Here is a 141,528-nt window from a genome sequence, read left to right as displayed (position 1 = left end):
TGGCGGCCGCAGGACGACACGGGGACACGTGGCGGCAACGGGGGGCACACGGTAGACCTGGCAACCTCAGGGGGACACGGGGAGACGTGGCGGCAACGGGGGGCACACGGTAGACCTGGCAACCTCAGGGGGACACGGGGAGACCCGCCGGCCGGGAACCGACAGCGCCGGCCCGCCTTCCTTCGCTTTTCCCACGGGCCCTTCCGGCACTTTTCGCACCTTTCCGGGAATTTCCGACGCTTTCCGCGCCATCGGACCCGCTCGGGAACCGCTCGACCGACCCGCGGACGGGAGCCCTCGCAAACGCGCTCGCGCCCGCGCTCCCGTCGCTGCCGGGCAGACCCCGACGCCGTTCTCGCGGCCGGACCTGCAGCGACCCCTACAGGTCGCCGCCGGCTAAGCAAACATGGCGACCGCGCCCGGGTAGACCTGGCGGCTGCTGTCCGCAGCGCTTAGACGAGGCGCCCGCGGCGCCCCGAGGCGGGGAACACCTGCCGGCCGGGAACCAACCCCGCCGTCCTTTCCCTAGCAGGGCTCTGCCTTGCCTTGCTCGGCTTTCAACCGCATTGCTCTGCTCTCCTGTGCCGTGCTAGGCTTCTCTCGGAGACCGTCCCGCGGCTTTTGATGCCGAGTCGATCGCTATCATTACGAACGCATAAACCGTCAGACACAGAACTTGGCCTCCCCGCAGCCCAGCGACCGTTCCCTCGGAACTGGCACGAGGGGGCAGCAGGCCTGCACACCCAGCACGGTCTTTTCTGTAAGTAACAACATGATTCCCACAACTACGCTGGAAGAAAGGCAACAATAAAGAAATAAACAGATAAAGCAAGACATGGTTCTTGCCCAACGTCACGGTGGACCAGGAGATGTGAAGGAGGCTGGGGAGAGGGCGATCAGGGTACAGCCACTGTCCAAGTCCGGCTGCCACCTGCACACAACATGAGAGCCCTCCGGTCTCCCCCCAACAGGCACTTGGAACCCAAAGGAGGGCTGGCCGCCAGCTCGCTACGTTCGCTTTGCTTCTCTTTGTTTTGCCTTGCTCCGCTTTGCTTTGCTCTTGCTGGCACAGTTTTGCTTTTCCATACCTCCTTTCCTCTGCTGTTCTTGCCCCAGCTTTGCCTCACATTGCTTTGCTTTTGCTTTCCTTAAAATGCTTTGCTTTTCCTCGTGCTACGTTCCTTTGCTCTGCTTTGCCTTCCCTGGCAATGCTTTCCTTTGCTCTGCTTTGATTTGCTTTGCCTTTCATCTTCTATTATTTTTTTTATTATTATTAGTTTTTTTTCATGTTCCTTGCATGGTTTGTTTTCATTTTGGACCTGTCTGATGTGTTTTTACAGGCCGTGCTTTGCTTTTTCAGGCCCTGGTTGTCACTGCTTTTCCCTATGCCTAGCAGGGCTTTTCCTTGTCTCGCTCAGCTTTCATCCACATTGCTCTGCTCTCCTGTGCTGTGCTTGGCTTCCTTTGGAGATCGTCTCACTGATTTTGCTGCTGAGTCGGTTGGTAAATTTATGAACGCATAAACCGTCAGACACAGAACTTGGCCTCCCCGCAGCCCAGCCACTGTCCCCTCGGAACCGGATTGTAGGGGCAGCAGGCCTGGCCGCCCCATATGGTCCATACTTTGTCCCTAGCCATGCGGCGAGCTGGCTTGGGTGGGCCACACTGCTAGTTGTGTGTGTGAGGTTCTCAAAGACAGTAAGTAACTACATGATTCCACAACTACGGTGGAAGAAATCCACAACAACAACAACAACACAATGTATATAGATATATAAAACCAGCTAAAGCAAGACATGGTTCTTGCCGGCTGTCACAGTGGACTAGGAGCTGTGAAGAAGGCTGAGGAGTGGGCGATCAGGGTACAGCCACTGCCCAAGTCTGGCTGCCACCTGCACACAACATGGAGGCCCTCCGGTCTCCCCCCCACAGACACTTGGAACCCAAAGGAGGGCTGGCCGCCAGCTCGCTACGTTTGCTTTGCTTCTCTTTGTTTTGCCTTGCTCCGCTTTGCTTTGCTCTTGCTGGCACAGTTTTGCTTTTCCATACCTCCTTTCCTCTGCTGTTCTTGCCCCAGCTTTGCCTCTGATTGCTTTGCTTTTGCTTTCCTGAAAATGCTTTTCTTTTCCTTGTGCTATGTTCCTTTGCTCTGCTTTTCCTTGCTCTGCTTTGCCTTCCCTGGCCATGTTTTCCTTGGTTTACCTTTGGTTTACAGACCTGGCACTGCTCTGCTTTTCCTACCCGTGCTGTGCTTTGCCTTGCCTCAAACTGCCTTGCTTTCCTTTGTTTGCTTTGTCTTCCCTGGTTATGCTTTGCTTTTCCTTTTGCTACTTTCCTTTGCTCAGCTTTGCCTTCCTTGGCCGTGCTTTGTATTGCTTTATTGCGCCATGCTTGCCTTTTTTTACCTTTGCCTTGCTCTCTTTTGCCTCACCTGCTCCTGCTCTCACTTCCAGTTTCCGGCCATGCTTACCTTTGTTTTGCTTTACTTTGTATTCCTGGCACTGCTTTGCTTTTCCTTTTGCTACTTTCTTTTGATCTGCTTTGCCTTGCCTGGCCATGCTTTCTTTTGCTTTGCTTTGCTTTGTATTCCAGGCATTGCTTTGCTTTTCCTTCTCTGCTCTGCTTAGCTTCTCTTAACCCTGCTCTGATTTGCCTTACCTTGAACTTTTTCGCTTTGTTGTGGTTTTATTTATTTTTTGATTGTTTGTTTGTTTTTATTTTTTTTGTTTTCATTAATATTTTTTTCTTTCTCTTTCCCAGCACTGCTTTGCATTTCCTGGTACTACTTTCCTTTGCTCTGCTTTGCCTTCCTGTGCTTTGCCTTCCCTGGCCTTGCTTTCTTTTGTTTTATCAGGCCATGCTTTCCTTGGTTTAGCTTTGGTTTATAGACCTGGCACAAGTCTGTAAACCGGCCTTGCTCTCACCTGCAGGTACATTTATATCCATTCACCACAAATCTTTGGACCCAGCCACACAGCCAGTTTTTAACCCAATGAAACGTAATTCTTTCCAGGCCTTAAGCAGCCAGATCCTCTGGAAGAATGCTGTGGGAAATGGTTTCAAAAGCCTTATTGAAGTTTAGGTAGACCACATCCACAGCCTTTCCCTTGTCCACTGAGCACATCACCTTCTCATAGATTTAGATCTGATTTGTCAAGCAGGTCCTGCTTTGATAAACTCAACTGGGCTTATCAAAGGGCCTGATTAGCTGGTTGTCCTGTTGTGTGATGGTACTCAAGATAATCTGCTCCATGAGTTTCCCTGGCTCAGAGGTCAGACTGACAGGCCTGTAGGTCTCGGATCATCCTTCTGTCTCTTCTTGTAGATATCCATCATATTTGCTAGTTGACAGTTGACAGGGACCTCCCCTGATAGCCAGGACTGCTGAAAAATGATGGAAAATGGCTTGGTGAGTACTTCAGCCAGCTCCCTCAGTACCAATGGGTGGATCCCATCTAGCCCCCTATACGTCTGCATATCTGGGTGGAGTAGCAGTTCTCTAACCATTTCCTCATGGATTATGAGAGCTTCATTCTGTTCGAGGTCCTTATCTACCAGCTCAGGGGCAGAGTATCAGGGTAACAACTGGTCTTGCTGCAAAACACTGAGGTAAAGAATGCACTGAGTACCTCAGCCTTTTCATCATCTCTTTTAATTCAAATGAACAAACAAACAAAAACCATTTTTATTGTCTTTAACGGTAATAGACATATTGAGCTCCAGCTGGGTTTTGGCCATTCTAATTTTTTTTCTTTGCCCAGCCTAACAACATTTAGGACTCCAGAGAAAATGATAGGGCTTCAGAGAAAATGACAGCATACATGAGAAGCACAGAAAAAGTGGAACTGGGCAACCTTCCATCCTCTACCCTTCTGTGAGCCTGTTCTGCAGCTCCATTCAACTAGTTACTCCTCTACTGTTCACACTCTCCTACAACTGCTGATACTGTTATCTTGTGAGAGCACAATTAGAATGAGACATCTCCCTGCAGATATTAACAGCTGACAGAATGTGGCATCTGTCCAGAGGAACCTTGAGAACTGCAGGATTTTCCCTATACAAACTTCTTGACATTGAGAAGGAGAAGAGCCCAGTCCTGCACTGGAGGAAGAGGAACCCCACACATCAGGGCAGACTGGGACTGTGCTGAGTGAGCAGTGCCCAGGGCACCACGAGGGATGCCATACGAGCAGTAGTGCCTGCTCACCAGGAACCAGGCCAGCTTCCTACAGAGCTGCCTTATGAGGAGCATAGCCACCAAGAAGATCTGGATTGTCAGACTCAGCTCACATCCAGTGTGACACCACATGGACAAGTGTCTACAGCTAGCCGGTAAAGAGGTACACGGGAGTCCCTACAATATCCTGATTTGGAGAGGAGCTAGGGCTATGGAAAGGCTGAAAGTCCCAACAGGACCCAGGTCTTTGTGTCTATGGCTATGGCTGTTGTCTCTGCCAGTGAGACCTACGAGGAGAGAGCACCAGGGCCTCATTGCCTCCTTGCCCCTACCCATGAACCTGGAAGGGGTTGTACCATTCTCCTGAACTTGGCAATGCACATCCCCATCTCCTACTGCCCCAGGAAGAGCCCTGAGCAAGGTGTAAAGGGAAAGGTTCTCTCTCCCAGAGGCAGGGTGTCAAGGTTTGGCCCTTGTGCTTGGTGAAATGCATCCACTTTGTCTACACCTCAGTGTCACCTTCACACTGTCTTTGTCTCCTTGTCCTCACTGCCTCCAATGTTCTACTCTAACGAGCTCCAAGGGGGAGCTGTGTCAGTGCTGGCCATCAGGGGGACACTCCAGGAAATATACATCTGACATGGACTTCTGAAGAGATGTCTTCAATTGATTCTTAGTACTTGAGGTCTGTGGGCTCATCATCAAAGCCCCCAGAGGAGTAATTACAATGCCTTGGGTTGCTGAGCTGGGCCGGGCTCCTGGGACAGAGAGAGCTCCTGGCAAGAGGCCCTGGTGCAGAGAGACAGCTCTGCCCAAGAGCAGCTCCTCTGCAAAGTGCAGCAGGGCTGGGAGCTCTGACCACAGCTGGCAAGAGGAGAGGAGAGAAGGAGAGAGGGCTTGGAGGCAGTTGGGAGAGGGAGGATGCTGAGCGCTGACCGCAGGAGAAATCTGCACAGCCCTTGACGAGGTAAGTGTCTGGCTGCAAGGCCATGCAGCTGCAGGTCCTGGAAGGGTCTCCTCCTGGGTCTTGTTTCTGGGAGGGCAGTGGGCAATGCAGTAGGCTTTGAGACTGCTGCTGGATTGCAGTGAGAGGTGAGGACGTCTGGCAGAAGCCTCTTGGAGTGCCCTAAGCCAGGTGCCCCCAGTCAGACCAGAACACCCTGCCGTGGCTGCCCATGCCAGGCTCTCTGTCAGCTACCCCGTAGCTCCTGCAGCCATGGAGGTGCCCCTTGGCAGGGTCCTGTTGGTGGCAGGGTGCTGCAGGGCAGCGCTGAGCACAGCCGCATGGGATGGGGTCTGTGAGCATGGGCAGGGGGAAAGAAGAGGTGGTCGCAGATCAGAAGCTCCCGGCAGGAACAGCTGCAGGCAGCAGAGAGAGGGGCAGGCGGCCAGAAGGAGCTGTTGCTAGAAATGCTGTGGAAGGGGGGATTCGGGCACCTCGTGGCCATGCCCTGCAGTGCAGATGCCTTCTCCTTGAGCAGTCCCTCCCTGGCTTCCTCTCCCCCTGCATCCCATGGGCTGTGGGGCAGGCATGGCCAGCAGAGCAGGCAGAGCTCAGACGAGGAGAAGCTCTCAAGCTCCTTCTGGCTTGCTGTGGCTCTCCTCAATTAGCAGCCATCTAATTTTTTTTTTTTTTTTTTTCCTCAGGGAAACACCAGAGTGGGATGGTCCTGTAGCTCAGAGGAATGACAAAAGTGACAGAGCTGCACTGGTCAGTCTTCACCAAGGCACGGTCCCTTTGCCTCCTGGCACCCACAGGATTTCTCTGGGAGTGCACAGGTAATGTAAGGGAGTTCAAGCATCCAACACCTGTCATAAGCATTAGAAGTGTTATTGAAAGCTAAATTAAAAAAAAAAAAGGGGGGGGGGGCAAAAAAAAATAAAATAAAATACCTGCAGCTCTGCTCTGCATTGGGTTGTTGACAACAACACTGAAAAGCTCATGGATGTGACAAGTGGACGGCACTTGAGTTTCTCCCATCTTCCTGCTTCCATTCTGCAGCACAGCAGGAAGGACTCCTCTGGAGCCCACAGCAGCCTCTGCTCCAAGTGCCACTGTCATCCAGCACCAGCTGGAGCTCAAGCAAGAAAGCTGCAGAAAGGTTCTCCTGCAAACAAATGCTCGGGCTGGGGGTGCTCTAAGGCTTGTAATAAGTCTCCCTCAGAGAAGTGTGTACTAACTTGTTCTGCCTTATCCTCTTCAACAGACAGCTGTGTTAAATGTCAGCAAATGCCCAACGTCAGCACTGTGAGTGAGTTCCTCCTGCTGGCATTCGCAGACAAGCTGGAGCTGCAGCTCCTGCACTTCGCGCTCTTCTTGGACATCTACATGGCTGCCTTCCTGGGCAACGGACTCATCCTCACCGCTGTAGCCTGCGACCACCGCCTCCACACCCCCATGTACTTCTTCCTCCTCAACCTCGTCCGCCTCGACCTGGGCTGCATCTCCACCACTGTCCCCAAAGCAACAGCCAATGCCCTCTGGGACACCAGGGCCATCTCCTATCAAGGCTGTGCTGCACAAGTCCTTTTCATAGTCTTCTGTTTTGATGCAGAGTATTCCCTTCTCACTGTCATGGCCTACGACCGCTACGTTGCCATCTGCAAGCCCCTGCATTATGGGAGCCTCCTGGGCAGCAGAGCTTGTGCCCAGATGGCAGCAGCTGCCTGGGGCAGTGGCTTTCTCAATGCTGTCCTGCACATGGCCAACACATTTTCCCTGCCCCTCTGCCAAGGCAATGCTGTGGACCAGTTCTTCTGTGAAATCCCCCAGATCCTCAAGCTCTCCTGCTCAGATGCCTACCTCAGGGAAGTTGGGGCACTTGTCTTTAGTGTTTCTTTAGTTTTTGGTTGTTTTGTTTACATTGTGGTGTCCTATATGCTGATCTTTAGAGCGGTGATGAGGATGCCCTCTGAGCATGGCCAGCACAAAGCCTTTTCCACGTGCCTCCCTCACCTGGCTGTTGTCTCTATGACTGTCAGCACTGGTTTGTTTGCCTACCTGAAGCCTCCTTCCGTCTCTTCCCCATCCCTAGACCTGGCGGTGGCATTTTTGTACGTAGTGATGCCTCCAGCAGTGAATCCTATAATCTACAGCATGAGGAACCAGGAACTGAAAAATGCTCTCAGGAAATTACTTTCATACATACTTCTTAAGCATCATTAATATGCTCACCAGCCTAAAAATACTGAGCAAATATCTCACAAAATATTTTCTGATTTTTTTTTAATTTTTTAATTTTTATTTTTTAACGTGTGATAGTATTATTTTAATTTAAGGGAATTTCTTCTTATCCTCCTACATATTGATTTTTATTTTGACCTAGTCATCTACGGTACTTCAAGAACCAATCTTCCAGTGTAGATAAAGACAATAAAGAAGCCATTAGATATTCACAGCTCTCAGATCCCATCTCATTCTCCCAATGGAGAAGGGGCTCAAGGCCAAAAGCACTGCTGTCACATTTAGGAATAGCTCAGCTGGCTATTGGGGCTGCCCATCACTACTCAGTGGGGCAATCTAGAGCTTCACGGACTGGAATCTGGAGCTGCTCTGTGCCTGGGCCAGGCCTCTTGTGCTGGCCCTGTGGGACACAGATACTCTGTGCTAGGGATCTCCCAGGCAAGAGACCAGGGCTCCTGCAGCTTCATGGACCTCCATCGCCTGAGCCATGGCTGGCCCCAGCCTGGGGACTGCTGGGGAGGCCCAGAGCCGCTTTTGTCCCAGCAGCTGAGGTGCCTTGCGAGGGGCTGGGGCTGTGGTGGCCATGCCCAGAGCCCTGCAGCAGCCTGCAGTGGGCACTGCCCTGGGGCCAGCCCAGCCTGGGCTGCTGGGCTGGGCTGGGCATTGGCCGGCAAAGGGCAACAGCAGCGTCAGGGAGTGGTGGCAGCATGCAGGGGAGGGCTCCCAGCAGGGCTTGGTGCTGCAGAGCCAGGACTGCGTGAAGGGAGCCCAGAGCTGGAGGGGCAGGGGAGAGGAAGCTGCTCTGGGCCCTTGCTGGCCTGGTCAAAGCAGAAAGGGGGCCCAGGGCATTTGCCCCCTCACCGCAGCCTGCCAGGACCTGCAACGCACTCATGGAGCATCCAGGGCCAGCCAGCCCCTGCATGGGGATCTGCTGCCCGCCTTGCCCCGGCCCTCTCCAGCGCCCTCCTTGCTGCTCTCTGATGCACGCCAGCACCTCCCCGTGCGTGCCAGCCAGCATATCTGCTGAGGGCCAGTGCGGTTGCTTCTGGGGCAGGGAGCTCAGCATGGCCCTTGCAGCCCCCTGCCCTGGACCTGCCTCTCCCCTTGGCCTCAGCCCCGGCCCCGGCCTTGTCTCTGCTGGCAGGAGCGCTCTTGGCATGCGCTTCCTGGCCTCCCCTCACCAGCGCACAGTTGCTGCCCACTCAGGCTGCTGGCACAAATTTGTCCTCACCAGCAGCACCACCCCTTGGGCTGCTTCTCCTGGTGTTGCCCACACCACTGTCTTGACTCCTTGTCTCTGCTGGGCCCCACCTTCCACACCCAGATGTGCCCCTTGGCTGTCATCGCCTTCTCCCCTGCCACATGGGGTGACAGTGCCATAGTGGGACATGTTTCCAGTGGGCCGTCTACCAGACACAGTAATGAATACTATGAGCAGGACTAGAGGGGTCTTGCTTCCAGCCAGGGGGATGCAGGGAGGAAAGGGACAATTGGGTTTACTGGACTGTGTACATTTAATGGCCTGGCACATCAAACCCACAAATGTATCAGGCTCTACTGGACACCGGTGCACAGTGTACCCTAACGCCATCAAGACTTAAAGAGGTAGAACCCACCTATATTTCTGGAGTGACAGGGGGATCCCAAGAGTTAACTGTCTTGGAGGCTGAAGTGAGTCTAACTGGGGAGGAATGGCAAAAACACCCCATTGGGACTGGCCTGGAGGCTATGCTCATCCTCGGAATAGACTGCTTCAGGAGAGTGTAAGGAATGTTTCAGCAATTCGTGTCAATAGAGGGCTTGAAGGGTAAACCTTGAGTTTCTGATATCTGGGGGGGGGGGGGGGTTCAGAATAACTGCTAACTATTTTGACTATTGTATGGGACACTACACTAGTCTCTGTATCTGGCCAAGAGATTAAGGAGAAGGGGAAAGCTGAAGGACAACTGAAAGAGAAAGCTTGCATGGGACTCTGCACAAGTCTCTGACATCCGGCCAAGATGGACAAAGGGGAAGGAAAAGAAAAAAGCCTGGGAGGAAGACTATGAGCCTTCAGCATGAGAGACCCCCCAGAGGGACCAATGGAGACTGATACTCATGTGCCAGTGGGAGGGTTCGGATTCTGGGAACTAATTATAGTAACCCTGCCTTTACTAGAAGTAGTAATGAATATGTATTAGCCTAGGAGCATAAAAACCAGCTGCTTGATGTAACTGGTGTGCATCTTGGTGGAGCAGAGACTCCTGGCGCACCCAGTGCTGTTTGCTTACCTCTATTTGCTTAAAAATTTGTAAACTTTGATTGTAATTCTATTTGGGACTTAGTCATTTATTACAAGAGGGTACTTCAAAGTTCCAGAGGGCACCACTGGTGGGGCTTTGGCATCACTGCCTTGGAGACTGGGGACAGTAAACAGTTGTCTACCTTGCTTGGCCTTCCACAGAATCCTTCAGTTGTGGGTTTGCTGAGGGTTGAAGAACAGCAGGTGTCAATGGCTACCATGGCGGCACACCTGAGACAGCATCATATCACAGAATCACAGAATCACAGAATTTCTAGGTTGGAAGAGACCTCAAGATCATCGAGTCCAACCTCTGACCTAACACTAACAGTCCCCACTAAACCATAACCCTAAGCTCTACATCTAAACGTCTTTTAAAGACCTCCAGGGATGGTGACTCCACCACTTCCCTGGGCAGCCTGTTCCAATGCCTCACAACCCTTTCGGTAAAGAAGTTCTTCCTAAGATCCAACCTAAAACTCCCCTGGCGCAACTTAAGCCCATTCCCCCTCGTCCTGTCACCAGGCACGTGGGAGAACAGACCAATCCCCACCTCTCTACAGCCTCCTTTAAGGTATCTGTAGAGAGCAATAAGGTCATCCCTGAGCCTCCTTTTCTCCAGGCTGAACAAGCCCAGCTTCCTCAGCCGCTCCTCACAGGACTTGTTCTCCAGGCCCCTCACCAGCTTCGTCACCCTTCTCTGGACTCTCCCAAGCACCTCAACGTCCTTCTTGTAGTGAGGGGCCCAAAACTGAACACAGTACTCGAGGTGCGGCCTCACCAGAGCCGAGTACAGGGGGACGATCACCTCCCTAGCCCTGCTGGTCACACTGTTTCTGATACAAGCCAGGATGCCGTTGGCCTTCTTGGCCACCTGAGCACACCTCTGGCTCATATTCAGCCGACTATCAACCATCACTCCCAGGTCCTTCTCCGCCAGGCAGCTCTCCAACCACTCCTCTCCCAGCCTGTAGCTCTGCTTGGGGTTATTGTTTCCCAGGTGGAGGACCCAGCACCTGGCCTTGTTGAACTTCATGCAGTTGACCTCAGCCCATCGGTGCAGCCTATCCAGATCCTCCTGCAGAGCCTTCCTACCCTCGAGCAGATCGACACACGCACCTAGCTTGGTGTCATCTGCAAACTTACTGAGGGTGCACTCAATGCCCTCATCCAGATCATTGATGAAGATATTAAAGAGCACCGGCCCCAGCACCGAGCCCTGGGGGACGCCACTAGTGACTGGCCTCCAACTGGACTTGACTCCATTTACCACGACTCTTTGGGCCTGGCTATCCAGCCAGTTTCTAACCCAACGAAGTGTGTGCCAGTCCAAGCCAAGAGCAGCCAGTTTCTTGAGGAGAGTGCTGTGGGAAATGGTGTCAAAAGCCTTGCTGAAGTCAAGGTAGACCACATCCACAGCCTTGCCCTTGTCCACCCAGCGCATCACTTTGTCATAGAAGGAGATCAGGTTCGTCAAGCAGGACCTGCCTTTCATAAACCCATGCTGACTGGGCCTGCTTGCCATGCAAGTGCTGCGTGATGACTCTCAAGAGAATCTTCCCCATGAGCTTTCCTGGCACTGAGGTCAAACTGACAGGCCTGTAGTTTCCCGGGTCTGTCCTCCGGCCCTTCTTGTAGATGGGCGTCACGTTTGCTAGCCGCCAGTCGATTGGGACCTCCCCTGATAGCCAGGACTATTGATAAATGATGGTAAGTGGCTTGGCCAGCTCCTCTGCCAGTTCTTTCAGTACCCTTGGCTGGATCCCATCCGGTTCCATCGACTTGTGCACATCCAAGTGCCGTAGCAGGTCACCAACCAGTTCTTCATGGATAGTGAGGGCCACATCCTGCTCCCCATCCCCTTCCACCAGATCAGGGTACTGGGTATCCAGAGAACAACCGGTATTGCCGCTAAAGACTGAGGCGAAGAAGGCATTGAGCACCTCCGCCTTTTCCTTATCTCTTGTCACTAAGTTTTCCCCCGCATCCAGTAAAGGATGGAGATTCTCCTTAGTCCTCCTTTTTGTGTTGATGTATTTATAAAAACATTTTTTGTTATCTTTAACGGCAGTAGCCAGATTGAGCTCCAGATGAGCTTTGGCCTTTCTAATTTTGTCCCTGCACAGCCTCGCAACATCCTTATAGTCCTCCCTAGTGGCCTGCCCACTTTTCCAAAGATTATAAACCCTCTTTTTTCTCCTAAGCTCAAGCCACAATTCTCTGTTCAGCCAGGCTGGTCTTCTTCCCCGCCAGCTCGTCTTTGGGCACGTGGGGACAGACCGTTCCTGCGCCATTAAGATTTCCCTCTTGAAGAGCGCCCAGCCTTCCTGGACTCCTCTGCCCTTCAGAACCGCCTCCCAAGGGACTCCACCAACCAGTGTCCTCAGCAGCACAAAGTCAGCCCTCCGGAAGTCCAATACAGTGGTTTTACTGGTCCCCTTCCTGGCCTTGCCAAGAATAGAGAACTCCACCATTTCGTGGTCACTCTGCCCAAGACAGCTCCCGACAATCACATCCTCCACCAGTCCTTCTCTGTTTGTGAAGAGAAGGTCTAGCGGGGCACCACCCCTGGTAGGTTCACTAACCAGCTGCGTCAGGAAGCTATCTTCCACGCTCTCCAGAAACCTCCTAGATTGCTTTCTCTGGGCTGTGTTGTGCTTTCAGGATATGTCAGGGAAGTTGAAGTCCCCCATGAGAACAAGAGCTGAAGATTTTGCAACTTCTGTCAGCTGCCTGTAGAATTCCTCATCCGTCTCCTCATCCTGGTTTGGCGATCTATAACAGACCCCGACCAGGATGCTAGCCTTGTTGTCCCTGCCGATCCTAACCCAAAGGGACTCGACCTTGTAGTTCCCAGCCTCGAGTTCTACAACATCGAAAGACTCTCTAATATAGAGAGCCACACTACCACCCCTTCTGTGCTGCCTGTCCCTTCTGAAGAGCTTATAGCCAGTCATTGCAGCACTCCAGTCATGAGACTGGTCCCACCACGTCTCCGTGATGGCAACCAAGTCGTAGCCTGCCTGCCGCACGATGGCTTCCAGCTCCTCCTGTCATGCTAACCTCCAGCTCCTCCTTACCATGCTAACCGGGACTCCCTGATTGCCATCCATGAGCTGGTTCATTGACTGGAGAGCCAAGGTGTAGTTGTAGAACTTAGTAGCATGGTTTAGTGATGGACTTGTCAGCACTGAGGCAAAGTTGCATGACCTGGGTTACACATCCTTGAGCAGTGTAAGGCAAAATGCAATTCTTTTTGCCTTTTGCATCTATAGCACAGGAAGCATGACTTTGCCCTACTCTATTGACTGGGCAGGTCTTTTCACATTACTCAGTTTATGTTTCTGTGACTGGAAGGGGACAATTTCCCAAAAGAGGCCTAGCTCGTGGGTACAACTACAGCCACTTGAAGAAATATTTTCTTTACTTTTCTTCCAGAGTTTTCCACAGAAGACCCATGAGAGACCATGGATGTCCAGGTGTTTACTAATATTCAAGCAGAATTTCTCAGATTCCAATGGTTATTTCAATTATTTTATTTTATTTTATTTTATTTTATTTTATTTTATTTTATTTTATTTTATTTTATTTTATTTTTATTTATTTTAATATATTTTATTATTTATTTTGTTCCCAAAGAACACCTGACTTTTCTTAGAAAGGGTTTCATGTGCTGGGCTGGGCTACAGTTACAGGGACAAAGACCACTGCTGGCAGTGGAGGTGTCAGACCTCCAGACTTTGCTTTTCCTCCTGATAGAGGTCTCCAAAGAAGTCACCCTGGATGAACAGCAATAGAAGAATGATGCTCAAAACTGAAATGCAGCAAAATTCAGCCTTTAAAAACAGAAAAAAATTGTATTAGGTGCTTTTGGAAATCTTCCTTTTTAAATACACCATGCAAGTTCTGCAATTAGCTGCACAAGGCGTGAAGGTTAGAAGAAAACTATGGAAGAGATGTTAGGAGTTTCTTCATTTTAATGGAGAAACGCGCCAACACCTTCTGCCTTCTCTGCAGGCTGTCCTATGCTGTCCCACACTTTGCCCTATTTCCTGGAGTCTGCAGAACCCCCTTCTCAGTTCACCACCTTGCTCTCATCCCTTGATTTCACCCATGTATCGTCAACCCTCACCAGCTGTTCCCTGAAACACAAAGCCATGGTCTGATCAGAGGGTCACCTCTGACACCATGGCTCAGCCCTTTGAGGGACATTTCTTCTTCCTCATGGCCAATGCATAACTTCCAAGGTACACTCCCTGGAAGTCTTTCTCTCCTGCTCTTTCCTACTACTAATGGAAGCTCCGTCAGGATGGAACCATTCCTAAAAGGCATCCCAACCCATCAGGCTCCTTGCAGCCTGGCAGCCAACCAGGCACATGTCACCTCAGCAGCATCTTCCAAGCCATGGGCCTGCTGCTGGCCTTGCAGTTTCTTGGCTACACACAGCCAAGCTTTGTGCCTCCTGCTCTCCAGTCATGGACTCAAGCAGAAGGGACAGGACAACCCATCTTGGGGCCTTCTTTCTGTCTGGGTCCTCCTGGGTATGGAGGAAGAGGGGATCCCCCAGTCAGCATGCCAGCCAGGTGCCTTCTGCTTGCCTTCCAGGGCCACTGGCAGATGTCAGCCCAAAAGTACAGATCCCAGGGAGAAGGCAAGGCTGACCTGTCAGCTTCAGACAGAAGTGACCTCACAGTCCCTTTCCATGACACGTTCCTGCTGCTGCCCTATCCACTGCAGAGGCAGAAGTGACCTCACAGTCCCTGCCACAGTCACATTCCTCCTGCTGTGACAGGAGATCCTGAGGTAGAGCTGGCAGTGCTGCTGTGCAGAGCCAGGGACTGTGGTGCCCTGGGACCCCCGGGAATGCTGCTTGGGGGGGCAGCAGGCCCAACTCCATGGGGATCTCTGCTGCTGAGCCCCTCTCCATCTGCCCTGATGGCTCAGCAGCATAGGACAGTGCTGGGCAGGACAATCGGGTGTCTCTAAGGGCACAAAGGGCAGGCAAGTGCTGCACCAGACCTTGCCCACAGCACTTCAAAATGCTTATCCTCAGTTACTCTGCAGTCTTATGGGCCTTTGCCTGATGACTCTTCACCACCACTTCTGGCATTGCAGAGCCCTGCTTTAGCCCATTGTCTCCTCAAATTCGCCTTTTCCTTTACCAAAACCTTTTTTGGATGATCACTCATTTTATGAGGTTCTAATCACTGCCCACTGAACACCTTGTTCCTGCAGATCTTCTGACTTCTCCTGGCAGCTCCAGATTCCTCTCCAGGCCTGCATCGGCCATCAGCCCCGCTACAGGGGGTGTAGTCCCATGCAGATGAATCCAGTTGTCTACTTTGGCAAGTGCCACCATAAAGAGAGCTCTTGGTGCAGCCCTTGATCCCTCACAGATCACCCTGGGATTTTCAGCCTGTGTTCTTTACTCCATGAAGAGGCCCAGAAAACAGAAGAGCAAGGAGGAACCCCTTCTCTCTATTCCAGACAGTAGCATTGGAAGAGGCATCCAGGCTTCTTGGTTTGCCCTGAACAGCCCCTTTTGTTACTGTTTGGTTTTTGTTTGGTGCTAGCAGGGAGGCCAGCTGTGACAGAGGACTGCACAGTGCCTGCTGCTGCCTGCTGGGACATGGATGCCAATGCAGAGACAACAGGACTGGCATCAAATTACATGAGATATAAAGTCTAACCCAAATACAAGAAACACAAGAGACCAATGTGGAAGCCAAAAGAAAACAGCAGTGAAAAGGCCACATCCTGCTGCTGGCCATGGCTCCAGGGAAGCAGCAGCCCCGACCCGAAGGCAGCAGAGAGGCAGAACCCAGCGGGCAGTGAGGGGCAGCCCCGAGGGCCACCAGGGCTGCTCGTTCATGTGTCAGCTGGGCTCTTGTCCCTGAGCCCCTCCTGCGTGCCGGGGTTTGCTCCCCCAGCTCCAGAGGAGATGGGAAGACATGGCAGCTGAGACCAATGAATTTCTGCTGGATTCTTTATTGTCTTTATCTACACAGGAAGCCTGGTTCTATAGGTAAATCTTTAACAAGTAGAAGGCTAAGAATAATATTATTTATATCAGAAACAATAGTTAGTGAAAATAATAACACAGACAAATGTAAACTAAGAAAAAAAAATCTGAGAAAAATAGGTGTTTCTGATTATAGGATAATTGTTATAGGTGAAGAAGCTGAAGAACATGTATTGAAATGGCGTCCTCACTGCATCCCTTAGTTCCAGGTTCCTCATGCTGTAGATGAGGGGGTTCACAGCTGGAGGCACTGGTGATGGGAAGAGATTGCAGTTGAGACCAATGAATTTCTCCCAGTTTCTTTATTGTCTTTATTTAAACATGAATATTGATTGTAAAGGTATTTGAAATTATTGACTTAATAATAATAATAATAATAATAATAATAATAATAATAATAATAATAATAATAATAATAATAATAATAATAAAATAAAAATTAAGAGACTTAGAATAACATTAAATCAAAGCCACAAGTTAGAGGAAATAATAATAAAGAAAATTACTTTCTAGAATTTGCATGGAGTCTTTTTTTCAGAAATCCTGTGTGTCCTGTTAGTATTATATGCACATTATTTCTGCTGAAGAAAGATGTATTCAAATAGTTTCCTTACTGCATGCTTGATCTCCTTGTTCCTCATGCTGTAAATGAGGGGGTTCACTGCTGGAGGCAACACTGAGTATAGAACAGCCACCACCAGATCCAGGGATGGGGAAGAAATGGAGGGAGGCTTCAGGTAGGCAAATATGCCAGTGCTAAGAAACAGGGAGACCACAGCCAGGTGAGGGAGGCATGTGGAAAAGGCTTTGTGCTGGCCATGCTCAGAGGGCATCCTCATCACCGCTCTAAAGATCAGCATATAGGACACCACAATGTAAACAAAACAACCAAAAACTAAAGAAACACTAAAGACAAGTGCCCCAACTTCCCTGAGGTAGGCATCTGAGCAGGAGAGCTTGAGGATCTGGGGGGTTTCACAGAAGAACTGGTCCACAGCATTGCCGTGGCAGAGGGGCAGGGAAAATGTGTTGGCCATGTGCAGGACAGCATTGAGAAAGCCACTGCCCCAGGCAGCTGCTGCCATCTGGGCACAAGCTCTGCTGCCCAGGAGGCTCCCATAATGCAGGGGCTTGCAGATGGCAACGTAGCGGTCGTAGGCCATGACAGTGAGAAGGGAATACTCTGCATCAAAAAAGAAGACTATGAAAGGGACTTGTGCAACACAGCCTTGATAGGAGATGGCCCTGGTGTCCCAGAGGGAATTGGCCACGGCTTTGGGCAGAGTGGTAGAGATGCAGCCCAGGTCGAGGCGGACGAGGTTGAGGAGGAAGAAGTACATGGGGGTGTGGAGGCGGTGGTCGCAGGCTACAGCGGTGAGGATGAGTCCGTTGCCCAGGAGGGCAGCCAGGTAGATGCCCAGGAAAAGCGCGAAGTGCAGGAGCTTCTGCTCCCGCATGGCTGCAAATGGCAGCAGGAGGAACTCACTCACAGAGCTGCTGTTGGACATTTACAGGTTCTGCCACGGAGTCCTGCTCAAGACAGAGGAAGACTATTTACCACAGAGTTATGTGAGAGGAATAATTTCCATTTCTCTTTTAAGCCTCCCTCTGCAAATATTCGTAGACCTTTGGCGGGTCTTTTTCATGCCATATTAGTGATGCTGCCTTAGGGCCTCCATGGGAGCAGGCAACTCTGCTCTGGACAATGCAGGAGTCAGTCCTGACCTACAGCAAGAGATGAAGAACATAGGTGGATTTATATTTTCTATATTATGTTCTAGCTGCCCCACCACACCTGAGGACTGTCTATAAGGCATAAATCCTGGGCACTTCTGTTGCATTCCAAGTGAAATCCTGTGAATCTTCAGAGGCAAAGGTACTGTCCCTTTAGTTCAGGTTGTACTTTCAGAGGGGACAGCCGATCTGTCTATAGAGGCTGGTCTCTTCTGCTGGCATGTGTATGAGCTGTAGGATAATTATGCTCACATGTTCACCTGAAAAGAAGCAGGACACTGCTGAATCCAGACTCAGAGTGCACATCTCCAGACACCTCACCCTGTCCCTGTATTTGCCATTCCCCAAGCACACCAAGGGTTCACTTCATGTGCATGTGAAACCCCATCCCCAGCCAGAATCACAGAATTGCAGGGGTTGGAAGGGACCTCAAGAGATCATCTGGTCCAACCCCCCTGCCAAAGCAGGTTCCTTAGAGCAGGCTGCCCAGGTAGGCATCCAGACAGGCCTTGAATATCTCCAGAGAAGGAGACTCCACAACCTCCCTGGGCAGCCTGTTGCAGAGCTCCATCACCCTCACCATGAAGAAGTTCTTTCGCATGTTGGTGCGGAACTTCCTGTGCTCCATGTTTTGGCTATTTGCTCCATGTTCTGTCCCCACAAACCACTGAAAAAAGGTTGGCCAAATCCCTCTGTCTCCCACACTAAGATATTTGTAAACATTGATAAGATCCCCTCTCAGTCTTCTCTTCTCAAGGCTGAACAGACCCAGGTTTCAGCCTTTCCTCATAGTGAAGATGCTCCAGGCCCCGTATCATCTTTGTGGCCTTCCGTTGGACTCTTTCCAGGAGATCCCTGTCTTTCTTGCACCGGGCAGACCAGAACTGGACACAGCACTCCAGGTGAGGCCTGACCAAGGCAGAGTAGACGGGGAGGGTCACCTCCCTTGACCTGTCTCCAAGCTCCTTTTAATGCCTGGAAACAAGAACAGCAGTAGCACGGCCAGGTGGAGAAGCCAGGAGGAAAACCAGCGTGCTGCTGCCAGGGGAGGCAAGGCCAGGGAGGGACAGACGGACACTCAGCAGACCCTCCTGTGCTGCAGCTCTGCCTGCAGAGGAGGCAGCTCCTGCTCATTGCAAATGCTGTGTGCTCTGCTTTGGCCTGCAGACACCTCTCAAAGACAGGGCACTGGGTATCACAGAGGGTTTGCAGCTCCTAAGGTCAGCTAGGATAAAACCTGAGAGGACCACAATGATGATGTTAGTGCAGTCTGTGGGATGAGGTGTGGGAAGGGACTTCACAAAATTAATAACTGGCACTTTGATTTTTCAATGCAATGCTCCAGGAGCCTCAGTCTGCTGTACAACCCCAATAATCCATTACTATGAAATCTGCCTCCCCTCCATGGCAGGAATCTCAAAACACAGACTGAAGAAAAAGCCTTACCCTTCAGATAAACCAAGAGTCAATCTTCCTCTTGAAATGCTTCCTCATAATGCCATTCTCTAAAACACTTCAGAAACAGAGAGACCCATCCCGACAGATATTATCAGCCATCGAATGTGCCAGCTGTAGAAGACCCCTCTGGCAACCCCACCTGCATTGCTCTGCTGCCAGAGACTCACAGTGTCAAGAGCCTGCAGATGTGTCCTACTACACGCTGCCCTCTGTTGTTGAGCTCCTCACAAGCCCTCTTTCCTTCTCTCCTCTCCCCGTGCCAGCTGCTGTCAGAGCCCCCAGCCCTTCTGCGCTGTGCAGAGGAGCTGCTCCTGGGCAGAGCTGTCTCTCTGATGCGCTGCCCGCTTGCTAGGAGCTCCCCTTGGGCCCAGGAGCCCGGCCCAGCTCAGCAGCACAGCACCCGCTTTGCTTGCTTGCTCTGTGCCGTTGGGCTCCCTCGAGGTGTCCCCAAGGCCTCAGGGCTGACAGCACCTGAAGGCAGCAGGGTCTTTGCTGGGGTGTGGTGTTTGAGGCAGACAGAATTCATCACCGACTGCCCTTCTCTGAACACAGGAAGGATGACTTTTACAAGGGTGATTTGTGCTTTTAGACTGTGGTTGTCAAACATGTTGTGCTTTAACCTGTCAGGCACCTCAGCACCACACAGCTGTTAGCTCACACCCACCCCTAAAAAGACAATGGGTTGAAATAAAGATAATGTAAAAGGACAGAAAATGAAGAGATAGGAATAACAGTAACAATACTACTAATAAATAATAATAAACTTTATTTTTATTATTGTTATACGTATAAAGCAAGTGATGAACAGTGCAATTGCTCATCACACACTGACCGATGCCCAACCTTTCCCCAAGCAGGGGTCCCACAGAACCTGGACAGCCTGCATTAGGCTCTCGTGTGCAGGTCCCTTGACCTTACTTTGTTATAGGGCAATAGAGGTTTTCAGAAGGAATATGGAACATTTGCTTCCCTTTCTCAAATACTTCTGCTGTGTTGCCCCATGTGATGGGGCATCAGTATGTTGGAAGTGTTCAGGAGCTTCCCTGTGTTCCAGGGCAGTCTGGATCAGCCCATGGCAAAAGTAGCCCTGGGGCAGTTGATTCCAGGTGGGCAGGACACCCCTCCATGTGAAAGCTAAGTGTGGCCTTCATACTGCCACCAAAGGGATGGAGAAAAATGCATTAGCAATATTAATTGTGGCATAGCACTTTGCTGCCTTTGACTCCAGTTCGTACTGAATGAAGTTCTAGCATGCCTGGCACAGCATCACTCAGTGGTGGTGGGACTTCAAGTGCACCGTTCTCTTCCACTCACCATTAGAATTTTGCACTGTCCATATGGGACTATTAAAGAGTGAGAGAGTATTGCTGATCACTCCGTGGCTCTCCAGCTCATAGATGGGACTCAGGGAGTCTCTGTTAGTGCAATATTGCCTCAGGTGCACTGTTGTGGTAGCGATTGGCACCTGCTGCTCATTGGCCATCAGCACCTCCAATGCAGAAGGGTCCTGTGAAAGAGTGGGCAAGGTAGACAACTGTTTCCTGTCCTCTGTCTCCAAGACAGCTATGCCATAAGCCCACCAATACCCTTGTGGACCTTTGAAGTACCTGCTCCTGAAGTAGTCTACACCAAGGTTACACAGAGCCTCCAGGCCAGTCCCAGTGCGTTGCATTTTCCACTCCCCCATTAGACTCACTTCAGCCTCCAATACAGTTAAGTCTTGGGTTTGATGTGCCAGGCCAATAATCCTCAAAGTCCAATATACCTGATTGTCCTCTCCCTCCCCCAGGGTGAAAGCTGTGCCCCTCGAGTCCTGCTCATAGTATTCTTTACTCTGTTTGGAGGGTTGACCACTAGAAATTGGAGCAGCAAGTGTCTCAGAAGAACCACTTTTTGACAATGTTTTTCCTTGTGCTTCATGTATCCGTGCCTGTAAGGTGGAGGTCAATTTTTGCATCACATTTTCTCATGGCCTCTCCATGGTCACACAGTCAAAAGCACAGGATAGAAACTGGTATGTACCCACTATGTTACCTTTCTTGAGCAGAGGGATGCTTACATCTGATAGCTGAGCTATTGGTTCGTGCAGGTGGGGAGGAAACCATATTCTCTTGGAGCTGTTGGACCTCTTGGGAAAGTTTCTTTCTGGATGAGACACAGGCCCATAGGGAAGAAGAGAGACTTTCTTTGTAATGCCATAGTTGGCTAGCCAATTCATCCACCATGGGTTCCTCTTGGTCTTTCCTGGTCATCACTGCCAATGGGTTGGCATATGATGATGGTGTGTTCTGTACAAACTCCTGCCACATGGGTCATGTGCACTTGACTTCATCTGGATCTTTGGATAGCTGTTATCTAGGTTTCTACAAATCGCCTTCAGCATGTCTAATTTCCTCAGGAATGGATACCCCTCTGCATGGTGGTCCACTTTCCTGGTTGACGTACAAGATCTTTCAAGGGAGACCTTTCCTTCAAGCATGATGGGAGTAAGTTCCTTGTGCCCTTTTCCAATGGCTTTGTCCATCAGCCCTTCCCTAGAGGGAGATTCTGGCTGCTTGGCTTCCCTGCTCTCCAATTCCAGGCTATTGGCCCTGTTCTCCCCCCACTGGAGCAGCCAGATGACAATGTGCTCACCAAGATGATTGCTGAAATCTTTTCCCATACCTCGTAGCTTACCCTGGGACAGGGACCATTTGGTTTCTGATGCTTATATGATTTCTTCTGCTTTGACCTCCTGCTTCCAAGATGGCCCAACTTTGGAGAAACCTGCCTCATCTTCTTTTTCCTCCTTTCTTGTCTGGGTAGGAGTTTCCTTCCTTTCTAAAGAAAAACTGAGTTTTTCACACCCACTGTTTTCTCTTGCAGGTAGAGGCAACCGATACTGGCTTAGGTTGGTTCTCTGGCCCAGTGATGTGGCCCATTGCAGGGGCTGGAGTGGCTGTAGGGACCATCACAGGAGTTGTTCTGGCTGCGGGGCCTTTTGGATGAGTTGGAGTGGCTGCAAGGCCTATTGCAGGTTTGGGAGTGGTTATAGGGCCTATTATAGGGATGTGTTTAACCATTAAGCCCTGTAGGGCCTGTAGCAGGGTTTGGAGTGGCTTTGGACAGGCTCTGGGCCTGTCAAAGGGGCTGGAGTGTGCCCGCAGGAAAAGTCATAGTGGTTTGAGAGGCGTGGACTGTAGCTTCATAAGCATACCTTAACCACCAGCATATTGCAGTGATTTGTGTCTCTTTGAAATTGCTGGGATGATGACACAAATTTCTAAGCATTTCACAAGTTTTTTTAGGATTCTGCACTTGCTCAGAGGTGAAATTCCAAAGCACTGGACATGCCCACTACACTAGACGTCTGCCCAGATCCTCGAACTCTCCCTGCCACTCCTAACTTTCCTGCCTCTGGACAGATCTCTGGATGGCATGTTTAAGTAATTGTTTAAACTTAAACAAAAACTGAATGGTATTCAGGAGACCTAAAAATAGGAACATGCTGGTTTGACCATCCCAAGGATATTCAAAGCTTTGAAGAGCTATTGTAATTAGCCTGGAAGAGAAGCATGAGGTAAAGGAGAAAGGGAGAGTGAAGAAGTGGGGAAAAGCATCCCCCACCACCCTGCATAGATTTACTCCCTGAGGAGAAAAGACAAAGACTGTAATTCTTAATAGTTTCCAAGAGATGAAGAGATGGTTCCTGAGGTATTGAGGGGGCAATAATTTGATCCTATCAGAAGTCAATGTTATCCAATACAGAAAAACAGTAACCTTAAACCAGCCCCCAGAACTGACAAACAGCATGACATGGAAGTTACTAATGTGCTATACAACACAGTTCTGAAAAGAAGCACAACAGACCCCAGATCAGAAAGATCAATATTGTGATCAGCAACTGTTAAACTGATCTAATGCTTATAATAATTTATTTTTAAAATGCTCTGGTCAGATCTGTCATCTCAACCTTTGTGCTCCACGCTAGGCACCAAGAAGACTTGCTGTGGTTTGACCCTGCAGGCAGCTCAGCACTACAAAACTATTCACCCAATGGGTTGGAGGAGAGAACTCAGAGGAAAAAAAAAAAAAAAAAAAAAAAAAGTAAAAGTTCATGGGTTGAGATAAAGGCAATTTAATAGAACGCAAAAGGAATTATTATTATTACTATTATTATTGACACCAATCGACTAAGGTCATGACATTTTTGTGTGTGTATCAAAAGACAGGAAAGGTGGTGGTGATTAATCAGAAAGTGACAGAGCTGAGCATGACATAGATTGTATGGAATAAGTGCTGGACATTATCTTAGTTTTGTCTGAGATAGAGTTAATTTTTCTTCCTAGTAGCTGGTATGGTGCTGTGTTTCATATTTACAGAATCACAGAATAGTTCATGTAGGAAAAGACCTTACAGATCACATAATTCCAACTCACCTCCCATGGGCAGGGAAACCTTCCACTAGATCAGGTTGATGAAAGCCCCATCCAAACTGGCCTTGAATGCATTAAGGGATGGGGCACAGATCTAATAGATCCGTGTCCTTCTTACACATGGAGCCCCAGAGCTGAATGCAATCCTTGAGGTGTGGCCTCACCACGGCCAAATACAGAAGGACAATCACTTCCCTACGTCTGTTGACCACAGTATCCTTGGTACAAGGCAGGCCTTCTTGGCCAACTTAGCACACTGATGGCTCATATTCAGCCGACTATCCACCAATATCCCCAGGTCCTTTTCCCCTGGGCAGCTGTCCAGCTGCCCTTCCCACAGCATTGCATGGGGTTGTTGTGCCCCAAGTGCAGGACCCAGCACTTGGCCTTGTTGAACTTCACGCAGTTGGCCTCAGCCCATGGGTGCAGCAATCAACAAGACAGAAGTCACCTCACCAGCATCTCTTGAGCCATGGGCTGGCTGCTGCTCTTGCAGCTTCTTGGCTAGACACAGCCAAGCTTTGTGCCTCCTGCTCTCCAGTCATGGACTCAAGCAGAAGGGACAAGATGACCCATCTTGGGGCCTTCTTTCTGTCTGGGTCCTCCTGGGTATGGAGGAAGAGGGGATCCCATAGACAGCATGCCAACCAGGTGCCTTCTGCTGGCCTAGCAGGGCCACTGGCAGATGTCAGCTGGAAAGTACAGATCCCAGGGAGAAGGCAAGGCTGACCTGTCAGCTTCAGAAAGAAGTGACCTCACAGTCCCTTTCTGTGACACGTTCCTGCTGCTGCCCTATCCACTGCAGAGGCAGAAGTGACCTCACAGTCCCTGCCACAGTCACATTCCACCTGCTGGGGCTGGAGATCCTGAGGCAGAGCTGACCTCTCTAGTCCCTTAGAGACAAGGGTTCACTTTTCTGGATTAGAAATTTAGCACATGGGCTGTTCTGCTTAGGGTGTCAGGTCTGTGGTTAGGTTATGGGCAAGCTTTGTGGAACAGTTTTTTGTTTTACATCTGCCTAGAAGTCTAGGTTTAATGGAACATGTTAATGCTAGTATTGAAGGCAGGGATTAGGGTGAGGACAAGAGTAAAGGCAAGGGCAAAGGACTATGGGCTGAGTTTTGCTTCATGGAATACTTTGAGTTCAAGCATTAGAATAGGGATTCTTGTCAGGGTGTTGGAGTAGCATTTAGGTTTAGGGATTACTCTTTAAAACTCTTCAAATGTGGGTTTTCTTTAAAACTGGTTACTCTTTAAAATTGGCTAACGGCCTTACATCAATGTTTTAATTCTGTGTTAAAGCAACATCAATATTAGCTGAAGCCTCTTACCTCTACTAAATTGTTGTAGAGGTTCACTCATCCTTCTCCCTCCCTCTCTAGGGATGTCCGGATCAGCCCCTGGCTTTGTGTTTCATGGATTAATGAGGGCAGATTGAGAGAAATCAGTCAAGTCAGGAAGGTGCTCAGAGCAAGGTGAGAGCAAGGTGGGGAAGCAAGGTGGGTATCTAAGTCCTGCAGGGAAACAGGTGCAGACGTGACAGCATAGGTGTCGTGGTTTAACCTGGCTGGCAGCTAAATACCACACAGCCGTTTGCTCACCCTCCCCCCTCCCTCTCTGGGACGGGGGAGAGAAATGGAAAGCGAAGCCCGTGAGTTGAGATAAAGACAGTTTAATAAGACAGGAAAATAATAATAACAAAATAATAATAACAATAATAATAATAATAATACAATGGTGATAATAGGAAAATAATAATAATATGTACAAACAAGTGATGCACAATGCAATTGCTCACCACCCGCTGACCGATGCCCAGCTTAACCCCGAGCAGTCCGGCCCCCTTCCCTGGCTAACCACCCCTATATATTGTTTAGCATGACGTCAGATGGTATGGAATACCCCTTTGGCTAGTTTGGGTCACCTGTCCTGGGTCTGTCCCCTCCCAGCTCTTACTGCACCCCCAGCCTGCCTGTTGGCAGGACAGAGCAAAAGGCTGAGATATCCTTGGCTTGGTAGAAGCACTGCTCTGCAACAATTAAAACATCGGGGTGTTATCAACACTCTTCTCATCCTAAGCCAAAACAGAGCATTCCACCAGCTACTAGGAAGAAAATTAATTCTGTTCTAACTGAAACCAGGACAATAGGACAGCGTGTGGTGGTTATTGTCAAGTATCTTTTGCAAGATGAAACCCCCGACAGAGCCAACAGCTTTGTCTGCTGGGCTCTGGCCCTTGTCTCCGTCAGTGATGCCTATGAGGAGACACCTCATCCTTACAGCAGTAGGGCCTCAATGCCTTCTCATCCCCCTCCAGGAGCCTGGGAGATGTCCTCCTGTAGCCTTGTACTTGGCACTTACCCACCGTGCACTGACCCAGGAAGAGCCCTAAACCCCACTGGAGGGACAGCATCTCCCTTCCCAGAGGTTGGGGTCAGGGCCCGACTGTTGGACTTCATGGGACACATCAAGGTTTCCTCAGCATCAGGGCCTTTCCTGGGCCTTGGTCTCCCCGTCTTCACTGCCTGCCTTTTTCTGCTCTAACAAGTCCATGGGGAGGCCTTGACAGTAATGTCCCTCAGTGGGACCGTTAGCACTGTGAGAGGCTTTGGAGTTTGCATCAGACTTGGACTACTTGAGAAGCTGCTTCAGCCACCCAGATAAAGCTCCTCTGCCAGGCACAGCATTGCTGGGGGCACTGTGTGCAGCTGGCATGGGGAGAGGAGAGAAGGGGGAGAGAGGTTCAGGGCAGCCTGGAATAGGAAGGCAGGGGAGAGCTGGCAGAGGGAGAAAGCTTCCCAGCCACCTCCCCATGGTAAGTCTCTGGGTGCAGGGCAATGCCACTGCACACCCTGCCAGGCTCTCCTGGAGCTGGCCCAGCCCTCAGCTGATGGGAGCTGTCAGGAGGATGCTTGGTGTTGGAGCTGAAGGGCATGCAGGGCTTGTATGCTGCAGGGTCAGCATGCAGGGCCCGAGGGCTCCCTTCTCTTGAGGCCGGCTGCAGGCTGTGAAGCCGGGGATGCAGGCAGGGGTGCCCAGGGCTGTGGTGCAGAGCAGGGTCCCTGCTGTGCCCCAGAGGCTGTGTGCCGCGGCAGGGCCTCTGCTACCTGCCAGTCTCCACAATCAGCCTGCCTGGGGAGCTGCCCAGGGGCTGCGGGGAGAAGCTGAGGGTGGAAGGAGCCCCCCTGGTACCGCAGGGCAGGGCAGGGTCCTGCTGCTGCCCAGAGTCTGCTGCCTGGGGCAGGCTGCTCACAGCCCCACACCTCCCTAGGGCACTGCACTGCAGAACTGCCCGGCAAGAGCTACCTGAAGGCAGTGCACTTTTTAGAATCTGCTTCATTTTCCTGCCCATGTGCTGAGGCAGAAGGATGGTAATGGAGTAGGAGCATCTGTAGTAGAGACTAAGGCTCCTCGAGCATTGCTGCTGCTCTGAGGCACCTCACACACCTCCACACACAGACTGTACCAACGCCACCTTTGCTGTTTCTTGAGGAGTTATTTGACCTTCTCCATTCCTGCAGACAGGGAGATGACCTTGCCCAGTGGACTTCCCAGATCACTTAGGGTTCCCTTTTACCTGTTGCTGTAGACTAGGACTGACTGCTGCAGAGCCCACAGCACAGCCCCCTGCTTCTTTTGGCACCCTCAGAACACCAAGCAGAAGTAAGCCAAGCAGCTGCAGAAAGCTCTTCCTGTGAAAGGAATGGGAAAGAATGTGTTGTGTGTGACTGTTCTATGAGACATACAAAGTATTTTGGTCAGAGAAGTCCTTAAATTTTACAATGTCACTTCTTCTTTTGGACAAACTACCTTGCTCAGGGGCAATAAATGTGTAACAACAGCTCCATCACTGAGTTCCTCCTGCTGGCATTCACAGAAACGCGGGAGCTGCAGCTCCTACACTTTGGGCTCTTCCTGGGCATCTACCTGGCTGCCCTCCTGGGCAACGGACTCATCCTCACTGCCGTAGCCTGCGACCACCGCCTGCACACCCCCATGTACTTCTTCCTCCTCAACCTTGCCCTCAACGACCTGGGCTGCATCTCCACTACTCTGCCCAAAGCCATGGCCAATTTGCTCTGGGACACCAAGGCCATACCCTATTCAGGATGTGTTGCACAGCTCTTTCTTATAACATTTTGAATTTAGCAGAACTTTCTCTTCTCACTGTCATGGCCTACGACCACTACATTGCCATCTGCAAGCCCCTGCACTACGGGAGCCTCCTGGGCAGCAGAGCTTGTGCCCAGATGGCAGCAGCTGCCTGGGGCAGTGGCTTTCTCCAAGCTGTGCTGCACATTGCCAACGTATTTTCCCTGCCCCTCTGCCAAGGCAATTCTCTCAGCCAGTTCTTCTGTGAAATCCCCCAGATCCTCAAGCTCTCTTGCACAGACTTGTACATAAGGGAAGTTCAACTTACTACAGTTACTGCTTTTCTATTTGGGGGTTGTTTTGTTTTCATTGTGCTGTCCTATGTGCAGATCTTCAGGGCTGTGCTGAGGATGCCCTCTGAGCAGGGCCGGCAAAAAGCCTTTTCCACATGCCTCCCTCACCTGGCTGTGGTCTTCCTCTTTCTCAGCACAGTTATCTTTGCCCACCTGAAGCCCCCATCAATTTCCTTCCCTTCCCTGGATGTTGTTCTGGCATTTCTGTACTTGGTTGTGCCTCCAGTAGTGAACCCCTTCATCTACAGCATGAGGAACAAGGAGATCAAGGTTGCCATGTGGAAAGTGATGACTGGGTGTTTTTCTTCAGCAATATATTGCCTGCCTTCTTCTCTAAATCACTCGTAATGCAAATCATGATAGGTGAAGCCAGTGGGTATTATGTTCTTGTGTTTTTATTGGTGTTCTGCTTTTTCTCAATTTTATTTTATCAAATATTTTCCACAAAGAAATATAATTCTTCATTTTGCTTGAGTATTTAAACCAATTAAAGTGACTTTTTGTCTTATATCCTTCCTCTGAGACATTTTCTGTGGCTTCAGGGACAGTGTGCAGCGGTGGAGGGGAAAAGAGTCGTGGCAGTCCAGCCTGGGAGCACCAGCACTGGGTCCATGCAGAGCTGCTCTCCTGCCACTGACACCCTCTCCTGCTGAGCCCTGTCGGCGGTTTAAGGCCTGGATGCTCCTGTAGCTTGGTGCCAGTGCTGCTGTGAGGCTGTGCTGGGACTGCAGGCAGGGACAGGCAGTTGGCACATGAGTGACACAGCTGGCCTCCAGAACAGAATTTCCCTCCTAAAAGGGCCATGCCTGAAGGCTCACATCATCTTTCAGAGTTGCCGTCACATCAGAACATGCTCAACAAGAGTCCCAAAGGCTCCCTGGGATATAGGATGTGCTGGGAGAAGAGCAGGGCCTGTCCAGGTGCAGGAGAGACACAGGAACAGAAACCCTTTGCAGCTGCTGCTACCTGCAGGCACATTGTATGCACATGGAGAGAGGAACAAGAGCGAGCACAAAGGCCATCAGCTATCCCTAGGGGTGTCGTGAAGGCCAGTGGGGCAGAGTGTCTTCAGGTCCTTTCTTCCTGAGAGTAACAACCATGGGGCATCTGTCCAGGGGGAAGGCACCTTCAGAGACCGTCTAGTCCAAAGTGCAAGACCTGAATGCAGCTCTGCAATGTGTTTCCTTGAACCCTCAAGGTCCCTGTGCCCATTTCTCATGCTGTGGGGCATCTCAGAGGAGGACAGAGCAAGGTAATGCACCCACCACAGGGCTGAGGTGCCTCCCAGCCTCTGGCAGTGGCTGCAGGAGCCAGAGGGACCCTTCAAGTGCTGCAGTGCACTGTGTATGTGTAAGGCAGGGACTGGTGTCTCTGAACAGCCCAGTGTGGATGAGCAGTGCACGAGGCCAGATCAGATATGGGCAACTCACAGAGCCTTGACATTTCTCTGTGTAGAACTCCAGTAATTACCCCCAGTGTTCCCATGAGATTTTTGTCACCCTCCTTGCACAGGTTCATTGCAAATGCTTCTCTCTGACATGTCATTCTACTCTGCCTTTTGGACTGGTGGTGACAGCAAACTGGTGGCTGTTGGTGACAGCCAACATGGCTTCACACAGGGCAGATTGTACCTGACAAACCTGGTGGCCTTCTACGATGGGTTTACAGCATTGGTGGAGAGGGGAAGAGCACCTCACATCGTGAACTTTGACTTGTGCAAATCATTTGACTCTGTCCCACACAATAGCCTTGTCTCTCAATTGAAGAGACATGGGTGTGATGGATGGATCACCTGGTGGGTGAGGAATTGTCTGGATGGTCACCCTCAAGGAGCTGGAGTCTACAGCTCAATGTCCAAGTGGAGGTCAGTAAAGAGTGGTGTTCCTCAGGAGTCAGTACTGGGGCCAGCACTGTTGTCAGTGACATGGACAGTGTGATTGAGTGCAGTCTCAGTGAGTATGCTGATGACACCAATCTGGGTGGTGCAGTCAATACACTGGAGGGAAAGGATGATATGCAGATGGACCCGGACCGGATTGAGAGATTTTCCTGTGGGAACCTCATGAGGTTCACAAAGGCCAAGTGCAAGGTCCTGCAGCTGGATTGGGGCAGGGTGGAGAATGAGTAGAGAGCAGCTCTGAGGAGAAGGACCTGGGGTACTGGTGGATGAGAAGCTCAACCTGTGCTGGCAATGTGAGTTTGCAGCCCAGAAAGCCAACTGCATTCTGGGTGGCATCAATCAAGTTTGGCCCAAAGGTTGACAGAGTTGATTCTCTCCCTCAGCTCTGCTTTTCAGTACTGCATTCAGTTCTGGGACCCCAAACTCTAGAAGGACATGGAAGTATTAGAATTATTAGAAAAAGTCTAGAAGAGGCCAAAAACAAGATAGAGAGTCTGGGGCAACATTTCAGTGAAGACTGGCTGAGAAAGCTGGTTCTCTATAGCAGCCTTCCAGTACCTAAAGGGGGCCTAAAAGAGGGTGCTTTAAAATTAGGTATAAGGAAGACATTCTTTCCTTTGGGGGTGGTGGTCAATGGAACAGGTTGCCCAGAGAAGTTGTGTCAACCCATCCCTTGCCCCTTCATGGCCAGAAGCCTCCCATGCCAAACCACGATGGACACCAGCCCCCCCCCACACACACACTGCAAAGCTGGTGTTTAACCTCATCTTTCCTGCATGGGGCCTCCTCTGCACCACCCAATCTCAGCTCCCACTTTGCCACAAGTGCTCTGCATGGGTGCTACACAGCCTAACTCTACCATGTCCTGCCCTGGTTCTGCCATCCCGCTGGGCAGGGGAGAGGGTGGCCACAGCAAAGGGATGCATTTGGGTGTGGAATGTGTGGCCTGGAAAAGACAAGGAGTCGAGGGAGAGGACAAGGCAAGGCAGCAAAGGCAGCACAAACAGTGCTGTTGGTGCGGGGCCACGTTTGTACCAGTGTAATAAATGGCTCAGTCTTCAAAATAGGACTATAATCAAAGTTTACAATTTATTAAATGAATACAGGTAAGCAAGCAGCACTGGGTGCGCCGGGAGTCTCTGCTCCACCAAGACGCACACCAGTTACATCAAGCGGATGATTTTTATGCTCCTAGGCTGATACAAATTCATTACTACTTCAAAAAAAACCCACAGGGTTATTATAATTAGTTTCTGGAATCCAAACCCTCCTACTGGAGCATGCGTATCTGGTGGTCCCTCTGAGGGTCTCTGTGGTTCTCTCGTGCTGAAGGCTCATAGTCTTCGTCCCTCTTGTCCTTCTCCTTTGTCCAACTTGGCTGTATGTCAGAGACTTGTGCAGTGTCCCCTGCAAGCTTTGTCTTTTAGTTGTTCTTCAGCTCTCCCCTGCTCCTTAATCTCCTGGCCAGATATCAGAGACTTGCATAGTGTCCCATGCAAAAGTCATAACAGTTAGCAGTTATTCTGAACCCCCCAGATATCAGAGACTCCAAGGAAAAGCCTACAAATACATTTCCCTTCAAGCTCTCTATTGACACAAATTGCTAAAACATTCCTTTGCAAGATACAAGAACTATATACATTAACCACTCTGGTTTTCTTAGACTTGTGGTTATACAAGGGTATGTAAGACAGAAGGTCACATTCATCATACCATGCGGCCCTAGCATTGTTCCATACTGACACGAATCAGATGAACATATTTCACAGCAGGATCCTCAGAGGGCAGCAGCTGGCAGGAGGCGAGGGTGATACTATAAAAGCCAGTCAAAGTAACTCTCTAAGACTCAGTTTGGAGTTTTAGAAAGCAGGCGTTCTTTTATTGAGGTCCTGGACACACAGGGGATCACTCCAGTGCTTACAGAACTGTTTGAGCTATAGGGATTATATACAAGCAAAACATACATGTTAATCACATTTCCCCAAAACATATTCATACTACTTCCTGTAACTCATTAAAATCAGTAAGTGTTGCTGACACATGCACATTTGTTTCCCCTGTCTTTCAGGGGTCTCTGGTGGTCATCGGTAGTCTTCCTCACTATGTTCATTAGTTGAATCCAGTTCTTGTCCATGCTCAAGCCATCGAAATCTTTCTTCTCTTATTCTTTCATCTCAGGCATGCATACAAAGCTTAGGTGGTTACACATCCAAGGATATATGCATAGCATGAGTTTCTCACCTAATCTTCTGACACATGCTCTAGGCCTGGGTCACTTTGCCCTCATTCTGAGATACAAGTCTGTAGGCTCTTACAGATAAAGCTGACTAATTAGTGACTAAAGTAACATCAGGGGTGAATGTTTCTGAACTTCCTTCTTTCTAACAAAACCTAGTAAAGGTTTCACCTATCTCCTAATGAAGCTTTTCAAATTTGAAGCCATTGTTCTGTCAAGGAAGAGACTATTTCTCCTTTCAGCTCAGTATCAATGGGAGGCCAGGAAGCCCCTCCCAAGGCTGTTCCTGCCAGCAGAGACAAGGCCGAGAATGAGGGGAGGAGAGGGGAATGGAAGGGCTGTGGTGAGGTCCCTGCTGCATTGCTGGTTGCCCTGCAGAAGATGTGCTGGCCAGCAGGCCTTGTGAGGTCACCCAGCACCTCACAGAGCACCCCAAGGCAGCAGGGATGGCACTGGAGAGGTGGCTGGCAGAGCCCAGCCAGGGGCTGGCTGTGGGTCCCCTCTGCTGCAGCCGCTTGATGGAGCGTGGCAGGAGGAGGGCAGGCAGGGCTTGGGGCTACCATGCTCACAGTTCCCAGTTTCTTTACATGGTTCCTAACCTGAGACTTGTCCATTGACAGTAAGTGTTCCTTGCAGACGACCTTGTGAAACGCTGGGATTTGGTGGATAAATCTCATTCTGTTTTCCAAGGAGAAGAGAGCCTCTCTTTCCCATCTTGTGATGCTCTGCTCTGCATTAGGGGCAGCACAGCTCCATACATCACAGCAGGCTTAGACCGGACTTCAGGAAGAGCAACCAGGAGGAGAGAGCTTGGGCACAACCAGGGATGCCATATGAGCCGGCAGTGCTATATACGGATATGGTCACATCCACATTGGGATGATCTAGGAGGAGTGTGTCCACCCAGGCAAGGGACTTCTCATCTTCCATGACTCCACACTGGTGTGGCCATAACTGGAAGAGGCCTTCCCAGTGTGAGGCTCCTTTTCTGAAGGACTAGGGAGGAAAGGAAAGGGTTCAGAGGAGGTGTGCCAAGACAGGGCTAGGGGTCATGTGTGTGGAGGCTGAGAGCCCTGCGCTTCCTAGACCTGGTGAAGCACAGGCTCAGGGCACCCTTGTAGGAGCTCCTGAGAGACAGAAATCTGCTTTCAGAGATGATGGCACATTTTGGGTAAGGGTAAAGAGCATGAGAAAGGAAATCCACCAAGAAGTGGCTGTTTTGGATGTCCAGAGTGGTGATGAGGAGGAAGAAATGCCACTCCAAGGGCAGTGCTGTGGTGACTCAGAGGGAGTCTGCTTCAGCCCATGGCTTGTGTTTCAAGTCAGAGGCAATGAGCACAAGGAGTCCCTAGCATGGGTAGGGAGATGCTGTGGTGGGGAAGCAGGTTGGATGTCTCCAGGCTGCAGGGAAAATGGTTCAGGCATGGGACAGGATAGGACAACCTGTGGGGAGATGTCCAAGGGCACTGACAGGGCTGGAAGGCCCTGACACAGCAGAAGTCTTTGTCCCCGTGGCTCTGGCTGTTGTCTCTGCCACTGGAGCCTGTGAGATGACACATGGTGCTCCTGGCACTGGAACCATGTGGCCTCCTTGCAGCCCTGTGCACTGGAGTTGTACTGTTGTCCTTTAGTTGCCATCACACACCCCAGATCCCACTGCCCCTTGAAGAGCAGCGTGAGGGACAGAAGCTCTCTTACCAGAGCCGGGTGTCAGGCCTTGGTGCTTGCTTTGATAAAACACATCAAGGTTTCCTTGCCATCAGGGCCACCTTTACTTTGCCTTTGCCTGCCTATCATCACTGCCTCCCCTTTCCTTTGCTAACAAGTCCATGGGGGAGCTGTGGTGGTAATGGCCCCCAGTGGGACCAATTAACACTCCCAGAACCTTCAGCATTTCTCCTGGCCTTAACCTCTTGAACAGCCTGCGCTATCTCCTCTCAGCATCAGAGGTGCATGGACTCAGCGCCAAATACACCCTGGGGCTCGGCACAATGCAGAGAGCCCTCCTGTGTCCTCTTTCTGCCCAGCAGTTCCTTCAAGGCTTCAGAGCTTTTACGTCTAATTGGGGAGATTTCAGAAAGCTAGTGAATGAGGCACATTTCAATGAGCAGTTGATAATAAGGGAGTTTTCCCTTCAAGCTGGATTCTTTATTGATTTATTTCAATTCCCTGCCCTCTCCCTTTGCTATTGATCCAGAGGGTCTCCTAAGGAGGTCTGGTCAGCTTGGAAAGGCAGTCCCTTGAGGCCAAGCACTCTGTGGGCAACCTTGCTCCTCACCTTCCCAGCCCCACCATTTCTCTCAGGAGCCACCTGGGACTTGCAGCACTTCTCCTCCCATCAGACTTCTCCAGTCAGGGCTGCAGCTGCATGTTACAGCTCCTTTGCACCAACTCCCATCCCTTTTCCCCACAGAACTGCCTGCACGCAGGCACAGAAGGACTGCTCCCCATTGAAAACCAACCAAAGTTAAGTGTGGTGCAGTTCAGTAAACAGTAAAACACTCTCCTCAGCTGTGTGCCCAGTGCAAGCTGCAGCTAATGAGGTTCACCTTCCCCAAGGGATGGCCATACAAGGACTGTTCTAGGCAGAGTGTTTGAAGTGATGAACACGTGCTCTTTTATTTATATATTTATTTATTTATATTTTCTTTCCTATGTTGGAATAATTTGTTCACCTTTCCAGGCAGACCTTGCTAGGTTCAGGGGCCCCTCTGTACTGGAGGTGTTTGCCTGAGGCTGGCAGCTGTCAAGAGGAGCTGTGGGAGACCAGAGGCCCTCAGGAGCTGCAGGTGGAGGCTGGGCAGTGTGTCAAAACATCAATATTGGCCATTTTTAACTATGAAAAAAAAGGAAAGCAGAATCACCAAAGTTTGTAAAAGCTGTAAATGTGCATCCATAAATTATCAATGTTTTAGAAGTTTGACTTTATTTCTGTTTAGTTTTGTTTTCTTTTTTACTTTTATTGACATTTTCAAAGCATTTCTAGTATTGTTAGGCCAACACCATTAAGATCATTCTGCATCTTGTAATCTTGTATAAAGCCCTGTGCCCAAGCCCCCCCCCCCCCCCCCCCCCCCCCCCGAAGAATCTTATCATATCCATGACCATTCACAGTCTTTGCAAAAAAGTACATAACACTGAGATGTGGACCTTGCTGCACAGATGGAAGAAAGCAGGGCCACGAACATGCACGCAATATTCACTTTTCCAGGTGACAGATCCAGGAGATGTGGAAGTGTGGCAAAAGTAGTAAACATGCTCAGCTTTATGGCCAGGACAGAGTATGCATTTCCCTCCAGGTAGGAAAGAAAGTGAAAAATGAGACCGTCTCTGAGAGGAGCAGCGTGCAGAGGGAGAGAATTAACACCCCAGAAAAGCCTAGATCTCTTCCCACACCTCAGAGCACATCCAGGCAATGGACTTTCAGGTGTTTAGAGCTGGAAGACAGGAGCTGGAGGTGTAACGCAGAGATGGCTGAGGCAGTGTCTCCCAGGCTACAGTTACAGCCAAGGGAGAAGAGGAGATGTTCACCTGCCTGGCTTTAGATGGTCCCCTACAGCACAGGAGGATTCAGGCCACACAGCATCTCCTCTGGCACCACCAGAAACTGGGCCTGAGGTCAAAGGACCATAAGGCATGTTGGCAGGGTCCTCAGGAGGCCTGCAGCCCAAGCTGTCATAAGCACGGTCAGAACAGGCTCTTCAGGGCTTGATCCTGTTGCATTTTGCAAAACCAGCAAAGACGGAGACTGCACAGCCTCTGGGTGACGCCTAGCTGAGCTCATGGTGGGAAGGCTTTTTGCCTTCTTTTTAGCCTGAAGCTCTCCTCTTTCACCTTCACAGCTGTTGTCTTTTATCCTCCTACCCTGAACCCAGCTGAAGATCCTGGCTACGCATCCTCCACAACCCCCTCAGAGATACAGCCAGAGGAGGTCCCCCTCGCCCTGCCCTTCCCCAGTGTCGTGGTTTAACCTGGCCGGCAGCTAAACACCACGCAGCCGTTCGCTCACCCTCCCCCCTCCCTCTCTGGGACAGGGGGGAGAAATGGAAAGTGAAGCCCGTGAGTTGAGATAAAGACAGTTTAATAAGACAGGAAAATAATAATAACAATAATAAAATAAAATAAAATAAAATAAAATAATAATAATAATAATAATAATAATACAAAGGTGATAATAATACTACTACTAATAATATGTACAAACAAGTGATGCACAATGCAATTGCTCACCACCCGCTGACCGATGCCCAGCCTAACCCCGAGCAGTCCGGCCCCCTCCCCCCGGCTAGCCACCCCTATATATTGTTTAGCATGACGTCAGATGGTATGGAATACCCCTTTGGCTAGTTTGGGTCACCTGTCCTGGGTCTGTCCCTTCCCAGCTCTTACTGCACCCCCAGCCTGCCTGTTGGCAGGACAGAGCAAAAGGCTGAGATGTCCTTGGCTTGGTAGAAGCACTGCTCTGCAACAATTAAAACATCGGGGTGTTATCAGCACTCTTCTCATCCTAAGCCAAAACAGAGCATTCCACCAGCTACTAGGAAGAAAATTAACTCTGTTCTAACTGAAACCAGGACATCTATCCACCCCTTATTCCATACCATTTACGTCATGCTCAGGTTACACTCTTTTCCATACATTCTAATTAGTCACCTATAGTAGTCATGGTAGTGATAACATACAGTATTATATAGTAATTAACATGGTACAATTCAGTTCATGGGCTATTCTCACCCAGTATTAAATCTCCTTGAGGTACACACCGGACCTCTCCGTTCTTTTGCATCACCCACCAAGTGTATCCAGGTCCCTGAGCAAAAGCAATTCCATGGATAGGTTTGCCTTTTCCTGAGGCAGGAGTAGCCCAGACTGTTTTACCCAGCATATTTTTTACATGCACTACAGGGACTTTATCCCCATCTACAGTACATAACAGGTTTGATTGGGCAGGTCCAGCTCGGTTGGCAGATCCCCTAGTATTGACTAACCAGGTGGCCTTTGCCAAATGCGTATCCCAATTTTTGAATGTCCCAACGCCCATTGCTTTCAATGTAGTCTTTAACAGTCCATTGTATCGTTCAACTTTCCCGGAGGCTGGTGCATGATAGGGGATGTGATACACCCACTCAATACCATGCTCTTTGGCCCAAGTGTCTATAAGGTTGTTTCGGAAATGAGTTCCATTGTCTGGCTCTATTCTTTCTGGGGTACCATGTCGCCATAGGACTTGCTTTTCAAGGCCCAGGATAGTGTTCTGGGCGGTGGCATGAGGCACAGGATATGTTTCCAGCCATCCGGTGGTTGCTTCTACCATTGTAAGTACGTGGCGCTTGCCATTGCGAGTTTGAGGGAGTGCGATGTAATCAATCTGCCAGGTCTCTCCATATTTATATTTCAGCCGTCATCCTCCATACCAAAGAGGCTTTGTCGTAGTTCTGCTCGAGTGGGCAGCTGAGCTCCACCACAGCCGCTCTCTCACTCCCCCTCCTCAAAGAGGAATGGGGAGAAAATATGTGAAAAGGGGCCCAAGGGTTGAGATAAGGACGAGAAAATCACGCAATAATTATTGTAACGGGCAAAACAGACTCGGCATAAGAAGATAGTAAGATTTATTGCTCATTATTAACAAGCTAGAGAAGTGAGAAACAAAGGAAAGAAACCAAAAGCACCTTCTCCCCCCATCCACCCTCTTCCACCTCCTCCCCCCGAGCGGCGCAGGGGAACGGGGGAATGGGGGTTATGGTCAGTCTACAGCATTTCTTCTCTGCCGCTCCTTCTCAGTCACTCTCGTCCCCTTTGCTGTGGGGTCCCACCCACGGGACACAGTCCTTGATGAACTGATCCGGCATGGGCTTCCCACAGGCAGCAGCTCTTCCAGAACTGTTCCAGATATGGGTCCGTACCACGGGGTCCATCCCTCAGGAGAAAACTGCTCCAACCTGGCTCCCCCACAGGCAGCAGCTCCTGCCAGGTCACCTGCTCCTGTGTGGTCTCCTCTCCACAGGATACAGGTCCAGCCTGGGACCTGTTCGGGCAGGGATCTTCCACAGGCGGCAGCTTCCATCGGTGCAGGGCCACCTGCTCCACCATGGTCTCCTCCACGGAATGCACCATGGAACCCTGCTCCACCGTGGTACTCCATGGGCTGCAGGGGGACATCCTGCTTCACCATGGTCCTCACCACAGGCCGCAGGGGACTTCTGCTCCGGAGCCTGGAGCACTTCTCCCCCTCCTTCTGCACTGACCTTGGCACATGCAAGGCTGTTTTCTCACTCCCTTCACTCTCCCGGCTGCTGTGTACCGCAGCTTTTTTTTCCCTGTCTTAAATATGCTCTCACAGAGGCGCAAAACAACATCGCTTATTGGCTCAGCTCTGGTCAGCAGTGGGGCCCTTCCCAAACATGGGGCAGCTTCTAGATCCTTCTCACAGAAACCACCCCTATGGCTCCCTGCTACCAAAACCTTGACACATAAACCCACTACATGCATCACCTTCCCATAGATTGAGATCAGATTTGTCAAGCAGGACCTGGCTTTGATAAACCCATGCTGACTGGGCTTCAACACCTGATTGTCCTGAAAGTGTTGTGTGATGGTACTCAAGACAATCTGCTCCATGAGCTTCCCCAGCTCAGAGGTCAGACTGACAGGCCTGTAGTTCTCGAGATCTTCCTTCTGGCCTTTCTTTTACATGGCTGTCACATTTGCTAGTCACCAGTCAACTGGGACCTCCCCTGATAGCTAGGACTGTTGGCAAGTGATGGAAAGAGGCTTGGTGAGCACTTCAGCCAGCTCCCTCAGTACCAATGTGTGGAGCCCAAATAGACTTGAGTACATCGAAGCAGAATAGCAGTTCTCTAACCATTTCCTTGTGGATTATGAGGGCTTCATTCTATTCAATATCTTTATCTACCAGCTCAGGGGGGTGAGTACAAGGGGAACAACTGGTCTTGCTGCTAAATATTGAGGTAAAGATTGCACTAAGTACCTCAGTCTTTTCCTCATCTCTTCTTATTCTGTTTTCTCACATCCAATATAGGACGAAGATTCCCCTTAATTCTCTCTCTCTCTCTCTCTCTTTTTTTTTTTTTCCTTATGTATTTATATTTAAAAAACAAACAAACAAACAAAAAACATTTTTATTGTCTTTAAAAGTAATAGATGTATTGAGCTCCAGTTGGGCTTTGGCCCTTCTAAATTTTTTCTTTGCACAGCCTAACAACATTTAGGACTCAGCTTCCGAGAAATAACAGCATACATGAGAAGAACAGAAAGGTGGAATCTGGCAGCCTTCCATCCTCTACCCTTCTATGACACTGTGCTGGAGCTCCATTCAACTGGTTACTCCTCTACTGCCCAAAATCTCTGCAGCTGCTGATGCTTTTATCTTGTGAGAGACAGCACAGTTAGGATGAGACATCTCCCTGCAGACATTAACAGTTCACAGAGTGGGGCATTTGTCCAGGGGAACCTTGAGAAACTGCAGGATCTTACATACAAAAACCTCTTGACATTTACAAGGAGAAGAGCCTAGTCCTACAGAAGAGGAAGAGGAACCCCACATATCAGGGCAGACGGGGACCCTGCTGAGTGAGCAGCGCCCAGGAGGAGGAGGGGAGCACCATGAGGGATGCCATATGAACAGTGGTGCCTGCTCACCAGGAGCCAGGCCAGCATCCTACAGAGCTGCCTTATGAGGAGCATGTCCATCAAGAAAATACGAGTTATCAGACTCAGCTCCAATATGGTGTTACCCCACCTGCACAAGGCTGTCCCAGTGAGTAGCTCCTCATTTACGAGAGATGCAGGACTGTGCCCAGAGAGGTTGTGCCAAGGTGGGGTTCAGGGCCTAAAGCACCTGCTGGGTATAGAGTGTCTGAGAGACTTGGGTTTCTCTGGCCCAGTGGCATGGAGCATCCAAGTAGAGCAAAAGTAGCCTGAGACTGCCTGAAGGGTGTATTTGGAGATGTTTTAGCTTTCCTCTGTAGGGAAAAATGGCATGACAAAGAAATAATGCTACAAAATTGACTTCAGGATGTTGAGACTGGACTTGAAGAGAAAGAAATTCTCATCTCCTACTGCCGCAGGGGGAGCCCTGAGCAAGGTATGAAAGGAAAATATCTCCCTTCCCAGAGGGTGGGCATCAAGGCCTACCCTTGTGCTTGGTGAAACACATCCACTTTGTCTACACCTCAGTGTCACCTTCACATTGCCTTTGTCTACTTGTCCTCACTGCCTCCAATATTCTGCTCTAACGAGCTCCAAGGGAGGCTGTGTCAGTGCTCGCCTCAGGGGGAAACTCCAGGAAACTTGCATCTAATTTGGACTTCTGGAGAGATGTCTTCAATTGTCTCTCAGTGCCTGAGGTTCATGGGCTCATCACCAAAGCTACCAGAGGAGTCATTACAATGCTTTGGGCTGGGTCTCTGGTGCTGAGCTGGGCCGGGCTCCTGGGACAGAGAGCTCGTGGCAAGAGGACCCTGGTGCAGAGAGACAGCTCTGCCCAGGAGCAGCTCCTCCGCACAGTGCAGCAGGGCTGGGAGCTCTGACCGCAGCTGGCACAAGGAGAGGAGAGAAGGAGAGAGGGCTTGGAGGCAGTTGGCAGTGGGAGGATGCTGAGAGCTGCCTGCAGGAGAAATCTGCACAGCCCTTGACGAGGTAAGTGTCTGGCTGCAGGGCCATGCAGCTGCAGGTCCTGGAAGGCTCTCTTCCTGGGTCTTGCTTATGGGAGGGCAGTGAGCAATGCAGTAGGCTTTGAGACTGCTGCTGGGTTGCACTGCAACATGAGGAAGTCTGGCAGAAACCACTTGGATTGCCATATCCCAGCTGCCCCTGGTCTTTCACAAGCAGGGTGGCCAAACCTCCTCCAGACACTGCAGTGGGATACTGGGACACCCCAGCTTGTGAATATCCAACTCTCTCTGTGGGGTGTTCTCCTGGGCTGCATGTTCCTCTCCGTCAGGTCTTACCTCTCTCATGGCATACTTGTGTTATCCAGGATCCTGAAAGAGAAGACACCTCCATGCTAAGGCGCTCTCCATGCTGCTGGATGGCTGTCTGTGGGCAGCTGGAGTGAGGCCTCGGCACCCCCGGCTAGGAGGGAAGAGCTGAGATTCTGATCAGGTATACCAGAAATGAGGTGAGGATTCTGTGCAGCCTCACTTCGACTGGGGCTTCTCTGCTCTCAGCTGTCTCCACTTTCATCTTGGAAAAACACGGAAGTGTGATCATCGTCCTAAGAATTATAGGGCTAACTACTAGAAAATAAAGCAAAGAATTTACACCTTGCTCTACAGTGTTTTCAGAAGAGTTGCTTGTAACAACACTGCAAAGCTCATTGATCTGATAAGTGGATTGCACTTGAGTTTCCCCCACGTTCCTGCTTTCCTTTGCTGCACAGCAGGAAGGACTCCTCTGCAGCCCAAACCAGCCCCTGCTCCCAGTGCCACTCTCAGTCAGCCCCAGCCACAGCTCAAGCAAGAGAGCTGCAGAAAGGTTTTCCTGCAAAGAGAGAGGCTCAAGCTGGAGGGTGCTTTTAGACTTGAAATAGGTTTTCCTCAGAGAGGTTTTCTGATTTTGCTCTACATACTCCTCCTTAACAGAAAACTGTGTTCAATGTCAGACAATGCCCAACATCAGCTCTGTGAGTGAGTTCCTTCTGCTGGCATTTGCAGACATGTGGGAGCTGCAGCTCCTGCACTTTGCGCTCTTCCTGGGCATCTACCAGGCTGCCCTCCTGGGCAACGGACTCATCCTCACTGCCGTAGCCTGCGACCACCGCCTGCACACCCCCATGTACTTCTTCCTCCTCAACCTCGCCCTCCTTGACCTGGGCTGCATCTCCACCACTCTGCCCAAAGCCATGGCCAATTCTCTCTGAGACACCAGGACCATCTCCTATCAAGGCTGTGCTGCACAGGTCTTTATATTTGTCATCTTGATTACAGCAGAGTTTTATATTCTCACCATCATGGCCTACGACCGCTACGTTGCCATCTGCAAGCCCCTGCATTACGGGAGCCTCCTGGGCAGCAGAGCTTGTGCCACCATGGTAGCAGCTGCCTGTGGCAGTGGCTTTCTCCATGGTGACCTGCACACAGCCAGTACATTTTCCCTGCCCCTCTGCCACGGCAATGCTGTGGACCAGTTCTTCTGTGAAATCCCCCAGATCCTCAAGCTTTCCTGCTCAAATGCCTACATAAGAGAATTTGAGCTACTTGTTTTCAGTTTTTCTTTACTCTTCAGTTCTTTTGTTTTCATTGTGTTATCCTATGTGCAGATTTTCAGGGCAGTGCTGAAGATGCCCTCTGAGCAGGGCAGGCACAAAGCCTTTTCCACATGCCTCCCTCACCTGGCCGTGGTCTCCCTCTTTGTCAGCACTGTCCTGTTTGCCCACCTGAAGTCCCCCTCCATCTCTTTCCCATCCCTTGACCTTGTGGTGACAGTTCTGTACTCAGTGGTGTCTCCAGCAGTGAACCTCATCATCTACAGCATGAGGAACCAGGAACTCAAGGATGCCTTGAGGAAACTGATGACCTGATAAGACCTGATAATCTTTTTAAAAAAAAAAAAAAAAAAAAAGAAGCCCATTGTCTTCTGCATATGACTCATAAAGCATTGCAGGAACAAGGTTATCTTTTGGTCATTTTTCATACTCTGGAGAGTGCCATCACAAGCTCAGAGCTGTGGTGTGTACGGGCAGGGGGTTCAGCAATGACTGAGTAGGCCATTGCTCATTGTTCACTTGCTCTTCGGGGGATAGGATTTCCCAGAAGAGCAGGGCCTGATGTATGTGCATGGAAGACATGGAAAGAGAAACCCAATGCTGGTTCCAGCAGGCACATCATATGTGTGTGGAGAGATGAACACGAAGGAGCACAAAGGCCATCAGCTATTCCTAGAAGTCTCATGAAGGCCAGCTGGACAGATAGTGTCACAAAACCAAGTAACGTCCCCTGGGAAGCCACCTGAAGGCAGCTCTGGGATGTGCTTCCTTGAACGTCTCTGTGCCCATTCCTCATGCCTTGGGGTATCTCGGAGGAGGGCAGAGCAGGGTGAGGCACCGCAGGGCTGAGGTGCCTCCCAGCCTCTGGCAGTGGCTGCAGGAGCCAAAGGGACACTGCAGGCACTGCAGTGCACTGCATGTGGATGTGCAAGGCAGGGACCTGTGTCTCCCAACAGCCCCATGTGTATGAGGAGCATGGGAGGCCAGCTCAGACATAGGCACCTCACAGAGCCCTGACGCTGCCCTGTGTGACTCCAGAAACAACCCCTGTTGTCCCTGTGACATTTCTGTCATGCCTCTTGCACAGATTCAATGCACATGCTCCTCTCCTCCATGTCACACTACCATGACTTTCTGGACTGGGCTTTCTGTCAGAGGTTTGGCTCAGAGATTTCTGGGGACTTGGAAAAGGCAGGCATCAAAAGCATCTTATGGAATGACAGTAAATAAATAATTAAATAAAAGGGCGAGGAGAATTGCAACTGTCACCTCTGCTCCTGCTGACGTGATGGGGAAAGTCCTGCCACAGCCATCTTCAGGTATGTGGCATAAAAAATAAAGAAATTGCTGAAGCAGTAGGGAAGGGGAAAGAAGGCAATGTGGTGAACCTGGACTTTATCAAGGCCTTTGCCATGGTCTTCTGGAGTCTCCCTTTAGCCAGACTGGTGATATTTGGACTGAAGAAAGGGATGATGATGTGAGGGGGAGGGTGGCTGGACACTAGTGGTACAAAGTCCTCCTGCCACCCAGATACCAGCAGCACCCCTCAGTGATGGGCACTTGGATCAACAACATTGACCCTCTTTTTTATCTCCCTTTATGATGACACGGAGTACATTTTCAGCTCAATTGTGGCTAATGCCAAGCTAGGAGGACTCCTTGAGCAACTTCACCTTGCACAGAGCACAATACTATGTGGGCTGCTGCAGGGCAAGTTAACTCCATCCCTGTCAGACCCAGTACAAGCAGACACTCGATTGCCATGCCGACTGTGAGATCCCCTCTGCCTACATACCCAGTAGGACCCTTACAGGAAGAAGACCTGGCTATAGATCGTCATGTTCCTTCTTGGTGGTAAGGAACTGGACAGGCTTGAGAGGTTGCTTGCGGGAATCTCATGAGACTCCCACCTGCTCTCATGAGACACCACCTGGAGTACTGCGTTCAGCTCTGGGGCTCCCAGTACAAGAATGACTTGAAGCTATTAGAGTCAGTCCAGACAAGGACTACAAGGATGATCAAGGGGCTGGAGCACCTCTCCTATTAAAACAGGCTGAGGGAGTTGGGGTTGTTCAGCCTGGAGAAGGCTCTGAGGAGACCTTATAGCATCCATCCAGTACTTAAAGTGGGCCAACAGAAAAGCTGGGGAGAGACTTTTACTCAGGGTGTGCACTGATAGGACAAGGGGAATGGCTTTAAACTTAAAGAGGGTAGATTTAGAGTGGGTAGTCAGATGAAATTCTTGATTTGGAGGTGAGGCACTGGAACTGGTGCTGTGGGTCCAGAGGTCACCCAGAGGGAGTTTGGATCAGCCCACACCCTTGTGTTTGAAGGAACAGCTGGCAGGAGTGGAGAGGCGTCACGGAAATCATGGCAATACAGGAGTGAGAGCAAGGTGGGGAAGAGAAGTGCCTGTCTGCAGCCTTCAGAGAGGTGTGGGACGGCATAGGAAAGTCTGCAGAGGAGAAGGCAGAGGGCTTTGACAAGAATGGAAGGCTGTAGCAGCACTGACACCTTTGTCCCCTTGGCCATGGCTTATGAGGAGACATGTTATACTTGCAATAAATGACTGAGTCCCAAATAGGATTGCAATTAAAGTTTACAATTTATTAAAGGAATAGAGGCAAGGAAACAGCACTGGGTGTGCCGGGAGTCTCTGATCCACCAAGACACACACCTATTACATCAGGTGGCTGGTTTTTATGCTCCTAGGCTAATACATATTCTACACCACTTTTTGGAAAAGGCAGGGTTATTATAATTAGTTTCCCAGGATCCAAACCACCCCATGTGCGCATGCTTATCGGTCTCCAGTGGTTCCTCTGAGGGGTCGCTCGTACTGAAGGCTCATAGTCTTCCTTCCAGGCTTTGTCCTTCGATTGTTCTTCATCTTCCCCCCTTCTTCTTATTTGGTCATATCTTAGCTGGATATCAGAGACCCGTGCAGCGCCACATGCAATAGTTAGCAGTTATTTTGAAACCCCTTTGTTCTCTTATCCCAGATATCAGAGACTTGTCCCATGGAAAAGTCAGCAGTTTTTGGAAACTCCTTTGTTCTCTTATCCCCTAGACCCGAGTCTCACGATTTACCCTTCAAACCCTCTATTGACACAAACTTCTAGACTCTGTTTCACTTAGACATGTGGTTATCCAAGGGTATGTAAGACAGAAAGTCACATTCATCATACCATGCAGCCCTAGCATTGTTCCATATTGACACGAGTCAGATGAACATATTTCACATACTCATGGCATTCGGACAATGTATTCTCCTTTCAACCATGTGAAAACGCTGGATGGTGTCATAATACTGTCCTTCACATGATATTATCGGCATTGTCCCCTACCCCACAGACTCCAGGAAGAGCCCTGAGTGAGACATGGAGGTGCTGGGGGTGCAGGATCTCCCCTCCCAGTGGCTGGGGTCAGGCCTTGGCCTTCTGCTTCGGCAAAACAAACCGAGACTTTTCTCAGCACAGTGTCTTTGACTGTCTGTAATCAGGGCCTCTAGTTATCTGCTGTAACAGTTCCCATGCGAGGCTTTCATAGTAACAGACTAGAATGGCCAACAGAGTGTAGAGAATAGAGCAGTCTAATACTACGGAATAGAGTAGCCAGCAGAGGTGAGACAGGTACTTTGATATAATGAAAGCCATCAGAAAGCTGATCCCAGTTAGATGACTGATATGGGGAGGTCAGGAGTAACCTGGCCAGGACATATGTGAGATTTGGGGGAGGGAAGAGAAAAGAGGAGGAGCTCAGAAGCTTACCTTTGCAGAGGTAAGAGGGTTCATGTCATGTTGAGGCTGCTGTAACACTGACTTCAAACAGTCTTGTAGGGCCTATAAACTATTTTCAACAGTAACAATAATCCCTAAACCTAAACATTACACAAACACCCTGACAGGACTCCACTATTGTAATGCAGAAATCAAAGTATCACCTGAAGAAAAACTCAGCCCATAGCCCCTTTCCCTTACATTTACTCTCTTGCTCACCTGAATCACTGCCCCTAACACTAACATTAAATTGCTCTATTTCATCCTAGACTTCTTGACAGATGTAAACAAAACCCTTAAGCATAATGTGTGCCCATACCCTAACCAGAGACCTGACACCACAAGCAGAACACAAAACGCTCCATCTAAAACTTTGCTTAATCTCTAACCCAGAAAGGTCAAATCTAGTCCCTAGGAGAGTAGAGAGAGGTCAGCTCTACCTCAGGATCTCCTGCCCCAGCAGGAGGAATGTGACTGTGGCAGGGACTGTGAGGTCCCTTCTGCCTCTGCACTTGATAGGGCAGCAGCAGGAACGTGTCACGGAAAGGGACTGTGAGGTCACTTCTGTCTGAAGCTGACAGGTCACCCTTACCTTCTCCCTCGGATCTGTACTTTTGTGTGGACATGTGCCAGTGGCCCTGCTAGGCCAGCAGAAGGCACCTGGTTGGCATGCTGACTGTGGGATCCCCTCTGCCTACAAACCCAGGAGGATCCAGACAGAAAGAAGGCCCCCATATGGGTTGTCCTGTCCCTTCTGCTTGAGTCCATGACTGCACAGCAGGAGGCACAAGGCTTGGCTGTGTGTAGCCACGAAGCTGCAAGGCCAGCAGTAGGCCCATGGCATGGAAGATGCTGCTGAGGTGACTTGTGTCTGGTTGGCTGCCAGGCCGCAAGGAGCCTGATGGGTTGGGATGCCTCTTCAGGAGTGGTTTCCACCCTGATGGAGCTTCCTTTGATATTAGCAAAGAAGAGGAGAGAATAAGCTGCCACAGAATGCAATATGGAAGGTTGGCACTGGCCTCGACGAGGAAGAAATGCTGGGATGAGAGCAAGGTGGTAAACAGAGATGGGTTTCTGCAGACTTCAAGAAAATAGGGCAAAGTGTGGGACAGCATTGGAAAGCTTGCAGAGGAGAAGGCAGAGGGTGCTGGCAAGAATGGAAAGCCCCAACAGCCCTGAATTTTTTTCCCCTTGTCTAGAGCTTATGAGGTGATGAGATGTAGTCATTACAGTGGGGCCTCCTTCCTTCCTTGCAATCCTTGCAGAGGCTGGAAGGTGTCATTCCAGTGTTCTTCTCATGGCATCACGCTGCCCAGAACATCCCACAGATCGCCAGGAAGAGCCCTGAGCCAGACACGGGGTACAAGATCTCCCCTCCAGCAGCTGGTGGCAGGCCTTGAATCTTCTGCTTCACTAAAAGAAGCCAAGACATTTCTCAGCATAGCGCTTTGTCTGTCTGTAATCATGGCCTCCAATTATCTGTCCTAGCAAGGCCCTGGGGAGGCTTCATTAGTAACAGCCCTCAGTGGGGCCCATTAATACTCCAAGTCACTTCAACTTTTGTGCCTCCTGACTTGACATGCTCAAGCGGTTACATCACTCTCCTCTCAGTACCTGAGCTTCATAGACTGAGCACCAAAATACACCATGGACCTCATTAAAATGGAGAAACTCCCAACATCTCTACCACAGTTTTCTTAAAGACTTCAGGATTTGTTCAGCTAATTGCAGAGCTTGCATGATGTAGTTAAAGAAGAAGATTTCAAAAAGCACCTAATAAAAACTTCTTGTTTCAAAGTCTGAATTTTGCTGCATTTCAGTTTTGAGCATTGTTCTCCTATTGCTGTTCATCCAGGGTGACTTCTTTGGAGACCTCTATCAGGAGAAAAAGCAGAGTCTGGAGGTCTTACACCTCCACTGCCAGCAGTGGTCTTTGTCCCTGTAACTGCAGCTCAGCCCAGCACATGAAACCCTTTCTAAGAAAAGTCAGTTGTACTTTGGGAACAAAATAAATAATAAAATAAAATAAAATAAAATAAAATAAAATAAAATAAAATAAAATAAAATAAAATAAAATAAAATAAAATAAAATAAAATAAAATTGAAATAACCATTGGAATCTGAGAAATTCTGCTTGAATATTAGTAAACACCTGGACATCCATGGTCTCTCATGGGTCTTCTGTGGAAAACTCTGGAAGAAAAGTAAAGAAAATATTTCTTCAAGTGGCTGTAGTTGTACCCACAAGCTAGGCCTCTTTTGGGAAATTGTCCCCTTCCAGTCACAGAAACATAAACTGAGTAATGTGAAAAGACCTGCCCAGTCAATAGAGTAGGGCAAAGTCATGCTTCCTGTGCTATAGATGCAGAAGGCAAAAAGAATTGCATTTTGCCTTATACTGCTCAAGGATGTGTAAACCAGGTCATGCATCTTTACCTTAGTACTGACAAGTCCATCACTAAACCACACTACCAAGTTCTACAACTACACCTTGGCTCTCCAGTCAATGAACCAGCTCATGGATGGCAATCAGGGAGTCCCGGTTAGCATGGTGCTACCTCAGGTGCGCCACCATGGTAGCCATTGGCACCTGCTGTTCTTCAACCCTCAGCAAACCCACAACAGAAGGATTCTGTGGAAGGCCAAGCAAGGTAGACAACTGTTTAAGATCCTCCATCTTAAAGGCAGGTATGCCAAAGCCCCAGCGGTAGTGCCCTCTTGGAACTTTGAAGTTCCCTCTCCTGAAACAGTCTATGCTGAGAATGCACAGGCCAGTCCCAATGGGGTGTTTTTGCCATTCCTTCCCAGTTAGACTCCCTTCAGCCTCCAGACAGTTAACTGCTGGGATCCCCTTGTCACTCCAGAAATATAGGTGGGTTCTACCTCTTTAAGTCTTGATGGCATTAGGGTACACTGTGTAGAGCCTGAGACATTTGTGGGTTTGATGTGCCAGAAAAACACCAGGAGAAGCATCCCAAGGGGTGGTGCTGCTGGTGAGGACACGTTTGTGCCAGCAGCATGAGTGGGCAGCAGCTGTGCGCAGGCGAGGGGAGGCCAGGAAGTGCATGCCAAGAGCGCTCCTGCCAGCAGAGACAAGGCCGGGCCGAAGCCAAGGGGAGAGGCAGGTCCAGGGCAGGGGGCTTCAAGGGCCATGCTGAGCTCCCTGCCCCAGCAGCAGCCGCACTGGCCCTCAGCAGATGTGCTGGCTGGCACACACGGGGAGGTGCTGGCGTGCATCAGAGAGCAGCAAGGAGGGCGCTGGAGAGGGCCGGGGCGAGGTGGGTGGCAGAGCCCCATGCAGGGGCTGGCTGGGGGTCCCCTCTGCTGCAGCCACCGCACGAAGTATGGCAGGAGGAGGGCAGGCAGGGCTCATGGCCATGGGGCAGATCCTGGCCCTGGACGCTCTATGAGCGCCTTGCAGCTCCTGACAGGCTGCAGTGAGGTGCCCCTCAGCCTTCCTTCCTGTGCTCCCAGGGCACATGGCTGCCTCCTGCCCAGCTCACTGCCCTCCAAGAACGTCTGACAGTGCTGCTTCCCAAGCTGGGCCTTGCCCAGCATTAGTCCCCTGCAGGGGCAGAAAATGGCCCTTGTCTTCATGGCTTTTCATGGTGTTCCTTTTGGTACATGCTCTTCTCATCCTTTATCTCTTTTACTGAATAAAGAGGCCTAGGAGAACTTTTTGGTACAGAGTACTACAGAAAAAAACATCGAGTCCCTCAGCCACATCTCTGCTTTTCCCCCACATTGCAGCTGGTTTCTTCATTCTACAACCTCTGCTGTACCTGAAGAGAAATTATGAGAAACAAGACTCACAGAAAATGATTACCTGCTGGTTATTTTATTTGGTTAATTACAAAGCTTACCAGCACCTGGAAATGAGGTCTTTGGGTTAAAAAACAAGAAAGACAACAACAACAAAAGGTTGAAGAAATGAGATGGAGAAAAATATTTTTATTGGACTAGTATTGCAAAGAATGAAAAGCAATTTTGAAATACATGAACAAAGGTGTTTCTGCCTTGTCCAGGTTTATGTGAGGAAGATGTGCAGGCACCTCATTGATGGGGAAATACTGTAGATTAGAATAACATCCTCAGTGCCTCCTTTAGCTCCTTGTTCCTCGTGCTGTAGGTGAGGGTTTCGCTGCTGGAGGCAACACCGAGTATAGAAGTGAAACCGCCAGGCCCAGGGATAGGGAGGTGGTGGAGGGAGGCTTCAGGTAGGCAACCGTGGCAGTGATGCTATGCAGGGAGACCACGGCCAGGTGAGGGAGGCATGTGGAAAAGGCTTTGTGCTGGCCCTGCTCAGAGGGCATCCTCAGCACAGCCCTGACAACCTGCACATAGGACAGAGCACAATGAAAACAAAACATCCAAATGCTAAAAAGACACTGAACGCAAGTACCCCAACTTCCCTGAGGTAGGGATCTGAGCTGGAGGGCTTGAGTTGAGCTTTGAGGAGAGCCTGAGGAGAGCTTTGACTCAAAACAGAGCACTTTGACATGAAACAGCATATCTTTACACTTGCTGAGCACTCTTCTCAGCACTCTTCTCATCCTAATCCAAAACATAGCACCCTTCCTGCACCTGGGGCGCAATAACGCCAAGCAGAGCTACAGGCTGGGAGAGGAATGGTTGGAGAGCTGCCAGGCAGAGAAGGACCTGGGAGTGATGGTGGATAGTCGGCTGAATATGAGCCAGCAGTGTGCTCAGGTGGCCAAGAAGGCCAACGGCATCCTGGCTTGTATCAGGAACAGTGTGACCAGCAGGGCTAGGGAGGTGATCGCCCCCTGTACTCGGCTCTGGTGAGGCCGCACCTCGAGTACTGTGTTCAGTTTTGGGCCCCTCGCTACAAGAAGGACATCGAGGTGCTTGAGCGGGTGCAGAGAAGGGCGACGAAGCTGGTGAGGGGCCTGGAGAACAAGTCCTACGAGGAGTGGCTGAGGGAGCTGGGCTTGTTCAGCCTGGAGAAGAGGAGGCTCAGGGGCGACCTTATCGCTCTCTATAGGTACCTCAAGGGAGGCTGTAGTGAGGTGGGGGTTGGTCTGTTCTCCCACGTGCCTGGTGACAGGACGAGGGGGAATGGGCTTAAGTTGAGCCAGGGGAGTTTTAGGTTAGATGTTAGGAAGAACTTCTTTACCGAAAGGGTTGTGAGGCATTGGAACAGGCTGCCCAAGGAAGTGGTGGAGTCACCATCCCTGGAAGCCTTCAAAAGACGTTTAGATGTAGAGCTTAGGGATATGGTTTAGTGGGGACTGCTAGGGTTAGATCAGAGGTTGGACTCGATGATCTTGAGGTCTCTTCCAACCTAGAAATTCTGTGATTCTGTGATTCCACCTACTAGGAGGAAAATGAACTCTGTCCTAACTGAAACCAGGACAAGGGTGCACTCTATTCCATCATCCAGGCCACTGACAAATAACTTGAACAGGACTGGACTCAGTGTAGGTCCCTGGGAGACACTGCTGGCTACAGGCCTTCAACTAGACTCTGTTCCACTAAGCACGACCCTCTGAACTCTGCCATCCAGCCAGCTCACATCCCACCTCACCGACCACTCCTCCATCTCACACTTCCTGAGCTAGCCTATGAGGATGTTATGGGAGACTGAAAGCCTTGCTGAAGTCAAAGTAGACAACATCTGCTGCTCTCCCCTCACCCACTCAGCTAGTCATTCCATCATAGAAGCCTGTCAAGTTGGTGAAGCATGGTTTCCCTTGGTGAACCTATGCTGACTACTCCTGATCACCTTCTTCTCTTCCACATGCTGGAGATGACCTCCAGGATGAGCTGTTCCATTGCCTTTCCAGGGATGGAGGTGAGGCTGACCAGCCTGTAGTTGCCTGGGTCCTCCTTCTTGCCCTTGCTGAAGACCGGTATGACATGAGCTTTCTTCCAGTCTTCAGGCAGCTCTCCTGTTCTCCATGACCTTTCAAAAATGATTGGCCAGCAGTAACATCTGCCAGCTCCCTCAGAACTCATGGATGTATCCCATCGGGGTCCATGGATCTGTGGCTGTCAGGTTTGCCTAAGAGATCTCTGACCTGATCCTCTTCAACCAAGGGAAAGTCCTCATTTCTCCAGATTTCCTCCCTTGTCCTGAAGGTCAGAGATTCTGGAGGGCTGCTCTTAGCAGTGAAGACTGAAGCAAAGAAAGCATTCAGTAATTCTGCCTTCTCTGTATCCTTTGTCACCAGGTCACCCACCTCGTTAAGCAGTTGGCCCACATTTTCCTTCCTCTTCCTTCTGCTATTGATGTATTTGAAAAAGACCTTTTCTCAGACAATGGCCCTATATTCTTCCCAAGTGGCTTGTCCCTTTTTTCCACATTATGTATACTTCCTTCTTCCATTTAAGTCACTCCAGGATCTCCTTGATCATTCAAGCAGGTCTCCTGCCCTCTTTGACATTTTGCTCACAGGAATACATATTTTTTGAGCTTGGAGGACTTGGGGGTCAGTGCACTATCGCTGCCGGTGCACCATTGTGGCAGCCATCAGCACCTGCTCTTCAGCTCTCAGCAACCCCACAACAGGAGGGTCCCGTGTGAGACCAGGCAAGGTAGACAACTATTTGATGTTCTCTATATTCATGGCAGTTATGCCAACAGAACTATGGTACTCTTTTGTTTAGTTGTTTGCCCTTGGAAAAAGCCAGAAACGCAGTCTGGAGGCATATCATTAGGGTTACCCAATGATGTTCACATCACTCAAGAGCTATCATGACCAGCCCGAAAGAAAGAAGGGGAAGGTGCCATGCCTTGTTCCCTCCACCAAGTGGATTCATGAGCGTCGTACCAGTAACACCTCAAATAATATTTATTGGTGCATATTTAGGGAAAGCATCACAAACCCATATTTGCTTTCCTAGTGGTAACTTAGTAGTTTCTTGCAATATGTAGTTGCTTTACAGGGAAGGGTTGTACTGGGTCTGGCTGGAATGTTAACTTTCCCTGCAGCAGCCCATACAGTGCTGTGCTCTGCACTTGTAGCTGGAACAGCAGTGTTATCACACCAGTGTTCTGTCTACTGCTGAGCAGTGCTGGCACAGCATCAGGCCTCTCTCTAACCCTCCTAGGGGATGGGCAAAAAGTGAGAAGAGAAACATCACTAGGGCAGCCGACCTCAACCAACCAAAGGGATATTCCATACCATGTGATGTCACACTCAGCAATAAAAGGTGGAAACAGGAAGAAGAGGGGAGGGGTGGGCTCTCATTCTGAAAATGTCAGTCCTCCTCCTGAACACCGGCTACATGCGTTGTGGCCCTGCTTCAAGGACGTGGTCAAGCACCACTCATTTGTGGGAAGTAGAGAGTAATTTCTTTCCTCTGCACTTCCACATAGGCTTCATCTGTTTTATTTGTTTGTCTTCCTCCCTTTTCCTTTCCCTTTTTATTTCCCTTTAGTTAAATTGTTTAGTTCATAATAATCCTTCTTTAATTATTATTTCCCTTTAATTAAATTATCCTTATCTCAACCCGTGAGTTGTTCTTTGCTTTACTTCTCCCCCTCCTCATCTAAAGAGGGAGAGTGAGAGAGCGGTTGTGGTGTTTAGCAGCCCAGCACGGTAAAACCACCACAAGGGTTTGTAGCAATTTGTAATACAGACATTCATGAAAACAGAGCAACGAGGTGTCCGTGTCCTTGTGTACTATGGAATCCTACCAACCTACTGCTGTGATCCATGGGCGAGCTGACCCTCCTAGGTCCTGACCGTTGATACTGTGATGCCCTTGGAGAGGTCCTCAGAGCTGCAGGAGCAACCACGGACCTGGGGCTTGGTGACATCCCTTTGCTGCAGAGAACAGAATCAACCACAGGGGCTGGACGCTTCAGATGCTGGAGTGACAAGAAACTGTCTTTTTTTCTGCTCAGGTCTGCTGCCTCCTCGCACACAGCCAGGCCTGTGGCTCATCTCCCTGTGGAGGACAAGGAGGCAAAGCTCTGCTGGTGCCCAAGTAAGAGAAAAATACTCCACCTGTGGAAGGGCAGGGCTGGCAGGGAGGTGGCACAGGACAGGCACTGGTCTCTTTCTTCTATTGCCACTCAGGGAGGCTTGAGACCGCAGGTCAGTGTCCATACTGCCCACAGGTGCCTGCAGTCCTGTATCCTGAGATCCATCTGCTCTCCTTCTGTACATAACATTTTTACTTTGTTTCTCACAGTTTGGGGGCTGCATTGGTGGACCTGGAACATGGCACTGAAAGGCTGTGTCTCCCACCGTGTTTTTTTTGGTGAGTTTTTCCTATTGCAGCAGCAGAGCAGCAGCTAATTGCTCCTGGAAGAAAACTGAAACAGCTTCTTCAGTGCATGTTTGAGCTCCTGGTTCCTCATGCTGTAGATGAGGGGGTTCACTGCTGGAGGTACCACTGAGTACAGAACTGCCACCACAAAGTCCAGGTATAGGGAGGAGGTGGCGGGGAGCTTCACACCGGCAAACACAATAATGCTGACAAACAGGGAGACTACCACAAGGTGAGGGAGGCATGTGGAAAAGGCTTTGTGCAGGCTCTGCTCAGCAGGGATCCTAAGCACGGCCCTGAAGATCTGCGCATAGGACAACACAATGAAAACAAAACAGCCAGCACCTAAACAAAAGCTAAATGCAATAAACCCAACTTCCCTGAGGTAGGCATCTGAGCAGGAGAGCTTGAGGATGTGGGGGACTTCACAGAAGAACTGGTCCAAAGCATTGCCTTGGCAAAGGGGCAGGGAAAATGTACTGGCTGTGTGCAGGACACCATGGAGAAAGCCACTGCCCCAGACAGCTGCTGCCATCTGGGCACAAGCTCTGCTGCCCAAGAGGCTCCCATAGTGCAGGGGCTTGCTGATGGCAACATAGCGGTCATAGGCCATGGTGGTGAGAACATAAAATTCTGCTGTAATCAGGAAGACTAATAGAAAGACCTGGGCAGCACACCCTTGATAGGAGATGGCCCTGGTGTCCCACAGAGAATTGGCCATGGCTTTGGGCAGAGTGGTGGAGATGCAGCCCAGGTCGAGGAGGGCGAGGTTGAGGAGGAAGAAGTACATGGGGGTGTGCAGGCGGTGGTCGCAGGCTACGGCAGTGAGGATGAGTCCGTTGCCCAGGAGGGCAGCCTGGTAGATGCCCAGGAAGAGCGCAAAGTGCAGGAGCTGCAGCTCCCACATGTCTGCGAATGCCAGCAGGAGGAACTCACTCACAGAGCTGATGTTGGGCATTTGCTGGTTCTGGACATGGACACTGCCAAATGAGAAAAATAAATAAATAAATAAATAAATAAATAAATAAATAAATAAATAAATAAGGAGTGTTAGGAGTAAAGTCTGTGAGAAAAATTCAGTTAATTCCCAGTTAAAACCTTACATTTCCTGTTTCTAAGAGGACCTTTGTGTCTCCCTATCTGGAGCCCTGCTGTGTGCTTCCTGAGTGTCCTGTACACTGCAGCTTCCTCTCTCCATCAGCTCCCAGTGAGCCTGCTCTGCTGCATTCGAGGTTCCAAGAAGGAAGGTTCCTGGGAAGTGGCTCCCTCTGTTGAGTGAGGGGCGTTTGGCTGTGTGACTCTGTGTGCGTCTTCCCTGTTCAATACTCAGGAGACAAAATCAGCAGGTGGATCGTGCATGTCTGGCAGGGAGCATCTCCTCCTGCTTCACCCGCCGTTCACAGCACTCCTTGTCAGAATCAGACACCACCAGCTGCCATGCTGGGGAAGGGGGAGCAGCAGGCATGGGCAGGTAGGGCAGACCCAACCCAGTGCAGAAGCTGCGGTGTTGGTAAGGTAGAGGCTGTCCTCACAGACCTGTGCCATCTGGCTGGCACAGCCAGGAGAGGGACAAGAGCTCTGGCGTGGAAGAAGCATTTGGAATATGCTCCTTGTCATATGGTAGGAATTTGGGGGTAGGACCTCTGGGGAGCCAGGAGCTAGACTCGATGATCCTTGTGGGTCCCTTCCAACTCGGGATATTCTATGATTCTGTGATTCTGTGCCTTCTTCCATGGAGGAAGGTGGAAGGGGCCTGCAGCAAATGTGTCTACTTACACAGAGATTTAGGGTTCAGACACCCCATATTTTCAGCCCATAGGTTATATATGCCATGACAGAAACTGTGAAGGAGTTTCTGGGGAAGAGATGAGACCAGGGGCTGCTGCAAGGAAGGTGCCTGCACTGCAGGGAATGGCAGGGAGGGAGCAGCTCCCTCTCACTGCCTGCCAATGTCCCTGCTGCCTGCAGCTGTCCTGTCAACATCTCTTTGTCTGTCCCCATGTCTCCTCCTGTCCATGCTCACAGACCCCATCCCATCCTCTGCGTGCCCAGCTCTGTCCTGCAGACACCTCCCGGGGATGGGGACAGCTCTGGGGACATCCCCCTCTCAGTAGGTCCTAAAGAACGGTTCTAAAAACGCCCTGGAGCAGTCTGTAAGGAGAGAGAAGGGAAGGGACACTCTCAGGTTTGTCACTAACCTGTTTATGTCTCATTCCAATGCAATAGAAAGCTCCATTACCTGTGCAAACCCAACCATTCTCTTAACACAGCCTACCCCACAATCAGACTATGAAAGCGCAGGCAGAGAGTGCAGAAAGAGCCTTCTCTTTGCAGGCAGCACCTGCCCTGCCCTTCCTCTGCTCAAGCCCCTGGGCAGCTCGTCAGGCAGGCTGAATGCTGTGTCTGGCAGGCAGCAGAGGCCATGCCCTGGCACACAGCCCTTGGGGCACAGCAGGGACCCTGCTCTGCACCACAGCCCTGGGCACCCCTGCAGCTGCCCTGAAGCACCTTCTCCTCCACACCGCACAAGCCACATGAGACATCCTGGCAGCTCCTGGCCAGGCATAGACATCCCGCATCCAGAAGCCTTTTCCAGGAACCTCCCCTGCACTGTCCTGCAGCCAGATACTTACTGTGGGCAGAGCTGTGAAGGTTTCTCCTGCACTGAGCTCTCCCTCCAGGCTGCCTGGAATCCCTTTCTGCCTGGGTGCCTGTGGTCAGAGCCCCCAGTCCTGCTGCGCTGTGCAGAGGAGCTGCTCCTGGGCAGAGCTGTCTCTCTGCACCAGGGCCCTCTTGCCACGAGCTCTCTCTGTCCCAGGAGCCCGGCCCAGCTCAGCAGCACAGGCCCAGCCCAAGGCATTGGAATCACCCCTCTGGTAGCTTTGGTGATGAGCCCACAAACCTCAGGCACTCAGAGACAATTGAAGACATCTCTCCAGAAGTCCAAGTCAGAGGCAAGTTTCCTGCAGTGTCCCCCTGAGGGCCAGCACTGACACAGCCTCTCTTGGAGCTTGTTAGAGCAGAACACTGGAGGCAGTGAGGACAAGGAGACAAAGGCAATGTGAAGGTGACACTGAGGTGTAGACAAAGTGGATGTGTTTCACCAAGCACCAGGGCCAGGCCTTGACCTCCAGCCTCTGTGAAGGGAGATCTCTTCCCTTCACACACTGCTCAGGGCTCTTCCTGGGGCACTAGGAGATGAGGATGTGCATTGTCAAGTGCAGGAGAATGGTACGACCCCTTCCAGGTTCATGGGTGGGGACAAGGAGACAATGAGGCCCTGGTGCTTTAGCAATAAGCCGTCTCCTCATAGGCCTCAGTGACAGAGGCAACAGCCATAGCCATGTACACAAAGACTTTGGTTCTGTTCAGACTTTCAGCCTTCCATAGCCCTTGCTTCTCTCCAAACCAGGATATCACAGAATCACAGAATCACAGAATTTCTAGGTTGGAAGAGAACTCAAGATCATCGAGTCCAACCTCTGATCTAACACTAACAGTCCCCACTAAACCATATCCCTAAGCTCTACATCTAAACATCTTTTGAAGACTTCCAGGGATGGTGACTCCACCACTTCCTTGGGCAGCCTGTTCCAATGCCTCACAACCCTTTCGGTAAAGAAGTTCTTCCTAACATCTAACCTAAAACTCCCCTGGCTCAACTTAAGCCCATTCCCCCTCGTCCTGTCACCAGGCACGTGGGAGAACAGACCAACCCCCACCTCACTACAGCCTCCCTTGAGGTACCTATAGAGAGCGATAAGGTCGCCCCTGAGCCTCCTCTTCTCCAGGCTGAACAAGCCCAGCTCCCTCAGCCACTCCTCGTAGGACTTGTTCTCCAGGCCCCTCACCAGCTTCGTCGCCCTTCTCTGCACCCGCTCAAGCACCTCGATGTCCTTCTTGTAGCGAGGGGCCCAAAACTGAACACAGTACTCGAGGTGCGGCCTCACCAGAGCCGAGTACAGGGGGACGATCACCTCCCTAGCCCTGCTGGTCACACTGTTTCTGATACAAGCCAGGATGCCGTTGGCCTTCTTGGCCACCTGAGCACACTGCTGGCTCATATTCAGCTGACTATCCACCATCACTCCCAGGTCCTTCTCCGCCAGGCAGCTCTCCAACCATTCCTCTCCCAGCCTGTAGCTCTGCTTGGCGTTATTGCACCCCAGGTGCAGGACCCGGCACTTGGCCTTGTTGAACTTCATGCAGTTGACCTCAGCCCATCGGTGCAGCCTATCCAGATCCTCCTGCAGAGCTTTCCTACCCTCGAGCAGATCGACACACGCACCTAACTTGGTGTCATCTGCAAACTTACTGAGGGTGCACTCATTGCCCTCGTCCAGATCATCGATGAGGATATTAAAGAGGACCGGCCCCAGCACCGAGCCCTGGGGGACGCCACTAGTGACTGGCCTCCAACTGGACTTGGCTCCATTCACCACGACTCTTTGGGCCCAGCTATCCAGCCAGTTTCTAACCCAACGAAGCGTGCGCCAGTCCAAGCCAAGAGCAGCCAGTTTCTTGAGGAGAATGCTGTGGGAGACGGTGTCAAAAACCTTGCTGAAGTCAAGGTAGACCACATCCACAGCCTTTCCCTCATCCACCCAGCGCGTCACTTTGTCATAGAAGGAGATCAGGTTCGTCAAGCAGGACCTGCCTTTCATAAACCCATGCTGACTAGGCCTGATCGCCTGCTTGCCCTACAAGTGCTGCATGATGACTCTCAGGAGGATCTGTTCCATGAGCTTCCCTGGCACTGAGGTCAAACTGACAGGCCTGTAGTTTCCTGGGTCTGCCCTCCGGCCCTTCTTGTAGATGGGCGTCACGTTTGCTAGCCGCCAGTCCACTGGGACCTCCCCCAATCGCCAGGACTGCTGATAAATGATGGATAGTGGCTTACCCAGCTCCTCTGCCAGTTCTCTCAGTACCCTTGGCTGGATCCCATCCGGTTCCATCGACTTGTGCACATCCAAGTGCCGTAGCAGGTCACCAACCAGTTCTTCATGGATAGTGAGGGCCACATCCTGCTCCCCACCCCCTTCCACCAGCTCAGGGTACTGAGTATCCAGAGAACAACCGGTATTGCCGCTAAAGACTGAGGCGAAGAAGGCATTGAGCACCTCCGCCTTTTCCTCATCTCTTGTAACTAGGTTTCCCCCCGCATCCAGTAAAGGATGGAGATTCTCCTTAGTCCTCCTTTTTGTGTTGATGTATTTATAGAAACATTTTTTGTTATCTTTAACAGCAGTAGCCAGATTGAGCTCCAGATGAGCTTTGGCCTTCCTAATTTTGTCCCTGCACAGCCTCGCAACATCCTTAAAGTCCTCCCTAGTGGCCTGCCCACTTTTCCAAAGATTATAAACCCTCTTTTTTCTCCTAAGCTCAAGCCACAATTCTCTGTTCAGCCAGGCTGGTCTTCTTCCCCGCCAGCTCGTCTTTGGGCACGTGGGGACAGACCATTTTGCGCCATTAAGATTTCCCTCTTGAAGAGCGCCCAGCCTTCCTGGACTCCTCTGCCCTTCAGAACCGCCTCCCAAGGGACTCCACCAACCAGTGTCCTCAGCAGCACAAAGTCAGCCCTCCGGAAGTCCAATACAGTGGTTTTACTGGTCCCCTTCCTGGCCTTGCCAAGAATAGAGAACTCCACCATTTCGTGGTCACTCTGCCCAAGACAGCTCCCGACAATCACATCCTCCACCAGTCCTTCTCTGTTTGTGAAGAGAAGGTCTAGCGGGGCACCACCCCTGGTAGGTTCACTAACCAGCTGCGTCAGGAAGCTATCTTCCACGCTCTCCAGAAACCTCCTAGACTGCTTTCTCAGGGCTGTGTTGTGCTTCCAGGACATGTCAGGGAAGTTGAAGTCCCCCATGAGTACAAGAGCTGACGATTTCGCAACTTCTGTCAGCTGCCTGTAGAATTCCTCATCCGTCTCCTCATCCTGGTTCGGCGGTCTATAGCAGACCCCGACCAGGACACTAGCCTTGTTGTCCCTGCCGATCCTAACCCAAAGGGACTCGACCTTGTCATTCCCAGCCTCGAGTTCTACAACCTCAAAAGACTCTCTAATATAGAGAGCCACACTACCACCCCTTCTGTGCTGCCTGTCCCTTCCAAAGAGCTTATAGCCAGGCATTGCAGCACTCCAGTCATGAGACTGGTCCCACCACGTCTCCGTGATGGCAACCAAGTCGTAGCCTGCCTGCTGCACGATGGCTTCCAGCTCCTCCTGTTTGTTACCCATGCTGCGTGCATTGATGTAGATGCACTTCAGCTGGGCCATTGCCTTATCCTCCGGCCTTGCCATTGTTCCCCCTGGCACAGCCCCAACAATCTTAGCTTCAGCCCCATCCCCCTTCCTACCTAGTTTAAAGCCCTCTCAATGAGCCCTGCCAGCTCCTGGCCCAGGATCCTTTTTCCCCTAAAAGATAGGGACCCGTCTGCGGCCATCAGGCCAGGTGCTGAGTAAAGTGCCCCATGATCAAAAAACCCAAGATTTCTGCGTTGGCACCAGCCCCGGAGCCACGTGTTTAACAGGTGGGCTTTCCGTGTCCTCTCTGTACCCCTCCCTGCCACCGCAGGGATGGATGAAAACATCACCTGCACTCCCGCTCCATCCACTAACCAACCCAGTCCCCTAAAGTCTCTTTTGATAGCCTTGAGGCTTCTCTCTTCGATGTTGTCACTGCCCGCCTGGACTATCAAAAGAGGGTAATAGTCAGAGGGGCGTACCAGGTTGGGAAGCTTCCTGGCAACGTCCCTGACCCTGACCCCAGGGAGGCAGCAGACTTCCCTACGAGTAGGGTCAGGCCAACAAATAGGGCCCTCTGTTCCCCTAAGAATCGAGTCTCCAACAACAATAACCCTTCTGTCTTTCTTGGTGGAGGCAGTCCTGAGGCGTGGAGTTGACCTCCTCACCCTAGGCATCCTCCTGGGAGCACTTGCTACCTCTTCCTCAGCAACTGGTCTGTCGAGCTCCAGGGCCTCAAACCTGTTGTATAAGGGCACCTGGGAATGCGGGGCTGGAAGGGGAGGGCGTCACCTGCGATGTCGAGCAGGGACCTGTTTCCATTCCTCCTCAGCTCCCAGATCCCCTCCCTCTGCCCGACGGCTACAGGGCAGGGGGTCCACCCCCATTTGAGGAGTCTCACCTCGGTACCTCCCCTTGAGGCCCTGCAGGGAGTTACTCCAGAAGTCTATCTCTCGCTCACACTCCCTGATGGCAGATTTAAAAAAAAGAAACAAAAAACAAACAAACAAAAAAACATCACAGCTGCTGCTGTGCCTGCTCTCTTCCTACTTTCTTGTGCTTTGCCCCTCCCCTTTACCACTTGATTGGGTTTGGGTGCTGGGCGGGGCCAAAAGGTATATGAGCCCCAGGCATGGCATTAGAGAGCTCATTCTGCCTGGGCTGCTCCTTGCAGTAAGTGCTTTGTTTTTCCTTCAGTCAGTTGCAGGGTTGTTTAGGCAGGCTGGAGTCTATGGATTTCTGGATTTTAAGTGCTTGGAATTCACTTAATAGAGGAATATTAAGTAGAGGCTGCTGGCTCACTGTTTTTTGGGGTGGGGGGATACTCTTCTGTTTTTGATCTATATGTTAATCTCTAGATGTATACACCCACATGTGTAACTCTCCAGAGGACTAAAACCAGCTTGATTGCATGGTACAAGAGGCTCAACCACGTAGGTGCAGTATTACCAAGAGACTGAGCAGGATCACCTTTTTCATCTGCAAAGGGTAATTCTGTGGCTACCTCTGTTGGAGCTGCTGTGCATTCATGGCCTTTTGGCATTTGTTGACTTTAGGGTGTTTGTTTATTTATTTTTTCTTCTACCTCTGGTCTCTGTGTTTGAGTTTTCTGTAAGGAGCTATACTGTTTGCATGTACATCGTGGATATGACCTTCTCTCTTTGTTTCTTGTAGCTCAGGGCATAGGCACGGAAACGTGAATGAGGCATGATGGTGAGTGGATGTCAGTGGAGACTCTGAGTTTTTTGGTGGACTGTGTTAGTCTGCTTCTAGAAACACCCCAGTTCTCTTGTCTGCACTCTGCATTCTGTTGTGCTAAGTCATATAAATAAGAAACCACAGCTACTACTCCCCCTCTTTCTGTTTTTTTTTTTTTTTTTTTTTTTTTTGTATTTTCCCAGGTGATTGGCTTCAGGTTCCAGGTGGGACCTAATGGTAACTGAGTTGCAGGTATGCCATCAGAGAGCTCCTTCTGCCTGGGCTGCTCTTTGGGGTAAGTGCTTTGTTTTTCCTTCAGTCAGTTGCAGGGTTCTTTAGGTGGGTCAGAGTCTATGGACTGATGCATTTTCAAGTAGAAACGGGTACGCATGTCTTTTTTGGGTGGCAACTGGCAGGATCTGTCACAGTAAAGCAACCTAGTAGTAGGTGCTTCTATTGCATGCAGCTCTTCCTCAGGTGAGTAATTGTTATAGCAGTGTTACAGATAGTATGGTGATGTTACTTTGTGTGTTTGCTTTGTGGTTCTGGGTCCCTTATGATTTTGGCAGAATTACGGGGCTTTCTGTGAGTCTTTGCCTATATGTCAAATCTTACCAAAGCCACAACGTTGGTGGAAAAGTGATGGAGCATGGTTTAGGAGAAATGTGTCATGGAGGCTCCCTGTGTGAGCATGTATATGAAAAAGGCAGCAGTGGGCATGTAAAGGGTAGTCTGTTTCAGGTTTAGGGACAGTTTGTTATATTTTTGGATCTTTTGCTTGTGGGTTTACTTGTGGGTTGAGTCTTTAGATCTTGTAGCCTTCTAGGCTTTAAGTGCTTGGAATTCACATATTCGACGTTGCGGCGGGCACGTTGCGGCGCGGCGCCGCCCGGGCACGTTGCGGCGCGGCGCCGCCCGGGCACGTTGCGGCGCGGCGCCGCCCGGGCACGTTGCGGCGCGGCGCCGCCCGGGCACGTTGCGGCGCGGCGCCGCCCGGGCACGTTGCGGCGCGGCGCCGCCCGGGCACGTTGCGGCGCGGCGCCGCCCGGGCACGTTGCGGCGCGGCGCCGCCCGGGCACGTTGCGGCGCGGCGCCGCCCGGGCACGTTGCGGCGCGGCGCCGCCCGGGCACGTTGCGGCGCGGCGCCGCCCGGGCACGTTGCGGCGCGGCGCCGCCCGGGCACGTTGCGGCGCGGCGCCGCCCGGGCACGTTGCGGCGCGGCGCCGCCCGGGCACGTTGCGGCGCGGCGCCGCCCGGGCACGTTGCGGCGCGGCGCCGCCCGGGCACGTTGCGGCGCGGCGCCGCCCGGGCACGTTGCGGCGCGGCGCCGCCCGGGCACGTTGCGGCGCGGCGCCGCCCGGGCACGTTGCGGCGCGGCGCCGCCCGGGCACGTTGCGGCGCGGCGCCGCCCGGGCACGTTGCGGCGCGGCGCCGCCCGGGCACGTTGCGGCGCGGCGCCGCCCGGGCACGTTGCGGCGCGGCGCCGCCCGGGCACGTTGCGGCGCGGCGCCGCCCGGGCACGTTGCGGCGCGGCGCCGCCCGGGCACGTTGCGGCGCGGCGCCGCCCGGGCACGTTGCGGCGCGGCGCCGCCCGGGCACGTTGCGGCGCGGCGCCGCCCGGGCACGTTGCGGCGCGGCGCCGCCCGGGCACGTTGCGGCGCGGCGCCGCCCGGGCACGTTGCGGCGCGGCGCCGCCCGGGCACGTTGCGGCGCGGCGCCGCCCGGGCACGTTGCGGCGCGGCGCCGCCCGGGCACGTTGCGGCGCGGCGCCGCCCGGGCACGTTGCGGCGCGGCGCCGCCCGGGCACGTTGCGGCGCGGCGCCGCCCGGGCACGTTGCGGCGCGGCGCCGCCCGGGCACGTTGCGGCGCGGCGCCGCCCGGGCACGTTGCGGCGCGGCGCCGCCCGGGCACGTTGCGGCGCGGCGCCGCCCGGGCACGTTGCGGCGCGGCGCCGCCCGGGCACGTTGCGGCGCGGCGCCGCCCGGGCACGTTGCGGCGCGGCGCCGCCCGGGCACGTTGCGGCGCGGCGCCGCCCGGGCACGTTGCGGCGCGGCGCCGCCCGGGCACGTTTCTCAGGTGGAGCTGTTGAGCAGGTGAGGTAAAGGAGCTGGGAACAGAGAGGTATTGCACAACTGTTTGTTCCATCAGTAGTAGTCAGCGTTGTGGAGTTGGTGGGCATTAGGTCTGGCATGCTAGTGAATGCTGGTTCTTTGCGTTTACTGATGGGGATGAGCCTGTTTAAACTAATTCTAGTTGAGAAAGTTTCAGTTACTAGCTTGGTGATATTGTAAATCCCTTATTAAAACCTGCAGAAAAAGCAAAAGGGGATTCGTGCTTCTAGAATCACCAGAGATATCTTGTCTGCTCTCTGCATGCTTTTGAGATAAAGTTGATTTTAAAAAAGAAATAAAAAACAACAGCTGCTTTTCTTGCTCTCTTCCTACTTTGTTGTGCTTTGCCCCTCCCCTTTCCCAGCTGGTTTGGTTTGGGTGCTGGGCGGGGCCAGAAGGTATATGAGCCCCAGGCATGGCATCAGAGAGCTCCCTCTGCCTGGGCTGCTCTTTGGGGTCAGTGCTTTGTTTTTCCTTCAGTCAGTTGCAGGGTTGTTTAGGCAGGCTGGAGTCTATGAATTTCTGGATTTCTAAGTGGTTGGAATTCTAGATTTCTAAGTGCTTGAAATAGAGGGATATTTAGTAGAGGCTGCTGGCTCACTTTTTTTTGGGATGGTGGCATATGCTCCTGTTTTTGAGCTATATTTTAATCTCTAGAGGTATAAAACCACTTGTTTTAGTCCTCTGGAGAGTTACCCCCGCTTGATTACATGCTACATATGGCTTGACAGTGTAGATGCAGCATTACCAAGAGACTGAGCACAGTTGTATCAGAGTCACCTTTTTCATCCGCAAAGGGTAAGTCTGTGATTACCCCTGCCAGGGCTGCTGTGTGTGCATGTCTTTTTGGCATGTGTGTGTGCATGTCTTTTTGGTGTGTTGTGTGGCCTGGGCAGAGTTTGCAGTGGCGCTGTGAGCGAAGAATCTCAGTTAGAGCTGGTGAGCAGCTGAAGTAACAGAGCTGGGAAGAGAGAGGTATTGCAGCAGGTACACTGTGGCTATGAGGTGCCTCAGAGTGTGCTTTTCTCTTGTCTTTGCAGGTGCTTTGTGCAGTCGTGGACAGGGAAGGGAAATCTTCATGTTACGAAGCTCTGAGGGAAGGTGAGTGTTGTCGGCCTGGTCATCCCTTATCCGAAGTGAAGGAAAGATTGTTTGGTGTTTGATTGCTTTGGCGTATAATCTGTTCTGCACCTAGATGTTTCTTTCTACATAAAAAAATGTTTGAGCTATTTCCAGTTAAGCAAGTTCCATTTACTTGCTGGGGGCGGTATTGTCCTTTTAATATTCAAAGCTGCACCAAAAGCATGGGGATTGTTCCTTCTAGAAACACCCCAGTTCTCTTGTCTGCAGTCTGCATGCTGTTGAGCTAAAGCAGATTTCAAGAAAAAAAAAAAAAGAAAAACACACACACAAACAACAACAAAAAAACACCATTGGGTGACTTCTTGTGAACGCAGCGATCATTTAATCCCTTTGTTTTCCCAGGTGGTGTGGATGATACTGGCTGCACTGTTGGAGTTTGGATTTGGAGAGGAACACATGAGCACAATCATATGTAACATCAGAAGTAGTCAGCATTGTGGAGAAGGTGGGCATCATGGCCGGAGTGCTAGTGAATGCTGGTAGTCTGTTTTTGCAGCTGATGATGAGCCTGGCACTTGACTAAGATGACAATCGGTGCTTGTGCATTTCTTGAGGTGGAGGAACTTTACCATCCAGCAACCTGAGAGCTAAGTTGGGGGGCACCTTGTATTTGCATATCTGGGGTGGCTAATGGGAGCTGGGAGTCAGAGCAGCGTGGAGCCAGCTGGCTGAATAGACTTGGTGCCACTGTGAGGGTAGTTCAGGCTAGGTCACGTTCAGGCTGCTTGTGGCTGGGTCACCAGGCTAATAGAAGCAGCGGGATTATTTTGTAGCTTGAGTGCGTGTGCCAGGCATGACAGTTTCCTTCTGTTCGTCTGTCCTGTAGTGTTGCTTCTGCAATGTCTGTTCTGTGCTTCTTGGGTCTTGATATCCTCCTAGCTTTTTACACTGGACTGACTAGACATGCGACTTGATAGCGGTGCTGAAGGGCCTCAATGCTTGTTTTGTCATCATGACTCTGATCTGAGCACTTCTTGTCTTGCAGTTGCTGCTTGAAGTGCAGATCTGTTTCAGGTCTTGTGCATTGTATTCAGTTTGAGATCACATCTATTTCCATCCTCACTCTTGAAGAAGTCATCTGGGCCGCATCAGGAGCTCTTGCTTTGGAATTGATTTCCTAAGTGTCTTCTTCAGGGGTTTTCACTCCCCATCCTTCTGGTCTCTTGTCTTGAAGGCAGGCTTTTTAGGCCTCCATCATCCCAGTTCTGGCAGTTGCTTCCAGTCTCCTGTCATGATATTTGAGTCTCTCCTTGGGTCTGCTACAGAGCACCTGTTCTGACTTGCTGTTGCCATAGGGCTTCCCTCTGGGGGTCACTTTTTCTTGTGCATTGTGTTGTGTGTTTTGTTTGTAGTGTTTGTGGCGTGCCTGTGTGTATGTGTTTGGTCTGGAGCTGTCCTGCCTGGCAGTTAGTGATGGTAGCTAATGTCCATGGGTGTACTAATACATTGTCCGGGCTGTTTTGGCAAAGACATCCGGTCTGCCTCTGGGCATGTACTGAAGGGCAGCTGGCACAGTCATCTCTGTGGTGTTTGGCAGATTTGGGGGGGAGGAGAGTAGTGCTGCTTGCGAGCAGCTGCTTGCATAGCGCTTGAACGGTGTGCTTGAGGAGGTCTTTTGAATCTTGAAAGCTTACAGATACGGGGTTTTGAAATTCTTATTTTTATTTCTTTCCTGTCCCCAGTAGAGTGTAAAGCTTTGGAGGAACCTGTCACAGGAAAGAGCTCCTTCTGGAACTGTCCAGCACTTGGTAGGCAACTCAGTGACTGGCTTGATCCCCTTTCCAGGTGCTGAGGCAAGGGGGCTGCTGTTTTGAAATGATAATATTGTAAATGGGGTTCCTTTGTGTTGTTGAGGGATGGGTGCTAATGCTGGCAGCTGAATGATTTTCTTGTGACTGTGTTTTCCTTTGTTCAGGCTGAAACTCAGTATGTAGTCCAGGACGTCATGACCCGAGGTGCCTCTGGAGTGAGTGGTGCGTGATGAGCAGAGGTAGCTGTTATTTTTGGGGTGCGGTTGTCACTGCAGTTATTTTCTTACATCCAATCGAGTAAAATTCCACTTTCTCTTTTAGAGGTGCTATAAGTGGGTAAAGAGAACAGATGGAAGCATGTGCCATGTGGGGCAGGCAAGCGGCAGAGGTACAGGAGGGGATGAGAGTAACTGTCCCGAGGGCGCTGTGGCTTTTGCTCCTGCGATTGCTTTCTCTCCTGTTTATGAGGTGCCACAGACAAGGTGGGCTGAGATAGCCTTTAAAGTAGGAGGAAAGCAGGTCACTGGAATGCTGCGTGGTTCCTGAGAAAGGTGTTGTGTAGGGAAAAAGGTTGTCTGGTGTGGCAGTTCCTGATGTCGGTCGTCTTTGGTAGGCAAAGAGGTGCCCGAAGCCCTGTCCTGTGTAGCCTGAGCACGCCTCACTGAGGATGAAGCCTGCTTTCCAGCAGTTTGCAAAACTGTTGAGGCTGAAATGCTGCATCTGTGTTTGGGTTGGGGTTGCACCTTGGTGAGTGTAGGGATGGGTTTTAAGCTGGTGCAGCGGAGGGCCTGGCCCCAGTGTCCTGTAGTGTGTTTTGACCCATCAGCATAGCCTTTGGTTTTCAGATAGCCTACTGAAGTAAGTGATTTTTCCTGTGAATGGAATGGAATTGATTTTGTTGGTGTATAATCTGTTCTGCTCCTAGAGTTTTCTTTAAATGTAAATAAAAGTTTGAGCTAATTCCAGCTGGAAAAGCTTCAGTTACTTGCTTGGTGGTATTGTCCTTTTAATATTAAAAGCCGTAGCAAAAGCATGGGGATTGTTGCTTCTAGAAACAGCCCAGTTGTCTTGTCTGCAGTCTGCATGCTGTTGAGCTAAGCCTTATAAATAAGTAAATAAACCACAGCTGCTGCTCCTCCTCTTTCTACTTTCTTGTGCTTTGCACCTCCCCTTTCCCAGGTGATTCCTTCAGTCAGTTGCAGGGTTCTTTAGGCAGGCTGGAGTCTATGGATTTCTGGATTTCTAAGTGCTTGGAATTCACTTAATAGAGGGATATTTAGTAGAGGCTGCTGGCTCACTGTTTTTTGGGATGGTGGCATACGCTCCTGTGTTTGAGCTATTTTTTAATCTCTAGATGAACCAACCCACTTGTGTAACTCTACAAAGGACTAAAACCAGCTTGATTACATGCTACAAGGGGCTTGACCACATTGGTACAGTATTACCAAGAGACTGAGCAGGGTCACCTTCTTCATCTGCAAAGTGTAAGTTTGTGATTAGCCCTGTTGGAGCTGCTATGCATTCATGGCCATCTGGCATTTGTGGACTTCAGGGTGGTTTTTTTATTTGTCTAGCTCTGGTCTCTGTGTTTGAGTTCTTATCAAGGAGCTGTACTGTTTGTGTGTCCATCGTGGATGTGACCTTCTCTCTCTATTTTTTGTAGCCCAGGGCATAGGCACGGAAACTTGAACGAAGCATGAGAGTGAGTGGACAGCAGTGGGGTCCCCGAGTTGTTCGGTGGACTGTGTTAGTCTGCTTCACCTGTCGGGCCGGCTTTGCAAGCGCCTTGCGACAGCAGAGTACGTCTCCTGCCACATTTCTGAGACCTGCCAGACATCAGCAGTTCCAGTTCCTGAAATGCTGGAGCTGCTCAGGGCGCAAGAGGAGCAGGGAGCATGATGCATCTCCTTGAGATGTTAGGTGAGCGAAGCGGTCGTACTGGGTTGGGGTACGTGGCTTTGGGGCTTCTTGGCTGTTGCAGTAGGGGAGGAAGGAAGAGGAGTGGGGAAAGACTGTTTTGTGGATCGTCACGTTTGTCTGTTCTTTCTCCTTGGTCTAAGCCCTATGACTTTGGCTCGGCACACTGAATGGAAGTGCTAAGCCTGGATCGGGAAGGTGAGTGGAGAAAAGGTGGAAAACAGGTATTGTTTTTGGTGTTGTAGTCTATTGGTGCGCCTCTGGGTGACTCCTCTTTTGCAGGGACGAAGAAGGTACTGGGAACATCCTAGCTGGCCTTTGTGGTCCACGTTGATGGTGGATTCTGAGCCCTGAGAATTAAGTCCGGGGGCAAATATTGTATGTTGGGGAGTGGTTGGCAGAGGGAGGTGGGGAGTTTTCTAGAGGGTATCTATCTGGTTTCAGAAGCGGAGCAGGTCAGTTGACTACGACTGTTTCTGAGGAGGTTGTTCTACTGGAAGAAATTTGGCTGGTGTGCTGGTGCCTGATGGCACTTTATTTCTGCAGGTGAAGAAGAGCCTGGTGCCTGAGGCAATGTCCTGGCTAGTGTTTGTGTTCCTTGGTGAAGATGGAACCTGCCTCCCAGCATTCCCAAGCTAAGTTGGGGGGCAAGTGCTATGTTTGAGTTGGGGTTGTGAATGCACCCATAGGGCGAGGGGCTGTGCTTCTAAGTCATTGCTTTGGATGGGGCCTTTCAGGATCGATCAGGTCAGGCAGAGAGATTATGTGTGGGGAGTTCTGTCACGTACAGTGTGAACACATGCCAGGCAGGGCAGTCCCAGTTTGTCATCTGTGTTCTGTGTTGTCTGTGCTGTACTGTGCTGTTGCTCTTGGTGTTTGGCAGGCCCTGGGGAAGCCATCCTGAGGGTACTGAACACTTGACATCATCAGAATAATGCTGATGTTCAATTGGGAGCTGAGCACCTCTCATCTTGCAGTGGGAGTTTAAAGGAATCACTTCTGTGTGTGTAATACTTTTTTGTATCAAACGTTTCTTGATACGATCAACATATGTTACATGCTCCTCAGGTCTTGATATCCGCATTTCCTTCTTCCACTGGACAGATTAGACGGGCAACTTGGTAGCCACACCAAAGTTCCTAAATGCTTGTTTCATCATCGTAGGGCTGATGCGAGCACTTGTCTTGCAGTCGCTGCTTGAAGTGCAGATCTGTTTCAGGTCTTGTGCATTGTATTCAGTTTGAGATCACATCTATTTCCATCCTCACTCTTGAAGAAGTCATCTGGGCCGCATCAGGAGCTCTTGCTTTGGAATTGATTTCCTAAGTGTCTTCTTCAGGGGTTTTCACTCCCCATCCTTCTGGTCTCTTGTCTTGAAGGCAGGCTTTTTAGGCCTCCATCATCCCAGTTCTGGCAGTTGCTTCCAGTCTCCTGTCATGATATTTGAGTCTCTCCTTGGGTCTGCTACAGAGCACCTGTTCTGACTTGCTGTTGCCATAGGGCTTCCCTCTGGGGGTCACTTTTTCTTGTGCATTGTGTTGTGTGTTTTGTTTGTAGTGTTTGTGGCGTGCCTGTGTGTATGTGTTTGGTCTGGAGCTGTCCTGCCTGGCAGTTAGTGATTAACGTGGTAGTGCATCGGTGTACTAATACATTGTCCGGGCTGTTTTGGCAAAGACATCCGGTCTGACACTGGGCTACTGAAGGGCAGCTGGCACAATATATCTGTTTGCGAGTAACTGCCCGCGTACCTCTCTTTGTTTAGTAAATTGTAAACTGTAATTGCAATCGAATTTGGGACCCAGTCGTGTATGACAACTGGGGGATCGTCCGGGAGGGCTTTGGTTCCTGAATTCTTACTTGATCTAGGAGAGGCGCCCCACCATGTGGTGGCTGCTGTTCGAGTCGGGTCGGGACTAATGGCATCTTGAACCTGAATAAAGGTAAGCAAAGGTTGTGATTTTTCTTCAGCTCCCTTGCTGGTTGCAGCACTCTATTTTGCCTGTAATTCTGCGTGTGAAGATCCAAATGAAGACAACGTAGTCGTAAGCGTTTAAAGCATATACTGTTCTGTTGGGTGGGATTTGGTTGCCTGTGTAAGAGTGTGACTGAGATGGAATTTAGTTCCAAAGTGATTGTGGAGGTCTTCTAACCGCGGTTCCAATCTCCCGCGAGGGACTTGGCCGGTGAAGGACCGAAGCGATTCCTATAGGATTTGTGGGTGCATGATAGATCTTAAACCCTCTGTAAGACACTCTTACTAATGTAACCAAGGGCTGTGGGAATTGCCACAGTAAAATTCCTAGATGGGTCAGACAAAATCGAAGACCAGGGACCAGAAGAAAGGGAGCAAATTACCAGACATACCACCAGAAAGTCCATTAGGAATAACGGTTAGAAATTGGAACGATAGAGGCCCCAGAAAAGGAAAAAGTAAATAAAAAACAGTCCAGTATTGTGTGATAGAATGGCCAAAGGAGCCTTTAAGATCACGTCTTTCGGTCTGTTTTTCGATCCTTTGAAGACTGGATTTGTCACGCCTGAAATACACATGTTAATTCGAAGGAACCTTTTTGCCAGGAAGAAAGCGATTATGCAGGATTATGGATCAGGAGGACTTCATGTCCTTTTCCAGCCTCAATATTTACACTAAAAGCAGATAAGAAATTTGAAGAAGAAGAACAGGAAAAAGAAAAAGATAATAAACGGGAGCCGTTGGATAACCTACCATCTCCATATCCTAACAATCCACCTCCGGTGGCTGTGGTATCTCTAGCAGTACCACTGTTGCCCCTGCTTCCACCACCATCAGCACCAGAATGAGACCGACCTCCGGCTGCATGCATGAGAAGTAGGACTGCCATATCTGAGAGAGCTCCTCTATATCCCTTAAGGGAGGTAACTGGTGTATAACTGGGTTGGAGTTTTAACAGTTAGGGTTTTAAGGGTTTCAGGGTTATCATGTTAGGGTTTTAGAGTTTTTTGGGTTGTAGTGTTGATAGGCTTTTTAGTGTTAGGGTCCTAGGGTTTTATTTTTGGTCAGTTATTCAGGGTTTTAAGTTTTTTTTTTTTTTCAGGTTAGGTTCTCCAGGGTTAGGGTTTTGAGTGTCCTAATTTTTTGGGTTAGGGTTTTGAGCATCCTACTGATTTGGGTTGGCTTTGGGTTTTGAGCGTCTTAATTTTGGGGTTAGGGCTTCAAGCGTTCTAATTTTGTTGTTTAGGGCTTTGAGAATCCTAATGTTTTGGGTTTGGGTTTTGAGCGTCTTAAGTGTTTGGGTTTGGGCTTTTAGGCATAGGACTTCAGGGGTTTAGTGTGGTAAATAGTTTGGGTTATGCCTGTAGGGGTTTCAAGGACTTTTAGTGTTAGGGCTTGTGGCTTTTTTGAAAGGCCGGTAAGTGCTTGGGTTACAGTGAGTGCTGGTAAAAGGTATTTCTCGAACACTCGGCCTGTGATTGGTCAGGCCAGCTGCCTGGGGAATGCTGGTAGGCGTAGTTTTCCGGCACTGGGTATCCGGGAGGCCATGTTTGGTGCCCATAGCATATCGGGAAATGTAGTTCTAGGAAACTGGGGTTAGGGGTTGGGGTTAGGGTTAGGGTTAGATCCGGGTTAGGGTTGGGGTCAGGGGTGCAGGGCTCTGTGCAGCAGTTATTTTTCATTCTAAATCAGGGGAGTCGATCAGGATGGCCTCATCCTTCAGCATCCTACTATCAGTTAACCATTTTTCAGCCTTCTGCTGGAGTACTCCCCTAACATTATGTGGAGTATATATCTTCAGAGGTGCCCTACAAGTGACTTTTCTAGCTTCCTCAATCAGTAAGGCAGTAGCCACAATTGCCTGGAAGCACACTGGCCACCCCCTCCTCACAGGGTCTAAGAGTTTGGAACAATATCCCACAGGTTTCTTGATTCCTGCCCATTCTTGACTTAGCTGTAAATTGCAACTAACATATGCAGTTTGGTTAGAAACATTTACAAAGACCCTTTTATTTATTTGTAAATCTGGGAGGCTCAGCACTGGAGCTTCTATTAACGTTTTCTTGATCAACCTCAACTTTTCCTCATCTTCCTCGTTCCACTTGATTTTTTCTCCAGTCAATTTTTCATATAAAAACTTTGCCTTTTCACTAAACCCTTCAATCCAGGGTCTACAATATCCCAAGAGCCCGAGCAGTTGCCTCACTTCCTTCTTCGTTTTGGGTGATGATAGGGCTAAAATCCCAGATACCCTGTCAGCATCCGATTTTTTTCTTTCCTTGGCTAAGCCCATGTCCTAAGTACCTTACTTCTTTTTCCACGAATTGTAATTTAGATTTTGAGCCCTTCAACCCTTTTTCCCTAAGAAATTAAGTAATTCGATAGTGGTTCTCCGTGTCTCTTTTTCAGTCTCCCCAGCTATTAATAGGTCATCCACATATTGCAACAATTTCACTTCCCCCTTTACAACTTTTTGAGGTAATAATTTTTCTAAAGTTTGGCCAAATAAATGTGGGGATTCAGTAAATCCCTGAGGAAGTACAGTCCATCTAAGCTGTTGTCGCCTTCCTGTTTCGGGGTCTTCCCATTCAAAGGCGAAGTAATTCCAAGACCCTTCACTTAATGGGCAGGCCCAGAAAGCATCCTTCAAATCTATTACACTATACCATTTATGCAGAGGTGTTAGGTGGTTTAATAAAGTGTATGGGTTAGCCGCCACTGGAAATTTGGTTATGGTTCGCTGATTCACAGCCCTAAGCATCATAACTGACATATCCCCTTCCTTTTTTAATGAAGTCATTACAAACGTACTATTTATTATCCGGTGTATCAATAATGTAAAGCAAGGTATCATACAAGGTATGAATAATAACATCATTACACCACATAAAAATAAAAATAACATCCTTTTAACCCATGGTCCACCAGGCAGCCATGAAAATAAATCCCTATCCATACCCTTCCAAGTTTGTGCTGGGAGGTGGGCTCATTTCTAATTTCTTTTGTTATCTGTTTAACCACTTTCCCATTATCGTCAATTTGTAAGCAACAATTAGAATCATTTAGTTTCCCCCACACCCCCCCCTCTTCTGCTAGTAAATAGTCTAAAACCACTCTATGTGGAAAGATAGCATTCCTCATCTGGGTGGACTGATCAGCTAAAAGATCCAAAGCCGTCGCTGTTTGATCGGTTATTATTTCGAGGACAGCTTGCAACCTAATTATTCGATTCAAATTATAAATAGGTTCTCGGGCTCCAGATATTATCTCATTTGGGTTCCAGGTAGCTGGTCCATAATACTGTATGATTCTTTCAGGGGGCCATTCATTTTCTCTCCGTTGTTGAGCACTACCTCCGGCTAAGGAAGCATCAATAGATCGTTTTTCTCTATTCAGATCATCATATAATTTTATTCCTAAATGATTTCCTTGTATTTGTGACAATAAAAAGAACAAGGGTCTTATGTACCCCACATAGCATATTCCTGACCAGTCCTTTGGTAGCCTTTTGTAGGCCTGTTTGCCACACACCCAATAACGTCCCTTTAGAGCCCACGTCCCATTTGGAAAAGGACGGTCCCGTTCTCTTTTATTCCTTGGGGTGTGAAAATACAAAGGGTTTTCGTTACCAAGTGGTCCTGTTACAATGTTTGCCCCATTAGTACTTGTATATATACACCTCCAAGCTCCCACACTAGATTCCCACTCACAATTACAACTAAGTTCTCCTTCACGACTTGTCATACCACGAGCTGACCAGAAATGTTTAAAGAACACTTGTGTCCCATTCTCATCTTGCCACCTCCAGCAGTAGACTCTTACCGCATGCTGCTCCCTAGTGGTGTTATCACGCTGACAACTCGGGATTTGAATGTCAAATTGTCCCTTTGATTGTGCTCTTGCCATGGCTTCGCATCCAGGTCCAAAAAATTTCTTATATGAGCATTTCAGCCAAGTCCCATTTTTCAGCTGGACATGTGTAGCGTTCCATTTTCCTTTACTTGATGTACAGTTTATAGGTCCACATTCAGGATCAGTACAATCATATCCGGGAGATAGAGTCCATTTACAAAAGCTTTTTCCCACCTTTACTGTTCCTGTTCTGGTTAAACAGTATATACCCTGCTCTGACAAGTGCAATTGCCATGGGCCTTCTTCCTCTTTCCAGAATTGTGTACCATTATGAACTTCACTCAAATTACTAACCCACCACTTAGGTTCAACCGGGCCAGCTACCCAGGGCCAACTTTCAGTTCCCTGTGATCCCCCACAAACCCAGCAATTGCTAAGGTTAAAAGCCTTGGCCACTTCTTCCCCCAGAATGAACAAGTTATTCCCATGGCTTAATTGCCCCTGTAAAAATAGTACCAGGAAGTATAACATCCTTCTGCGTCATCCAGGGGTTATCGTGGGGGTGTGAGAAATGCCTCCAATCAAGGGGTTGGGCCCACTTCCAGGATCTATTTGAGCTTGGGTTACTGTTCAGCCTTTGAGGGTGATCCAGCTCCTGGAAAACTAATTACAATAGGTTAAAAAATAATAATAATAATCGTATTTATTATATAAATATATTTTTGGTTGCTTGTTTGTTTCTTTTTCCTGGGACAACCTGGCTTTAGTGTGGGCGAAGTCCGGTTGAGGCCCTCCCACTCGGCAGTCAATACCCGTAGGGGTTGCCTCCCTTGGTAGACTATACACACCGCAGTGGAGGGTCCTGCCCCAGTCTTGCCTTCTCCCTTTCTTCCCTTCAGGCTTGTCCCCTTCTTCTGGCATTCTTAATTTATGCAGAGCCTTATTGCCAGCACATTAGTTCTTTTTTAGCTTTAATTTCAGTTCCCCAGGAGCAGACTCAACCCTCCAAGTTTGGGTATTTATTGGTCCTTTTACTCTAGATGCATGGGTCCAACCCCTTTCTGCTGTTCTCACAGCTGTTTCAGTGGTAAGTAAAACAAGGTATGGTCCCTTCCACCGGGCGTGCAATGATTCTTCCCTCCAAGTTTTTATTAAGACCTTGTCCCCTGGTTGTATTTGATGAATAGCAAACCCTAAAGGTGGTGTCTGGGCCATTCTTCCAATTTCTCTTAGCTCTTGCAATCTTTTCCCAATAGTAATTGCATGTTTCTGGATACTACAATCCTCAACTACATTGTTTCCCAGAGGCATTCCCTGTGAATAAGGCATACCATATAACATTTCATATGGTGATAATCCAGTCTCACTGTGTGGTTTAGTTCTTATGTTTAGAAGTGCCAATGGTAAGCATTTTGTCCAGGGCATTTGTGTCTCAATCATTAATTTAGCCAATTGTTGTTTCATTGTTTGATTCATTGTCTCTACTTTTCCTGAGCTTTGTGGGTGCCATGGAGTATGATATTCCCATGGAATACCTAATGATTGACACAATAATCTTATTATTTTAGAAGTAAAGTGTGTGCCCTGATCAGAATCAATGTACTGGATTATCCCATATCTAGGTATCAGGTGTTCTAATAAATTTTTTGCCACCATTTGTGCCGTAGCTGGTGCTACGGGATAAGCTTCTACCCATTGTATTAAATGATCTACTATTACCAATAAATACGTTATCCTCCCTACCTTGGGCAATTCAGTGAAATCAACTTGTACTTTCTCGAAAGGCCTATAAGCTGTTTTTCTTCCTCCCGCGGCTGCTTGTCAAAACACTTTCTTATTTATCTTCTGACAAGTTAAACAACCTTGTGTGATTTGCTTTGCTATTTCAAAAACCCCTATGCAACCAAATTGTTGAAGTAAGTGATTACTTAATGCTTTTGTACCCCAATGTGTTTGTGTATGCAAACATTCCAATCTTTGCCTTGCATAAGCTTGTGGTAATACCTCTCGCCCGTCTGGCAATGTCCATTTTCCTTGTTCTAATCTAGCACCTGTTTTTTCCAGTTTTGTCTGTTCTTCAGGAGTAAACTTTTTTTCTTCTCCCTCTCGTCTTTCTTCCTCCTGTACTGTATTAATTTTAGCAGCCTGAGTTCTCAAGGCTGCTTCCTGAGCTTCTTTATCTGCTAGATTGTTCCCTCTGGTGTGGTAATCTAATCCTCTTTGGTGTCCTTTTACATGTACCACTGCTATTTCTTTTGGTTCTCTTAATGCCCTTAAATTTTTTATTATTAATTCTTGATGTATAAGATTCCTCCCTTGAGTATTAACGAAACCTCTTTCTTCACAAATTCTTCCGAAGGTATGAACCACCCCATATGCATATTTAGAATCTGTATATATAGTTCCACTTTTCCCCTTTAATAGTTCCACGGCCCTATATAGGACATACAGCTCACGAGCCTGAGCTGACCATGATAGACTCAAGGGTCCTGATTCCACAGGTTCCAGGTGCTTATTAATTATTGCATATCCTGATTTTCTTTTTCCCTCCACTACTCAGGAGGAGCCATCTATGAACAGTGCTTCTCCCTTCTCTAATTCAGTATCTCTTAAATCGGGTCTTCCTTTAGTCTGGGTCTCAATTACCTCTAAACAGTTATGTTGTAATTCCTCTGATGGTTTTCCGAACAAAAATTGTGCTGGACTCTGAGCAGAGCTTACCCTTAGTTCTAAGTCAGGGGAGTCAATTAGTATAGCTTCATACTTTAGGATCTGGCTGTCTGTTAACCATTTCTCTGCTTTCTGTTGTAAGACACTTCTGACGTTGTGTGGAGTATACACTTTTAAGGGAGCATTACAAGTGATCTTTCTAACTTCCTCTATTAATAATGCCGTAGCGACCAAAGCTTGGAGACAAGCAGGCCACCCTCTACTTACTGGACCAAGTAACTTAGAACAATACCCCATGGGTTTCTTAATTCCTGCCCAGTCTTGAGTACGAACTCCATATGCCGCCTGGTTTGATGTGTTCACAAAGGGATAAAAAGGTTTTTCCAGATCCAGAAGGCTCAACACAGGTGCTTGTATTAATGCCTCTTTTATTTCTTCAAATTGTTGATTATCTTCTGCAGACCACTTAAGTTGGTTCTTAATTTCTCATATAAGAATTTAACTTTTTCACTGTAGCTTTCAAGCCATGGTCTACAGTATCCTAATAATCCCAGTATTTGCTGGATTTCCTTTTTAGTTTGTGGGGGTCTTAAGGATAGGATCCCAGATACCCTGTCAGGATCTAACTTCTTTTTTCCCTTACTTAACCAATGTCCTAAGTATTTTACTTCCTGTTCCACAAATTGTAATTTTGATCGAGACACCTTGAATCCCTTTTCTCCCAGGAAACTGAACAATTTAATAGGAGCTTCTCGGGTTCCCTCTTCAGTTTCTCCTGCTACTAATAGATCATCCACATACTGCAATAATTTTACCTCCCTGGGTAATGCAAAATCTTGTAAAACTTTTTCTAAAGTTGGTCCAAATAGATTTGGTGACTCTGTAAACCCCTGTGGTAGCACGGTCCACCTTAATTGTTGTTTCCATCCCGTTTCAGGGTCCTCCCACTCAAAAGCAAAATAATCTGGATTTTTCATCCAGAGGGCAGGCCCAAAAGGCATCTTTCAGATCTATTACGCTATACCAAGTATGTTTGGGAGAGATATGACTTAGTAAAGTATAAGGTTTTGCCACCACAAGGAATTTAGTGACTGTTCGCTGATTTACAGCTCTCAGGTCCTGTATGACCCATCCGATTTCTTTACAGGGAGGATGGGTGTATTATGAGGTGACATACACGGTTCTAGAGTTCCTTTTTCCAGAAGTCTATGGGTTTTAATCCTTTTCGACCCTCCATTGGTATAGGGTATTGTTTAATTCTAATTGGACGATGTGGATCCATTATTTGAACATTTATGGGGTCCATTTCTATTTTTCCAATTTCCCCTTCCTTATAGCACACTGAAGGGTTAATGAATTCTTCGTCTTTTTGTGTCAAAGTGTATAATTTAATCTGCAATTTATCCCCTTGGCTTTGAATGCTTAAGTTTAATTTTAAAATCAAATCCCTTCCTAGTAAATTGTACTCCGCTTCAGCGAGCAAAAGTAAATCATTAAGACAGATTTTTTTATCTATTTCTGTTTCTACATCTTTCAAAACAGGTACCTTAAAGGGCTCTCCTTTTGCCCCTATTACAGACATGCAACTCTTCCCTTCTTCTATTCCTTTTGGAAGTTTTTGAATAGTGGATTTTTCAGCCCCTGTGTCTACTGAAAATAAGACTTCCTCTTTATGGGGACCAATTAATAGTTTTATCAACAGCTCTGTTGATGTTGAAGTCCCCAGAAGATATAGCCCCTGACACCCCTATTCTTCTTTGAATATTTTCTCATCTTGTTCCCGCTAATGATATTTCCTCTGAACGTGTCTCTTCTTGTTGCAATAGTAACAGACGGGAATTGTCAATTTCCCTCGACAAGGCTGACCCCTAGGGTTTTTTTCTATTATTTTTTTTCTCCTCTCCCCGGACAAGGTCTTGTGGAATGAGGTTAAGCCACGAAAGACCGTATGAACTTGGAAGTGATGGGAAAACTTACAGTTTTTAAGAAGAATGTTAGTTGTGATTAAGGCAGTAAATTAGATCATCCTCGTAGGAGCTTTCTAAACAGATCAGAAGAGGGCAAGAGTGTACTTAAGGACCGAAAAGGGTGTTGCAGTAGATAGCTGATGAGTTAGATTATGTGATAGAGCTCAGCTGCACACCTGCAAAGGAGCTCAAAGAGACAGTGAGAGGAGGCTGAGCCCCAGAAAATACTTTGCTCCTCCCTTCAGAGGCCCAGAGGAGCAGAGAGATGCACAGTGGCAGGTGGGAACCCGAGGGAAGTTCTTCAGAGGAAGAATGGCTGGGCCATGGACTAGTAAGGGAGAAGCAGAGTTGACTCCTTTGGAGGTTTAGTTAGGAAAACATTAGCTCAAAGTCTTAAGAGTAGCTTGAATACAAGGCGGGCGCCAGTCTAGAGGGAGAAGCTTGGTTAAAGTGTGTGGGTTTCAGGGAGCTGCGCAGTAGAGACTTGTAGAGAGGAATTTTAAATAGCACGTTGAATGGGAAATGAGCCCGGGGCAATTAATTGATGATCAAAATGCAAACTACAATTTTAAATCAGGAAAGAGGTAGACTATACTTTTATAATGAAAAATACGCCAGAAAAGAGTGAGGAAAGTGTCAGTGTTGTTATAAAGGAAGTTACTGGAACAAAGGAAAGGGTTAGAGGAGCAATAAAGCAGAGAAATTCATGCTTTTGTGATAGAAGTGTTGGAACACCAAGGACTGGAGATGGTAGTGATCACAAACTCATTTCCCGATCGCTCAGTTTTCCGTGTGCTGTCTATATACCCCATGGCACCTACCTCGCATCCAGAAAGCAATGCAACCTTTGGGGTTAAAAAATAAAAACCAGAGAGGGCAGTGCTTTCCAAGAAAAAAAGATAAGTCCTTGTGGCAAACAGGTAGGTGAACGGAGTATGTACGTTCCTTCCTCGGTGTCCTGCTGTTAACGTGAGAGGATATTCACCAGAACCCAGTAGATGATTGCACTCTGGTTCTTGCGTTTTTTACCATCTTTCAGGAAACAACTTCAGGTTACTTGACAGAAGCTAATGGCCTAAGCTTATGTGCATTTGGCATTGTTTTCTCATTGGTGAGCTTCAAGCCTGTGTCTGGCCCATTATTGCTCACAGAATTTGTGGCAGAGCTAGACTTGGACTTAGATTACTATGCTTAGTCTTAGCACTGCAGATTATTAAAACCCTTTCCATTAAATACTTTCTCAAACTAAGAAGTGACTTTCTGAAATAGCTGTTTTCAGAAGATCTGCATCTTAGCTAAGCAACATGACAGAATTTTGCCTGTTGTTAAACACTGAGGCTGACGACAAGTCCATCAGCAGTTTCAGAGAGCACAGAACAATGTCCAGATGCATGCTCATCTGCTAGGATTTGTGATTTCTGAAACGTGACTTGCATAAATTCATCTTAAGGTTTTGCAGGATCCACTGTGTCATTAAAATAATGCTAATACTAAAACTGACGGGCATCTGTGTAATGCATTTTGGATTTCATATAATTTGCAAAAGTACTTAACGATTCGGTGTCATTTTGTGGTACAGTACAAACATCAAGAGGAAGTGAGAACAAAGAAAATGGTGGTGAAGATGTTCCAAGGCGTTACAACCTTCGACAGAGTAAACCTGTTGACCGCTACCAAGCTCCTAGGGAAAGTAGGTTGAACGCACAGTTTCTCTTAAAACCTTATTTCTTGCACATAAGTGAGATAGAATTTTTGAATGCAAAGACGTGTTTGCGCACACAGTTCTATTTCAGTTCTGTACCTTCATTCTGCACATGAACTTCCCTGTTTTTATCAGACACGTGTGTCCTGTGCACATTGTCTTTCTTTGCTGTTTGGCGTACTTAGTGCTATGTATCCTTGCTATAACAGTAATTAATCACACTTAATGGTCTTGCTCTTGTGATTTTCAGTTCACCTTTAAACAGGGCGTAGTTTTCCACTTGTACCATGCACTGATGAAAAGCAAAAACAGTTAAAAATTCTTCTGGAATTAGGGATGAGTGAAACACGTGGCATTTTCTTTTTCTTTTGATATCCTCCTCTCTTAAATGTATCTGTATCATTATTCTAAATTCTTTCCTTTCAGTAAGACAAAGAGATCGAGAGAGGACTAACTCGGGCCAGCCGCGTTCTGTCAGACAGAAAGAGTCACTTGAAAATGCTGGGTCACAAAAATATAGAAGACGTGCCAGGTTGGTGTATGGCTAGTGATAGCTCTTACTTATCCGTAGAGCTGTCAGTCTCCTTACTGCATAATGCTTCAAAGGGTTTTCAGTTTAGTGGTAATTACAGAGTAAGTTTATGATCAGTACTTTGGTAGTCTGAGGATAGAGAGGAAAGAACTATTTGGAGGGGAGGAGGTGGATACTTTTAAGTTGGTTTCTTTTTTAAATCCAATATTTGTGGGTCGCTGATAAGATGATTATGGAGGTAGTGTCTGAGTTTCTGTAACTGAAATTCTTTGGTTCTGGAACTGAAGCCGGAATCCCCCCTTAAAATTCTTAGTCAGACTATTTAATCTTGAAGGATACAAAGGATTTTCTTAAAACCGAAAATAATTTTATTCGATTTAGAGGGAGAGGCTTTATGGAAGTTTTGTTAGATTTAAAAAAAAAAAAAGTTATCACTCAAATACTGACTCTAGTTTCTGTTTGGAATCAACTAATCTTTCTATATGCAGTTAACCTTAAACAATAAAAGATCTAAATGAAATCATAAATTGCCTTAGTAATGATAAAGGCTTTTTGGATTCTGTAAGCAGTTAGTGCGTAGAGAATGCTGTTGATTGCCAGATATTTTGTTGAGCATTCTTGAAAGCAGACAGTTGTCACGAGGAAAATCGTGTCATGGCCTTTGAAATCAGATTCCTAAGGAGTACAGTGGACTGGAAAATAGATCTCAGAGGCAATTTTGAGATAGAATTCCCTTAATTTTTGGTGTTACTTAGTATCTGCTCTATTTTCTTTTTAACTTTCTGGTTTATATGCTTGCTTGCAGACGGAGACGTGCAGATGACATCAGTGATTCTACACCCTCTTGCTCATCTCCCTTGCTTAGCACGTGTGATACGGAGGAGGGTGGTGAGAGCAGTGAGGACGGCGAGAGCACATCTCCAAGAAGGTTGCTGTCGGTAGAGAATAGGGGAGGGTTGAATCTCCTTCAAATGAATATTTAGCCATGTTTAAGTTTATCTAAATGTAACTGTGTAAGTTTATGTCAATTAATTAGGTCTTCTAATATATTAATTAATGTCTTCTACATTTGCTTGGCATTATTATGAAAAACAAAAATCTTCGAGCTGCATCTTAAAGAAAAAGAAGCCCTATAACTTCTCCTTAATTCAAATCAGGACTTTTCGAGTGAAACGTCAGAAACGGGACCTAAAGAGAGTTCAGAGGGATCAAAAGAAAGCTGGAGGAAGTCAGGGAGATGCAATGCAAATAGATAATGCGGTAAGTGGTAAACTAATCATCGTGTCAGCGAGTGTTTCCAGTGATTATGAAAGATCTCAGTGCGCCATCTACAACTACCTTTGTTGATGGTTTTCTCTAAAGCAACTTCAAAAATTGCCCAGAATGTTTGCGTTGTGCTGAGATAATTTCTGATGAAACCTTGATCTAGGTTGCTGCTTTCTTTAACATACAAACTCTGTGGTGTTGAATTTCTCTTTAGATTGGATTTGAGAACGTGGGTGGTCTTTCGGAACACATCGCAGCTTTGAAAGAGATGGTGATTTTTCCCGTCCTGTATCCAGAAGTTTTTCAGCAGTTCAATATTCAGCCCCCAAGGTAACTCATGACAGTGATAAATCGTAAGTCAGCTGTTTTCAGGAGAAAGTTCAATTAAGGTATCAATATGCTTCCATGCTTCAACATTTTTGGCAGCGGTGAACATTTGTTTTAGTAGTAGCAAAAAGTGGTTTCTTAAAAATGGATAGAATCCAGAATATTTGTAGGTTAAAAATATAAGCAATGTCTGAAACTTGTAAGTTTTACCATCTGGTGTTTTTAAAAAGTTGGGTTAGTTGGGTTGGAGTGGTTTTGTTCTCAGTTTTATGTACAAGTCAGCTTGATTAGTCTGTAAGCAAGAAGGGATTATCTAGTGTGGAAGTCAATTGTAATATGTTGCCTGGAAGCCCAGTTGTTTTTCCTGCCTACTTTTGCTTTCTTTTTTTTTTTTTTTTTTTTTTTTTTCCTCTGAGTGCTAAGGCATCGCTTTTCCTTCCGGCTTTAGGCTTCCTCACTTGCCATCAGCAATAGATGGTCTGAGAGACCAAACCCAGTAACTTAATGCTTTTGAAAGGAGCATTAAATGCTTTACTATCAGATTCTGCATATTGTGAAAGCAAGAATATGCAGTTTATTGCTGCAGAATGAACTGGTGATTCACCATTCAGCCCATTCTCAGATTCTGTGCTGAAGTTTGCCCGTTTGGCTCCGGTTTGCTGTAATCACCCTGTTTGTCAGCAGTTTTGGAAGTGTCCTTCTGGGACAGTATGCTCTCTTTTGAAGTTTTTATACGTTTGAGTTACCTCCTTATTCATTTCTTTGGGTGAAAAAAATGAATTTTCTTGTGAAACGTTGTAAAAACGCGGAACTTCTATCTGTTCTGCCTCTACCCACACTTCAGCTATTACTGCTGTCTTGTACATGACGTGTTTTGGTTAGGAAAGACGAGTTTGTTCTAGAGACGATGGTTGTAGGAGGTACTCATCATGATGTTTTTTTTTCCTATCTGGATCTTTTTTATTGCAGAGGTTGTCTATTTTATGGCCCCCCAGGAACAGGGGAAACACTAGTTGCTCGTGCACTTGCCAGTGAATATAGTCGAAGTGACAGGAAAATATCATTTTTTCTGAGAAATGCTTCGGACTGCATGAGAAAATACGTGGGGGAATCAGAACGCCAACTTCGTGTGTTATTTGAACAGGTAAGGTTGAAATGCACAGTGTATTCTGTCAGAGTTGAAACCATTATTTTCTGTGGTCAACGTTTTTAAGTAGCACTTGCTCTTTTTTTGTATTTTGTTATTTTTTTTTTCCCCCTGAAATGGAAATGCCAGTGTTTCTGCTGTGAATGTCAGCTGTAAGAACTACTGGAACAATTTGCTTCCTGTCACCCGGATACAGTGGGTTGACACAGACTGCTGTCTTCTGTTAGTCATGCCAGATACTCCAGTAGCTCTATCAGTAGAGGTCCCAGAGGCTAAAGTGAAAAATCTAGTTTAGATGACATTCCAACCATGATGTTTTTGTGCATTTTTCCTTTAAATAATGCTGTTTTACTCAGTGTTTTCCTGCTAGGCCTGTCAGATGCGACCTTCAATTATTTTCTTTGATGAGATAGATGGTCTCGCTCCTGTGTGCTCCAGTAAACAAGACCACATTCATAGGTATTACAGTTTTGCACCTACATAAAATCTGCTTGATCTTTGGGAAAAAAAAAAAAAAAAAGAAAAAAAAAAAAGGACGATGACCTGTTTAATTTACTGTGAACATGTTAATTTATCCTGAAAACTTGTAACTCAATGCCAAAACAGGTGATTCTAAACGATAGTAGAAACCAATTTACTAAGCCTGATATCAGCATGTGGTCTGTGTTAACTTACCTATTTTTTATGTCTTAAAATGAGTCTTGTCCTTAAAAAGCTTGTCCTTTATGACTACTCACGGAAGAAAGTCATGTGGAATGTAACAAAATTTACTGAACCAGTAAGTAAAACTTATATTTTTCTATTTGTTCCATTGTTTCAACTCTTCTGACCCTTCTGGACGGCGTAGATAACAGAAGAGAGATCGTGGTAATTGGAGCTGCCAACAGACTGGATTGTATAGGTCCTACTTTACGAAGACCAGGACGCTTTGGCAGAGAGTTCCTCTTCAACTTGCCAGATAAAGAGGTGAGAACTTAAATTCAACGTTAGTGCTACCATGGCAAAGTCCAACTTTATAGGAAAAAAAATTGACAACTTGAACGAAAGAGTGATATGTGGAGACACTGCGCTGTTCCATGGAGGGCAAATCTGGTACTGAATATATATGGTCAGGATGATACCACCAAGTAGTTAGTTCTATAATCAAACCTTTCATTCCCAAAGTTGTACCTGTTTGCTTAATTATTTAGTCCACTTGGGTGTTTTCATCATGAAGTTGTGTTTTTGGTCTCAATCCTTCACTTATGAATGAATAGGGGACGTGTTTGCATTTGATTGTGCCCCTGCTCGGTGGTAGTAGTTTGAGTCATAATTCTTTTCTTCTTTATAGTAATTGTAGCAATTGGAAGCATTGTGCCAGAAGTGCTTTCTGTGAATTTACTGACTGGAAAGCAAATGTGATGAAGTAATGAGACTGTCCCAATGAAAGCTTGCTAAGTTTTAGAGAAGTTTTTTGGACAGCAAAGAAATGCTTCTGGATAAAGTTTTCATTACAGTATTTTCCTCTGGGTCCTTAGGTCTCGTAGTTTGGAAACTTGTTATTGAAGCTATAAATGCCTTTTCTCACTGTAGGTTCCTAGAAAAAAGTGCAGTGTAACAAATAAGAAATATTCAATTTCCTGGTTGAAAATGCAGAGTGTATATTAAATAACTGTAAAATACTTGAAAGTTGAGCAAGTAAGAAAAGCGTATTAATAGATGAGGGGTTTTGAGGGAGGACTGTTTTGTTTTGTGTTGTTTGTTTGTTTGCCTTTTGGTTTGTTTGTTTCTTGTTGGTATTTTTAAGGAAAACTTGGGACAAGCTAAAATGCAATGATTTTGCTTCCAGGCTAGAAAAGAAATTTTCAAGATTCATACTCGTGACTGGACCCCTCAGCCACTGGACATGTTGCTTGATGAACTAGCTGAGAAATGCATTGGTAAGACTGAAATCAAAATGGATTCTTGCTTGTGACCAAGTTGTAAAGAACCTTAGCTTGTACCAGGCAGTACCCATGCTCTTGTGCCTTGTTGCACAACTAGTCAACGAGGCAGCTGGCACACCTTCATAGCAATCAGAGTGAGATGCTTTCATCTATTTACTCTTTATTGTCGTTCCTCTTGTTGTCTGAGAACATTAAATGGTCCTGGGGCATCTTCCTCAAGAGTATAGTTTTTGATGAGGAGTCTGCTTCAGCTGCATAAGCGCAGGATATCAGGCAGTGAGCAACATGAAACTTCCCTGCAGAGAGTGGTATAAATGGCTCAGGATTCAAATTAGGATTAAATAAAAAAATAGGATTTATTAGAAGAATATAAAAGAATAGAGGTAAGCAAACAGTGCTGGGTGCACTGAGAGTCTCCGCTCCACCAGGGCACACACCAGTTACATCAAGCAGCTGATTTTTATGCTCCTAGACTAATACATATTCATTACTACTTCCAAAAAAATTAGATTATTATAATTAGCCTCCGGGGTCCAGTCCCTCCTACTGGAGCATGCGCATCAGTCTCCTCTGGGGGTTTCTAGGGGTCTTTCATGCTGAAGGCTCGTAGTCTTCTTCTCCAAGTCCTTCCTGTTTGTACTCCTTTGGCACTGTACCAAGTTTATAGAACATTTTCTGCAGGTCTTGTCTGCCAGCCGTCCTTCAGCTTCTTTTTTCTTCCTCTTAATCTCTTGGCCCCCTGGCCAGATACCAAAGGTCTGCATAGTATCCCATAACAGTCACTAGTTGTTATCAGTTGTTATGAAACTCCCAGACATCAAACACAAATAGCTTTCTTATTGACACTTCACCAGTAATTAAAACATTCTTCCCCAGCCATTCACAGGGACAGTCACATCTATAGCAGTGTTAAGTTAATCTCGAAGAAGACAGGAAAAAAAAGGCTGTAACTGTTAGAAATAGAAGTCCGGAATAACAAAAGCAAACAGGTTCATAAATTTAAGGAGTATTTTCTGAAGACTTGATAAATTGACTAGAATGAGGGGGAGACTGGGACACACTGCATCTGTGGTTCAAGAATTAAATTGCCAGTGCAGGGCCCAGAGGCAGACAGCATTCAAACAGAATTGTTCTTTATGGACACGAAATGTTAAAACATCCTTGCAGAGCGGTAGCACTTTGAATTCCCTGTTAAGCTGTTTGGTTTTGGCATTACAAATTCTTTAAATGTTGCATGTTGTAAACCTGGGCCTTGACTGATGTAACATTTGATTTTTGTTTGTTAGGATACTGTGGTGCAGATATCAAATCCCTCTGTACTGAAGCTGCGCTGTGCTCTCTACGCCGATGCTATCCTCAGATTTATGCAAGTAGGGAGAAGTTGCTACTAGACGTTAATTGTATTAAAATAAAAGCAAAGGACTTTTTCATGGCTATGAAGAAGGTTGTTCCAGCTTCAAACTGGATCAAGGCTTCACCCGTACAAGCACTCTCACCCATTTTCAAGCCACTTTTTCAAAGATCAGTAGAGAATATTTTACAAGTTGTGCAGAAGATCTTCCCGCATGCACAGCTTGCACTAAAGGAGGACTGACAGCAAGGTATAACCACAGCATCCACTTCTTTATAATTCTGCTAAAGCAAAAACTTGTGGTTTGTGCAATCAACTTCTACCTTTCAGACATAATGGTGGTAGAATTTTATTATTTGCATGTGCATGTCTTTCTTTTGGGCAAGTCTGGAATATAACGCATAGGTTTTATTGTGGATTCGAAACTGAAATGCCAAATGGAAGCTCTGAATGACTCAATACACAGTAAAGGACGATGCGTTCTCTACTGAAGCATCCTGCTTCTGACGGCAGCTAAGATAATTAGCATTTGTAGAGGTTGACTTGAGGTTTGAAGTATAAGGCACCTATTTTTCTTTAAAAAATCAAAACTCAGATCTTTGGAGGGGAAGCATTTCTAGGTCAATGTTTCTAATTCCTTTCTGAAGAATGTCAGGACCAGGATACAAGTATAACTGGTCTAAGCTAAATATTGTTTTAGCTATCGTCATTTTTAACCAGTCTCCTAATTTAAATGTTTGTGGATCGTACTATACACGTGAGATCAATTAGCATTGATATTTACTAGATGAATGGAATTCTGTGGCCATCACATCCTTTATCCACGTGCTTTCATTGTGGGAACCTCCTCCAGAAAGAAATGGTCTTGTTTGTTGTTTTTTTTTTTTTTTTAAGCTATTTAGCAACTGCAGAAATTGTTGGTAATCTCCTTTATTCTAAGGGGGAGAAAAAAATCACCAAGGGTAGCGTACCTTATACGTACACATCAGTGGGACTTAGTAGAGCTTTGTAGGGCCTTGTGCCATCTCCTTAGATCTGTGGTGGGCTGAACTCTAGGAAATAGCTTTCAGTGTGTGCTCTCAAATGAAGAAAGGGTTTTGGCACTGATTTAGAAGCTGTATTAATGGAAGAGAAAGAGACAAAGGCTATTCAGGAAAGTTAACAAACCTCTTTTGCCTTTCAGAGCATTTCAATCCTATTTTACAAGATGATATGTTTGACAGTGATGACGATGCATCCTTGGTTTCTGGAGATGAATTAAAAGATGGAATGCCTGACGGACCAGAGAAAAAATGCCTCTGTTTCAGCAGGTAAAGAAAGATAAATCCCTGTTATGTTTAAATTCTCAGGTCTGCTGAGTCTTTGTAAACAGTTCCAGCTGTTAAAAGTGCGAGGGGTGGTAGAGGAAGGGGCAACATCAAGTTTGTGTGTTGAAGGGGTGCTTGGTATTCACAAGAAGAAAGGATGGAGGGACTAAAGTTGTAATGAAGTTGCTCTGAATGACCAAATTGAAAAGCCCAGGCTTCTCTTCGTAAGCCAAAGTGATCCGTAGACTACCAGAACACGTTGACTTAATCCATGGCATTCTTTGAAAGACTCAAGACCACATAAATGTGCAGTCTGTCCTTTTAGCTAAAAATAGCCCAACTTTATGGGTTTGTGTTGCCACCTTTTGCCCTTCTGTTTTCCAGGATTGTTAAACCAGTAGTGAATTATGTAGCAGAAAGAAAACTGAGAAATGGCTTGTTAAAACACCTTGAGAAAAAATTGAATGGTGTCTTTATTTGTTAAGCCACCAAGTTGTGTTAATCTTGTGATATTTTAGTATGGAAGTCATGCAAGCCCACAGTTGGAAAGTTAGATCATGTTGTCACAGCTGGATCAGTTATTTTTCTCCGTTTCTATTGCTGTGCTGTCCAGAAGACTTTCTGTCCTCTAGAGCAAGGCTAAGTCTCTAGCATCTTTGATTTAAGCCAGCAGAGGTACAGCCTGATTGTAGTGGGGAAACAAATGCTCCTCACCAATTTATTTCCTAGTAGTAAAGCAAGATTGCAGGGATATTAATTTGCAGTCTTGGTTTAGTAAAGAATAGGAAACAAAAGGGAAGAAGATGAAACAAAGGGAAGAAGGTGAAACAATTGGAATGAGTGAATAACTTAACTGGAAATCTTACATGTATTTAATGTACCGCTGCCATTTGGATTATTTGGGGAGGGAAAAGAAAGTCTATAGGAAAATTACTTGGAACATCTGTGTGTCTATTCAGCACCTCATTTATAAACTTGTTTTCTTAACTCTTGTTCTAGGAGTGCTTTCTGCGAACCAACATCATGCCAGCCCCGTCTGCTAATAGTAGGAAAAGAAGGGTACGGCCGGGTTTCTTACGTGGCACCCGTGGTGTTGCACGCTTTGGAGAAGTTTCCCGTTCACACCCTGGACCTTTCTGTTCTGCTTACAAACGTTGCATCGCCAGAAGAAATCTGCAGACAGGTACCTTTTTTTCTTTTTCTTCTCATCGGATTCACTGACTGTATGTAAAGGATCAATCGAGTTGCAAGTAAGGTGAGCAAAATTCATTGGTAATGGAGGTGGCCTTGTTTTAATGTGCTGGGATGTTTGCTTCTGTCTGAAAATCCCCTTTTCTTTTAGACAGCACCACAAACAATCTGGATGTTGTACATGTCCACATTTTCCATACCCAATTTTACAGTGAGGCTGTTGCTAGCAGCTCAGGAAGCTGGGCGGTGTTGCTAACGAACATCTCTTTGTGGAAAGAAATGCTGTTCATGTCACTGGGATCCAGAAAGTAGTTCTCATTGCCTCCTAGGACTGTGTGCTCCCAGTAGATGGCTCTGTATCAGACTGCATGTCGGCTACTTTTTGTAGCCTTCTTCTAAATTATATTAGTAAGGTAACCAAGGTTTGGGGCTTCTGTTTATTTTGTTTTCGCACGGACATACACAACTTGTGCTGTTGCAGTATGTGCACTAAAAGCATTAACATTCAGAAAACACTTCATTTGCACGGTGATGTGGTTTTAACTAGAAAAAATGACCAGATTTGGTGTTTTTACTTTTAGGCAGGAAATCCATTTTCTTGTTTGGCATCACTACCTTAAAATATTTTTACCTTTAGTGGAAACGTCTGAGAGCCATACAAGTAAGGACAGACATGTTACACGACTGAATACTGATGTGTCCCTTAAGAGGGACATTTCCTTTCTTTGTTATGCGATGATTGTGGCTGTGGCCATATAGCTACGGTGTCTAGCCACTGCCTGAATATATCCTTCCCATCTTCTGACTAGAGTTCTCCGAATACTGATAATCTGAAAGGGTGCACAGAGAAATTCCTTATGTGAAAGGATGCTTGCCACTCTGTTCACGTAGTTTCATTTCATGGGGCAGTCAGATGGCTATGTAGCTGTGTATTAAGAGGTTCTTGTACGTGTTTTAGTTTTCTTACGCAAGCTTTCCTTTTCACTAGCTGATCCGAAATGCTCAGAAGACAGCACCAAGCACAATTTATGTCCCAGATATCCATTTATGGTGGGACAACGCTGGACCTGCCTTGAAACTTACTTTTCTAACTCTACTACGTAACATTCCAGCATTTTTGCCAGTTTTGCTGCTTGCTCCGTCTGATGTACGTCACTCAGATCTCCCAGAAGAGGTATTTGTCAATACTTTCCTTACTATTTCTTCAGTGTCTTGTAATTTATGAATGCTTTCAGCATCAAAATGCTGTGCTTTCTTAAATGCATGCTGTTATTACTCAGGCACCCTAACAAATCACTTAAAATTTGCTTAGAGAAAAAAATGCTGTGAAAGCATCTGCTTAAGGTTTTTTCTGAGTCAAGCAAGTGACTTTCACCCCCTTCTCACACATGCAAATAATAAATTAATACAATAATTCTGGTGGCTACAAAGTGGTTCAGTCAAGAATATGCAGTGCTTGAAATGACAAGAGGATGTTTTTACTGAAGAGATTTCTTCTGACAGTCTGCCATTCCATGCTATGTTGGGTAAACTGCTAATAATGCAATTTAGTAGAGAATTGAAACACTTTGATTAAAAAAAAATAAGTAAATCAGTTTCTTTCTTCATAGAGGCCAAAGCTTTCCAAGCTGGAAAGCTGAGTTCCAATTTCTGCTAAAGTAACTTTGGAATCAAATTCTAGTTGTATTCCTAAATAAACTGTAGTAAAAGTAGGTGCAGAACTTCATTGACTTCTGAGAGTTTACATTAAGGGAAGGTGCCCAAAACAGGACCACGCTGTTGTCATTGTGATGATTTGGTCTCAGTCATTGGGGGAAGAGAACGGGTCTTACCTAGACGTGTTTATTATCAACTGCTTTGAAAGTGCTTGAGTTCCCACAGAAGTTTTTGTACAGGCTGTAAATTCCTTCTAAAATAAGTAGTGAAATTCCTCACCTACCTTTTATTACTAGAACTTGAAAATGGAGGAAGACGTAGACGTACTAGCTACTTCAGACACCTTTTGGTAGAGAAATAAAAACTCAGCAAAAAGCCCTCACTTGTCTGCTGAAGCCTGTCTCTTCCCTCGATAGCCATAAAGGTTCTAAGTAAAGGCTGCAGCAAGGCAAGTAAATACAAAGGAGGCGCTGTTGGGTGTGGTGAAAGCCATTACTTTACCAGTGTAGCGTACAATCCCTTCAGCGAGCTTTAATTCTACAGGTGATTCTTAAAGGTGATATTTGAATTTGCCATGCCAGCCTGTGAAAATGTAGCGTTTTAAGGCCAGGATGATAACTTTTTTCAGTTTGTGTTCTTCAGGTTATTCTTAATTTGAAAAGGTACTCGTCTTTTTGGAATCGAAGATGAGTTTTTTGTGGCCTTAAATCTGAAATGTCTCTCCTCCTTCTGCTTTAGATGCAAAAATGATTTAATACGGAATTTGGAGAAGTGTGCAATATTGAGTTGCCTGGTAGGGCAGAGAGAGCAGCCTTTTTTTGAGGACCTAATTCTAAATGAAGTGGCTAAGCCTCCTGTAAAGAAAAGAGGTGAGGAGGATATGAGAAGTACATCTAAAACTTTCCTATCGAAGTTACTAGCTCTTTGGGCTTTGCTTTGGTGGTCATTTTCTGTCAGTAATTTGTCATATGCTTGTATTTGAGTACTGTAAATTGGCTAATTTTTCCTGATGAATTGAAGTTGATTGGACATTGGAAGTTGTGCCTGTAGCACCACCAGCTGAGCCTCAGAAGCCACAAGAGGAAGAAGTAAAGATGCTGGAGGAGGAAGAGAAGGATACCTTGCGTGACCTTAGAATTTTCTTGAGGGACGTTACTCACAGACTTGCCACTGACAGACGTTTCAGGGAATTTGCAAAGCCCGTTGACCCACAGAAGGTAAAGTAGTGCTGATCCGTGTGTGTCTGTAACTTCTCAGTGTTCGTATTTCTCAGCGTTTTGGGGAAGGTTCAACTTTGTTTTTAGGGCTGCACTGTAAGGATTTTGCAAGAAGCAGAGGCAGTGCTTTTACTTCTGCTGACTCTCAAATGTGTCTTATGGGATTATTCGCTGAAAGCCCTGGTTTCATTCTAAAAAGCCAGTCCAAATGCCAACACAGTTTGCTCGTGAAAAGGCTTTGATATGTAGGCGTGTCACAGCACTGAAAAGCACAGAGATCTTTCCTTATAATGACAAACAGTATTTACAGGAGTACTTGAGTGAAGTCTGAAGCCCTTTATTGAACTGTCAGTTCCTGTGGGAACAGGAATAAGAGCAGCAGTTTGTAAAAATAAGTTTTGAGATCCTGTTCTCTGTTTCATCTGGAACTCCTCAATAGGAATCAACCATAAGTGCAGTGTGTTTTCTTTTTCCTCCAATTGGCTGCTTAGATGCCTTTTTCTCCTTAATTTATGAGATAAGCCTAAACTAGGGGCGTATATTTCAAAGACAGATGTAACTTGAATATACCTGGGGATCAGCAAAGTCCTCTTGATGTGGGCATTCACTGGCTTTTCTTCTCCCTTTCAGACTGGAGGACGTTTATCCATCTTGCAAAACCATTGTTATATTTGGCGTAATTTTTGGCAGTTTCTGCAGGAAAAAGCTTGAACTTGAAGACAATGGGTCCACCCACACAGCCCTTTCAGAGCAGCTAACCTTAGTCTGTCAGTAGTTTTCCTGTAGTAGCTTTTCGCGTTTGTTTGATCATGCCTTTACCTCATTGCTCACGTTCTCAGACTGCTGGGGTTTTATATTTTTGTCATTTTCTTAGAAAATGGCGAATGATGCATATCCCGGCTTCCAGATGATTCGTTTCTGTTACTCCCAATTTGTGTCAGGCTGCGTTTGGTTGGAAATGAAAATGTAATTGCAAATTCCCCTGAACAGCACAACATGTCTGTGGTATTAATTAAAGCACTGTAAATAGGTAGAATATCTGAGAATGCATTCCTTCAAGCATGGCCGTGTTTTTTTAAACCTACAGAGGAGGCAAAATACGGTATTTAGGCTTAGTAGATGAAATGTATTGCTTCTGTGGTGGCAGATCCGTGTCTTGAGATTTTAAACCTGGTGGATCTCGTGCTCGAACCTTCAAAGGAGATGTTACATAGACAATAAACCGTCCTCCTTTTCGGGGAGGACTCTCCTTAGGTCATTCAGAAAACGCCTTCAGTCTTCATTCACTGCAGCATTCACAAAGTGAATGCCTTCCTGTAAGGTTAGTCACTGATGGCCACTCATTCCATGCTTTCACTAAGAAAAACCTTCGCAGCTTTGCATCTGAATTTCCAGCCCCGCGTTTAGGTGAGCCCGGAGCGGCATCAGGCATCGCTGGGCTCCTCGTCCGGCGGCGCTGGTGAAGTGAAAGATGCCAAATGTGAAGTTTGACAGTGAGCTGAGGGGCTTGTGCTGGCCCGGTGGCTCTCTAAGCCCCCATGTCTGAGCAGCGGGAGCATCCGAGCAGCACAGGACAGAGCTCAGCAAGAGGCTGGGGTCAGGGCACTGCTGCAAATAGAAATGCTTTGCGGGCTGCAGAGGTTAACCAGGTACACGGCACTGTTTTACTACATGGTGGACACCTATTGAGAGTGTTTCTGCCCTCCTTTTTAGCTGAAACATCCCCAGATTCTAAGGGTAAAAGGAATAGAAGGGACTTGCGGAGGTAATCTGGCCCTGCCTCCTACTCAAAGCAAGGTTAACTTTGAAATGAGATCGGGTTGGTCTGGGTCTTGCCCACTTTTGCAATCTTCCAGGGACGGAAATTGCTTCAAAGTTGCCAGCAGATCTCCTCGACCTCTCCAGACAGCTGCCTGCAGTCCCCAGCCGCTGTAGAGGTGCCGCTACATCAGAAGGCCTGAAATAAAGAGGTTAAAGGCAAATAGTTTCCATTTGGTTTGATGATTAAGTGGCAAACAAGAGGAAGAGTTGCAAGATACCTTCTTAAATTCAGTCCAGCCAAGTAGGAAAAGTAAATGTGGACAGCTGTATCTTGGCAAAGAAGATAGTAGGGAGCAAGGAGGTTTAGCAGTCAAGATGGAAGGTGATGCCATGAGGCTTACAGGCTAGTAATGTTCTAGTGAAACCCAGCCTGAAGAAGAAGAAACCTGCCTGACTACTTGATGTGAATAACAGACTCTGTTCAGCTCTTTCTTAACATAGAAACGGTGCTGACTGCTTCTTCAGAGTAACAGAAGTTCGTGATACTACTGAAATAGTTGTGGTTCAGATGTAGATCTGATTTCTCCTAAGCACACTGAATTCACAACTGTTGATCCTCCAGAGGAGGCTTTGCAATTGAACACCTGGAGAATAGGTAAATTTCCCGCTGTTGTTCTCCTCTCCTCTTGTTTTGTTTTGTTTTGTTTTGTTCCTAGTAGCATAGGCTTAAGACTCTGAAGAAACAGGCTGCTTTTTTTCATTTCCAGCACTGGCTGTTCCTCCTGAGCCCCGCCTTCTATTTTTGCAGTCATAGGATATGTGAATGTAAATTCGTGGAGAGAGGTAGAAAACTCTTTCAACTGGTGTTTTTTCGGCTATGTGGGGAGAACAAATAGAGTGGCTTTGAATATTCTGCCTCTTAATCAGAGCAGCATGTGGAGGGAGACAGATGCGTTTGCTTTTTTAGTGCAATGGCTTCAGAAGCAAGAGGGGAAAAAGCACTTTCTCTGGGAGCTGAAGAAGGTGTCCTAATCACAGGAGAGGTTTCTAAGTGGCATATCTTTGTGAGGGTTCCTGTAGTCCGGAGGTTTTTGTTTGTTTGTTTGACGTTGGAAGGTTTTACTCTTAATATTCACGTCCTTCAGCAGAAGTGAGAAATGTGATTTTATTTTGTGCAGTGTCGTGGACCCTCCGAAATCTCCTGGGAACGATGAATACCTCGCATAGTACCAATGTGATGACCATGGAGACAAGGAGAAACCAAGAAGATCAAAAGAACGTGACCTCATTTCAAAAGAAACCGTATTGTCCGGCAAAGAGTCTTGTGAGCCTGGTGAGAAATTGCGGCATACTTCCTCTCTCGAGTCTGACACTGAATGTAGCTCTAAAAACCTTTCCTCCTCAGCTGTTACAGAGAGATGCCAAGATACAAAGGACAAGACTAAAACCACTGAGAAAGAGCATTACCAAAGCAAGAGGGAACATGCTCCTAGTGAAGAGAAGGAGAGTCAAAAAGCAGGTCCTTCCAGCAAGAGAAGGATAAAGTGGAATACAAAGAATACAAACTTGAGCTCCTGATTGGCTTCATGCTGAACTCTGTGCTGTTCTTGTCCTAATCTTGGTCTCTCCATAGATAATATGGTTTAAATCCAAATAGAATCGTGCGATGAGGAAGATCTCACTGCAACAAATTCAACATCTAAAATCAAAGTTGACATTTTCCGTGATTTTCTTCCTGAGCAGAAGTGTGCGGTACTCCTTTTATATTAACGTAGAGATTATTTCAAACAGTCTTGAAGTGCTTGATGACTTAACAGTCTGCAGATTTATTATCAAATCAAAAAAACCCCGACTTGGTAGACTATTTTTTTCCCAGTTTTGAATGACCACTAGGAAGAAGGTTATTCCGGCATCAAGAAAGTCATGTGGAATGTAACAAAATGTACTGAACCAGTAAGTAAAACTTATATTTTTCTATTTGTTCCATCGTTTCAACTCTTCAGACGCTTATGGACGGCATAGATAACAGAGGGGAGATCGTGGTAATCGGAGCTACTAACAGACTGGATTCTATAGATCCTGCTTTACGAAGACCAGGACGCTTTGGCAGACACTTCCTCTTCAGCTTGCCAGATAAAGAGGTGAGAACTTAAATTCAACGTTAGTGCTACCATGGCAAAGTCCAACTTTATAGGAAAAAAAAAAAATGACAACTTGAACAAAAGAGTGATACGTGGAGACACTGCGTTGTTCCATGGAGGACAAATCTGGTACTGGATATATATGGTCAGGATGATACCACCAAGTAGTTAGTTCTATAATCAAACCTTTCATTCCCAAAGTTGTACCTGTTTGCTTAATTATTTAGTCCACTTGGGTGTTTTCATCATGAAGTTGTGTTTTTGGTCTCAATCCTTCACTTATGAATGAATAGGGGACGTGTTTGCATTTGATTGTGCCCCTGCTCGGTGGTAGTAGTTTGAGTCATAATTCTTTTCTTCTTTATAGTAATTGTAGCAATTGGAAGCATTGTGCCAGAAGTGCTTTCTGTGAATTTACTGACTGGAAAGCAAATGTGATGAAGTAATGAGACTGTCCCAATGAAAGCTTGCTAAGTTTTAGAGAAGTTTTTTGGACAGCAAAGAAATGTTTCTGGATAAATTTTTCATTACAGTATTTTCGTCTGGGTCCTTAGGTCTCGTAGTTTGGAAACTTGTTATTGAAGCTATAAATGCCTTTTCTTTCACTGTAGGTTCCTAGAAAAAGTTCAGTATAACAAATAAGAACTATTCAATTTCCTGGTTGACAATGCAGAGTGTATATTAAATAACTGTAAAATACTTGAAAGTTGAGCAAGTAAGAAAAGTGTATTAGTAGATGAGGGGTTTTGAGGGAGGACTGTTTTGTTTTGTGTTGTTTGTTTGTTTGCCTTTTGGTTTGTTTGTTTCTTGTTGGTATTTTTAAGGAAAACTTGGGACAAGCTAAAATGCAATGATTTTGCTTCCAGGCTAGAAAAGAAATTGTCAAGATTCACACTCGTGACTGGACCCCTCAGCCACCGGATATGTTGCTTGATGAACTAGCTGAGAAATGCATTGGTAAGACTGAAACAGAAACGGATTCTTGCTTGTGACCAAGTTGTAAAGAACCTTAGCTTGTACCAGGCAGTACCCATGCTCTTGTGCCTTGTTGCACAAGTAGTCAACGAGGCAGCTGGCACGCCTTCATAGCAATCTGTGTGAGATGCTTTCATCTATTTACTCTTTGTTGTCGTTCCTCTTGTTGTCTGAGAACATTAAATGGTTCTGGGGCATCTTCCTCAAGAGTATGGTTTTTGATGAGGAGTCTGCTTCAGCTGCGTAAGTGCAGGATATCAGGCAGTGAGCAACATGAAACATCCTTGCAGAGCGGTAGCACTTTGAATTCCCTGTTATGCTGTTTGGTTTTGGCATTACAAATTCTTTAAATGTTGCATGTTGTAAACCTGGGCCTTGACTGATGTAACGTTTGATTTTTGTTTGTTAGGAGACTGTGGTGCAGATATCAAATCCCTCTGTACTGAAGCTGCGCTGTGCTCTCTACGCCGATGCTATCCTCAGATTTATGCAAGTAGGGAGAAGTTGCTACTAGACGTTAATTCTATTAAAATAAAAGCAAAGGACTTTTTCATGGCTATGAAGAAGGTTGTTCCAGCTTCAAACCGGATCAAGGCTTCACCCGTACAAGCACTATCACCCATTTTCAAGCCACTTTTTCAAAGATCAGTAGAGAATATTTTACAAGTTGTGCAGAAGATCTTCCCGCATGCACAGCTTGCACTAATGGAGGACCGACAGCAAGGTATAACCACAGCATCCACTTCTTTATAATTCTGCTAAAGCAAAAACTTGTGGTTTGTGCAATCAACTTATAGCTTTCAGACATAATGGTGGTAGAATTTTATTATTTGCATGTGCATGTCTTTTTTTTTGGGCAAGTCTGGAATACAACGCATAGGTTTTATTGTGGATTCGAAACTGAAATGCCAAATGGAAGCTCTGAATGACTCAATACACAGTAAAGGACGATGCGTTCTCTACTGAAGCATCCTGCTTCTGACGGCAGCTAAGATAATTAGCATTTGTAGAGGTTGACTTGAGGTTTGAAGTATAATGCACCTATTTTTCTTTAAAAAATCAAAACTCAGAAACATTGACGTAGAAATGCTTCCCCTCCAAAGATCTAATTCCTTTCTGAAGAATGTCAGGACCAGGATACAAGTATAACTGGTCTAAGCTAAATATTGTTTTAGCTATCATCATTTTTAACCAGTCTCCTAATTTAAATGTTTGTGGATCGTACTATACACATGAGATGAATTAGCATTGATATTTACTAGATGAGTGGAATTCTGTGGCCATCACATCCTTTATCCCCATGCTTTCATTGTGGGAACCTCCTCCAGAAAGAAATGGTCTTGTTTGTTTTTTTTGTTTTTTTTTTTTTTATCTATTTAGCAACTGCAGAAATTGTTCGTAATCTCCTTTATTCTAAGGGGGAGAAAAAAATCACCAAGAGTAGCGTACCTTACACGTACACATCAGTGGGACTTAGTAGAGCTTTGTAGGGCCTTGTGCCATCTCCTTAGATCTGTGGTGGGCTGAACTCTAGGAAGTAGATTTCAGTGTGTGCTCTCAAATGAAGAAAGGGTTTTGGCACTGATTTAGAAGCTGTATTAATGGAAGAGAAAGAGACAAAGGCTATTCAGGAAAGTTAACAAACCTCTTTTGCCTTTCAGAGCATTTCAATCCTATTTTACAAGATGATATGTTTGACAGTGATGACAATGCATCCTTGGTTTCTGGAGATGAATTAAAAGATGGAATGCCTAACGGACCAGAGAAAAAATGCCTCTGTTTCAGCAGGTAAAGAAAGATAGATCCCTGTTACGTTTAAATTCTCAGGTGTGCTGAGTTTTTGTAAACAGTTCCAGCTGTTAAAAGTGCGAGGGGTGGTAGAGGAAGGGGCAACATCAAATTTGTGTGTTGAAGGGGTGCTTGGTATTCACAAGAAGAAAGGATGGAGGGACTAAAGTTGTAATGAAGTTGCTCTGAATGACCAAATTGAAAAGCCCAGGCTTCTCTTCGTAAGCCAAAGTGATCTGTAGACTACCAGAACACGTTGACTTAATCCATGGCATTCTTTAAAAGACTCAAGACCACATAAATGTGCTGTCTGTCCTTTTAGCTAAAAATACCCCAACTTTTTGGGTTTGTGTTGCCACCTTTTGCCCTTCTGTTTTCCAGGATTGTTAAACCAGTAGTGAATTATGTAGCAGAAAGAAAACTGAGAAATGGCTTGTTAAAACACCTTGAGAAAAAATTGAATGGTGTCTTTATTTGTTAAGCCACCAAGTTGTGTTAATCTTGTGATATTTTAGTATGGAAGTCATGCAAGCCCACAGTTGGAAAGTTAGATCATGTTGTCACAGCTGGATCAGTTATTTTTCTCCGTTTCTATTGCTGTGCTGTCCAGAAGATTTTCTGTGCTTTAGAGCAAGGCTAAGTCTCTAGCATCTTTGATTTAAGCCAGCAGAGGTACAGCCTGATTGTAGTGGGGAAACAAATGCTCCTCACCAATTTATTTCCTAGTAGTAAAGCAAGATTGCAGGGGTATTAATTTGCAGCCTTGGTTTAGTAAAGAATAGGAAACAAAAGGGAAGAAGATGAAACAAAGGGAAGAAGGTGAAACAATTGGAATGAGTGAATAACTTAACTGGAAATCTTACATGTATTTAATGTACCGCTGCCATTTGGATTATTTGGGGAGGGAAAAGAAAGTCTATAGGAAAATTACTTGGAACATCTGTGTGTCTATTCAGCACCTCATTTATAAACTTGTTTTCTTAACTCTTGTTCTAGGAGTGCTTTCTGCGAACCAACATCATGCCAGCCCCGTCTGCTAATAGTAGGAAAAGAAGGGTACGGCCGGGTTTCTTACGTGGCACCCGTGGTGTTGCACGCTTTGGAGAAGTTTCCCGTTCACACCCTGGACCTTTCTGTTCTGCTTACAAACGTTGCATCGCCAGAAGAAATCTGCAGACAGGTACCTTTTTTTCTTTTTCTTCTCATTGGATTCACTGACTGTATGTAAAGGATCAATCGAGTTGCAAGTAAGGTGAGCAAAATTCATTGGTAATGGAGGTGGCCTTGTTTTAATGTGCTGGGATGTTTGCTTCTGTCTGAAAATCCCCTTTTCTTTTAGACAGCACCACAAACAATCTGGATGTTGTACATGTCCACATTTTCCATACCCAATTTTACAGTGAGGCTGTTGCTAGCAGCTCAGGAAGCTGGGCGGTGTTGCTAACGAACATCTCTTTGTGGAAAGAAATGCTGTTCATGTCACTGGGATCCAGAAAGTAGTTCTCATTGCCTCCTAGGACTGTGTGCTCCCAGTAGATGGCTCTGTATCAGACTGCATGTCGGCTACTTTTTGTAGCCTTCTTCTAAATTATATTAGTAAGGTAACCAAGGTTTGGGGCTTCTGTTTATTTTGTTTTCGCACGGACATACACAACTTGTGCTGTTGCAGTATGTGCACTAAAAGCATTAACATTCAGAAAACACTTCATTTGCACGGTGATGTGGTTTTAACTAGAAAAAATGACCAGATTTGGTGTTTTTACTTTTAGGCAGGAAATCCATTTTCTTGTTTGGCATCACTACCTTAAAATATTTTTACCTTTAGTGGAAACGTCTGAGAGCCATACAAGTAAGGACAGACATGTTACACGACTGAATACTGATGTGTCCCTTAAGAGGGACATTTCCTTTCTTTGTTATGCGATGATTGTGGCTGTGGCCATATAGCTACGGTGTCTAGCCACTGCCTGAATATATCCTTCCCATCTTCTGACTAGAGTTCTCCGAATACTGATAATCTGAAAGGGTGCACAGAGAAATTCCTTATGTGAAAGGATGCTTGCCACTCTGTTCACGTAGTTTCATTTCATGGGGCAGTCAGATGGCTATGTAGCTGTGTATTAAGAGGTTCTTGTACGTGTTTTAGTTTTCTTACGCAAGCTTTCCTTTTCACTAGCTGATCCGAAATGCTCAGAAGACAGCACCAAGCACAATTTATGTCCCAGATATCCATTTATGGTGGGACAACGCTGGACCTGCCTTGAAACTTACTTTTCTAACTCTACTACGTAACATTCCAGCATTTTTGCCAGTTTTGCTGCTTGCTCCGTCTGATGTACGTCACTCAGATCTCCCAGAAGAGGTATTTGTCAATACTTTCCTTACTATTTCTTCAGTGTCTTGTAATTTATGAATGCTTTCAGCATCAAAATGCTGTGCTTTCTTAAATGCATGCTGTTATTACTCAGGCACCCTAACAAATCACTTAAAATTTGCTTAGAGAAAAAAATGCTGTGAAAGCATCTGCTTAAGGTTTTTTCTGAGTCAAGCAAGTGACTTTCACCCCCTTCTCACACATGCAAATAATAAATTAATACAATAATTCTGGTGGCTACAAAGTGGTTCAGTCAAGAATATGCAGTGCTTGAAATGACAAGAGGATGTTTTTACTGAAGAGATTTCTTCTGACAGTCTGCCATTCCATGCTATGTTGGGTAAACTGCTAATAATGCAATTTAGTAGAGAATTGAAACACTTTGATTAAAAAAAAATAAGTAAATCAGTTTCTTTCTTCATAGAGGCCAAAGCTTTCCAAGCTGGAAAGCTGAGTTCCAATTTCTGCTAAAGTAACTTTGGAATCGAATTCTAGTTGTAATCCTAAATAAACTGTAGTAAAAGTACGTGCAGAACTTCATTGACTTCTGAGAGTTTACATTAAGGGAAGGTGCCCAAAACAGGACCACGCTGTTGTCATTCTGATGATTTGGTCTCAGTCACTGGGGGAAGAGAACGGGTCTTACCTAGACGTGTTTATTATCAACTGCTTTGAAAGTGCTTGAGTTCCCACAGAAGTTTTTGTACAGGCTGTAAATTCCTTCTAAAATAAGTAGTGAAATTCCTCACATACCTTTTATTACTAGAACTTGAAAATGGAGGAAGACGTAGACGTACTAGCTACTTCAGACACCTTTTGGTAGAGAAATAAAAACTCAGCAAAAAGCCCTCACTTGTCTGCTGAAGCCTGTCTCTTCCCTCGATAGCCATAAAGGTTCTAAGTAAAGGCTGCAGCAAGGCAAGTAAATACAAAGGAGGCGCTGTTGGATGTGGTGAAAGCCATTACTTTACCAGTGTAGCGTACAATCCCTTCAGCAAGCTTTAATTCTACAGGTGATTCTTAAAGGTGATATTTGAATTTGCTGTGCCAGCCTGTGAAAATGTAGCGTTTTAAGGCCAGGATGATAACTTTTTTCAGTTTGTGTTCTTCAGGTTATTCTTAATTTGAAAAGGTACTCGTCTTTTTGGAATCGAAGATGAGTTTTTTGTGGCCTTAAATCTGAAATGTCTCTCCTCCTTCTGCTTTAGATGCAAAAATGATTTAATACGGAATTTGGAGAAGTGTGCAATATTGAGTTGCCTGGTAGGGCAGAGAGAGCAGCCTTTTTTTGAGGACCTAATTCTAAATGAAGTGGCTAAGCCTCCTGTAAAGAAAAGAGGTGAGGAGGATATGAGAAGTACATCTAAAACTTTCCTATCGAAGTTACTAGCTCTTTGGGCTTTGCTTTGGTGGTCATTTTCTGTCAGTAATTTGTCATATGCTTGTATTTGAGTACTGATTAATTGAAGTTGATTGGACATTGGAAGTTGTGCCTGTAGCACCACCAGCTGAGCCTCAGAAGCCACAAGAGGAAGAAGTAGGGATGCTGGAGGAGGAAGAGGAGGATACCTTGCGTGACCTTAGAATTTTCTTGAGGGACGTTACTCACAGACTTGCCACTGACAGACGTTTCAGGGAATTTGCAAAGCCCGTTGACCCACAGAAGGTAAAGTAGTGCTGATCCGTGTGTGTCTGTAACTTGTCAGTGTTCGTATTTCTCAGCGTTTTGGGGAAGGTTCAACTTTGTTTTTAGGGCTGCACTGTAAGGATTTTGCAAGAAGCAGAGGCAGTGCTTTTACTTCTGCTGACTCTCAAATGTCTCTTATGGGATTATTTGCTGAAAGCCCTGGTTTCATTCTAAAAAGCCAGTCCAAATGCCAACACAGTTTGCTCGTGAAAAGGCTTTGATACGTAGGCGTGTCACAGCACTGAAAAGCACAGAGATCTTTCCTTATAATTACAAACAGTATTTACAGGAGTACTTGAGTGAAGTCTGAAGCCCTTTCTTGGACTGTCAGTTCCTGTGGGAACAGGAATAGGAGCAGCAGTTTGTAAAAATAAGTTTTGAGATCCTGTTCTCTGTTTCATCTGGAACTCCTCAATAGGAATCAACCATAAGTGCAGTGTGTTTTCTTTTTCCTCCAATTGGCTGCTTAGATGCCTTTTTCTCCTTAATTTATGAGATAAGCCTAAACTAGGGGCGTATATTTCAAAGACAGGTGTAACTTGAATATACCTGGGGATCAGCAAAGTCGTCTTCATGTGGGCCTCCACTGGCTTTTCTTCCCCTTTTCTCCTAGGTTCTTGAGCTGTGAAAAATCTAGACAGATACATATGTCCTCATCTGAACTGGTCATTAGGCTCCTCTTCTGCTCTGAGGGAAGAAATGAGCACCTCAGGGCCCAGTTATCTCATTCTAAAGTAGATGCCTGCAATAGGTACTTCACAGGTGCAATTCATGCACCTTTTCCTCAATGTCGACAACAAAGAGAATGCCGGATGGCTTGCTCAGCTTTCACTGTTGTGATTTTCTGAAGCAAAGTGAAATGAATCTCCCACCCTCAGTGTTTCTTCTCTACCATGCACGTGCTTCTGACCTCCCTACTTCTTGTTGTCCTCTCGTGGCCGCTCTAATGAAAAATGAAAAAGCCCTTCCATTTTTGAGAAGCAAACTGGTTAATTTCAGCATCTTCTGATGCATCGCAAATGTTCAGAGTTTTTAGGAAGTCGTTTATTTAAAGTCTTCAGAATAATTTTGGTAGACAGTGTGCAAGGTTAAGAAAACCTCTGAATGCTTGTATTTGATCTGCAGGTACCTGACTATGCCACAAGGATTAAAGAGCCGATGGATCTTTCAACAGTTCTGACTCAAATTGACTCGCGCCAGTACCTCGCTGCAGGAGACTAGCTGAAGGACATCGATCTAATCTGTAACAATGCCTTCGAGTACTACCCGGATCAAAGATCTACAGGTGAGGATGTGCTTTTTAGCCCTAGTTTAAAAAATCTGTCAAACATATAGATGGATAAATGCTGTGTGCGGACAATAGACTTCGGATGGATTAGATGATTTTGGACGTCCAGACTGTAAATATTTTATCATTTTGCTACTTGGGCATGGAATTGTGATATAAGTGTTCCCAAGGAACTAGTGCTTTTGTTTTAATTAACTTCGATGTTGTTATGCTGAAAATATTCACTGAGAGAACCTTTTGGAACAAACCTATGAAGAAAGCAATTTTTTTCTGTGATCAAAACAGTTTCATTGGTTGGTAGACAACATTCAGTTAAAGTGTGTAAAATTTCAGATAGTCACAGCGCCTATGTTTTGCAAGACACTGCATATTCAATGGTGAGGAACGAAATGGATACAGAGTTTAGACGACTTTGTGAACAAATTAAAGAATCTCGTGAGAAAAGAGGTACGTGCTTTAACGCTAAGGATTTGAAGACTTGTCTCTGCATTTGTAACTGAAAATGCACGACGAAGATCTTTGGTATCTATTCTTTCTTGCAAGGTCGCACCTCTGCAGCGTGTGCTCCATGCGACAACTCCAAGTCACCACAGCAGAACCCTGCTACTGAAGACGAGAAACCAGATGAGGAGATGCCAGCGGCACCTGTAGATGCCAGTACACCCATTTCTAATGGCAAGTTGCATTTTATTCAGCTGCTCTTGTCGTTCATACCTTCTCTGTTCTTGAGGCGCAACAGGTGTCTCTGATGCCTGGCTCTTTATGGCAGAGGTAGTTTGTTTTCAAATTGACTTCCAAATGGGAGAGAGAAATCCAGAGGTCATTCATTCAATATAGCGATGAATTAAAGTTCAAAGAAAGTTGGTTCATTTGATGTACTCTTACTGGAACTTCATTTTGTAAACAGAACGACCCCCCACTCAAGGATATCACAGCTTCCCTCCCGTACTAAAAATGATAGTGCTCACCCTTGTAGGAGCAGCAATGTGAAGAAGGTCAAGGGCAGTAAGAAGGGTTCGAAGCTTTGATATAACAAGCCTTTCACTTTTTTTGACAGAGCTCCTAATAAGCATCTTTAGCAAGGTCTGGAGATGGGAGAAAAACTCAAACTAGATTTTAATTCTAGGATGTATAATGTCAAGCTTGACTGTTCCTCTGAACAGTCAATTGAATTTAATTTTTTTTAATTTAAATTAATTAGTTTATTTTTTTAATTTAAATTCAACTGAATTTAAAGTTTTGAATTTAAATTCCAATTGAATTTATTGAAAAAAATTCCAATTGAATTTAAAGGTTTTTTTGTTGTTGTTGTTTTTCACGAAACACTAATTTTATGTGAAAGGTTTTGCTGCAATATCTTTTTACCAAGGATATTAAGCTTAAGTTATCCACAAGAAAACGGTGGGGAAAGGGAAGCTTTAGTTTTGAAAGCTTTTTTTTTTTTTCTTTTTTTTTTTTCTCTCCCGGTTTTTCTTGAGCACAGCAGCGTTTCAGTGTCTGCCTGCCATTAGTTGCCCCACTACCAAGTCAGGAGGGTCAATTAAACTTGCGTGAGGCAGAATTTCTTTATCTGAGTCTACGTGGTTCACATAAATATATTCTTGTTTCCTTCTTTCCCTAGGATTATTCTTCTCCCAGTATTGAATGTTTCAACAGACACCGTTTAAGATCAATGAGCAAAAGCATCCTGCGGTGTTCAGTCTCCAGCTTTGAAGAAAGTATGGCGGTACTGAGGGGAAATGTCAAGAGAAGATGCTTTTCAAGGTACTGTATTTCTATATGTTCAATCTCTGTTCGATTTGTAGATTGAAAAGCAAGAGAGAAAGCATGTGCAGTGAGTTGTGGCCTGATAAACCTCCGGCTAAAATCAGCAGAGGCCTATGAGCATGCTGATGGCGTACCAGTACCTTAAAACTAGAATCCCTCTTCTCAGTGAAAGTCTTCTGCTTTTCTAAAAAAACCTGTTTTTTTCCCCAACCCCTTTGAGGTGTTGTTGTGGTTTAACCCGGCCGGCAGCTAAACACCACACAGCCCTTCTGCAACCCTCCCACCTCCCTCTCTGGGATGGGGGAGAGAAACGGGACAGTGAAGCCCGCGAGTTGAGATAAAGGCAGTTTATTAAGACAGGAAAATAATAATAATGATGGTGATGATGATAGTACTGCTACTAGTAATGTGTACAAAACAAGTGATGTACAATGCAGTTGCTCACTACCCGCTGACCAGTGCCCAGCGTAACCCCTAGCAGCCCGGCTGCCCCGCCCTATCCATGGTGCAGCGTGTTGCCATAAGGCATAGAATTCTTTGGCCAGTTGGGGTCGGCCATCCTGAGTCTGTCCCCTCGCAGCTGTTGCTGTGCGCCGATTCTGATCGCCAGTAGGACAGTGAGACACCGAAAGGTCCTTGGCTTGTTGTAAGTACTGCTCTGCAGCAATTGAAACATCGGGGTGGTATCAGCAATCTTCTAAACATCCTTTCACACATTCTAAGCCAAAACATAGCAACCTACCCGCTACTAGGAGGAGAACTAACGCTGTCTTAACTGAAAACAGGACATGTATCTTTTCCACTTGGGTGCTATTGCTCATAATTTTGAGAATTCAACATGAGCAAGCTAGGAAATGTGGGTACATACAGAACCGCGTGTATATGGCACGCAACAGACTTGGGATGTGGATCCTGCGTGAGGCCTACAGGCTTCTCTTTGTATACCATGGAGCACTGGCTTGTAAACATGGTGAAATTTCCCATCCTTGATGGGTCTAATACAACAAGTCTTTTCTCCCTTCTCTGCCGTGTCCTCTTTCTTAATGTAGGCAGTTGAGAAAGCCAAAATTGGAACGAAAAAAAGAATATAGCACAGGTAAGTGGCTGTAAGTCCCCGGGATACCTATTTGCGCAGGTTACTGAAGAGGATGGCACTTGGTCACTCCATGGCTTTCATTTGGCCCCAAAGCCTTCTGTAGTCAGCTGAATTCACTCCTCAGTGACTTTTCTGTGAAGAGAGGTAGGTGCAAATAGGAGATTTTATGAATTCCTTGGGGAGGGAGCAGTGTGAATTGCAGCTTGGTAGGCACAAAGCAAACTGTTCTAATTGTGCAAAGTAAATCGATACTTGGTAAGTTCAAACTCAGTTTTATAGCTGGCAAGCACAAAAGTAAACCTTAGCTGTGATCCTAGCAGCACAGCGGTGTAGCTCTTCCCTTCCCCTTGTCCTCTTGGCTCTTTTAATGACAGTGCAAGCAACCAACCTGTGCCAAAGGGTGCTGTATGGCAAACAATGGGCAGGCTTTTTTCTAAAAAGCACGAGTTTGAGTTATGTGGTGTTTGGGTGTTTCTCTTGAAACGATTCTTCCCTCCTTGAGCTGTTAGATCCTAATGCAGGAAATGGAAGTGCTGCATGCATAAACAGAGTAATCAAACATACACCTCTTAGGAAGAGGCTTGCAATGTCCTAGTGTTTGTTTTGAGCACTGTTACATACAGTTTGACATGAATGGAGTGAAAACACCTTAGAGAAAGGTGTTGATTGTTCTCACTTTTCCAAGACAGAAATAAGTGGAGTAGATTTCCCTCCTGCATGGAACAAAAGTTGCACGTTTGTTTTTGTCTGTCTAGCTTTCAGTCTCTTTAAAAATTTCCCTACAGGTCCCAGTTTTAAGTAGACAGTTTAAACGTGCAGAGCGATAAATTAGTGGAATGCAGTGGTTGTGACACCAACTTCTGATCTGAAATGTAAAGAAAACTCAATCCACTTCAGGGTGCCTTTTTTGTCTGTCTGTTTCCATTTTACAAGAGCAACGGTGAAATAAGGAGAATCCCATCTTCACTGTTTCAAAATCCTTTGTTTCTGCGTTTCAGTCACCAGAACATTGAGGAGTAGAGCTGGTGCAAAAACTGTGAGACGAGTCCACGGAGAAAACAGGGACTTGGAGCTGCGCCGCAGCTGTAGAGTCGGACACAGTCGGTACTCGACTACTAACTCGTCCATTCTATTTGACAAACTTATGACAAAGTAAGTCATCTTTTCTTGCAGACCTCTTAGAATGATCTTTCTTCGCAAGCCTTTGCACTATGGCATGATGTTGGCCTCGACTTGCTCTTTATTTTGACAGCAAAGAGGTATGGCTGCTCCTGGCATTTCCTTCCTGTTTACAGGGAGACACCGTTACCTGGCTAGATAAACAGATTTTCTTGAAGGTGCTATTTCAGCATATAAGAATTGATTTAAAAAACAACAACAGCAACAAAAGTGCTTCATGGCTTGCTAGTTTTGTAATCTCACATTTCTCCAGGAATACTTGATTTGCTGCATTTCACCATTACACTCGTCAGCGCCGCTGATTCTGGTTTATCACTATTTGCATTGCAAATCTCCTTGTCCAAAGCTTAAACTGATGTATGCACTTCTTGAAAACAAAACCTGAAGTTGCAGAGCAGAAGACTCAAGTCATTATGTTAGCAGCTGTGTAACCATACTGCTTTCCAAGCATAAGATGTCCAGCTTATTTTGTTTCTATGAAGAGTTTAAATGGCTCCCGTTAAGCAAAGATGTCCCCACACTGATACTTACTATTAAGCAAGGATTCCACCTCCTTTGGCTGAGGTCTGCTCCCTTACTCACATTGGAACATTCATCCAAGTAGCCTGCAATTCCACACTCTCGGGGGAAAGTCCATAGAATAGAAAAGGTTCCTCCAGTCTCTTCCTCAGCCTTTTTTTGAAGCATGCAATAAAGCAAAACATTCACAGGCTGCCCTTCCATGCAAAACAAGGCAAATTAGTAAGACAGGAGCCACAAAACTGATTGTCGTTTAAAGTTAAAATGAGATTTGAAATAGATCGAGTTAGCAAGTGTTGTAAGTCTGTAGCTAAGTCTGGTTTTGCCAATGCAGCACAATTCCCTATCACGTAGCCAGAGCTGCTTCTGTAGCTCCAAGAAGCAAAACTGCTTTGACAAAATACTGTGTCATCAAAGCATTCGTTGGCTCAGTAGGCACGGCTCAGGTTCAACAAGTTTGTGAAAAAATGAGTACTAACAGAAGCAGCAGGGTCCAAAGAAACACTTTATGTCCCCACTGCGAAATGAGGGGCTTTACCTTGAGTGTTATGCACACTGTCAATAGAAAAGCACTGTAACAGAATCTGCCACGGCAGTTTGCATGTTACTGAAAGACCATCAGAGTGGGACTGCAGCAAGATCATTGCGAAGTTACAAAAAAACCATGTGGGGGTGGGAGTTTAGTTGCGTTAGATAACACAATCTTAGATAAAGATTTTGGTCTTAACGTAAAAGTAAGGATGTCTACTGATCTCTTCAACTCCAACAACTGAAGCCCAAGTCTGAAAAATCGCCTTTAAGAATGCAAAGAAAATATTTAACTCTTCTGTATGTTCATACTTTGCTATCAAGCAAAGGAATGAATGCTGATGCCTTAACTATGTAGGGCTGTAGCTTACAGAGAGACTACACCTTCCTGTTTTTTTCCCTTTAAAAACGTTAAATGTACGTGAAATTATTTGGGGGTGTTTTCACATGCAAAGCCTAATGCAGTGCATGCAAGCCCTGTCATCTTCTTCGTCTAGTAGTGTCGCGTTAAGGGGTGTAGCCGATTGACCGTCATGGGTCCCGTCGGATTCAGGGTGCTGAACTATCACGGTCACGGATTCACCAACAACGCAGTACGGCCTCGCTCTAGTCGCATTCAAGGAGAACTCTCACAGCTAGGAAGAATGCAATTAAGTGCAATTTCTTACGGCGACAGGTACACAGGTTCTTTGGATTGTCAGTGATAAATTCACTGTCTGCAAAAGCAAGCTAGCATGCATGAAATGCACAGGTACACAGCCTAGGTATTAAGACATTAAAAAGCATCAAAACTCTAGAGATTTCTAAGATTCCACAGAGACGCCTGGTATAAGCAAGCGTTCAGATCTTACCCCACGGCGTCCCAATGGAGTGGGGGTGGGGGAGTGAGAGGCTCAGCCTGTCGAGTGATGTCAGAAGGAATCCTTCCTGATAGTATCTTCCCTAACATCCCCTTTCTCTTAAAGCAATTGGTATTATTTTCTATCTTTAAGGTGGAGCTTGAGTGACTCTAGTCATGCATATCTTGGTTGTGCTTGGTAGAAATGATCTCACTTGCGTTTAAAGGTACAGGCTCTGAGAAATTCCGAGGGCATGCTCAGTGAGGGGTGGTTGCACCTTGGAGGCGGGTAGCTTTTGGGATGGAGGTGTGCTTATGATGCCTAGTCGCTTAAGGCGATTACTCCACAAGTAGTAACTTAGTGTAGATTTAACTACAGCATATCTAAAACATAAGAAGGATGTTAGTATGGAAGAAGCCGATGAAACCAGTCCTTAAATCTTACTACTTACTGTGCGTGAGCAGACTGGCGTGAGTTTTAGCTATACTGGCAAATATCAAACCACACCTGTGTCGTCCCAGAGCTGGGAAAAAAAAAAAAAACAAAAAAAAAAAAACAAGGAAATGTTGAAGCAAATAGGGAGGCGTGTAGCTTGTGCAGTCTTTTAGCTGAGAAAATAAAGAAGGAGAGAGACAGGTAGCCTTGAGCTAGCAGAAGCAAGGAAGAGAAGGGCTAAAAGGGAAAAAACAGGAAGGAGAACACCAGCTCCAGACTGACCTATAGTAACCTTTTTCTCATTAAGGGTCATTAGCACATTAAAAATCACACCTGTCAAAATGCTAATCTATGCTAATGTGGGATTCGGTGTGTGTCCCCCCTCTCCTGTTCCCCCTCCCCCCCGGTATTCCTCTGTAATGCACAAGCTCAGTGGAGATAAGTTAGGTGAGCTGTAATAACCAATCCAAAGGAGCCAAAGAGAGAGTTTTCACAAGTTTCCTGTGTATAAATGACGGTGATTCGAGTCAGAGGTGTGCTTGCTTTGCGAAAGATGGCCAAGTGCCTGACTCTGCAGAGTTCTATAAGTAATTATATAATTAAAAGACCTTCGTGTGCATTCCGACTCTGGGTGCTTATTGGCGCGGTGCACTCTGCACGAACCTGCAGACAACATCTGTACTCGGTGTCATGCCTACAGACAACCCTCTGCTGTTTATTTATTCCTGCATATTTTTCTGTGCATTCAACACAACCCCTTTGGCACAACTAGTTAACCACGTAGCTGCCAGTCCACCACTCAGTTGCACTTGTGAAGAGGAAAAGCTATTTCCGTCTACTGGAGGAGCACATCCTCTAAATGCAAGCTTCACTCAGCTGGTCATTTACTGCAGGACAAGATTTGAAAAGTGTTGTTGAGTTCTGGGTTTCCTGCTTACAGGAAAAATTAAGTGCTAGATCGCCCTCTACTCCGCTTTGTCTGCTGCATTTAATGGAGATTAAACTGATTTCATTTGCTCCTCCGTTTATGGACAATGAGCTGAAGGAACAGGTACAGCACATTAGCCTGGAATGCCTTCCCTCCCAACCAAAGTAAACTGGAGCTGTAACTAACACAAGCAGAAGCAAGGCTTCCATGTTTTCAGCTGAATAAAGTTCCAACAAAATCATCCTCTGGGATTTGAAGGTTACTTCACATGACATGCCAACGACTCTTTTCCCTCCATTGTAAAGCGGATCCCTGCTGTTAGTTGCTCTAGAAGCAAAGGAATCATCGGTTTGGTTACCAAATAGCCGCTTCTGCAAACGAGAAGTGTTGTGCTCTCTCTTCCCTTTGAATGACTCCACACTTCTCATCAGCTACTGGATTGCTGACCTAGAATCAGAGAACATCCCAAGGTGGAAAGGACTCCCAATAATCACCAAGTCCAACTCGTGGCTCCACACAGGACCACCCCAAAGTGAGACCCGATGTCTGAGAGCATTGTTCAACACTTGTTGACCTCCGTCAGGCTCGGTGCCATGAGCAGTGCCCTGGGCAGCTGTCTCAGTAGCCAGCCACCCCCTCAGCGCAGCGCCTGAGGCGCACGGGGCTCGGCGGGGCGGCCCGGGAGGGGAGGACGGCGGGGCGAAGTGGCAGCTCCCTCAGAGCCGTCTCCCCGCCGCCTCGGCCGCATGTCGTGGCATTTTTGTGTCGGGGCTTTTTCATGTCGTGCCCTCGGTCTCTCGCCGCGGGTGAGATGCTGCTCCCCAGCGCGGACCCCTTGCGCGCGGGGCCTGCCCGCGGCGGCGGCGGGAGGGAAACCCCAACCCCAAAGCCCTCCCGGCAGGGAGAGCTCGGGGTGAGGGCCGATCCGGCACCGACAGTAAACACACGCCGGAGGAAACGCTCTGGTTTTAGCCATGAGCAGCGCGGCCAGGTTCACAAGGCGTCACGCTGGAGCTCCGAGTTCGGCGGCATTCCGAGGCCGTTGTGGCGGTTGTGGAGACGGCCCCGGCTGAGGTGGCTGCTGCTGTCGCTGCTGTCCCCTCTGTCCCTGCTGTTGCCGCTGTTGCCGCTGTTCCCGGACCTTGGAGACCCCCGGCGGCTCCCTGTGCCAGGCCCTGTGGCCCCGGGGAGCTGCCCGCCGCCTCGTCGGCCAGCCCGGCAGCAATCCTGCCAGCACAGAATAGCCCACTGCGTTTCAGGGTAAAGTGACGATTAATTTCTATTTCCTGGCCTGGGTGCTGCTTTCTTCTTTAAGGAAGCTTCAAGGTTAAAGGTTCAACTCAGTTATGTCAGGGTTCAACTCCGTTTCGTGAAGGGGCTCTTGTACGAAAGCTTAAGCTGGGATTGACTCTCTGCTAAGCGGAGGCCAAACGTGGACCTACTGAGAAGCAGGTCCTAAGTGATAACATTTTCTAAAGAGACTGCTAAACACATCTGAAGAGTGCTGCTGCAGAACTCTGAATGGGGGGATAGCAACTGTCTTAAGTGATCTGGAATCTTGAATTTACTTTTCAATGGACAAGAGGTGTGTCTCTCAAGGCAAACAAAGAGAGGAGTAACACCCTCTCTTGTCACTCATGTCAACATAAATTTATGCTCAGAGCGTAGGTGTAGGAACAGCATCGGTATGTATATGGAACATCGGGAGAGGAAGCTCTATCGGTATTTACAGTTTTTCTACTACCTTGCCAGAGAGACGTCATCTCCAAATGAGAAATGGATGTATTTTGAAACAGTGGTGGTGGATCGGATTTCTTCTTTCTAGTGTTAATATTTGCTCTTGAATCGTACTTAATAGCTGGTAACACCTCAATCAGTTGTCAAAAATAAACTTAAAAATGTGTAAGGCTTATCTCATTGGTCAGTATAAAGATCAAGGTCTTCCCTTCCCTTCCCTTCCCTTCCCTTCCCTTCCCTTCCCTTCCCTTCCCTTCCCTTCCCTTCCCTTCCCTTCCCTTCCCTTCCCTTCCCTTCCCTTCCCTTCCCTTCCCTTCCCTTCCCTTCCCTTCCCTTCCCTTCCCTTCCCATTTTCCCCAGTATTGTTTTTCTGTTCTCCTTCTCACTGCAGTCTTGATTTTGTTTCTTGTCCCTTAAGTATGTTTCCAATGTGTTGCTGAAACATTTTCCCTTTCAATCCTAAAAAAGGAGCTGTCACTGGTGAAGATCGGAGCTTATCCCTGAGCCCAGGAGCTGTCACCTTAGTCTTCCAATCGGACAAGGACGACTTCATTTCTCATGTAAATGCATTTGTCAGGTTTGCGTATTGTTTTTTCAGGAATGGAAAGTGTGTATAGAATGGATTTAAAATCAATTTTAAATGTAAAACGTCAAGGCAAAAAAGTTCTAATTACAACCTCTGCACACAATTTGCCAGCTGTGGGACTAGGAGTTTTCTTATTTACTGTGTTTTGTTTAACGTGTCTGAAGTTTAATGGACAGCAATCAAGGCGTGCTAGAAATCTGAAAGCACTTTATGCTTTGTTCTCTCCGTCATTTTGGTATAACAAACTAGCTTATGTTTTAAACCCTCCATGAGGTTAGTGGTTTCCCTAAAGGTAACAAGTCCCTGTGTGCTACAGTAAGACAGTAACAAAACATGAAGTATAGAAGTTCATCCTGTCATTATTCAGCTTCTGCCTATGGACACACAACTACGCTTATTTAAAGCGGTATCACCTTGAAACCTAATCAGCATTTTAAAAAGGACTTTGTAGCAGTTATTGGCTTTTGTCCTGGAGGGCTGAGGTTTGTTTTGTTTTGTTTTACATTCAGCATTTCCGTTTCTAGCTTACATTCCCCTGTTGTTTTGCATGAGGAAAGCGTGCAACTTTAGAAAGGAGAACGGAAAGAGCTGCTTTTTAGTCTAACTTTTCAGTTTGTCGTAGGAGTTTTAAATGTGGTAGGAGTAAAACACCAGAAGTACTGCTGCCAAAGTTATATTCAAACTCGTCTTTCTTGGAGAAGCAGAAGAAGCCCAGGGAGAAATGAATTTGCAAACATGCTCTTCATGCTCTCCTTTCCGAAGATTTCTCTGAGATATAGCCCATCCTCTGTGGGTTTTGAGGTATATGGTTCCCAGGAGTGAAAAGGAGGGCCAAACATCTCTCCTCTTGGATCTCAGCATGCCAGGGCTTTGGTGTACTGCCACTTACAGCTCCGCTTTTTCACCTGGAAAAAGCGACCGCATGATGTAGACTGAGGAGCCCTCACAGATTAACTTGCTATCACCAAGTGACGCCCATGAAAGGTGTATTTAAAAGCTAGGCTCATTATAGAATCACAACAAACCCCTCATGACTGGTGCAGTAGACAGTGAGGTAGAGGGCGAGCCCTGGAAAGACAGAAGAAAAGTAGCAGTGAGTTCTGGGTACCTTTGTGCAGATGAAACAGAAAAACGCAGGCAGTGAAGTAATAGTGTTCCGTTACTAATGCCAGCAATAGATAATTGCAACAATTATCTATTAGATCATAGGTGCTAATTAACAGATAATTGCGCAACTCCGGAAATCAATAAATAACTGATTCCCCTCAGAGAATGTCTTCTACATTTTTATATTAAAAAGACTCCAGAGTTGTAATGGATTAAAATCCTACGGAAGGGAAAGAAATGGCATCAGCCACTAGTTCTGCAGAAGCGAAAAGTAATACTGATAGAGTTTAGATGGAAATTTTCACTTTGTGTGTTTAGTTTGGGGATTCTTTTTAAATCATTCATACCAGCGATTTAGTTCTTAAGGCTGTTTCTTTGAGATTAAGTGACAGGACTTCTGTTACTCTTTTCTTCTTGGAGTGCTTCTTGATAGTCTTACGTCAACCAGAACTTCTGTCTCTGTCGCAGATGTGAACAATGACCGTAGCTAAGAAGCCCAAATCTTCAAAGCCTAAAAAGCCCTCTTCAAGGCGGTCTGGCAAATCCAAGAAACCAAGTCCTAAAATACTGATGTCACGCACCGCCAACTGGGGCCGGATAGTGCCTGCAGAAGATTCAAGCCAAGTCTCTGTGGCCCAAGGACGTGGAGGTGCTATTTACTGTAGATCATCTGAAAAATCTAAGGCTTTTGCCCCAAGAGATCTAAGTAAGTGTGCGTTCTATCCTGCCTCCATTGTCTTCAAAGCAAAAGTAGAAAATGCAGTTCTTACTTGTTGCACTGATAGAGAAGGGGACTACTGTGAAGAAAGACTTCAAAAGCGAATCCCCTAAGGCAACTGAAGTGACTGATGTTACAGAAATTAATTTTGATATATTTACAGTCAACAGAGAAATACGGGGAGCTTTTTGTAATGCACAGATTCCTCCATGTCTTTTCTGTTTTGCAGAGAAAAGTGTTTGATTGTTGCTATTCACAGCTTCCATTTTTCACAGGTTTTTTGAAGGATAACATTGCTCAGGAAAAAATCTGGTATCTGTAGGGGTACCGTCATTCCTAGTTCCTAGTTTTTACGTTTTTACCGTATAATTTCAAGTCTAAGTTTGTGGTTTAAGTTATAATAAGGAAAAAAACAGTAGTTGAGTTAATCAGGTTAAAGATTATAGATGGAGAGGAACTTGGCGTTAGGTGCTACAAACAGAATGGCAGTTAGCCTTGCCTTAGAAGAATTAAAATGGTTGACTAAAATTGTTTTTTTTTTTTTTTTTTTTTTTCCCCAAAACATTGTGTTGACCAGCCAATTTGAATTTGGTGGTATTAAAGCTGTCTGCAATAAGTTTTTCTGGTTTGGATTGTAGCTAGCTCCTCTAGGTGCTCCTGCAGAATAGTATTTTTTTAAATACCTTTCTTCGAAACAAACAAACAAGATCTCTTTTTAAATTTAACTTTCTTGCAGTCGTTAATGATGGAATTGCTCCGCCACAGAGCATTCTTTTTCCACCTGAGAAGATTTGTATGGATTGGCGAGAAACACAAAGTGTTGGAGTTGGCCTGTACAATCTTGGCAACACATGTTTTCTTAATGCTACTCTACAGTGTTTGACCTACACACCCCCACTTGCCAATTACATGCTTTCTCTTGAGCACAGCCAGTCATGTGAGTACTTTCTAACAGTATTTTGAATCTGTTGGATAGCTCTGAAGGTGAAAGAACAGCAGTGATTCTGTGAGATAAGCTTATTTGCCTGATTTTACCTGTAGCAGCTGGCTTTGAGCACTGTATTAGCAGTGGGCTCCGAATAGCATATGGAGTGCAATTAATGCACCATGTTTTATTTATTTAGTTAGTTATTTGTTTGTTTGTTTGTTTGTTTGTTTATTAAAGGATTATTTATTGCTTCATGGGAATAATGAAGTGCATTGGACAGTAATGCATTTGGTAGTAATTTTAGAGAGTAATACATTTTGCAGCCTGTGGAGTTCACATTCCTGTCAGCCTTTACAACTGCGACTTTGCAGTAGTCTTTTAGATTTCTCATCACAACATGCATTTGAATACAGGCTTAGTGGATATTTTTCTTCTGTCAAGTTGTGTGAAATGAAATGTTACAAGACTGTTGGGACATTGGCATCTTGGGAGAATAGAATGTAGCAAGGAGAGTGGATATGGTATCTATAGCTTAAATTGTACTTAGATGTTTGTAGTTCTGGATATTTCGCTGGACTGGGATGCTTTGTTCTTTCACTCTTCAGGTCGTGAACAAGATTTTTGCATGATGTGCACGATGGAGACACACATTAACCAGGCCCTGCGTTGCACTGTTGATGCCATCGAGCCTACGCATGTTATCAGTAATCTCAGTCGTAAGTGGCTTCAGATGTGTTTCTTTTCGATAGCTTGTAATCTTCAAATAATTATTTGATGTGTCTAAGTGGTTTTAACACTCCAATGAAGAGAGATTTTAGAAATACAAGAATGATTTCATTTTTAAATGAGGTCAATACTATCATCTTCTTATTTAGGAATAGGACAACATTTCCGTTTTGGCAGTCAAGAAGACGCACACGAGTTCTTGCGCTATACTGTTGATGCTATGCAGGAAGCGTGCTTGAACGGAAGCACCGAGTAAGCATAAACAAGTTCACTTTCATACATTCTCTAGCACCTTCTAGTCCTTTATTTACTCTCAGAAATGATCTCTAGCACCTTTTAGTGCCTTATTTACTATCAGCAACGCAAGTCTACATCATCCTTGGTTTTCATCAAACTCTTTGAAGAGTTAATTCTGTGCCTTAAATCTTCTGAGGTCTGATTATAATTTATTTCCAGATTGGACAGATCTTCTCAAGCTACCACCATCATTCATCAAATATTTGGAGGATTTCTAAGATCGAGAGGTACTTGAAAAAATATTCCTGTCCTTAGAACTGATCTGTGTCTTTTGTCGGTAGTAAAGCAGTCTGTAGTTTGTCTAAAGTAGTATCTGTCAACAACTTGAATTTGGACAGTTAGTCTCCTTCACATAATGTTAAGCATTTATATTTTGTTTCCAGTGAAGTGCTTGAATTGCAAAGCAGTTTCGGATACGTATGAGGCATTTCTTGATATCACTTTGGATATAAAGGTAAGATGTTTTCTAAATATAATTCATGATGTTTAAGTACATGCATAACTTTCTAAATTAAACTTGTTTAACTTAAAAAACCAAACCACATATAATGTTAAAACGTAAGAGCTTGGTGGTGCTAAGGAAGTGGATTGGACTTTGTCCTTCCGTGGAACCCATGTAAATAGTCTCCACATTTGCATTGGGTTTAAGGGGAAAGAATTCTCTTTCTGCAAAAATTATAATGCTGTCATACTTCTTTGTTGTTCTACCTCAATATACATCTAATTGTTAGACTGATGAATTTGTCCCCAGTATTGATGACAAAGCACACTGTAGATGCTGTCTAGGCTACTGGAAAAGTATTTGTTCCAAAGTCAAATGCCTTCCAGGTGAGGTCAATGCTGAGCATGCTCTTTCTGCCTCCTTCTTCACAGTGCTCCTAGTAGATCGCTTGAGTATGTTAGTAAGATTCTCTTATAAACTACTAGTATGTCTCTGGAATTTTGAATTACGGTGACTTTGCGCTCTTCTTTCTCGCTGCTCTAGGCGGTTTTGTCTGTTAGCAGAGCTCTGGAACTCTTTGTGAAACCTGAAGAGCTGGATGGAGAGAATTGCTATAAATGTAGCGAGTAAGATTTTGACGAATTAGGTCTTAATCCTAGATGTCAGTTTTCCATGTTGCATGACTCTGTTGGACTACCTCTAAACTTTGGATCTACTTACAAGTTTTGTGGAAGTTTATAAAAGACTTGGATTTTTGTTTCCTTGGAGGGGGGAAGTCTTGTTCATAGGCATTCCCTATGGGTTTGCAATTCTCTGGCTTGTATTTTGCCATCAGAATTCAAAAAGAGCTACTTTTGTTCTTTCTATTTATTAGCTCTCGACAGTACTTTTCTTGATGTAAACTGCCCAGTTTCCGTTGTTCTCTGGGCTAGTGGCTAATTTTCACTGCTTACACCGTAGGTCCTACCTTGGAGCGGGCAATGTGTCAAACTGAACTATTTTGTTTCAAAGGATGGCAGATGGTTTCAGTGTCTTTCCAGACAAGCTCAGTACATGAAGACTTCCTACTGTTAAATGTCTCCCTCCTGTAGAATGACCATGTGCTTCTGTTGTATTTTTGATGTTGATAGTCGACCTATGTTGGAGATTATTTGCAATTTCTAGCCCTGGGGACCAAGGCTCTCTCGTTCCGCTTTCAGTATTTGTCTTTCCCTTGAAAGCTGAAAGAATGTATCCAGGATTGGAGTTCAAATAGCCACTTTTGTAGACCAAGAAATGGTACCTTGCCATCCAACCTGGTCATACCCTTTTGTGAGAGATTCCTGTTCCCGCTATGCTCTGAGTTGTTGGGAAAATTGACCTTCTTCTGTGTATTAACAAACCTGACACGCAGTGCATGGGTTTATGAAAAGAAAAAAGACCAACCTATTATGCAAGTAAATATCATTCAAATAGCATAGGCATGCGTGAGACATTAAAAGGAGTTTGTTTTGGGGGCGAAAAAAGAAGATGCCTTCAAACACTTATCTCTGCTTGGTTTTAAGGTGTAAAAAGATGGTTCCTGCATCCAAGAGATTTACCATACACCGTTCTTCCAAGGTTCTCACAATATCACTGAAAAGATTTGCAGATTTCACAGGTGGAAAGATCAACAAGGTATATTTACCACTGTAATGCAACTATATCATTGTGTAATGGGACATCCCCCAAAGCTGAAAGTTGTTAATATTTTCAGACAATAATTGTAGACTAACGACTATGGCTTATTCTTTCTCTTAATATCAATAAAGTTCCCGCTTGACAAGAAGCATATGCTTTCCTCTGAGAAGGCTGATTCATCAGGAAACAGTTCTCTGCAACTTCTAGTCTTAACCGTTGTTTATGGGAAGACTTATTTGTAGTGAATCAAGAAATATATTCGAGAAATATATTCTAGAAATCAATTCTAGTCTGTGTTTTTTGGAAGTGTTTTTCTCTGGCTAGTCCACGAAGTACTCTGGGATAATTTTTCTATCTTCTTGATGTCTCTTTAGGAGGTGAAATATCCGGAGTATTTGGACCTGAGAGCCTACATGTCGCAGTCAATGGGAGAACCACTGCTCTATGCCTTATACGCGGTGCTGGTACATCACGGTGTCAGCTGTCACTCAGGACACTATATATGCTATGTAAAGGTAGAAGTCAACAGCATTTCTAACAGGGTAAAGGTTGTGCTGGCAAACCAATTAAAGCATGACTAGCAGCTACTGTTTCTAGGGAAAAAGATTTCATTATATTTTTATTTGACATGTGTGTATTTTGTTCCTATCCGTGATTTCAATTGGAAAACGTGCAATTCACCTAAAGAAATCATTGTCTTTATTTGCAGGCTGGTAATGGACTTTGGTATCAGATGAATGATGCTAAAGTAGTGCGTACTGACATTAAAAGAGTTCTTGGTCAGCAAGCTTACATACTTTTTTATATCAGGTAATAACAAATCTTAAATTGTGTTCAGAAGAGATTTACTTTCCTGTTATTGATATTTTTCTGTTTTGCAAGTGTTTTTCTTGCTATCCCGGGAGAAGATTATTATTTGTCTAATTCAGTTCTGTCTAACCTGAAATTCTCTGTGTCGTTTATTATCTTTTGTTGCTTGGCCTTAAACTGCAGCACTTGTGTAAATTTCTATCTATGTGTTATCTGTAGCTGGCTAATTTAGAGAAGGAGAGAAATGAAGGTCATCTGTGGTGTAAGAATGAATTATTGCTCTGCAAGTGATAGTCTTAGTAGGAAGACTGTTCTCTACTTTTCAGTCTGTAGTCTTGGCGAAGCCTTCTGTAGAGAAGGCTTCCATATCGTATGAGCTGTTCCTCTAAAATGATAGGATGGGATTTAATCCAAGAGTAGGCTGAAAGAAAAACTAAACTACGATCACTGCTCTTTTCTGAAGGCGCTATGATTTGACACTTGGAGAACGTGCGTTTTACTTGCCAGCACCATCTTATCCCTGTTCATTCCCTCCTGGTCAGCAGGGGGCTAATAGTAAGCAGGCTGGATTTCTGGGACCACGACTTCTTCCTCATATGATTAAGGTAATTCAGGGAAGCGGGAGGGCAGATAACGGCACCAAACTGCTAGTGGGTTTGGGGTTTGGTGTGGGGTTTTTTGTTTGGTTTTCGGCATCTTAGTTTTGTTTTCCTTCCCACGCTGCAGCTTTCTTCACAGCCCTCATGCTACAGCCAGAGTCATTCAAACAGTGGTTACTGCTAAATTGTGCAGCCATGCGACTCCATTACTTTATACCTCCAAGACAGCTTTCTAAAGCACAGAGAGCTACGCTCTTTGACTATTTAAGCAGAGTGTACTAATCCTCAAATCATTTAAAAGAGGACTTGTTTTTCCTATCCTCGTCACTTTAGCTAAGACAGGGAAAACTAAATGTCTTATTCCTGAGCACCAGAACGATTACTTCAGGCTTTTCAGGGTATGTTTAAAGGGGAAAATAAATATATTTGGGAATAGCAGCAGGTAATGTTAAGTTGCTTGGCTGTTTTTCAAAGATGATGTTAATTTGATACCAATCTGCAGTAAACCAAAAGCAGGAATTGAATACGCTTATTGGACTTGCATTTATCCTTAAAGGGCAGTGTGTTTTTCTTTTTAGGTGTTAAGACCATTTGTAGAAACACTCAGTAGGAGAGTTTTGTGTTTCAAAATGTTACATGCAGTGTTTGCGTTAATCCATCTTGCAATTTCTTCTTTTTAAATACAGAATTCAAGCCGTTTAAATGGAAATGGATCCATAAAAGAGGACACAAAGACCACTGGTGTCACCCTAAAAAGGCCATCTTCAGCACCACCAATGGCCTGTGTTCAAAACCAGGCAATTACCAGGCCTTCAATGACTGATACGTCAAGAAAACAGAAGATCACCATCAGTATTCACAATAAATTGCCTGCTCGTCAGACTGTGTCACAGCCTGACTTTCTTAGCAGTGCTGTGGAGGATGAAGATCTCTACCAGGCTGTTCCTTCATCCACAATTACAAATTCGGTAATGCAAATGAAGCAAATGCAAACAAACAAAAAAGTTTCTGATGAAATTTTTGTGGAGCCAACAGTGAATGAAAATCCTAAACTCAGCTCTGATAACACAGTCCCTTATGGTGCAGAATCTTCAGGAAAATCTGAGGAGGAGTCAAAGGGCTTATTTCAAAGGAATTTGAAATGCAATGCAATGTCCTCTAATGGAATTTTGGTTGGAAAGGTAGTCCGTACATTGCAGCATTCCGATTCTTCCTGTCAGAATGCTGACAAAGGAAGATCCCAGCATGAGCTGCCAAAAACAGATTCACTAAATGGTGCTATTAGGTTAGTTAATGAATCTAAAGAAAACGGACTGAAACTTGATGATTCCACTTGCCGAGTTGAACCTGTTAAACCTTCTGAGATGTTCTTTTCTAAAACAAATGGATTGCTTGAAACATAGATTTGCTCCATCGAGAATTTCTCACCTACGATGTATTCGGGAGTGTTTATTGTGTTCCTAATTCAGGTGAAATACTGAGAAAACACAGCACACATGTGATCGTAAGGCTTTGTGGTATTATCCCCTTAGAATTTGCAGACCTGAGCTTACATTAGAACTTGTCAACTTAAGCTCAGCTGAGATAAAAATTCCTAAGTTTCATAAAGTAGATTTTGGGGGGTGAGTTGGGGTTACCTTTGAAGTGTAGATAATGCATACAACTCACAGCGGTCTTGCTTACCATTTAATGGAGACATTCTGACAAGACTAGTCCTCAGTACTACTACAAATAGTATTTTTTTGTCTGCTGACTTGTGCGTTTTAATTGCAGATGCCTGGAGCTATGCCTTCAGTCAATCGAGAAGTCATCACGGAGTCCTTCAGAGCCAGCCAGCTGAACAGCTTGTCAGAGGAAATGAGGTAAAATGAGCACAGTCTGATTAAGACAAGACTTTATGGAAGTTCGTTACAGTTTTATCTGTCTACTAATAGTATTTAATGGAAGGATTTAAATTAGTACAATTCCATACTGTGTGTCCAGTGTCACGAACAGAACTAATGATCAGCACTGAGCATATCACTCTGATGCAGGTTGGTGCCTCAAGGAGAACTTGTGTTCCTTTATAGAATGTTTTTCCATTTTTCTCCACTGTCTGGAGAAACACTGGCTGTTCCCCGCTCGCCCCTATGCCTTTTTTCTCAGAGCAGCAGGTGGAAGGAGACAGATGCGTTTGCTTTTTTAGTGCAATGGCTTCAGAAGCAAGAGGGGCAAAAGCACTTTCTCTGGGAGCTGAAGAAGGTGTCCTAATCACAGGAGAGGTTTCTAAATGGCATATCTTTGCGAGCGTTCCTGTAGTCCGGAGGTTTTTGTTTGTTTGCTCGACGTTGGAAGGTTTTACTCTTAATATTCACGTCCTTCAGCAGAAGTGAGAAATGGGTTTTTATTTTATGCAGTGTTGCGGAACCTCCGAAATCTCCTGGGAATGATGAATACCTCGCCCAGTACCAATGTGATGACCGTGGAGACAAGGAGAAACCAAGAAGATCAAAAGAACGTGACCTCATTTCAAAAGAAAATGTTTTGTACGGCAAAGAGTCTTGTGAGCCTGGTGAGAAATTGCGGCAAACTTCCTCTCTCGAGTCTGACACTGAATGTAGCTCTAACAATCTTTCTTCCTTAGCTATTGCAGATAGACGCCAAGATACAAAGGACAAGACTAAAACCACTGAGAAAGAGCATTACCGAAGCAAGAGGGAACATGCTCCTAGTGAAGAGAAGGAGAGTCAAAAAGCAGGTCCTTCCAGCAAGAGGAGGTGTTCTCAGAGCGTGGAATTTGTTGAGCAAAAGAGTCACAAGCAGGAGTACTGGGAGGGAAGCAGGTACAGATCTTTCCCTCGTGAAAGAAACAGCCCTGAGAATGGCAGAAGAGCAGTCAAATATTCAAAGTACAGATCTGGCAGCGGAGGAAGATCAGAACAAGGTAGCAATAGGTACTACCGATCCAAAGGGGAAAGAAGTTGGAGCAGAGAAAGATACTATCGAGACGAAGCACGGAGATGGGAAAGATGTGGCTATTACAAGGATTACTATTCACCTCATGCGACAGGAGACAGTAGAGAGAGAAAGTTCTCTCACGGCGATTCAGCCTTTGACAGATCGACTGCAACTTACTACAGCAGGTCACATAAGCATTATCATTACAAAAGCGGATGGCCTCACGGTTCCCTCTTGAGAGAGGAAGATGTACGTCGCTTTGGCACACCCCGAGCAGACTTGCATCGTTGCTCGGTACCTCAGCAACATTCCAGAAGACATTCTCGTGAAAGACATGCGCTTCCACCTGTGTCAGCTCATTTGGAGAACTGTCGCCAGAAAACTGAAACAGAAGGAAACAGAAAAAGAAAATATACCCGTGCAGAAGGTAGTGAAAGTGAAATAGAAAGGAAAGACAGAAAGATAGAAAAGGAGCTTGTAGGTGGTGAAAAAAATGCAAAAATATCACAAGTTCTGGAAGAAAAAGAAGTCTAAGGATAAAGATGGAGAGAAGGATTCCAAGTAAGCAAGGATTCCAGCATACTCCGCATTTTTTATCCTAATTCTTTTCTGGGTGCTTCTCATGTCTTCCTTTTTTTTTTTTTTTTTTTTTTTTTTTTTTTCCTGGTGGTTTCTAAGTTATTTAGATAGCACCAGCTGGCTGGGGATCATGTTGTTAGGTTGATCAGTGAAGACAGGAAAGCTCTTGCTGAATTGTGTCAGAGCACTAGCTTTGGACCACATAGTTCGAATCACATCCGTACACCATTCCAGATTAGGTTAAAAGATTTTTTCTGCTTGCACGTATTCCAGAGCTAGCCGTTGTTAATGATCTGTGTACAAACCAGGACCTATGGTCCTTCAATCTGACGGCTTAAGTTTGCTGCATCTAAAGTAAGTTGCGTGTGCACAAAGCACCACAAAATAGCTGACATGCTGCAAATCATCACCTGTGGTAAAATAAATCAGGTTTCATATAGGCAACAAGTGCCACATCTTTTTTTCCCTTTTTAACTTGCATGTTTCTTTCAGACTTCATGATTTGTGTTTCTGTGCGCTCCGCTTTGACAATGCCAATCGCAAGCGTAAGAAAAAGAAGAAAAAGGAGAAGAAAAAGAAGAAAAAGGAGAAACACCAGGAAAGCAAAAGGCTCCTTGGAACACTTAGATCCTCGTTTCCAGAAGATAACGCGGGAGAAGAAGGAAGAATCCCATCCTCCAGATGGCTCTTCATGTCAGTAATGCAGAAGTGAGAGCAGTAAACAACCTTACAAGGAAGGGAAGACTTCCAGTGCAGGCGAAAGCAAGAAATACTGCTCCATCGCATCCAACGACTATACTAAAGGTAAGCGGCCGCAGCGTGTGTGAGGAATTCCTTTTATATTAATCTCGAGATTATTTCAAACAGTCTTGAAGTGCTTGATGACTTAACAGTCTGCAGATTTATTATCAAATCAAAAAAAAACCCCACTTGGTAGACTATTTTTTTCCCAGTTTTGAATGGCCACTAGGAAAGAAGGCCTGAAATAAAGAGGTTAAAGGCAAATGGTTTTCATTTGGTTTGATGATGAAGTGGCAAACAAGAGGAAGAGTTGCAAGCTCCCTTCTTAAATTCAGTCCAGCCAAGTAGGAAAAGTAAATGTGGACAGCTGTATCTTGGCAAAGAAATAGTAGGGAGCAAGGAGGTTCAGCAGTCAAGATGGAAGGTGATGCCATGAGGCTTACAGGCTAGTCATGTTCTAATGAACATGGCCAAGTCTTGCGCTGGGCAGCCTGCTTGGGTCCAAAGCCTGCAGTCCTCCCCAAGATGTCGGCGAGGGGCTGGTGAGCCGTTGGGACGGAACCCCCGTTGCCCGGGTTCCCCAAGCAACCGCCCCACTCTCCAGCCACCATGGCAGGTCCAGCAGCCGGCTCCCGCTCCTCCCGGGGCTGCGGCCCTGCTGGCGAGCCCAGCGCCCCAGAGCTCAGCCCAGCGCCCTTTTTCCCACAGAGGGTTTCCCCAGACGGCTTCCGCGGCTTGCGCAGACGCAAAACTCCCCCTTCGTCGTCCCAGCCGTGCCGCCAACGGTGGCTGCCTGGCTGCTGCCCTCCCTCCCCGGAGCGACGGCGCTGCCCTTGCAGCCCCCGCAGGTACCCACCCTCCCCTCCGCGCTGCCCCAGGCCACCGTCTGGCACGTGGTGCCGGGGGTCCAGGGGCAGGTGCTGCAGCTCCCCGCCGGGGTGCAGCTGCCACCTGGGGGGCACCTCCCAGCCCAGGGGCACCACCTGCAGCTTGGGCAGCTCCCCGCCGTGGGGCACCAGCTGCAGCTGGTGCAGCTCCCCGCTGTGGGGCAAAACCTGCAGCTGGTGCAGCTCCCCGCTGTGGAGCAAAACCTGCAGCTGGTGCAGCTCCCAACCATGGGGCACCAGCTGCAGCTGGTGCAGCTCCCCGCCGGGGGGCAGCTCCCCCACACCGCTCCTCCCTGTGCCCCCGTCCATCAGTGGGGACAGCCCATGGTGACGGGGACACTGGTACCCCACCATGCGCTGGGGCTGGGGCCCAGGGCCGTGCTCCATGGGGAGCTCCTGCACCCCGCAGGCACCTGCCTGTTGCAGGCCCCCGCCCAGCGCAACCCCCCGCCACCCCTCGTCCCGGGGCCTCCGCTGCGGGGGCAGGCGCTCCCCACGCCCCGCACCCTGAGCAGCAGCCGGGGGCAGCTGCCGGAGCCCTGCTTGCACGCCGTGGGGCTCAGCGAGGACCAGGGGCCCCCGCTGCCCGGCCCCACTGCCCCCAAGCCTGCCCAGGCTCCAAGGACCGCCAGCACCCAGACGGCGACGCCTGACGGTGAGTTTGGGGCTGGCACAGCCGGCCGCTGGGCGCCCCACACCCAGGGGCCATGGGAAAGCTGACATCGCCCGTCTTGGGGGATTTTCTTGCTTCGTCCTCAGCGGCGACAGCCCCGCAGGTGCCTGAGGAGCCCCCGCAGCTGCCCGAGCTGGGCCCTGATGCCTTTGCCGAGGCCTTTCCAGAGCTGGCAGGGGACAGCCAGCAGCTGCAGCACATGCAGGACGAGCTCCTGGCCGACCTGGACATCCCCATCCCCGGCATGGAGGAGCTGCTCAGCTGGCTCGATGCCGTGGAGCCCCAGGACGCCTTCCCCGATTTGCCCAGCAGTCCTGCCCTCAGCCGCTTCCTCTCGCAGCTGCCCGACCTCTGCGAGGACATCGAGGAGCCGAGCACGCAGGGACTGGAAGCCACAGGAGCCCTCGGTGAGGTCCCCTCAACCCCTGGGCTGCGCCCCGAGAAGCTTGAGGGTGGGCTGTCGCTGCAGTCCCCCGTCGTGCCAGCAGTGAGCCCCCCGCTCAGCCCTGCAGCCAGTCCCCTGCCCAGTGCGCTTAGGAGCCCCCTACCCAGTCCACCCCTGAGTCCCCCCAGGAGCCTCCCTGACACCCAGCTCCTCAGTGCCCTTAGTAGACCCCTGCCCCAACCCCCCCAGCGTTCCCTCAAGACCCGCCCCAACCCCAAGGTCCCCAGTGCCCTTAGTAGACCCCAGCCCAAATCCCCCCCGAGTTCCCCCAAGAAACGCCCCAACCCCAAGGGCCGCACTGACCATAGGAGACCCCTGCCCAAACGCCCCCTGGGTCCCCTCAAGAGCCCCCCGCCTGCCCCTGCGTCCACCGGCACCAAGCGGGGGGCCAAGCGCCCTGCGCCCAGCAGCACCCCCGGGACAGCGCAGAGCTGCCAGCACAGGAGGCCGACGACAGAGAACCCCCCCGGCAAGGAGAGGAAGACGCTGCTGGGCCAGGCTGGCCAAGGCCGCAAGAGACCGTGCCAGGGGAAGACGGGTGGCAGCAGCACGGTGGCTGGCAGCAGCAGGGAAGCAGGCAGCAGCGGGCAGCAGCTGGCGATCAACAGCACCACGGCACCCAGCAAGAGAGCACGAAGCCCGGGGGCTGCAGGGGGGCAAGGAGCAGCGGCGCCACCTCCCCGCAGAGCGCGGCTGCTGCCGGAGACTCCGAGTGGGGAGCCCCGTGCCGTGCGGCCCCAGGACAGGCTCTGTCCCCAGGCCAGCGGGGCCAGGACGCTGCAGCGCCAGCAGCCGGGGACAAAGACCCCCAGCGAGACTTTGCAGCCGCTGGGGGCCAGGGCCAAGGCGCTGGGGCCAGCGTGCCAGCTGGCCTGTGTGCAGCCGCAGCCCACCTCCAGCAGCCCCAGCAGCATGCCCAGCGCCCCGCCGACAGTGCCAGGCTCCAGCTACCCGTGACCGACCTCGGGCTTCTCCTCGACGGCCCCCGCAGCACCCAGGCAGGCACAGAGACCTCTGCAGGCACCTGCTCCAGCTTCAGCCACGCTCCTCAGCCCTTGCCCCTCTCGCTTGCCCTCTCCCCTCTCTCGTGCTGGAGCTAGGGGATGGGCTTGCCACTCACAGGGATGGCAACAGCGCCAATGGCAAATGCGCGCGCGCCTCACCCAGGAAGGTGGCAATGGCAAGCTGGGGAGATGCTGGCAGCAGCTGGGCTGGGAAAGCTTGGCCATGGCAACTGCTGCTTGGGACACCAAAGGGCTGAGAGACAAGACTTGCTTCTTCTTTCGGGGCATTGCTCTTCTTTCCTGCCTTCTGGATTAAATTCCTCTCCTTAGGTGGTCACTCAGCAAGGCCTCTGCCTGCAGAGCACTTCTTCTTGCACTGGCATGCCAAGGGGATAAGAACTGGGAGGTCTTTGGGATAGCAAATGATCAGTGGGATGGGAAGTGATGATGGGGATAGCAATTCATTGGAATGGGACAAATGGGTTTTATTTGTATTAAATTTAAATTTTAAAATTTTAATTTAATTTATTGGTTTTCTTATTTATTTAATTAAATCCACTTTATTGACTGTGTTGTACAGTATGGCATTGTTTTATTATTATAAAATTATAAGTATTTAATAGCATTAAATATTTTTATATATTAATATCTTATAAACTGTAAGTATCATTATTTATTATTTTGTTGGTTTTTATTCCTTTTCTACCCTATTAAACTCTCTTTATCACAACGCACTGGTTTGGATTTTATTTTTCCTTCCGAGTCGTTCTGGATTCACTCCGGATGGGGGGACACTAGCGAACGCCTGTGTGCTTCAGATCCAAGGTCACCTTTGCCCTCATTCAAGATACATATTTGCATCTGTTGTTGTGAAACAAAATTAACAACAGGAACAATAAAGTTACCTACTTGCTAGCAGCAGCTCTACATTTGCTGGGGTCTGCTCTGTGCATTTTGAAGACCATTCCATGCTCTTCAGCCCCTTCAGGAGGAAATGTATGGTTCTAGGAAAATGCGTCTTGACCTGATGCAAAGCTGTGACGCAGCCTGCAGCTGCTGCAAGCCCTGGCATTTTACCTGCAGCCCCTCCAACAACTCTGATGTTCCCTGCATCGACTTCAACCACTGCGGCAGGACCTGAGGCCCCTCAAAGCCTTGTCACACACCCTGCGGCCCCTCGAGCCCCTGGCATGTTCCCTGCAGCCCCTCCAGCCCCTGGCATGTTCCCTGCAGCACCTCCAGCCCCTGGCATGTTCCCTGCAGCCCCTCCAAGCCTGGCACAGGCCCTACAGCTGGCTCCGGGGACGACCCCGTTGCTGTCTCAGGCACCAATACACACAAGGGGAAGGAATGCATGCAGAAGTCATCTCGTTTCGGAAGGGCAGAAAGTCCTCCCAAGAAGAGGAAGGAGCAAGAGGAAGGCGAGGCAGCCTACCCCAAGGTAGGGCCATCCCAGGGCACAGGAGGCTGTTGGAAAGGAGATTAGATAGAAAAGCAGCAGGAAGCAGGTGATCCCCATCCCTGGGCGAGCTGCGAGCCATGGGACAAGATTGCAGCTGTCCTCCAGGCGAGCACATTGTCAGCTGGCTGCTGCGCTGCTGGGATAGCAGCTGCGGGAGCCTGGCAGCAGAGGGCAGGGAAGCCAAGCAGCTGGGATCCTTCTCTGGGGAAGGGGGCACTGAGAAAGCGCTTGCAAACGGGGCACAAGCCCTCAGCCTCTGGAGGCGTGAAGGAAAGGGATCCCTTCTGGGAAGATGCTGTGGGCTTGCTGAGGCTCGAAGAACAGACGGTGCTGGCTGCTACCAGCGTGCTGCAGCAGCGGCAAGACAGAGCCGTGGTGGTTTTCCTCAGCTGGGCAGCTGAGCTCCAGCACAAGCGCTCTCTCCCTGCCCCTCCTCCAACGCCAAGGGGAGAAAAGAGGCTGGCAAGGGCTCAAGGGCTGCCAGAAGGACAGGGAGATCACTCCACAAGGAGCGTCACGGGCAAAGCAGGCTCAGCACAGCCTGTTCCAGTCCAGCCCGGGGCCTGCTCCTGCGGGGGCTCTCCACAGGCCGCGGCCTCCTCCAGGCCACAGCCACCTGCTCCACCGGGGGCTCCTCCAGCCACAGGGGGGCTGCAGCGTGGAGATCTGCTCCACGGGGGACCCATGGGCTGCAGGGGGACAGCCTGCTCCACCAGGGGCCTCTCCCTGCACAGGCCGCAGGGGAACTGCTGCTGGGAGCCTGGAGCACCTCCTGCCTCCTGCTGCACGGACCTTGGGGGCTGCACAGAGCTTTCTCACTCCTCCCTGAGCCACACGCTGCTGGGCAGCAGCTTTTGTTCCCTTTCTTAGATGGGCTCTCCCCCAGGCGCAAACATCATCCTTTTGCTCTGCGTTCTGGGCAGCAGCGGGTGGGTCCCTCCTGGAAGGAGCCTCCTGGCAGCGGCCCTGAGCTCCCATGGGGCAGCTGCTGCATTCTCCTCACAGAGGACACCCCTGCAGCCCCCCGCTCCCACAGCCTGGCCACGCAAACCCAAGCCAAGACGAGCGAGCCTCCCTGATTGCCAGCCAGCAGCTGGCTCAGCCTGGGACCCCAGGCCAGTGCCCACAAGACTCTCCTGGGCCTTGAAAAGCAAGCCTTGTGGGGACGGAGCACCCACAAAGAACGGACTCACACAACAGGACTCCTTGCCAACACCGCCTCACAGACACCTGGGCCTTGAGCGGGTAGCTCACCTTGAGCGAGCTCGTTTCCTTCCCAGTAGCTGAAATGTGCCATTTCGGGGGCATTTGGGGGCTACAGCGTGCTGCTGAGAGGGTTGTTGGAGCTCCTGCAGGGCAGTGCTTCCACTAAGGCAAGGCCTTTTCTGCATCTTCTACTGCCCTGCAAGCGAGGATGCTTGGGGCACACAAGAAGCTGGCAGGGGACACAGCTGCAGGGATTGCAGGGATTCCTAAAGTCATAGCCAAATACAAGAAAGACAGGAGGACGTGATGCTTCCGAGAGAAAGGAGCTCGCTTTGGGGTCCAAATCCATCCATTTTTCAAATTAAAATATTTTCATATATTTTATTTGGGGCCTCCTCCTCCACCATCACTTCCTCCAACACATCCTCCTCCTCCTCATTTTCTAGGATTTTTCTGTTTTTTATTTTTTGGCCTCCTCCTCTCCCACCTCCTTCTCCTCACCCACTTTTTTTGTATTTGTGATTTTTTTGGCCTCCTTCTCCACAACCTCCTCCTCCTCCACGTCCTCCTCCTCCTCTTTTTTTGTCTTTTACATTTTGGCCTCTTCCTCCTTTTCAACTCCTCCTCCACCACTTCCTCTTCCTCCTCCACCACATACTACTATATATATATATATATATTTTTTTTTATTATTATTATTTTGGACTCCTCCTCCACAACCTTCTCCTCCGCCACCTCCTCCACCTATGCTTCTTTTGTCTGGATTCTTTTTTTTTGGCCTCAACCTCAAACACCTTTCCTTCCGCAACGTCCTCCTACTATTATTTTGTTATTTTTTCGATTTTTTTTGCCTCCTCGTCCACCGCCTCCTCCTCCTCCTCCACCGCCTCCTCCTCCACCGCCTCCTCCTCCACCGCCTCCTCCTCCTCCTCCTCCACCGCCTCCTCCTCCTCCTCCTCCACCGCCTCCTCCTCCTCATCCACCGCCTCCTCCTCCTCCTCCTCCACCGCCTCCACCGCCTCCTCCTCCTCCACCGCCTCCACCGCCTCCTCCTCCACCGCCTCCTCCTCCACCGCCTCCTCCTCCACCGCCTCCTCCTCCTCCTCCTCCTCCGCCTCCACCGCCTCCTCCTCCTCCTCCTCCACCGCCTCCTCCTCCACCGCCTCCTCCTCCTCCTCCTCCACCGCCTCCTCCTCCACCGCCTCCTCCTCCTCCTCCTCCACCGCCTCCTCCTCCACCACCGCCTCCTCCTCCACCGCCTCCTCCTCCTCCTCCTCCACCGCCTCCTCCTCCTCCTCCACCGCCTCCTCCTCCTCCTCCTCCACCGCCTCCTCCTCCTCCTCCACCGCCTCCTCCTCCTCCTCCACCGCCTCCTCCTCCTCCTCCACCGCCTCCTCCTCCTCCTCCTCCTCCACCGCCGCCTCCTCCTCCTCCTCCTCCTCCTCCTCCTCCTCCTCCTCCTCCTCCTCCTCCTCCACCACCACCACCTCCTCCACTACCTCCTCCTCCTCCTCCTCTCCATTTATAGGGAGGAGCAGCCACATCCCCGGTTGATGACAGGCTATTTGCATAATAGCTAACAATCGCTACCCAGGCAACCAGGCCACAAGCAATGCATCACAGAGCGTCATCAAGTTGCTAGGAGCCGCCAGCTGCTACCTTACAGGGCTACGGTGCCATGGTCCTGTGGGATTACAAACAGAACTAGAATTAGGAGTGGTGGTCAACGCTCAGCGCCAGAGAGGGTGTTTTGTTTTGGAGTCCTCCGCCTCCTCCTCCTCAACCACCTCCTCCTCCACCTCCTTCTCCTCCTCCACCTTCTACTCCTTCTCTTTTGTTTTTTGTTTTTTTTTGGCCTCCTCCTCCACCACCTCCTAGTCCTCCTCCACCTCCTCCTTTTTGTTTTTCTTTTTTGCTGCCACTTCCTTCTCTCACATTCTACTATTTCTCCTCCACCTTCTCTCCTCTTCCACCTCCATTGTGTCCCTCTGCCTAGCCCTTGCTCACCTCCTCTTTTGTCACCGCTTCCTACTCATCCGTCTCCTTTTCCAGAAATGCCGCCACCTCCTCAATCTTCTCCGCCACCTCCTCAATCTTCTCCGCCACCACCTCCTCCTCCGCCACCTCCTCCACTGCCCCCTTCCCCTCTTACCCCCCCCCTTTTCCACCTATGCCTCTTCCTCATCCTCCTCCTTTTCTGTTTCCATCTTCTCCCATCTCCCCTCTCCAGCACTCTGGCTCCCACTGCCCCCCTTTGGCCCTTTTATAGGGAGGAGCAGCCACACCCCTGACTGATGACAAGCCATTTGCATAAGAGCTAACAATCGCTACCCAGGCAACAAGCAACGCATCACAGAGCGTCATCAAGATGATAGGAGCCGCCAGCTGCTACCTTACAGGGCCACGGTGCCATGGTCCTGTGGGGTGACAAATGGAACTAGAATTAGGAGCAGTGGGCAGCGCTCACAACCAGAGCCTCCCAGAGAAGCCGCCTTGGCACACCTGGTTCGTGGCAACTTTTCCTGACATCTCTGGGCTCACCATCATTGCTACCAGCATGCCTCAGCAAGGAGCATGCAGAGGAAGTTGGCCAGGAAGTTTCTGCCGAGGTGGAGGAGGCTGTGGAGGAGGAATAGTCCGTAGGGCTGGAGAAGGAGAAGGAGGAAGAGGCAGTGGAGGTGGAGGAGGTGTTGGAGGTGCAAGAGGCAGGGAAGGAGGAGAAGGAGGAGGAAAATGAGAAATAGGATTAGCAGGCGGGGGACGAGGAGGATGCGGTAGACAAGGAGGAGGCAGCGAATGAGGAGGAGGCAGTGGACAAGAAAAAGGCCGTGGATGATGAGGAGGAAGTGGTGGAGGAGGACGTGCTGGAGGTATCATAGAATCACAATTGTTAGAGGAGACCTTCACATTTGTCCGGTCTAGTCCTCACTGTACTACCAATGTCACCCAATAAACCATGTTCCTAAGCACCAGCTCCAACCTGTCCTTGAACACCCTGCTCCTCTGGGGCGTCCTCCACAGGTCGCAGCCTCCTCTAGGGCAGATCCACCTGCTCCACCGGGGGCTCCTCCAGCCACAGGGGGGCTGCAGCATGGAGATCTGCTCCACGGGGGACCCATGGGCTGCAGGGGGACAGCCTGCTCCACCAGGGGCCTCTCCCTGCACAGGCCGCAGGGGAACTGCTGCTGGGAGCCTGGAGCACCTCCTGCCTCCTGCTGCACGGACCTTGGGGGCTGCACAGAGCTTTCTCACTCCTCCCTGAGCCACACGCTGCTGGGCAGCAGCTTTTGTTCCCTTTCTTAGATGGGCTCTCCCCCAGGCGCAAACATCATCCTTTTGCTCTGCGTTCTGGGCAGCAGCGGGTGGGTCCCTCCTGGAAGGAGCCTCCTGGCAGCGGCCCTGAGCTCCCATGGGGCAGCTGCTGCATTCTCCTCACAGAGGACACCCCTGCAGCCCCCCGCTCCCACAGCCTGGCCACGCAAACCCAAGCCAAGACACCGAGCGAGCCTCCCTGATTGCCAGCCAGCAGCTGGCTCAGCCTGGGACCCCAGGCCAGCGCCCACAAGACTCTCCTGGGCCTTGAAAAGCAAGCCTTGTGGGGACGGAGCACCCACAAAGAACGGACTCACACAACAGGACTCCTTGCCAACACTGCCTCACAGACACCTGGGCCTTGAGCGGGTAGCTCACCTTGAGCGAGCTCATTTCCTTCCCAGTAGCTGAAATGTGCCATTTCGAGGGCATTTGGGGGCTACAGCGTGCTGCTGAGAGGGATGTTGGAGCTCCTGCAGGGCAGTGCTTCCACTAAGGCAAGGCCTTTTCTGCATCTTCTACTGCCCTGCAAGCGAGGATGCTTGGGGCACACAAGAAGCTGGCAGGGGACACAGCTGCAGGGATTGCAGGGATTCCTAAAGTCATAGCCAAATACAAGAAAGACAGGAGGACGTGATGCTTTTGATAGAAAGGAGCTTGCTTTGGGGTCCAAATCCGTCCCTTTTTCAGGGAAGGAAGAGATGTTGTGCATTTCTCTCGTCCCCCTGAGACAGCCACTGGGTGACGATGGTGCCAAGTGTCTGGAAAGAGACCTTGCTTTCTCAGGCCCAGGTGTCCAGCTGCACACCAAGGCCGTCCCTGGCTTCCAGGCGCAGTTGCCAGGCCCAAGGCTGAGCTCCCCTGTGAACCCCCAGCCCAGCAGACCTTGCTCCTGGCATTGTGGAGCAGCCATTTCACGGCAGCCTTTTCTCCTGGCAGTCAGCTTAGCGCCGAAAGCTCTGTCACCGGGACACCCGAGAGCCGTGGCAGCTCAGCAGAGAGTCACTGTCAGCCTTGGAGCTCACAAAGGTGGGTGGCCGCAAGTGCCCTGAGCGTCCAGCTCGCAATGAGGACTGCTGTGGCACTCAAATTGTCACCTGTTTGCTGCGATGCTGGGATACCTGCTCTGGTAGCCTGGCATCAGAGGCCAGGGAAGCCAAGCAGCTGGGATCCTTCTCTGAGGCAGGGGACACTGAGAGTGGAAATGGAAATGGGGCACAAGCCCTCCGCCTCTCAAAGGAACCCCTCAGATGTTTAGGTATAGTAAACTTATGTATATCTGTGTGACTCTAGACCACAACATGTTAGTGTTCTGGTTTGTCCACTGCTTTGTTGTGGGGGCTTTGAGTTGGCCTCTACTCTTTAGGTGAATGCTGACTTCATATCTATGGTGCACTTTATTCTTGAAATGGGAAGTTTCTACCAATTTCCTGTCCAAAGTTCCTCATAAGCCAACTGCAATCATCATTTCAGATGTATCTCCCAACTTACACATTTCCTAATTCTCCTTGATATTTACTCAAGAAATGCATTTTCACAGAGACATCATATTTTTCTCTCAACTGGCATCTGGCTGAGCAGAATGATGTCCTTTAATTCCCTTCCACACAATAGGCAACTTGTTCCTTCTGTCTTCTGAACACTTCCTCCTAAGTTCAATGTGAATACAAGTGGCAGAATTTTGCCTCATGTCTTAAATGTGTGGCAGGGCTGCCCTGTCAGGTGTATTTATACTGGAGAAAAGAAAAAAAAAAAAAAAGAATAGCCATACACACCATATAACCACTTAACTTTTTCAGTTCTTCTGTTAACAGTGTATGAACATGGGGTTTTGTTGTTTTATTGTTTGTTTTAAACTCCTGACTGCCATATAGCAAACATGACAAAAAAAAAAAAAAAAAAAAGAAAAACAAAAAAAACCACCCTTGGTTGAGAATCTCTAAGCATGGCTCTACTTTGTATTATCAAATGTCACTTCACCTGAACCATTTCAATCACAAGGGATATCCTTCTGTCAGGCTCGGTAGGACTTCCCAACTTTATGTCACCTGGAAATCTCAAAGCTCATATGAAATTTTTAGTCTTCGGCCACCATGTCCATACTGAACATACCTAAATTTGAAGTCATCTCTGCTCTGAATAGGAGGTTGGGTTTTCAGAGCTCCCTTCCAGCCTACATTTCTCCATGAGTCTTTGCCTCCTTAGCAGCTGCAGTTTCAGAACTGTCTCTGAGAATCACTACAGGGAACCTCTCCTTTGCCGGTAATTCCCTCTTCGAACAGTGTGAACAATTGCAAACTCCCTTGATTCACTTGCAGCCCCAAAGCCCAAATCCATAGATAATGTATCAGAAGCTCACAGAAAGTGAAATAGATGTAGTTCATCCCCTGTGTAGGGGAGCACTGGTCCTACAAAGGCAAGCTACTAAATTCTCTGGAAACAAATTAGCTTTAATAAATTATCTTGTAAATTCCACATTACCCGCTACTTCCCTAGTCTTATCTCTTCTTGCCACAAAACTTTGCTCAGCGTTGATGTCAAACTAACAGGCCTGCACTTGTCTGGATCACTCTTTACATTCTCCTGGACAGAAGTGTATTTGTTACTCTCCCATTCTGGGGACTATCCCTGATTTGCACAGTTGTGACGTATTTTTCCTACTTGAGTTGTTGTTCTGTGTGCCAATGCTGTTAATAGGCTAGGTAGATATCAGCTTGTCATTTTTCACTTGAATCACTGTAGATTTTTATTTCACCTCAGATGATGTTGTGCCTAGTGCCCTACCCTCATTTGCAATGGGAATCCTGTCACTGCCCTTAATATCACATTGTTGTTGCTGTTAGATGCAGGAAATAAGATTTGCAGCATTTGAGACATCATTAACTTTTGATCTATTTTTGCCTCGAGTATGCAACTGTCCTAATTTGTTCTCTTTGTTCCCCCTGGTTTCTGTGGCTTAAGTATCATTTACTATTATTGTTTAATTTCCTACGTGAAGGAGGTTTTGGGTCATTCGTACTTTATTTTTGCAGTTTTTAACCTCTGAAATGTACCTTTTCTCATTGCTTTTTTCCCATCTGAATTTTGAATTTTAACTCTGCCTTCTCTGCACTCCAGTCCCAGAGATGCTTAGTCAGACTCAATGATTCATTTCCTTAGATTTCAAAGTTTGCATTTGTAAGCCTCAAAACCTTCGTTCTAAGCCTGGTGTTGTCTGTCTTGAAATGTAAAATGAGAAAAGTCAGCTCATGATCAGACTTTATTCAAATCTTACTACATTTAAACCCGTACAGGAGCCAAGTCTAAAATGGTCTTATATTTTTTCACTTTTGTGAAGAAATCCATCACATAGTATATCTGTATGAGAATAAGTGGTAATCATCTTTCAGTCTTTTGCTGGGAAGTTGAAGTCTCCCGTAATTCCCATTATTGTTTATGTGTCTGATAACTGTAGACTGGAGCTAAGAGCAAAGAGCAGGCTAGCAAGGCTGTCTTTCTTTAGCAGCGATTTGCACAAAACCACTCTATTGCTGACCCATAACATTTCCCTAACCTCTGCTTCTTGCTAACACAAAGCACCATCTTATTCCATCCATTTGCCCTGGTTTCCAGACTTCCTGAGATTTATCAGTACTTGTATGGCATTCATGCCTTTATTTCACCCTTCCTGTGTTGACACTTGTCTTAAGAGTTTTAGATCCTGAACATGATCATCTCAAAGTTTGCCTGACAGTTTGGTCTTCCTCACATTGTCGTAGAGTATCAGGTCTCTACCACTTGAAATAGATTGTATTGGATTAGATTATTGGCACTGTCTCTTGTGCTGCTAGTCCATTATCTTCGCGGTCCATACAACTGGCCATCAGCGGACATGAAGTGGCCTTATCCTGCCCATTTACCTGTCTGGAAATCAGCCACTCTCTCTGCCTAGAACAGGGAATGGATTTTCCTCAGCTTTCTTCAAAAGCTCTGAAGTTTTCTGTGACCTTTCCACTTTTATGGTATGATAAGCTTTTGCTTCCACTGAAGGGTAGAAGTCATTACGAATAGTGCCAACAAAACAGAAACATAACAATGAAAATGATATTTGAATTCAGAATAGGTATTTAAAAAGTTCACCTTCTCCAGCACAAATGGGGAAAAGAAAAAATAAAATATATAAATAAATAAATAAAGCAGTCCTAAATCATCAAAACTGGCCAAAGAATTAGAAGAAGCACTATTTTTCCAAGGCTGCAATGTTTTCCATTCATCTCACTGGGCCAGCAGAGCACTAGAGAGCTGGATGCACTGAAGTCCTGGCTCATACCCTAAATGACCTGCAGGAAGATCTTCTTATCTCTGTCCCCCCGTTTCTCCTTTCAATCTCTGTTTTGTCTGTTTGTATCACTAGCTATCAAAGCGCTACTGAGATATGCACGTGCAGCACCCAGCACAACCTTGTTTCAGGCTCCAGTGGGACCTTTAGGCATTACCATCCTATAAACAAGTCACAGTGATAGTGAGTGTAATTACAGTCATCAAACTATTCCAGCTCCACATCATTAGCCATGCCCTGAGCTAAATAACATTTTAATCAGTTTGATATGTCACCTGTGGCTTTCTTCACTGTCACTTGCAATCCAGCAAACTCCTTCCTTCATGTTTCTAGATTAGACAGAGGGTTCTTAACTGCAGACATCCACTTCCCTGTTCAGGAAGCAGTGAGACCTTTCATCTTCACACAGAATCAAGATGATATCCAAGCATCATGAGACACAGCGCGTATGTCTCCTAAGCCCATCCCATAAGAGCAGGACATTTACCTCACATGAGAAGAAGACTTAATGCAGAGGCAAAGCAAGATACTCGGTGTCAAAGCCATGTCTGGATGAGCATTAAAGACAGACCAATATTACCCAGTACAGGAGGAAAATCTATCATTTGAAGAAGATTATTGTCTCTGATTATTAGTTTCAAAATTAGTTTTTTCTTTGGATTTCCTCTGAACTTAAACTTAGTTTGGAATGCCTTTGGTTTTGAATAGTTCTGAAATTGTATTACTTCTCCTAAGTAAGTTGATAGTCTGTTCTATTTACGTGAAATTCAAATAATATAGTGAAGGATCTGCCATCACTTTTACTGTGTGCCAGGCTGAGAGCCTTCCTGTACTTAAAGGCAACCTATAGGAAAGCTGGGGAGGGGGTCTTTATCAGGGCCTGGAGTGACAGGACATGGACTAATAGCTTTACACTGAAAAGTTAGATTTCTGATATATGTTAGGAAGAAATTCTTTACTGATAGTACTTCACATCCAGCCCCTCCAGCCCCTGGCATGTTCCCTGCAGCCCCTCCAGCCCCTGGCATGTTCCCTGCAGCCCCTCCAAGCCTGGCACAGGCCCTGAGAGCTGGCTCCGGGGACGACCCCATTGCTGTCTCAGGCGCCAATACACACAAGGGGAAGGAATGCATGCAGAAGTCATCTCGTTTCGGAAGGGCAGAAAGTCCTCCCAAGAAGGGGAAGGAGCAAGAGGAAGGCGAGGCAGCCTACCCCAAGGTAGGGCCATCCCAGGGCACAGGAAGCTGTTGGAAAGGAGATTAGATAGAAAAGCAGCAGGAAGCAGGTGATCCCCATCCCTGGGCGAGCTGCGAGCCATGGGACAAGATTGCAGCTGTCCTCCAGGTGAGCACATTGTCAGCTGGCTGCTGCGCTGCTGGGATAGCAGCTGCGGGAGCCTGGCAGCAGAGGGCAGGGAAGCCAAGCAGCTGGGATCCTTCTCTGGGGAAGGGGGCACTGAGAAAGCGCTTGCAAACGGGGCACAAGCCCTCAGCCTCTGGAGGCGTGAAGGAAAGGGATCCCTTCTGGGAAGATGCTGTGGGCTTGCTGAGGCTCGAAGAACAGACGGTGCTGGCTGCTACCAGCGTGCTGCAGCAGCGGCAAGACAGAGCCGTGGTGGTTTTCCTCAGCTGGGCAGCTGAGCTCCAGCACAAGCGCTCTCTCCCTGCCCCTCCTCCAACGCCAAGGGGAGAAAAGAGGCTGGCAAGGGCTCAAGGGCTGCCAGAAGGACAGGGAGATCACTCCACAAGGAGCGTCACGGGCAAAGCAGGCTCAGCACAGCCTGTTCCAGTCCAGCCCGGGGCCTGCTCCACCGGGGGCTCTCCACAGGCCGCGGCCTCCTCCAGGCCACAGCCACCTGCTCCACCGGGGGCTCCTCCAGCCACAGGGGGGCTGCAGCGTGGAGATCTGCTCCACGGGGGACCCATGGGCTGCAGGGGGACAGCCTGCTCCACCAGGGGCCTCTCCCTGCACAGGCCGCAGGGGAACTGCTGCTGTGAGCCTGGA

At 47.4% G+C, this 141,528-nt stretch overlaps 3 protein-coding genes across 3 annotated transcripts; 2 read left to right on the top strand and 1 right to left on the bottom strand.

Moving 5' to 3' along the window:
- Positions 1-16,278: 16,278 nt before the first annotated feature.
- On the bottom strand, positions 16,279-17,121 carry LOC309891672 (olfactory receptor 14A16-like; the record flags this gene model as incomplete). Its single annotated transcript, XM_082786013.1, has 1 exon — positions 16,279-17,121. A coding segment is annotated over one exon (843 nt), but the record flags the coding sequence as incomplete, so codon positions are not given.
- A 10,259-nt stretch (positions 17,122-27,380) lies between these two features.
- LOC309891671 (olfactory receptor 14C36-like) lies at positions 27,381-28,064 on the top strand (the record flags this gene model as incomplete). Its single annotated transcript, XM_082786012.1, has 1 exon — positions 27,381-28,064. The coding sequence occupies one exon, from the start codon at positions 27,381-27,383 to the stop codon at positions 28,062-28,064; it is 684 nt and encodes a 227-aa protein (XP_082642138.1).
- Positions 28,065-29,640: 1,576 nt separating this feature from the next.
- On the top strand, positions 29,641-99,759 carry LOC309891670 (ATPase family AAA domain-containing protein 2-like; the record flags this gene model as incomplete). Its single annotated transcript, XM_082786011.1, has 10 exons — positions 29,641-29,840; positions 82,465-82,593; positions 82,817-82,919; positions 83,140-83,255; positions 84,222-84,396; positions 84,770-84,858; positions 96,789-96,948; positions 97,815-97,905; positions 98,333-98,571; positions 99,751-99,759. The coding sequence occupies 10 exons, from the start codon at positions 29,641-29,643 to the stop codon at positions 99,757-99,759; spliced, it is 1,311 nt and encodes a 436-aa protein (XP_082642137.1).
- Positions 99,760-141,528: the final 41,769 nt, after the last annotated feature.

The sequence above is a fragment of the Aythya marila genome, assembly GCF_965140915.1.
Source record: "Aythya marila genome assembly, contig: HAP1_HAP1_SCAFFOLD_202, whole genome shotgun sequence".
In the NCBI taxonomy this organism is placed as follows: domain Eukaryota; kingdom Metazoa; phylum Chordata; class Aves; order Anseriformes; family Anatidae; genus Aythya; species Aythya marila.
Note: the sequence above shows the minus strand (reverse complement) of the source record. Positions and strands in the feature narration are given on the sequence as shown.